Source organism: Ranitomeya variabilis, chromosome 7, assembly GCF_051348905.1.
Source record: "Ranitomeya variabilis isolate aRanVar5 chromosome 7, aRanVar5.hap1, whole genome shotgun sequence".
NCBI lineage: Eukaryota > Metazoa > Chordata > Amphibia > Anura > Dendrobatidae > Ranitomeya > Ranitomeya variabilis.
Window position 1 is genome coordinate 156,302,999 of NC_135238.1, and position 144,179 is coordinate 156,447,177.

The 144,179-nt window shown below is 42.1% G+C and overlaps 1 protein-coding gene across 1 annotated transcript; it reads right to left on the reverse strand.

Annotated features, from left to right (window-relative positions):
* Positions 1 to 15,600: 15,600 nt before the first annotated feature.
* MAP3K13 (mitogen-activated protein kinase kinase kinase 13) lies at positions 15,601 to 101,361 on the reverse strand. The gene is made up of 14 exons (XM_077272125.1): positions 101,102 to 101,361; positions 73,322 to 73,879; positions 58,623 to 58,806; positions 42,232 to 42,423; positions 41,918 to 42,076; positions 40,623 to 40,781; positions 35,994 to 36,102; positions 30,882 to 30,991; positions 30,483 to 30,599; positions 27,848 to 27,985; positions 26,998 to 27,766; positions 23,653 to 24,021; positions 18,032 to 22,400; positions 15,601 to 16,549 (listed from the first exon to the last, which is right to left on the reverse strand). Exons 2-13 carry the CDS (start codon positions 73,797 to 73,799, stop codon positions 22,299 to 22,301), a joined length of 2,886 nt encoding a protein of 961 aa, XP_077128240.1. The 5' UTR covers positions 73,800 to 73,879; positions 101,102 to 101,361; the 3' UTR covers positions 15,601 to 16,549; positions 18,032 to 22,298.
* Between the last annotated feature and the right edge of the window lie 42,818 nt (positions 101,362 to 144,179).

Here is a 144,179-nt window from a genome sequence, read left to right on the forward strand (position 1 = left end):
CAGAAAAGGTGCATCTATAAAATGAGCCAATTCCAGCGCTTAGTCTATCTCTTCCCACTGCCCTGTAGCGGTGGCATATGGGGTAATAAAGGGTCAATCTCACCTTGCTATTGTAAGGTGACATTAAGCCCGGTTAATAATGGAGTGGCGTCGATAAGACGCCTATCCATTATTAATCCAATAGTATGAAAGAGTAAATAAAACACACAGTGCCACTTGTATCATAAAATTCATAGTTTATTGAAGAATACTTTAAAATGTAGTATTACAATTTATGTAAAGTGACAGCACGGAGCTGCAAAACTCTGGGAAACTCTGCGATACACTGCCAGGAGCATAGCTCCTGGTAGTGTATCGCCGGAGGACGGAACAGATCGGCGTGGGACACTCGTTATGGGATTTCTGCGGACCAGGGAGTACATTATTGGTTTATTTTTTATTTTTTTCCTAGGGGACCTAGGGCTTTGAGGAATTAGGTGTATGTGGTGAGTATATACTCTATGTTGTATGTACTGTCTGTCATGTATGTTACATGTATGTGTATTGTATGTGTTTTGTGTTTTACTCACAATTATACTCAGTCGCCGGACACAGGGACTACTCTCCTATCCTACTAGCCAGATGGGAGCAGTAGTCCCATACGGTGACAATTAGTACAATTAGGTCGCACTATCATCGCATGGGACGTTATAATAGATAGATAAATGTGGATAAAATCCGCGCTGCTGTGACAAATAATGGATCCAGATATAGTTATAAGGTGTTCGGGTGGTTTATTCAATGCGTTTCGAAGCTCATGGCTTCTTCTTCAGGAAGTTTCCACACAAAGATATATCTTTGTGTGGAAACTTCCTGAAGAAGAAGCCATGAGCTTCGAAACGCGTTGAATAAACCACCCGAACACCTTATAACTATATCTGGATCCATTATTTGTCACAGCAGCGCGGATTTTATCCACATTTATCTTTCTATTATAACGTCTCTAAGAGGTCGCAGCGCCGACCTGTGGATCTGCAGCAGCTGACTAACTACACGCCTTTACTGTGTACCACCAGGTGAGCAGTTCTCTCATAATTGTTTAGAAGCAATCCTGAGGATAAGACCCTATTTGCGCTTTTTTTGTCTCCTACTTTTCTATACTATCATCGCATGGGGGCAGACAGACACACACAGACAGACTTTACACAAACAGACACACAAACATACCAGGTCAATCAGACGCCCGACATCCATCTCCATGCGACGATAGGATTCCATGCTCGTCCCAAGTTGGTGACTTCCATCTTCTACGACAGTGCACCCTCCGACAACACACTTCCTCCTGCCTGACATCACTTCCCTCTGCCGTGTTTTTTACACCCTAATCCGCAGCAAAACCGCAGATATTTTTTCCATTTGCGGTTTTGCTGCAGATTTGACAAAATCAATGGAAGTCAATGGGTCCAGAAATGCTGCAGACCGGACAAAGAATTGACATGCTGCGGAAAATAAACCCCTGCGTTTCTGCGCTGATTTTTCCACAGCATGTGCACAGCGGTTTTTGTTTTCCATAGGTTTACATGGTACTGTACAACGCATGGAAAACTGCTGTGGATCCGCAGCCAAATCCGCAACGTGTGCACATACACTTGCTACTATTTTTTGTGTTCCTGTGTTTCTAAAATAAAAAAATATGAAGTCTTCTTTCAAATAATCTGCAATAAAAAACAACACAGTGTTTTATGTCTACAGGCCTAGGTGCCTCAATACTAACAGACGAAACCAATTCCATGTGTCCATGTTCTGCAGTCGTTTGGCTATTCATCTGTCGAATAATTCTTGCTAACCTGTCATATACAAAAAATAGGAAACGGATGAAAAAGAGTATTGCTGAGTATCCGACTGCACAGGATTTGCGTGTAGTCACACACTATGGGGACATATAGGTCTGCCTAGGAACTGTAGACTCAAAATTGGAGGACATCAAGACACTTTGCAAATAAAGATATGCACATATATAGTGGATCTTTAAGATAATTGTTTCCCTTAGAACAGTGTTTCTCGAACTTCAGTCCTCGGGGCCCCCAACACGTCATGTTTTCAGGATTTCCCTAGTAATGCACCAGTGATAGAATTCTTATCATGGCAGCAGAAATTCTCATGGCAGCCACAAGTTCTCTCACCGTCTTCTGTGCAATACTAAGGAAACCTGAAAACATCTGTTGGGGACCGTGAGGACTGGAGTTTGGGAAACACTGATTTAACGGTTTCTGTTATTGTACCCATGTAATCTGGACATCCTACTAGAAAAGACAAGTCTTTCCTGACAGTCACGTGTTCTGTTTTTTTTCTTTTTTTTCTTATAACCCCCTTCACTCTGCAACCATCTCAGCCATAAAATTCTGCCCCTGGACTTTCCCTGTCTACTAGCACCAGCAATTGCCTATTTTTGACAATAAAAAAAACTACGGTATTTTTTTTTGGTTTTGTGCCACATTGAGATTTCCACTGTTATGAAGGCATTTACCTGATTTTCTGTGCATGTGCCTTACAACTGGTGTAGTTTTATATGCAAAACACTCAAATGGTTTGCTTTATATTAGTTCTATATGCTGGTTTATCATAAGAAATATATTTGAATATATTGTCTATGTTTGCATAAATTAGTGTTGGCTTATAGTTTTATTTCATGCTATCTTCTACAAAACCAATTTAAGTGCACTTTGGAGCTGCATATGATTTATTTTAATCCTTTCTAGTACCGTGGAGAAGCACTATTCTTACATTACAGCCTGAACACGGTAAGTGCACCCTGCATTTGTGCACGGCAGCTGAATGATTTACAGCTACTAGCCTGCTTGATTACATGTGGGGATTCCCTAGCAACCAGGCAACCCCCACATGTACTCAGGCTGGCTAGTAGCTGTAAATCATTCAGCTGTCGCGATGAAAACTAAATCCGAGCAGTCATAAATACTCGGAGGTCACCTGAGCAACGAGTATATTCGTTCATCACTAGTCAAGATCTCTGGGCAGGACACTGATCTCCCTGCGACTCTGCCTCCATAGTTTATTTTAAAGGGAACTTGTCATGTAAAAAAACCCACTATTAACCTGCAGGTATGGTGTACTGAAGCTGCCCGGCGCCCGCACTCAGAGCTCCGGGAGGAAATTGACTTTTTTTCCTCCCGGCAGCCTCGGGCTACCAGTCATAGAGATGGGCCTGCGCGACTTCAGTCACCGCTCTCAATGCATGGTGAGCAGCAGCTGTAACCATGCACTGGCACTGACTGACAGCTGACTCCTCCTGGCAGCGGCGCTCTCAGTGCACTCATCGGGCAGCTTCAAAATGCTATTCACCTGCAGATTAAAGGGAACCTGTCACCAGGAATAATGTTGTTAACCTGCAGACTTTGGAATTTTTTTCACCACTTAGATAAAAAAGAATCTGTACATGTTTGGTGTCTATGAACTCGTAATGACCTGGAGAATCATAATGGCAGGTCACTTTTAGTATTTAGTGAACATAGTAAAAAAGAAAAACAGATAATAACTGTGGGATTGCTTTTTTTTTTTGCAATTTCACAGCACTTGGAAGTTTTTTCCTGTTTTCCAGTACACGATATGTTAAAACCAATTGTGTCCATTAAAAAGTACAACTCGTCCCGCCCAAAAAAAATCCTTCACATGACAATTTTGACTGAAAAACAAAAGTTATGGCTCTGAGAGGAAGGGGAGCAAAAAAACGAAAATACCTCTGGTCATGAAGGGGTTAAATGAAACGGGGACTTACCAGTGTAAAAGAAATAATGACTGACTTTTATAATTGCATTCAGCAGAGCTGATCATTATCTCATTGCAAACACATCTACAGCTGCAGTTGTCCTCTCCTAGTGACTCAACTCTGCTGTCTCTGATTCCCCTCACAGGCAGATAGTGTGGCCGGAGGGGGAGCACAGCAGAACTTTGTTTCAATCACCGCACATCTGCAGTTGCTCTCTCATAGTGCTGTTCACTCTGCTGTACTGTCCACCTGTTCCCCACACCGGCTATATGAGATGGAAGCTAAAGAATTGTTAGTTGTAGTCAGACACAGTTGTGTAGCTGACAGCAGAAGTGAGGTGCAGCTACAAATGTGTTTGTAATGAGACAAATTCAGTTCTGCTGCACTTTTTGTAATTACACACATCTATACAGTGAGATCAAGACAGCAAAGTAAAAATGCCTCATTACATGCCTCACACTGTTATCTCCTTTTTCTTAAGGAATTTGGGAAAACATTTGAGTTCTTGGTTGTACTGATACTGACAACCATTGGTCAAAAATATTCCAAGTTATTTGAGGGATACAAAACACGTAATATCCTCACTTGATGGAACTGTTTGGCCGAAAATTGCTGTTGGCTCTCTTGTGATGAAATTGGCCTCTATCCTAGAATCCCACACACATCAGCAATAGAATCCCTGGCTTTATTCTTAAAAATACATAGCAATTACACTCCAGCTATTGAAGAATTTATAATTATGGCAAAGGAATTTCTCCTAACTCATAATTACTTTTCATTTAATAATAAATTTTACATCCAAAAACAGGGATCCCTGATGGGTGCAGGATTTTCAACAGCCATAGCTAACATCTATATGGCAATTTGAGAAGAACAACACATTTTCTCTGCTGCGTTCAGACTCCACTCCCATATCAGGTGGTATGCTCATCATTTTGATGACTTCCTCCCCATATGGGATGGGACTGAAGACGCAGTGAATTTGTGAAAATATTAAGTCAGAACAGCATGAACCCAAAATTTACCTCCGTCATTAAAGGGAACGTGATCAATTTCTTGGACATATCTTTGAGTTTTTCACCCCGTGGAATAATAGTAACCCCCTATAGGAAAGAAACTGCAACTAGTTCTACTCTCTATGGCAGATCATGCCACTCCGAAAAAAGCTATACAAAACATACTGATGGGAGAACATATACACATCAGAAGGAATACTTCTATTGACATGACTCATCAAAAAAAGCAATTGAAGTTAACAATAGGTTAAAGGGAAAGGGACTATTCACAATGGAAGCTAGATAGAGCAACTAAGTAATCAGTTGCTTGAAAAAATAGACAACACACGTTAAGAGAAAAAATTAAGAAAACACAACAGGAATCAAATCAAGTTTCATTTGTGGCACAATATAGTCCACAATTTATAGATATTAAAAATATTACAATGAATTATCCCCATATTACATCATGATGAAAAACTAAAATCAATCTTATCTAGACCTATAAGATTCTGAGCTAAGAAAGCACCTTCCTTGGGGGACATCGTGTCACCAATCTTATACATAAATGAAACATCAACATCTGAAAAAACTTGGTTACATATAATAGGTAATTATAAATGTAGACATCGCTCATGTTTGTGCTGTGACCACATGGTTAATACTAAAGAATTTAGTTCAAGTGTCACTAAAACATTAACAGTGTTAAAAAATACATAAATTGTAATACTACATTTTAAAGTAATCTTAAATAAACTACAAATTTTATTATACAAGTGGAGCTGGATATACCTTTTCCTTAATTGATTGCTATTCCTGCTGCACTACAGTCATTCCGTGATCCGTTCTTGGACATCTAATGGGGGAGCTGACCTTTCTATTTTCTTTGTTCCTATTAATAATTCCTCATTCATTATATAATCAATTATGTTTAATGCACAATTAAAAGTACCACTTTAGTAGTTTTTTAATATTTATTTTAGCCACTGGTAGCTGCCGTTTGCATTTAGGGGTGTGTAAGTGTTTGTGCACAACACTTACAACACTTACCTCAAATACGGCAGCCCCTGGGCATAAGCTTGCTGTTGCCGTCCGACCGCATCTCTTATATTTAGGCTGCTGCTCCTGCCTTTAGGTGTGACCAGGGGTGAACACTGACAGCTTGGGGCCCCTGTGTAAGAAATGTATCTGGGCCCCCCTCCTCACAGCTTTAAAGCCTATTCCTAGGCACTTCAAGACTACTCATAGGTGTGACCCTAAACTTCTGAAGGTTATCGGAATCGATTGTGTTGTGGCCGATCATCGGGGAGGTGATATCAAGAAAATGCCCTCACAACTGGAATCCAGGTGGATATGAAAACTACAGACAGTACGTCGCAAAGGCCGCAATGAAATCCTGAGTTATGCCCCCTTTCTGTGATTCCATAGGTTTGTTTATTTATTTATTAAAAAAAACTTTTTATTCTTGTTCTAAATGTTTTTAATTGTTTTAGTGTTGGATTGACTACCGGATTATCAGATAATGAACCACGGATGTCTACATCTGTTCTTTGTCTAAATCCCAGGGACGTCTGTCTGCTCGAAATTATCCAGCAATGACTCTGCCCACTTCTATACTCAACATCTGGAATTTATTAGAGAACAAATCCTGATATCTGCTGTTTCTTCAGCATGGCGATTGCAGTTTCCCAATCTTTTTGTGAATATAATAATGCCTTTTCAAAATCTCCGAATATGCAGTTCTGCTTTCCATGGACCAATGTTATTATGAAGACATATGTTCACCATAGCATTGAACAACCTCAACCCTAATGACTCAACAGGGATTTGGCAGAATGTATGTATGTATGTTTTGCAAACTTGTGCATAAGTATTTGCACTCTCTGCACTTGGTCAAAATATATAAATCGCACAGATGCATTCTGTGATGCACATGGTCACTTTATATGATCCTCAATAAATTAACTTTTTTTAGGCTCTTCTTTGTTATTTTATGTTTCTCTGCATCTCTTTGGTCACCTATGTACTTTTTTTTTCTTCACTCACTTTGTGCCTTTTTTTTCACACTTTCACCAATTCCCCCCCCTTTCCTCCTTTCACCTTGTTGTTCATATATGCTTTCACACTTATATATTTTCTTTTTCATTCTAAAAATTTGTTCTTTTTCATATTTATTTTCATTTTATATCTTTATTTTTATACATTGGCTTTTTCTATTTTATTTGCCATTTTTTACTACATTTTTTCCTTATTTTTGTTATATTTTTGCATTTTTCTCATTGTACTGTGCCCTGTTGATGTTTATGTACAGGGTGGGCCATGTATATGGATACACCTCAATAAAATGGGAATGGTTGGTGATATCAACCTCCTGTTTGTGGCACATTAGTATATGGGAGGGGGAAAACATTTCGAGATGGGTGGTGGCCATGGCGGCCATTTTGAAGTTGGCCATTTTGGATCCAATTTTATTTTTTTCAATGAGAAGAGGGTCATGTGACACATCAAACTTATTGAGAATTTCACAAGAAAAACAATGGTGTGTTTGGCTTTAACGTAATTTTATTCTTTCATGATTTATTTACAAGTTTATGACTACTAATAAAATGTGTTCAAAGTACTACTCATTGTGTTGGATTGTCAATGCAACCCTCTTCTCCCACTCTTGACACACTGATAGCAAAAACGCAAAAGAAATGCTAGCACAGGCTTCCATTATACGTTATTTCAGATGCTGCACATCTCGTATCTTCACAGCATAGACAATTGCCTTCAGATGACCCCAAAGATAAAAGTCTAAGGGGGTCAGATCAGGAGACCTTGGTGGCCATTCAACTGGCCCACAATGATCAATCCACTTTCCAGGAAACTGTTCATGGCACTTTCCCTAAGTTTTTCCAGCAAGATGGTGCACCAACACCACATTATGGGTGTCAGGTCCGAGCATTCCTACATGAACAGTTTCCTGAGTTGGATGTTAATTAGTTGTGAACTTCCTGTATTTGCATGTAGCGGCAGTGTGTGCCACCAGAATAAGTGCTACTGGTGGGTCCCTGGTACCTCAATCCGACAGCGGTTGCGAACTTTTATGCAACTTTTGTGAGAAATTTCTCAACTTTTTGGCATCAGTTTTCTTGCATAGAGGGGATGATAAAATAGCCCCATAATGCTGTGGTATAGACAAGAACTATTTACTGTTTACAATCTAATCAAGGTTAAAGTAAACCTGTCAGGTCATTTGTAGCATCTAAAGCTTCCCCCAGTGTGTTGTTAGTGATGCAATGTGCATCACTAACTTGTTTTTTCCATTAAAATCGCTGCTGTAATCCTTTTCAAAAAGCACTTTATATAGTTATATCTTACCTGCTCGTTTAGTCATAGGCGGCTTCATTGCGTTCAGTCAGCGTTGTACCCGCCTATGCAATTTGAATGAAGTCCGGATGTTTGCGCCTACTTTACTGTATATCCCACGCTTGCGCAGTTTATTGTGTTGCCACTCTTGCGCATTGTGTACTGGGGGAGCCGCGCTTGTGCAATATGTAACTGGGGAGCTGCGCTTGCATATATCGGCGAGTTGCGCATACGACGTAACGAGCGAGTCCCTGCGCTTGCGCACTGAAGATGTTTGTAGTTCCCAGCTTCACTCACTGTGATGCGCAGTACTAAAGTACTAAAATAGAGAGCTGTTATGGTTACCCCAATGACCATGGGAAAAAAAATACAAAACGGACTAGCTCTCGGGTGATGGAAACTAAGGTCGACCGTGACCTGAACCTGACCCAACACTTACAGTAGCCGGGGGATGTACCTACGATGCCCTAGACACCACGCGCCAGCCGGAGATCTAACTACCCCTATAAGAGGAATATACAGGCCTGCCTTACCTCCAGTGAGGAACCCCAAAAGATGATAGTAGGCCCCCACAGATATTGACGGTGAGTTCAGAGGAAATGACATACGTAGGATGAACAGCAGATTTAGCACAGTGAGGTCCGCTTACTAGATAGCAGAAGGACAGGAAAGTGTTACTTCACGGTCGACCTAAAAATCACTATTCAAAAACACCATCCAGAAATTACTTTAAACTCCAGTGACAACTCATGCCACTGGAGTAGTAATTTTCTGTCCACAAGAGCTTCCAGCACTGAAGAGTCACATTGCAGATAGCTGGACAAAAATAGCAAAAACAAGAAACAAAATTCAACTTAGCTGAACTGGAACTTGAGGCAGGTGAATGCAACAGAATGCTACTAGCACATTGTTGGCCGGCATGTGACTAACAGCCAAGCAGCCTTAAATAGGAAACTCCCCTAGAGGGTGGCGACAGGTAATCAGAGATGGAGGAAGGCACATAAGAGACACTACCATAACAGACCACCGGGGGAGCCCACAAACCGAATTCACAACAGTACCCCCCCCTTAAGGAGGGGGCACCGAACCCTCACCAGAACCACCAGGGCGACCTGGATGAGCACTATGAAATGCACGAACCAAATCGGGAGCATGAACATCGGATGCTGTCACCCAAGAATTATCCTCCTGGCCATAACCCTTCCACTTAACCAGATACTGAAGTTTCCGTCTGGAAACACGGGAGTCCAAGATCTTTTCCACCACATACTCCAATTCACCCTCAACCAACACAGGAGCAGGTGGATCAGCAGAAGGAACAACCGGTACCTCATACCTCCGCAATAATGACCGATGGAAAACATTATGGATATTAAAAGATGCTGGGAGGTCCAAACGAAAGGACACAGGATTAAGAACCTCCAGAATCCTATAAGGGCCGATAAACCGAGGCTTAAACTTAGGAGACGAGACCTTCATAGGAACAAATCGAGAAGACAGCCACACCAGGTCCCCAACACAAAGACGAGGACCAATACGCCGATGACGATTAGTGAACTGTTGAGTCTTCTCCTGGGACAACTTCAGATTGTCCACAACCTGTCCCCAAATCTGATGCATCCTATCAACCACAGCATCCACTCCAGGGCAATCCGAAGACTCCAATTGACCGGACGAAAACCGAGGGTGAAACCCTGAATTACAAAAAAATGGAGAAACCAAAGTGGCAGAACTAGCCCGATTGTTAAGGGCAAACTCTGCCAATGGCAAAAAGTCAAGCCAATCATCCTGATCAGCGGACACAAAACACCTCAAGTAAGTCTCCAAGGTCTGATTAGTACGCTCAGTCTGGCCATTAGTCTGAGGATGGAATGCAGACGAAAAAGACAAATCGATACCCATCCTGGCACAGAACGTCCGCCAAAATCTAGACACAAACTGAGTACCCCTGTCAGACACTATATTCTCAGGAATACCATGCAAACGCACCACATTCTGAAAAAATAGAGGAACCAACTCAGAGGAGGAGGGCAATTTGGGTAAAGGTACCAAATGAACCATCTTGGAAAAACGGTCACAAATCACCCAGATGACAGACATCCTACGAGAAACCGGAAGGTCAGAAATAAAGTCCATAGAGATGTGCGTCCAAGGCCTCTTAGGAATAGGCAAGGGCAACAACAACCCACTGGCCCTAGAACAGCAGGGCTTGGCCCGAGCACAAACATCACAAGACTGCACAAACATGCGCACATCTCGAGACAAAGAAGGCCACCAGAAGGACCTAGACACCAAATCCCTGGTGCCAAAAATTCCAGGATGACCTGTCAACGCGGAAGAATGAACCTCCGAGATAACTCTACTGGTCCAATCATCAGGGACAAACAGTCTACCAGGCGGACAGCGATCAGGCCTATCCACCTGAAACTCCTGCAAAGAACGCCGCAGGTCTGGGGAGACAGCTGACAATATCACCCCATCCTTCAGGATGCCGGTAGGTTCGGAATCACCAGGCGAGTCAGGCTCAAAACTCCTAGAGAGGGCATCCGCCTTCACATTCTTGGACCCAGGCAGATATGACACCACAAAGTTAAATCGGGAGAAAAACAACGACCAGCGCGCCTGTCTAGGATTCAGACGCCTGGCCGACTCAAGATAAATTAGATTCTTGTGGTCAGTGAGGACCACCACCTGGTGTCTAGCACCCTCAAGCCAATGACGCCACTCCTCAAACGCCCACTTCATGGCCAGAAGTTCCCGATTTCCCACATCATAATTTCGCTCAGCGGGCGAAAACTTTCGGGAGAAAAACGCACATGGTCTCATTACTGAGCAGTCAGGATCTTTCTGCGACAAAACTGCACCTGCTCCGATCTCCGAAGCATCCACCTCAACCTGGAACGGAAGTAACACATCAGGTTGGCGCAACACAGGAGCGGAAGAAAAGCGGCGCTTAAGCTCTTGAAAGGCCTCCACAGCCGCAGAGGACCAATTAGCAACATCAGCACCCTTTTTGGTCAAATCAGTCAAAGGTTTAGCAATGGCAGAAAAACCCGCTATAAATCGGCGATAGAAATTAGCAAAACCCAAGAACTTTTGCAGACTCTTCAAAGAAGTAGGTTGCATCCAATCACAAATAGCCTGGACCTTGACAGGGTCCATCTCCATAGATGAAGGGGAAAAAATATATCCCAAAAAGGAAATTCTCTGAACTCCAAAACTACACTTTGAGCCCTTTACAAAAAGAGAATTAGCTCGCAAAACCTGAAAAACTCTCCTGACCTGTTGAACGTGAGATTCCCAGTCCTCCGAAAAAACAAGAATATCATCCAAATACACAATCATAAACTTATCCAGATATTCACGGAAAATATCGTGCATAAAGGACTGAAAAACGGAAGGGGCATTTGCGAGACCGAAAGGCATTACCAAATACTCAAAATGGCCTTCAGGCGTATTAAATGCGGTCTTCCACTCATCCCCCTGCTTAATCCGCACCAAATTATACGCACCACGTAGATCGATCTTAGTGAACCACTTAGCCCCCTTTATACGAGCAAACAGATCAGTCAGTAAAGGTAACGGGTACTGGTATTTAACAGTAATCTTATTCAAAAGTCGATAGTCGATACAAGGTCTCAATGAACCATCCTTTTTACCTACAAAGAAAAATCCCGCCCCTAGTGGAGACAACGAGGGGCGAATATGACCCTTTTCCAAGGATTCTCTGATATACTCCCGCATAGCAGTATGTTCAGGTACAGACAAATTAAACAAGCGACCCTTAGGAAACTTACTACCGGGAATCAATTCAATAGCGCAGTCACACTCTCTGTGGGGAGGGAGAGAATCAACTTTAGGCTCTTGAAAGACATCATAAAAATCTGACAGAAATGCTGGGATCTCAGAGGGAGTAGATGAAGAAATAGGAACCAAAGGTGCATCCCCATGAATACCCCGACATCCCCAGCTCAACACAGACATAGATTTCCAGTCCAAGACGGGATTATGAATCTGTAACCATGGTAATCCAAGCACTAAGACATCATGTAGGTTATATAATACAAGGAAACGAATAATCTCCTGATGGTCTGGGGTAAGACGCATAGTCACTTGTGTCCAATATTGTGGTTTATTGCTAGCCAAAGGTGTAGAATCAATACCCTTCAGGGGAATAGAAACTTCCAACGGCTCCAAATCAAACCCACAACGCTTGGCAAAGGACCAATCCATGAGACTCAGAGCGGCGCCAGAATCCACATAAGCATTCACAGTCACAGATGATAAGGTACAAATCAATGTCACGGACAAAAGAAATTTTGACTGCAAGGTACCTGTAGAAAAAGATTTATCAACCTTTTTATCAACCTTATTTATACGTTTAGAGCATGCTGATATAACATGAGCTGGATCTCCACAGTAGAAGCACAATCCATTTTTGCGCCTGTAATTTTGACGTTCGCCTCTAGACAAAACACGATCGCATTGCATATGCTCTAATGCCTTTTCAGAGGTCACCGCCAAATGGTGCACAGGTCTTTGCTCAGAAGACACCGCCATATGGTGCACAGGTTTTTGCTCAGAAGATACCGCCATATGGTGCACAGATTTTTCCTCAGAAGACCCCGCCATATGGTGCACAGATTTGCGCTCCCGCAAACGCCGATCAATCTGGATAGCCAATTTCATGGCATCATTCAGACCTGTAGGCACAGGGAACCCCACCATGACATCCTTCACGGCATCAGAGAGACCTTCTCTGAAATTAGCTGCTAAAGCGCACTCATTCCATTTAGTAAGCACCGACCATTTACGGAATTTCTGGCAGTATATCTCAGCTTCATCTTGCCCTTGGGAAAGAGCTATCAAGGCTTTCTCAGCCAAAATCTCCAAATTAGGTTCTTCATAAAGCAACCCCAAAGCCTGAAAAAACGCATCTACATTTAACAACGCAGGATCCCCTGGCGATAATGCAAATGCCCAACTTTGTGGGTCGCCGCGCAGTAGAGAGATAACAATTTTAACTTGTTGAGTCTGATCACCAGCAGAGTGAGATCTCAGAGACAAAAACAATTTGCAATTTTCTCTGAAACTCAAAAACCGGGATCTGTCTCCGGTAAAGTATTCAGGCAGAGGAATCTTAGGTTCAGACATTGGAGCACGTATAACAAAATCTTGTAGGTTCTGTACTTTTGTCGCAAGGTTATTCAAACCTGCAACTAAACTCTGTGGATCCATGTTTCAAATGGGTGTAACCCAAGCATTCAGAGGTTAAGAGGAGAGGAGAAAAAAAAAAAGGCTGAAGACTGCAGTTTAAGCAAGGAATACAAATGATCAAACTAAGGTGCACTTTCAAACACAGCAAAAAAAAAAACCTTTTCTCCTCCTTCCTGCTTTAGTGCATATTTTAACACATAGATTTTTTATTGGCCGGCCAAACTGTTATGGTTACCCCAATGACCATGGGAAAAAAAATACAAAACGGACTAGCTCTCGGGTGATGGAAACTAAGGTCGACCGTGACCTGAACCTGACCCAACACTTACAGTAGCCGGGGGATGTACCTACGATGCCCTAGACACCACGCGCCAGCCGGAGATCTAACTACCCCTATAAGAGGAATATACAGGCCTGCCTTACCTCCAGTGAGGAACCCCAAAAGATGATAGTAGGCCCCCACAGATATTGACGGTGAGTTCAGAGGAAATGACATACGTAGGATGAACAGCAGATTTAGCACAGTGAGGTCCGCTTACTAGATAGCAGAAGGACAGGAAAGTGTTACTTCACGGTCGACCTAAAAATCACTATTCAAAAACACCATCCAGAAATTACTTTAAACTCCAGTGACAACTCATGCCACTGGAGTAGTAATTTTCTGTCCACAAGAGCTTCCAGCACTGAAGAGTCACATTGCAGATAGCTGGACAAAAATAGCAAAAACAAGAAACAAAATTCAACTTAGCTGAACTGGAACTTGAGGCAGGTGAATGCAACAGAATGCTACTAGCACATTGTTGGCCGGCATGTGACTAACAGCCAAGCAGCCTTAAATAGGAAACTCCCCTAGAGGGTGGCGACAGGTAATCAGAGATGGAGGAAGGCACATAAGAGACACTACCATAACAGACCACCGGGGGAGCCCACAAACCGAATTCACAACAGAGAGCTTAGTCTCAACGAGCAGCCCCGGGGACTGATATAGCTAAAGACTCAGGGTATCAGGATCATAGCATTACACGTGAACCTGTATTACCCTACCCCTAAGAAAACACAGGCAATTCTAACTTCTCCCCATGACCCTTGTAGTACCCTGTGTGACCAACTTTTTAATATTGATGCTGCCTATGCAGCATCAATAGTAAAAAGATCTAATGTTACAAATAATAATAATAATAAAAAAAAGGTTATTCTCACCATCTGATGTCGCGCGCTGTCCTCGGCAGTGCAAGCGGCAGGTTCCGGTGCCAAGGATGCTATGCGAGAAGGACCTGCCATGATGTCAGGGTCATGTGACCGCGACGTCATCACAGGTCCTGCGCTCATACCAACCCTGGGACCGGAAGCTGCTGCGTGCACCGCACACAGGCGCCAGGACTTCAAGGGGCTTTCGGAAGGTGAGTATATGTTTATTTTTTATTTTAAGTCTTTTTTAACCACGCATATAGTGGCCACATCGCTATATACTACGTGGGCTGTGTTACTGCATGGGCTCTGTTATATACTACATTTCTGTGCTATATACTATGTAGCTGGGCAATATACAATGTGACTGTGCAATTTACAACGTGACTGTCCAATATACTACGTGGCTGTGCAATATACTATGTGCTCTGTGTTATATACTACGTAGCTGTGCAATATACTATGTGGCTGTGTCGGTTCTGTTATATACTATGTCGACTGTGCAATATACTGCGTAGCTATGCAATATACTACGTGCCTCTACAATATACTACGTGGCTCTGCTATATACTACGTGGCTCTGGTATATACTACGTTGCTGACCAATATATTACATAGCTGTGCAATACACTACGTAGCTGTGCAATACACTACGTGACTGTGTTATATACTACGTGGCTGTGCAATATACGACGTGGCTCTACAATATACTACGTGGCTATGTTATATACTACGTGGCTCTGCTATATACTACGTGGCTATGTTATATACGTGACTCTGCTATATACTACGTGGCTGACCAATATACTACATACCTGTGCAATACACTACGTGGCTGTGTTATATACTACGTAACTCTTCTATATACTACGTACGCTGTGTTATATACTACGTAGCTCTGTTATATACTGCGTAGCTATGTTATATACTACGTCGGTTGTGTTATATACTACGTCACTGTGCAATATAGTACGTAGCCTGTGCTATATACTATCTACATATTCTAGAATACCCGATACGTTAGAATCGGGCCACCATCTAGTGTTTGAATAGGTAGCTTGACAATAAAGAGGCACACGACTTGGTAAGGTACACTGGCTTTTTATTCCATGCATTTGTTTGCTTTTGATATTCATTCTGATTACCCGTCCCCATACAAACAACAAGAAGAAAAGCTCAGGCTGGTCCAAAGACGAATGTACAGACTGGACAGAAGAAGAACAAGGTGATCCGGAAAGAAAAAGGCAAGAAAAGAAGGTTATGTGACAAATAATGACAATGGCTTTACACAGAGAACGCTGTCATCGCTAGTAGAGGAATGTGCTGCTTGTAGCTCATGGTAAAGACCTAGCGGACATATACAGGGATCTTTCAGGACAGCAGTATATAATGTCATATTACAAAAAGCCAGCAGTAAAGAGGAGATCTGGTGTCTACATCATCCATGCCCCAAATCTTCGTACTGCCTAATCCGTGCAGCGCTCCGCTTCCCCATGGATGTACCCACACAGCGAAAACATGATGTAAAATTAGAGAATTAGACACATGAGCTCTGGGTAATAATACACAACTAGTGATGCTACACAGAACTATGGCTAATTAGCAAGAAAGTGTAGGAATGTTATTTTATGGAGATGTATAGGGAAGGACATACAGCAATGGGAATCATATGCAGCGTATCCCTACAACTCCTTCAGCCACAACTTTGCAGATATTATGCTTAGTGTGCTGCCACCTGCAGGCTACAGATTGTGTTGTACTGTTGAAAAGTAAATATTACTCTAGGGACGCTAAACTCATAGGACTGTCAATCAAATTTCCCAATATATCTACCAATATGCAGGGGAGACTTTTAGGCACAGGTTTGGCTGCAATATATCATGCTACACCCCTTCGGTGTTAAAAAATTGGATAAAACTACATTCAATAATTTATATGGTTGCATGCATTTGCCTTTAAGTTCAACAGGACAGTTTCCAAAACCCCAACCAGATGTAAGCACAGAGCAGAGTGAATTTAACCTAAGGCATATTCACTAGTGTTGAGCGATACCGTCCGATACTTGAAAGTATCGGTATCAGAAAGTATCGGCCGATACCGGCAAAGTATCGGATCCAATCCGATACCGATACCCGATACCAATACAAGTCAATGGGACTCAAGTATCGGACGGTATTCCTGATGGTTCCCAGGGTCTGAAGGAGAGGAAACTCTCCTTCAGGCCCTGGGATCCATATAAATGTGTAAAAGAAAGAATTAAAATAAAAAATATTGCTATACTCACCTCTCCGACGCAGCCTGGACCTCAGCGAGGGAACCGGCAGCGTTGTTTGTTTAAAATTCGCGCTTTTACTTGGTTACGTGAAGTCCCGGCTTGTGATTGGTCAGGGCGGCCATGTTGCCGGGACGCGGACCAATCACAGCAAGCCGTGACGAAATTACGTCACGGCTTGCTGTGATTGGTCCGCGTCCCGGCAACATGGCCGCCATTAACCAATCACAAGCCGGGACGTCACGGGAGGCTGGACACGCGCCCATTTTAAAAAGCGCGCGTGTCCAGCCTCCTGTGACGTCCCGGCTTATGATTGGTCACGGCGCCATGTTGCCGGGACGCGGACCAATCACAGCAAGCCGTGACGAAATTACGTCACGGCTTGCTGTGATTGGTCCGCGTCCCGGCAACATGGCCGCCATTAACCAATCACAAGCCGTGACGTCACGGGAGGCTGGACACGCGAGCTTTTTAAAATGGGCGCGTGTCCAGCCTCCCGTGACGTCCCGGCTTGTGATTGGTTGCGCCGCGGTCAACCAATCACAAGCCGGGAGGCTGGACACGCGCGCATTTTAAAATTTTAAAATGGGCGCGTGTCCAGCCTCCCGGCTTGTGATTGGTTGATCGCGGCGCAACCAATCACAAGCCGGGACGTCACGGGAGGCTGGACACGCGCCCATTTTAAAATGCGCGCGTGTCCAGCCTCCCGTGACGTCACGGCTTGTGATTGGTTGCGTCTCCCATGTGACTGCGACGCAACCAATCACAAAGCCGGGACGTAATTTTAAAATCCTTAAGGACCTGAAATTACGTCACGGCTTGCTGTGATTGGTTGCGTCGCCCATGTGACTGCGACGCAACCAATCACAACGCCGGAACGTAATTTTAAAATCCTGAAGGACCTGAAATTACGTCACGGCTTGCTGTGATTGGTTGCGTCCCGGTCACATGGGCGGCACGCAACCAATCACAAGCCGGGAATCATGTAAAGGAAAGAAAAGCGCGAATTTTAAACAAAGAACGCTGCCGCTTCCCTCGGTAAGGTGCAGGCTGCGTCGGAGAGGTGAGTATAGCAATATTTTTTATTTTAATTCTCTCTTTTACACATTTTTACATTAATGTTGTTTCGATACCGATACCCGATATCACAAAAATATCGGATCTCGGTATCGGAATTCCGATACCCGCAACTATCGGCCGATACCCGATACTTGCAGTATCGGAATGCTCAACACTAATATTCACATAAATCAGATCTATGAATTCACAATTTTGGACACATTAATTTTCGGTAGGTGCAGGTCCATCACATTAAGCCTTTATTTTATTAGCGGTTCCCTAAAATAGGTGGCCAGGGCTTACAAGTAGCCAATTCCTGGTGTGGTGTGTAAGTGTATATAGATTCCCCTGCAACAATGTAATTATAGAGCCGTGGAAAAATACCTAATAAAATCCAATATGAGCTGTTCTTGGCAGCAGTTATCAGTTCTTGTGTGAATAAAAATGAGTCCCAAGAAGAGGACTGCACCCACCAATAGGTTACATGACCGAGCGATGTGCTAGATAGATGCCCCTTTAAATATTAAAAGCTATTTTTCCCTTTAGGACGATAATATAGTCATCTGATCATCTATAACGTCAGATTAGATATACAGTAGCTGCATATGAAAATCCCCTGCTGTATCTCCAAACCTTTATGGCAACTGAGAAATAGTTGGTTTCTGATCTTAGGGCCCATTCCTGGAATTAGAAATCCAGTGATCGCTCTGAACTCAAATCAGTAAACATTTCGATTGATCTCAAAACCCATTTGTTCCCTTACGACACAAAAGAATTATTGTGCTGCCAATGATACACACACAGAGACATTCCGATCCACAGAAAACAAATCATTACAGAAATAATAATAATAATAATTAAATGTTGTATAACTTAAAATCTTAATGTAGTCCGGCTACATGAGAAAATTAAATAATTTAACTTCATAAAACACTGTTTCCCATAACAATAAAACATTTCCCTTCATTCGTCCTAAGGTGCTACACAAAACTTAACACTCGCAGTTGTCTGCCACAATCTAACATTGCTGGAGTCTCTGGCAGACATAATGTTAATTATACATTTAACCCAATTGCTGCAGAAAAATCAACACTGATATTGTCAATTAAAGCATAAAAATACATTACTAATTCTGTCCAATTTTAAGTCAGTGAAAACTTAGACTAGACAGTCTGTAAATGAACCAACTTTATGACAGTGGCTCATGCTGGATGCTAAATTTGGTGCATAATTATACACTTCCACCACCTATTAGTTGGCTTTTTTTTGCCACTTGTTGTCTAAGAGTCTGCGCACGCTGCGTTTTTCCAGCAGTCAATAAAAGTCTGGTTTTCAAACAGATGACTCTTCAGGAATATCTCCTTTTCTCTTAAGGTTTGTAAACCTTAGTGCTATTTTTCTTAGGTGACCTGCTCAAAAATCGGCACAAGAAGACAGTGTGAACATGTCCGAAATTTCAATGTATGTTGTCACACTTTAAGCCTCTCCCCTCTAGGTCTCCTTGTCAAATGAGGTTCAAAAAATCCTAAAATATATAATAAATGGTAATAATAATAGTGAATAATAATAAAACATAATGCAAGATTATGTGACAAAATGGACTAAATTTTGCTGCAGATTTTGCCAAGGTCTAGGCGCAATCACATTAGTAAATTTACCCCACTGACTCTTGTTAATCAAAGCTAGTGCAGAAAGTGGATGCCCATAGGATCTAGATTGCTTCTTATATATTCCAAACTGCACTAAGAAAATGACAGCAGGAAAAGGATTAGTTGAAATGGGCTACGCTTGACTTTCGTTTGCACTAGTTTTTATCATATATGGACAGATGGACCAAATTAGAGTGTTAATCCACAGACACCAGTGGCCATGCCAAAATGTCTGCACCAAACACCCAGATTCATTGTACCCATGTTAATATGGCTATACTATCATTAGTGGCCACATACTTTACATTACTTTATACTTAGGAGAGTTAAAAAAGATAATATAGCACCAAGATCATAGAAAGAAGTCTCATTCCCCCATAGTGAAAGCTGCCATTTCTCTGTATGTGGGGATTAATTTACCAGTACCTAGGTATAGCACTGCTTCTGTAAGGTGAGTAATACTGGACTCACGCTGGCTGGCAACCAAATCATAATTTAGGGTGCCAAATACATTTCTTACAAGTAATCTGTACCTAATTCTTAGATTTATTCAGCCATGATTCAGTGTTTCTTTTATTAAATGTTGGTTCCTATATTTATGCAGCAGCAAAGGGGTTAAATTTGCACATATGTGTAAACAAAATGAAAATAATAAAGCTTCCCGATTCCTTTATATGAATTGGCTCTTACACCGGGAAGAATCCAGTTGTGCTCTATCCTAAAGAGACCCAAGAACTTATACTCAGTGCAAAATGCCAATGGGCTAAATCATATCCAGTCTAACAAGTCAGTAGAGATATACGAGTGTACTATGTTATGATCCACGTATATATTTCAGTAGGGATGATGCTTTCTTGATTAATAGACTTCATTCAGATGAATAATTCAGTCACCTAATGGCCCTGTACACTGTGTTTAGGTGGTTGGGTTCACTTTTGAATTCCAGGTTATGTGAATCTCAATCCTGAGGTTTTCAGGGAAATAAATTACTTGCCATAGAAATAAAATTATGGCTTAATTCACACAAACAAAAAAACCCACAAACATAAAAAGTAACAAAAACATAAAAAAAGCAAAAAAGACTTCAATACAGTAAATGGAAGAATGGTCCGACAATCCATCCCTTTTCTGATTGGCTAATTAACTTTGGAGTTTTGTCACCCTAAAAACAAAAGACCCTTCTGACAAATAAAAAGTGTGACATGTTCAGCAGGTTAGCAGCCTATGAAATCAAATCTCACTGCACAAATGCATGGATCTTCGGAAAGCTCTAGACGTCTTATTTTTAACATCAGCCAATAAGGAGCTCCGTTCCTTTGCCTGTAATCTAAGTGCAGTTTGTTAGTTACTGTAATCGGATCATATTCTGGGAAAAAAATAGCCTGTGAAGAACAGGCTAAAAGACGTCCATTTTCAAGCTGAGTAGGTTGCATAAGTCATTTTTGCTGGTTGAGCAAACTTTGAGAATCGCAATAATTTTGTTGGAAATATTCTCCGGCATACATGACCTCTTCTCTGGTAGCATGTAGTGCAGCTGGGAGTGTGACCACATGTACCACACTGGAATTAGCTCTTTGATAATCCACATCAGAGAGTAAAGGAGGCCTCCACTCCTATTCCTCTTCGGTCCTGTATATCCCATCATGTGCTTTTAGCTGGGTTGGAAAGGTGCATTGAAAATGACACATGTCTACTAGTATGGGGGATAGATGTATCTAAGAGAGAGGAAAGGTCACTACTATGAGACATGGGAGCAATGGCTGGGAACTCTCCTGAGTGGGGTGGCAGGTGACCTCTGTACTCCCTGAATGTGATATGTACACAGGAGGATCAGAAAAAAAGAATAGACATCATGGGAGATGTTTCCACGTGCTGGTGTCTTCGAACAGAGTTTGTAAAAGCTTGAACCAAAACATTTACTCGCTAGAGATTGAGGATTTCTGCACTTCTGTTCATTCAGGTTTCATTTTGAAGGGTGAAATGGTGTTACCAACAGAAAGTTTCTGGGAATTTATAGAGAACAAAGTTGACTTCTCAGCCATCAGTTCTGTGGAGAAACCACCCAGAGTGGTTTTGGCTTTTTTTTACCAGATACTGTAACAACAATTTCAGTCTCTTGCTGCTTTTATCCTCATACTTGTATCCTGCAACTCTTATTGTATGTGGAGTATCATGCAGCAATTCTAGCAGACATAAGCAAATCCTCTATGTCCATAGCATTCTTGTCTTTGTTCTCAAGCATGTTTAACCCTTCAGGGCATACTTTCAAGACTAACTCTTCGAAGAAGAAAAAAAAAAAAACATTTGGTCCCTAAAATAAAACAGCAGCAGATCTTCTAGGCATTTACATGTCCATCAGAAATGAATGCTCTTCCCAGTGATCCATTAGGTTAGTGCTATTATACCTTTCTCTTTTAGGCATATCATACAGTAAAAAGGGTCCAAACACGCACAAAAATAAAATAAATATGGAATTTTACAGTACCTTAGTTTGTCAAAATATTTATCCCTGCCATACATAGAGAGACTTGTTTCCATTGTGAAGCTTGTTCATTTTGAGGAGGGGTCTCCCAAAAGTCTTTGGACCCTCATTATTGCAGACATCGGTTAATTCTATTCTTAGAATTGGACAGGAGAACCAACAACATATTGCTTTGCAATAATTTGCTGCTTCTCACTTAATAATGGAAAGGTTATTTCAAACGACTTAAGGGAATGAGAAGTGGCCTTTACATTTCTGGTGTAGAGAAGTTCACAATTGGCATATGTAGGGGCTATGAAATACTGTTCTTGGCAGATCGAATTCACCAGGTGGAAGTGTTGCCAGGGTTGTTGGTTCGTACAGTTGCATCAGAACATTCTGCTTCTGAGGAATCACAGTCCGATTCAGCGAAATTCCCTGGGTTCTGCAAACAGTAGATTACAACATGCATTTAAGATTATGGTAATAAAAATTTACAATTTTAAACCTCATTCATGTCTGATTTTTCCATGTGCGAGAAATCAGAGTTTGATCAGTATTTTATCAGAATATGGTCTCGGTGCCGTCCAATTTTCTAGTGCGTGGAGAAGCAGAAAAAAAAAATTCTCCACCCCCTACATTTTCATAGTCTGTGAAAACTGGACCACACTCAGATGCCCCATTGACTTGGATTGCTGATTTTGATCTGAGCATAGAATCAAAATTGGACATGTCTCCATGATTTTCCGAAGACCGCTAAGTTCACAAAAGTCATAGACATGAGTGGCCCCATAAGCTATCAAAATTTGAGTGCTATCCAGATAGCACTCGTACATAAAAATTAGATGTGTGAATGAGGCCTTAAGTTGTTTTTTTCCATGTCTATAGCTGAAATTAAGCAATGTGAAGTCAGGTTACTTTGTGTTTCCTGTTAAAAATTAATGCGTTCTTAAATAAAAAAATAAGGCTGTCTCTATGATGAAAAACACCAATGAAAAACAGTACGTAGAGAAAAAGGCCTTTATTATTAAAGTGGGTTTTTTTTAATAGATTTTCAGTACTGCTCTTTTGGCCCAGGGGTGTAGTAAAATAAAAAAAACTGCACTCACTACCCTGAGGAACATCACTTGTTCACTCTTCCAGCTGTGTTCCAGTCTGACTGCTAGCATCAGCATCCAGCGGGGACATCACATGATGGCAGCAACCAATCATCAGGCACAAGATCCTTCACTAATACGGAATGAGAACGTTGCAGCCGCTCAGCGCCTGCTGATTGGCTGCTGCACTTATGTGATGCCTCTGCTAGCTGTTAACAGCAGCAATATGGTGAGGAACACAACTGCTATAGCGAAGGAGCGGCACTCCTTAGGGAGGTGAGTACAGCTTAGCTTATTGCTATATTTTATTACAGCCACTGAGCCAAACAAGCTTTACTTAAAATCTAGTGGAAAACTTCTTTAAGAGGGATTGCCTTAGGTATAGCTCCAGTAGGGGTACCCTCCTGGTGATGGTTTATCCACATCCTGTACTAATTCCCATATTACTTGTATGAGAAGATACATTTTGGTAATTTTTTCTTTGCAACATATAAAGAGGAGTTTCTATAGTTTGGAGTCCTTGTCCCCATGTTCCTCATAGCTGCCACAAAAGCTTCTCTATGGTAGACATACTTTAGTAAATTATAACCTCCCCATTACCTCGTAGCTGTGGTCCTCTGCACAGAGCTTGCCCAAGGACATTTGAGTCTTCACCCTTCTCACTGCACACTCTTTGTCAGACAACCCATCTGATTGTGTGGAGATTTCAATCGGAATATCTGGTGTTTGAGATAGCAGATCTTCCAACTTGTCACCCAGTGGGTCCTTGCGATTGCAGGCTAGGTCATCTGGGCTGTTAGAATGATCACTAGTGTTTCCCTCTTCTCCATCAGATACTGAGAAGTTTTCTGAGCTGAAAGTGGAATAAGACTGGCAGCTGCTCATTCCCCGGGGAGGACGATGTCTTCTTGGGAACTCAACTTCACTGTCAACTTCACCCTCTTCCTCTTCAGAAGATTCGTCACCGGTCTGTAGAGTAGGAACAAAAATTTACTAGAGAAGACTTTTTCACAACAGTAATCTACAAAATGTTCACATTACATTTGCAATGCATAAAGTTGTTTTAGTTTTCAATTTGTTGGCCTAATGATAGATGGACAGACTACTAAGACCTGTAAGAAGGTTTAGTATTGCCCTAGAAAACTGAGGTGATGTGTAAAGCTCCTGCTGATAGACATTTTTATATTATGTGGAAGCTCATTAAAAATCACTGCTGTTCTTAGAGGCAATTGTGTAAAATATAGGGATGTACTATAGGCATAACTGCATACGATAGCTGGCACCACACTAAATTTATCATACCTTTGGTATTTTTTCTCATGTTAGTTTTGAGATCCATCTGGATATTGCACAGAGGAACAGCAAAATTATGAGCTAGTTTATACTAACAAACTGTTTTGAAAGTTTAACAGCTCCCATGTGCCAGCATATCACAAGAAACTTTGCATAAGTGATATGGCGCTTTTCATTACGCTAATATGTTTTCACTTTTGCATTAAAGACTTATGAGCAGAAATAAATACTTCCTGTGAATTGTTTGTGCTGTGTTACCTTCTGACTTTCCTCATCTATGGAAGAGTTATAGATTCTGCTGATCTGTAGATATATTTTTATAAAAATGTATAGATGACACTTTTAATCCATATCTATTAGCATTTGGTAGACAACATTAAAGGGATATTCACTAGCTGTATCGAGCAGCTTTAGAGTCTCCTTGCTTCCTGGTTGTTTGGGGGGTGGGAGCTCCTAGAGTGACAATTCTGGTGAGCAGATTCATTCTGGTACTAGACATTTATGGTCTGCAATTGCTTGTTCTGAGTCTACGCTGTTATCAATTTATTTGAATGAAATCCATGATTTGGAGAACTGCCTTGTAAGCTACCGAGGCTGTTGGATTGTGATTCTACAGGACCAATAAGAACCCTGTCAGGAGAAGCTGAGAGGGAGTGAGGTGAGCAGATAATTTGACTAGAAATCAATGGGCTGGAGACAGCTGACTAGGATGTTAGGAGTTAAGTTAGCTCCTCTCCTTGAATGTAACTGCTCCAGTTGCCGAACTCTATAAAATAAGCTATATGTAAACTATGCAAGATGAAAGAGATTAGCTCATCTCTGGTGGTAAGTAACCCTTCCTGCTTAAAAGGTAGTCCAATCTGTGCTCAGCATGTTATAGCACAGGAGAAGCTATACAGATTGAAATATACCATATATACTCGTGTATAAGTCAACCCAAGTATAAACCGATGCACCTAATTTTGCCACGAAAAACAGGGAAAACGTATTGACTCGAGTATAAGCTGGGTATTCATTGTCCCCTCATCTCTGTCCTGGTATGCATGGTTCCCCATCCCTGTATGCATGGCTCCTTATCCCCGTCTTTGTATGCATGGCTCCTTATCCCTTATCCTTGTATGCATGGCTCCTTATCCAATATCCTTGTATGCATGGCTCTGTATCCCCTATCCTTGTATGCATGGCTCCTTATCCCCTATCCTTGTATGCATGGCTCTGTATCCCCTATCCTTGTATGCATGGTTCCTATAAATAAAAATCACATCCTACTTACCTTCCCTGCGCGCCCTCGCTGCATCTCGTTCCGGTGCCAGCAGCTCTTCCGGCTGAGCGATCACGTGTCCCCACTCATTAAGGTAATGAATATTCACTCCACGCCTATGAGAGTGGAGACAGGTGAATACTCCTTACCTTAATGAGTGAGGACAATTGATCACTCGGCCGGAAGAGCTGCTGGCACCGGAATGAGATGCAGTGAGGGCATGCAGGGAAGTTAAGTAGGATATGTGCTGGAAGCCGGCGGCTGTGGCTGTAACTCTGTGCCCTATAAGAGAAATTAATATTCACTGCCAGCGCAGTGAATATTAATTTCTCTTTAGCAGCAGGCACAGGCTTTAGCCGCAGCTGCCAGCTCCTGCCTCTGTGACTCGTTGCACCGCCGCTCCCCCCCTGCCGTCTTTCTGGGACAATGAATTGTGTATAAGCCAAGGGGGGCATTTTCAGCATAAAAAATGTGCTGAAAAACTCGGCTTCCACACAAGTATATACGGTAGGGTTTTTTTTTTGTAAAAGATTCTTGTAACTTATTCTTTAAACCTCTACTCATTTTGGGCTAATCAGTGATTCATTGCTATATTTGAATGGGCGCTAACAGAAATATATGTCAGTAACTGAGTAGAACAACCAAGTGGACTACATAATCTGTTTAAAGGGGTACTCTCATCTCCAAGACCCTATACCAATATGTAGTAGGTGTAATAATAATAATAATAATAATCAAATTAGAAATGTAGTACAGTTTTAATGATTTGCTTTGTCTCTTTCCTCATGTGCAGGCATTGCAGGACCTTAGGTATCCATACTTACGACCACTGATATATTGACAGTTTGCTAGTTGCTAGTGGTCGTTACCATGGATAACTAAGGTCCTGTAATGCCTCAACATGACATGACAGACATGGCGAATCAGAAAAACTATACTACATTTGTAATTGGAGATATTTGCTAATATTATTAGTATTACATCTACTACATATTGGGATAGGTACTTGAAGATGTGGATACCCTTTTAAAGACAAAATTTAGAGAACACATTAATGAATGGGATTTCATTATTCAATTCGGTCACAAGAGAGACCATTCAAAATACAAATTATTAGATTCATAAATTCATAATACAGGTTTATATACTATATTTTTGGGTGATTTTTCCGCCCTTTGCCCTAGAATCAAGCTCCTAAGATTAGATGTACAAAGATATGTATCTGTCCCTCTCAGCAGCACTGCTGCAGACCCAATGCTTCACTGAGCACCCACAGCCTCAGAAAATCTAATTATAGGCTGCATGGCCATAAGCCAACACAAGACTTCCTCAGTCAACAAACTTGCACTTGCTTCAGATACAGAGCCCCTACCCTAAGAAGCTGAAATTACCTTTCTGAGGGTCCGTATTCTTCGTGGAAGAGCCGGAGGTGTAGGAACAGCAAGGGAGCTCACGCCTACTGCTGCCCTAATTGTAGGAAACTGGTCAACGCCACTCTGCTGCGGCTCAGATGCCTCCTGTAAATGATGGTGTTTTGGAGACTCTGGAGGGTTTTTCTCAGAGTTCATCAGCTCTATGTTATCACTTCTAGAATTTTCCCAAGTTTCCTGATCTGTATCTGGAGGAGGGGATGCCTCCGGACAACCAAGACAGGGCTTGTAAGGATCTTGTTGACTGTAGTCCCAATCTATTTCTGACTGCATGCGGCTGTCAGCTTCCAGCGTGCTGGACAGAAGGTCAGGGCTGGAGCCAGACATACACCGCTGAGCGTGGCAACTCAGAGGGCTTCTTAGTGCAGCTGCAGGGCCAAAGTAACGCAAATTGTTGGCACAGTTAGCAATATTCTGCCCATGCACATTGAGGGTTTGATGACGGGTCAACATAGGCTGAGAGGGTTCATGCCGAGGACTGGGTGGGGTAAATGAAGGAGAAGCAGGAGGCAAATGATTAGTAGCTTGAGATGATGAAAGAGAGTCCTGGTTTTTTATTGCACCTATAAAGTCAGCATGGCTACCCTTGCTGTTCCCTCGTCTATGACGTGGTTTGCTTCGGTAGCGATTCTTTCCTCCTGAGGATACCTTTGGACTTCCAGATATGGGAGAAGAACTAGGAACATTTGACTCCACGCTAGTAATGCCATCTGATTTCAATAAGTCGGGCCTACAAAAACACATTTGTATTAATGCTCGTAGATTATAATTTCTGAGCAATAGGTAATGATTGTCCTCAATAGGTACTGACCGCCTTATTTGAGATGATGACTTGGAGGAAGCCCCTTTCTTTTTGATCAGTTTCTCCACAGCATTGGGATGGACTATCGGGCGAACAGGGTGTCGCTTATATGTCCCAGGGTATTTTTTCTCTACAGCTTGTTCACGCCTAGAAAAGTTAGAGTCATTTTTATTGATATTAGAATATAATTTATGCAAAATTAAGTCAAATATATGGTATATATTTTTTTGTGTGGGGTATCTTTAGTATAAATGCTTTGACATTTGTACTTCTGGTTTTGCTGACCCGCAGCAGAAAAAAATAAATAAATAAATATATATATATGTATATATATATATGTATATATATATATATATATATATATATATATATATATATATATTCGGGGATTCTGGGACAGCACCATTTAGTATTCACTAATAGTGAGTGCTGGACCTCCAGACAAATGGCCACTTTGCTACATACTAGGTTTGGGCTTAATAAAGTCCACCTTTTTTTCAATCTTGAATGCCTTGGAGTGCTGCCTTTATTCTTATATTAATATATAATTTATATATATATATATATATATATATATATATATATATATATATACTGTGCATATATATATACAGTTATATGAAAAAGTTTGGGCACCCCTATCAATCTTAAGCTTAATGTTTTATAAAAATTGTTTTTTTTGCAACAGCTATTTCAGTTTCAAATATCTAATAACTGTTGGACACAGTAATGTTTCTGCCTTGAAATGAGGTTTATTTTACTAACAGAAAATGTGCAATCTGCATTCAAACAACATTTGACAGGTGCATAAGTATGGGCACCCTTATCATTTTCTTGTTTTAAATACTCCTACCTACTTTTTACTGACTTACTAAAGCACTTTTTTTGGTTTTGTAACCTCATTGAGCTTTGAACTTCATAGCCAGGTGTATGCAATCATGAGAAAAGCTACTTAAAGTGGCCACTTGCAAGTTGTTCTCCTGTTTGAATCTCCTCTGAAGAGTGGCATCATGGGCTCCTCAAAACAACTGTCAAATGATCTGAAAACAAAGATTATTCAACATAGTTGTTCAGGGGAAGGATACAAAAAGCTGTATAAGAGATTGAACCTGTCAATTTCCACTGTGAGGAACATAGTAAGGAAATGGAAGAACACAGGTACAGTTCTTGTTAAGGCCAGAAGTGGCAGGCCAAGAAAAACATCAGAAAGGCAGTGAAGAAGAATGGTGAGATCAGTCAAGGACAATCCTCAGACCACCTCCAGAGAGCTGCAGCATCAACTTGCTGCAGATGGTGTCACTGTGCATCGGTCAACTATACAATGCACTTTGCACAAGGAGAAGCTGTATGGGAGAGTGATGTGAAAGAAGCCGTTTCTGAAAGCACGCCACAAACCGAGTCGGCTGAGGTATGCAAAAGCACATTTAGAGAAGCCAATTTCTTTTTGGAAGAAGGTCCTGTGGACTGATGAAACCAAGATTGAGTTGTTTGGTCATTCAAAAAGGCGTTATGCATGGCGGCAAAAAAACACAGCATTCCAAGAAAAACACTTGCTACCCATAGTAAAATTTGGTGGAGGTTCCATCATGCTTTGGGGTTGTGTGGCCAATGCCGGCACCGGGAATCTTTTTAAAGTTGAGGGACGCATGGATTCCTCTCAGTATCAGCAGATTCTTGACAATAATGTTCATGAACCAGTGACAAAGTTGAAGTTACGCAGGGGATGGATCTTTTAGCAAGACAATGATCCAAAACACCGCTCCAAATCTACTCAGGCATTCATGCAGAGGAACAATTACACGAACGGTGAACACAGTTCTGGAATGGCCATCCCAGTCCCCAGACCTGAATATCATTGAACATCTGTGGGATCATTTGAAGAGGGCTGTCCATGCTCGGCGACCATCAAACTTAACTGAACTGGAATTGTTTTGTAAAGAGGAATGGTCAAAAATACCTTCATCCAGGAACTCATTAAAAGCTACAGGAAGCGACTAGAGGCTGTTATTTTTACAAAAGGAGGATCTACTAAATATTAATGTCACTTTTCTGGTGAGGTGCCCATACTTATGCACCTGTCAAATTTTGTTTGAATGCAGATTGCACATTTTCTGTTAGTACAATAAACCTCATTTCAAGGCAGAAACATTACTGTGTCCAACAGTTATTAGATATATGAAACTGAAATAGCTGTTGCAAAAAAAACAATTTTTATAAAACATTAAGCTTAAGATTAATAGGGGTGCCCAAACTTTTTCATATAACTGTGTGTATATATATATATATATATATATATATATATATATATATATATATATCTAATAAAATTTTTATAGAAATAAACATTATATTTATATATAAAAATATAGTGAAGCAGCGCCAAAGTCCTATAATGTAGGCGCAAAGTTTTTTGGGCACATACACTTTTGGTTCAATACAGTATATGTCATTAATAAGCAATCTTTCAATTGGATATTAAAATTTTTATTAGCCCATGTGGGTTTCTAAAAAGTCCTTTATTTTTCACATCTAATTCGAGTACTGCTTATTTTCCCTTATATATATATTTCTCTCAATATTTTGGAGAAAAATGAAAAATTAGTAGTACTTATTGTGATACAGAACTTCCATTTTTCTCTGGTACCTGATCAGTTCTTTCTCACGGACCTCCAGTTGTAACATGATTGCACTCAACTCCATGTACAGGTTATTGGCTCTCTCGAGCTTGCGTTCGTAGTGCTCACGGATATCCAGCGCATGCCTGGTGGGGATATACAATTTTAGCTCAAACACCAATAGGGAGAAAAGCAAATACCGTACCTTGACTTCAGAAAATGGACTAATACTATAGTTTCTCTATTGCTACGTTACATACTCAGAAAATATTTATAACAAGATAGATCAAGTCCTATCAATAAATTCTTTATTTCAAAGTTTCTATTAGCACAGAAAGAAGGAAAATCATCTCTAACATATTTATAAATTCCATATACTGTAAACCATACTATCATAAAAAAAACATATACTCAAGTTCTTGACTTACCGCAGTTCTTCTCTACGCCTACGGATCAGCTCCTCATCCAGTCGATGGATACAGGTCCCCTCACTCTTGATTTTCTCAAAATGCTTCTTGACTTCTTCTCTCCATTCAGCCTTAAATGGATGAAGGAAAGTTGTGTCACATAGCTCAGCTCATCTTTTGGGCCCCTACTATATGTCGTTTGTGCCATTGTTCAATTGATGCCGTATTACAGAAGTATTCTCCTCTACAACTTATGCTTTCGGAAGAATAACTCTAAAAGATGGTACTGTATGGAGGACAGGATATGCAGCGTAGAGTCTTATTTACTATGTTTTGTGCAATTTTTTTGGCACTAAATAAAAAAAAAAAATGTTTTTGTCACTACATTTTTTTGCCATTCTAAAAAATAAAACTTAAGGCGTGGATAATATGTATGTTCAGAGACAGAGGCATTGACTATGGGTTCTAAAGGCAAAAAGACGAGAAATCTGGTCAGTCTGAGGAACTGAAGTAATAAAGCAGTAGATTAGGACGCTGCAGAGAGCGGAAGCACTCTAGTTCTAGAAGGCTATTAAAGCTCTTTCAGAGGAGCTGACAATACAAGAGGAGCATAATATGCGCACAAACGCTGCAGCCACTTCAGCCGTCATCAGAGCAGAAAAATGGGCTATTTTTGTCTTGAGCTGAAAACCTCTGAGTCATGTGCGCATGGAGGAGGCTGCATCAGCTCGCACATTATCTGTAATGTTCAAGATGTGCACTGACTCACCTGGGGGCTGCAGGGGGCTTGTTTCTACACAAAAGATATAATGATTCCTATGCTCCCCCACCTAATTTGCATCATATAGATGCAATCCCCATCTCTAATAAAAGAACCAAGTCAAACAATTGGATTCTAACTGCTATGAAACATTATACTAAATGATTATTTTACCTACAATTTTTTAAGGATTTTTGTTTTCATTTGGTGAGGTTGTCCAAGAGGCTAAGGTCACATTCACAAGTTCAGTATTTGGTCAGTATTTTACCTCAGTATTTGTAAGCCAAAACCAGGAGTGGGATATAAATACAGAAGTGGTGACGTGCTTCTATTATATTTTTCCTCTGATTGTTCCACTCCTGGTTTTGGCTTACAAATACTGAGGTAAAAAAGTGATCAAATACTCAATGTGTGCATGTAGCCTAAATGTACTGCTTTTTTCATTTTACACCCAACAAACAGCACCACTCCTGCTCATAGTTTGTGTCTAAGGGCTTGTTTCCATTTGCGAAAAACACGTCCGTGTCTCGCATGTGGAAACGAAGCTCTGGCGCCGGCACTCCAGAGCGGAGCGTGCAGCTCCATGTGTTGCTATGCGGCCGCACGCTCCGCTCCCAAGTGCCAGCACCAGAGCTTGGTTTCCACAAGCGAGACACGGACGTGTTTCTCGCAAATGGAAACAAGCCCTAATGCTGCAGCTCAGCCCCATGTACTTGAGGGCGGCTAAGCTGCAAAAGCCATAATCTTATACAAATCATGACTGCTTTTAATGATTTTTCACAATGATTCCTTTTGCACAGTGAAGTTATCCAACGTAGAGCAACTGCTGCCAATGATTGACTGCAGTGGTTACTTGTCGGTATGACCATAACAGGATGATCACTTCATCCAAACATTACCTGTAGCATTGGCTGAGATGAGCAGGGGACTTGGGTATCGCTAGAAGAAGATTAGTAAATTGTTTTATTTAATGTTTTAGAACCTACAGCATGATTTTTTTAACGAGAGGTGGAAACTGGTTTAGACCTCCTTCACAAGTGCTAGTGTTTCCTGTACAGGGAAAACGAGTACTTGTGAGATCCATGGTCCATGTCCGTATGTACGTATGTGACATGTATCCATTTGATGTCCATGTGTCACATTTTTGTGGCATCCATGTGCCGTCTGTGCGCCTGTGTGACACATACCGGCACCTGGGAAAAGCAGTACAGTTCGTGCAATGATAGTGGTGATGTCATGAAGGTTACCCCAGTTCATCGGACAGCTCACAGTGAACTGAGTGTGGGAACAGCTGGCAGTGACCGGCAGTAACCTCTATGACATTACCGCTCATCACTGAAGCTACACCCCAAGCTCAGCTCTGTCTCTTCTGGATGTCAGGGTGGATGGTCGCATCATGCCACCGTTCATCAGGAAATCCAGATGTAGCACAGATGGATTACGGTGTGGGACAAATGCATTATCTTCTCATTGGACAAGTGAAGAATATGTTTTTTTTAATTATTTTAATTTTTCCAGTAATTCATGGGAAAAAATAGGGTGTGGAAATATTTATTTTAAATAAAGGATTTTATTCTTGCTGTGTGTTTATTTCAAAACTTACTATGGGGTTAGTAATGGGGCCCCTTAAAGACGCCTCTCCATTACTAACCCCTGGGCTTGATGTCAGCTGACAAACAAAGCTGACATCAACCCCAACCCTATTACCCCACTTGCCACCACACCAAGGCAAGTGGAAAGAGCGAGACTAAGCACCAGATTTGGATCATCTTATGGATGCGCCATTTCTGGGGCGGCTGAGGGCTGATGTTTGTAGCCTGGCATGGGGGGCAATATCCCTGACTGCTTCCAAGGCTATTAATATCAACCCACATCTGTCTGTTTAGCCTTTGCAAGTTATAATTTATAGAGGGAACCTATGTAATTTTTTCTGGGGTCCCCCATAAATTAACCAGTAAAGTCTGTGTGAACAGCTGTGAGTTGTTATTAATAGCCGGGGAACCTTTTGGGACATTGTCCCTTTTCCCAGATAATTAACATCGGCCCCCAGCCATGGGCTTTCCCTCTGCTGGTTATCAAAATTACGTGAGAGCCCACTCCATTTCTCTTTTATTAATTCTTTATTTTACACACGATGTACACAACGGGTGCTGAAAAATACTGCCATCATTGTCACCTGGTCGTGCTGATCACAGGGAGACCAGGCGACAATGATCAGAGCTGTCTTTAGCAACGAACTATACTGCTTTTACGCAGGCACCAGTACATGTCACGTTGCTAACACATGGATGTGATCCATGTGTCATCAGTGTGCACGTGTGCAGCAGGCATTTTGTCTATGATGCATGTAAAAATGGACATGTCTTTGGGTTTTTCACACAGACAAACGGTCCGTGGGAAAAACCTGAGATGTGTGCACCACCATTGACTACAATGAGTGTGCATGTGTTTGTATTTGCAGTCCTTAAAAAGCTGACCGCATACAGACACAAAAAATGGACTTGTGATAGGGGCCTTAATATGATTATCTATTAACAAATATAATAGATTTAAAAAAAATGAGTTTTCTGGCTTCAACAGCTCTTGAATAGTACAATGTTCTGGTCACCTAGAAATGGTTTTCAAATGTTCATTTAGCCTGCAATGAAGAATTGCATGGATCCGAGCTGACCGCACAGATGTGACATGATGCTTTTTCACTAATAGGTTGGTGGGTTTTGAGCTGAGGATTCCCTCTTTTCCATGCACTGCCTGGAATAGCTAAAGATTTTCTAAGGCTGCAGTCACGCTAGCAGTATTTGGTCAGTATTTTACATCAGTATTTGTAAGCCAAAACCAGGAGTGGGTGATAAATGCAGAAATGGTGCACATGTTTCTATTATACTTTTCCTCTGATTGTTCCACTCCTGGTTTTGGCTTACACATACTGATGTAAAATACTGACCAAATACTGCTAGTGTGAGGGCAGCCTAAAGGAAATAAATCAAAAGTGAATACAGTGCAACAGCAAAGTGCTTGACTCTGTCCATATGCAAATTGCTTCTTCAGAGAAGAAGAGGACTTGAACTGTATAGCGCCACCTGAGGAAGTTGTGATCCTACAAGTCACAATCAACCCTTTAACGAGTCGTGCAATATGACAAAAGGTACCGTTACACTAAACGACTTACCAACGATCACGACCAGCGATACGACCTGGCCGTGATCGTTGGTAAGTCGTTGTGTGGTCGCTGGGGAGCTGTCACACAGACAGCTCTCTCCAGTGACCAACGATCAGGGGAACAACTTCGGCATCGTTGAAACTGTCTTCAATGATGCCGAAGTCCCCCTGCAGCACCCGGGTAACCAGGGTAAACATCGGGTTACTAAGTGCAGGGCCGCGCTTAGTAAGAGCTTCCCTGCACTGAATGTGTCAGCGCCGGCAGTAACAGCGGTGACGTCACCGCTGTGCTCTGCTTTACGGCCGGTGCTGACACAGTCAGTGCAGGGAAGCTCCTGCCGAAAGCAGTTTTAACCCTGTGGATGCCGGGGGACGTGACAGACATCAGAATGTGAGTATGTACTGTTTTTTTTTTTACTTTTACAATGGTAACCAGGGTAAATATCGGGTTACTAAGCGCGGCCCTGCGCTTAGTAACCCGATATTTACCCTGGTTACAAGTGAACACATCGCTGGATCGGCGTCACACACGCCGATCCAGCGATGACAGCGGGTGATCAGCGACCAAAAAATGGTCCTGATCATTCCCTAACGACCAACGATCGTTGGTCGCTGTCACACATAATGAGATCGTTAGCGGGATCGTTGCTACGTCACCAAAAGCGTGACGTTGCAACGATATCGTTAACGATATCGTTATGTGTGACTCAGCCTTTAGGATAAAAGCCGAATCAGAATCTCAATTCGCAGACACGGTATTTCAGGCTATTGGCCCTCGTCAGTGCAAAGTATGGGAGTTGATTTGGCTAAATGAGAGGCTCTGGACTGAGGTCTGAGGGGTAAGGTTTCTCCTTGTGGAGAGTAAGACACCAGCTCTGGCATGTCCAGAAATTTAAAGGGGTTTCCTCTTTCATGTTTCTGCACAACAGAATACTGTGTTTCGAAGTTTCTAACATCTTTATCATGGTGTGCCGAATGCTGAATAGGAAGAAACCCTTTAAGAACTTTTTTTTTTCCTTCCAAGCGTGAAAGATAGTGCTGTAACAAGATCCAGGCAATGTGCAACACTGCAATGATCCAGATCTCAATAACTCATTGTTATTGACCTACTTGCATTTAAAGAAAAATCTTGTTCTACCTTTATTCTTGTTCCATTGCAGTAACCAGTATAAAAAGCAATAAAAAGGATAAATATAGTAATACAGCAATCATACCTGTGATTTAAAATACGTCTCCTGTGGTGTCCCCAGGACGTCAGCTGAGGCTATGTCCAGGTGCATGAGGATCTGTCTGAAAGATGGACGGTTCCTGGGTTTGCTTTGCCTATGAGGTGCAATTGAAGACTGTTCATTTGAGAGTCTTGCTTTAGATGTTAAGTATATATCTGTTTTTCACAATTGGAGTTTTTAATAATTTACATTATATTATTATTATACTGCATCACCTATGTAGCAGCTTTTGCAATCTCTATGTGAGCATAGCCTTACTCTGGCAGACCCAGACAGACAATGAATTAGAGGATTGGCAAAAACGGCATTCCTATTACAAGTACTGAAATATTAACAAAAAAAAAAACTGTATCTGGTCCTTTATACAGTATACAACATTTAATAATACTGACTTTTTTTACTGTAGAAAACAATAAATAGGTTGTCCAGGACTATTTTTTTTTTTTACTATGGGCCTAAAACTAACAAGCAGTTAATGGCTAATGGAGGCAACTACCTGTCTGTTCTACCCAGCGCTAGCTCAGAGCTGTCACCGACCGCTCCTGCCGGCGATTCAGCTTCTCCACGTCTACAGAACAGCTCTTACTCTTTACAGCTGCTCTGTCGGTTGGGTGCGACAACCGACGCCATACTGATTGAAAGCCGGCTCTCCTCAGTTAGGCAGTGGGGAGCCGGCTGTCAATCAGTATGACATCTTCAGTCACCCCCCATCAACACAGCAGAGCGGAAGAGAATTTGCTGCTTTGTCGACCTCATGATAGCGGAAGCCGCAAAATTGTTCTTTGACCGCTTTGTGCCAGCAGGGATCGGCATCGGGCACAACAGGCTGGTAATTAGCAACTACCTTCTTTTAAGTTCTTAGGCCCAGAGTAAAAAAGTTAAATAGTCCAGCATAACTCATTTAAATGGTTACTGTTCTTTTACTTCTATAAGCATATACAGCCTGGACAGGGGAGAAGCAGCACAAAATCAGCACTGAGGATCCCAGCAGTCATACAGACTTCTGCTAGAAAGTGATGGCTGTCATCTTGTGTGATGGCAAATACCTCTTTAACTTGCATATATTTATATATTTTTTATTTTTTAATTTAAGCAAAATGAAAATACAAAATATTTCATGTATACAGATTTGTTAGAATGTTCTGCATATGAACATCATTCACAAATCAATATCCCAGAATGCATATCATTTCCAGTGATTACCATAGCCTGCATGAAATATTAATACATATATTTTGCACGGGATCCTAACGATGTAATTTATGTAAAAACAGTCATATAATTAACATCTCTGTACGTAGAAGAAGCGCTGATTAAAATTAGAATGCTGAATAGATGAACTGGGGTAATTACTGTATAGACGATGTAGATAAATGTGTCACAGTACAGCATAATGGGCCTCAGATATGTATTCTGATTAATTCCAGGATTTATTTCACGAATAATACAAATATCACTGATGCTATGGGAAAGATATCATAGCCAGAAAATGGCTGGAGAAAAAAATGAGTAAAAAGTGACAGCGCTGGACCGATGACGGACTATCTATGACATTGCTTCAGTATTCCATGGCCGGTGCTCTATATGCTTTCACAGACCAGGTGGCACCAAGGGATCATCGCCATCAATACAGCTTCCAATGCAACCATGTACTAAACTACATTTTTGACATGCTTGTTCCGTACATTTTCCTTTACCTCTACCATCCTAGGTGTACTGATTGGCAAGGCTTTTGATTACTTTCTGCCTTGCCCAATTTCCACAGTCCTCATTCCTCTTCTTGGTGCACTTTGCAAACCTTTTATTGCCTGCACTCTTGCCTACCCCATTATTGCCTGGCTCAAATTACATGAGGCTGCATTGTTTGGCCATTTGATGAGGATGTTGTATGGAGTCTGGTATATACTGTGTTAGGGCTGGCAGAACACACCAAATAATAAAAGGATATAAATAAGGTGCGCTCGCAGCCTGGGGTCCACCGTGCAGAGCTGTTAACTGCTGCTCGGTAATGGTGGACACAAAATGGCGGTATCGCACTGGACACACGTTAAACGCCACCTAGTGTGTACCTGCGGCAAACTCTGTTACCTCACAGAGTCGTGGAACCGCAGAGCTCAGATACCGTGCCCTGTTAACTGTCATAGGGCACAGCTGAAACAGCGCTAGTGTTTGGTCACAAGACTCAACCCCAAGGACGCAGGGTAAGAGCCTCTCTAGACCCACTAAGCGCACGGCGTCGCACCTGCGATGCCTGGACAAAACCTGGCTAATAGATTTAGCGCACTGAGTGCATGCAGCGTCGCACATCACTAACCACCCTGACTAGGGATTCTAGGGCACTGATTGCACACTGCGTCGCACGGGCGAACGCCACTAATAGATGCTGGCTACTGTGGAGTGCGGACTGAAAGCACAGTGGCGTACTGGCAATGCCACTACTAGGCGCTGCTTTTGACTCCAATCAACCTTTACACATTCACTACCAGAGGGAAGGGGATCATTAGGAGCTTTCACCAGAAACAGACTCGCTTGCGCGCACACACACACCACAATTCGGATATACTAGCACACGGCCGTGCGATCCTTTTATAGCCACACTCTGGTCCCGAGTGCCGGGTGTTGATGCGAGAGACTCGTGTGAGTTTCTCACATCACATTTGACACCGGCCACACAGGAAATTCCTGAAAGCAGAGAGAGGAATATGTAATGTCCTTTCCTTTTTTACTAAATAAATAATTTAAAAAAATAGCGTGGGCTCCCTCGCAATTTTCCATACCAGAGAGGGAAAGCCAGCCACTGGAGGCCGATGTTTATAGCCTGGGAAGCGGGTAATACCCATGGAGCTTCCCAGGCTATTACTATCAGCCCACAGCTAAAATTAATAATCAGAAAAGGCTATGCAAACAGCTGCGTGCTGATATTAATAGCCTAGGAAGGAGCCATGGATATTGCCCCTCCCCCCTGGCTAAAAGCACCAGCTCTCAGCCACCCCAGAAATGGCAGATCTCTAAGATGCGCCAATTCCGGCACTTAGCCTCTCCCTTCCCACTTGCCCTGTAGTGGTGGCAAGTGGGGTAATAGCTGTGGGGGTTGATGTCACCTTTGTATTGTAAGGTGACATTAAGCCCGACTTAGTAATGGAGAGGTGTCAATAAGACACCTCTCCTTCACTAATCCTATATCTGATACAGGTTAAATAAAGACACAGCCAGAATAAAGTCTTTTCATGAAATAAAACACCACAGTTTCCCGTCTTTATTGTACTCTTAATTCCTGCGACGCCCTCAATCTCCTGTAATAAATATAAAATAATAAACCAACACAAATACTTCCTGTCTGACGTAGTCCTTAATAACGAGTGTCCCACGACAAGTCCAGTTCTGCTACTTCTGGATGCCTGACATTTCAGCTTAGTCATTGCGAGAACTGCAGTGGACGCGAACTTACGGCGGTGTCAAAGTAAGACATTATTTAAATTAGTACACATGCGTAGTATGCTGCGTTTCCGCAGTTATTATGCATGTGACTAATAATTATATGTGGTATTACCGCATCTAATGATAGTGAATAGGAAATTTACACTGCGGGGATGGAGCGTCTCCGCATCGTAAATAGACATGCTGCGGTCTATAAAGAGGTGCCGCATGTCCGGTTACGCAGGTCTGCCGCCTGCGTCTCTGAATGCATAGTGGAGATGGGATTTCATGAAATCCCACCACTATGCTGTAACATCTGGACGCTGCGGGTTTGACGCTGCGGCTGTACGCAGTGTCAAACCCGCAGCATTTACTGACCGTGGAAACATACCCTAAGAGTCAGCCATTCTCGAAACGCGTCAGAAAGTTTTCTATGCCCATGCTGCTATTTGAATGAAGTCACAATAATGCAATTTTTGCTTTTAATTCATTTTGCTGGACTGAAAGACCTTTCTCATCACTTTGAACAAAGTTGCTTGGTACGTCACAAGCCTTATCCGGGCACAGTGGAGTGGATTGCAGGTAAAACGGCAAGATTAAGTGATTGTTCAGGGAAACAATGGAAAAGCCGCAGAAGTACAGAGCCAGTATGCTTCTCAGTTGCAGCATAACCTTTGCATATGAACACAGCTTTGGGATTTCCATGGTAAATCAAATTAACGGCACTGCAAACTGCAAATGAGTTTTGGATAATATCACTTTTCTGTGGCAGAGTCTCCAATGTTTCCCCTCATTTCAATGAATGAAGATAACCTGGTCAAAAGCAACATTAAAATAAATATTTAAAATTTAGAATTTAGATATACAGTATTCTAAAAAATTTAATTAGTAGTCAGTATGGCATTCCTGAGCTCAGTGATTGGCTGCAGCAGTTATATGCACAGTAATTGTGACGCTGCCCCTGCAGCCTGCAGTCGTGTAATGTCACCACTGCAGCCTGACAATAAATGGTAGTGGCAGTGGTGGAGAGGCAGTACTGCTATTATAAGCGGGCAAAGCTTATTTTAATATTTTAACAATGGCTATGCCCAAAAATAAAAAAATATATAAATGTGAGGTGCAAAAATGAACTGTTCATTTCATTTCATTTTGTTCCACTGTGTTTTTCAGTTATCAGACAATAGAGACATCACTTACCATGTCTGCTTCATGAGGATTTTAAAGCCATCAGGACAAGTAGAAGGAACTGGAAGATGGAGACTGTTGCTTCCTACACCCCAAATAATGGCTGATGAGTCCACATCCTTGTACGGGATCTCTCCAGTTAATAGCTCCCACAGCAAGACTCCAAAAGACCTGACAAATCATGAGAGCAAAGTTATTACACCACCACATCGCAAAGCGCAGATAAATAACTGTACTTGATTTGGTGGTGGGCCATCTCCTTTAACAATAGAATACAAGCCAAACTTGAGGCTAACACTAAGATACCCAACCTATCACCCCATGTGAGCCATTACAAACAAACCCATTACCCTAGACTCAAAGCGTGTTTTGCCCTAGCTAGACTGGGGATCATGATTTGTTTTGGCCCTTTTGAAATACGTGGTCATGCAAACGGCAGAGCCACTGTGGATCGGTATGTAACCCATGTCCTGTGGTATGATGCCTCTGTTACGTAAAGAATATCTATGTAGTAATATGGCACTGTTATGGAAATTTGGGTTGGATAAATCTATCCCTGTGTGTGCTGCGGCCGTTCCCAATAAGACTGAGTATTTTGAGCGCTCATCAAGAATGACACTGTACACCATGGTGACAGAATAACATTCCACCAATACTGATGGTTTATTGTACATACATGGTTTTATAATTGCATATAGAAAGGGGGTGGTTAGGGGTGGTTAGTTAATTACCATATTGTCAAGCTCCTCTGTTATTGATTATCTAAATATATATGGAATATTGTGATTAATGCACATATGAATGCTGATTAAGCAACTAAAGTGTAACTGTTGCCTTTTTCTGCATCTAGGACAAAGTTGAGACGTCTATTCATCACTTAGTACATCTGGTGTTGTTCCGCTTTTGCCTGGAAAGCCCCAAACAGTCTGTCTGGCTTATATCAGTTTATGTCAGCAATTTTAAGCAATTGATTAAAGTGTATATATTAGGTGTGAGTATATATAAGTATATATGCAAGTGAGATCTATATGACATATATATATTTCCATCACAGCACCTAATCGAATATGCAACTATTTTTTTTCATGTCTTCTTATGAAATAAAAGGCATGTGGATGTAGCGTAGGGCCCCATATACACATATTGAAGCTTTATTAAAGCTCTGAATAACTTGGAAGATACAGTACATTAAGCCTTAATACCGTAAATTACAAAAATCTAGGTAATATGACCAGATATAAGAGGAGTGAACAGGACACACATACGTCAGATACAATAGTGGCTACTTACCAATAGTGGCTACTTACCAAATGTCCACTTTCTCTGAGACGGGCTCATTGCGGATAACTTCAGGAGCCATCCATGCCACAGTGCCAGCAAATGACATCTTGGTGCTTTTATCGCTAAGTTCTTTGGAAGTTCCAAAGTCAGAAATCTTCACTGCATCTGTGTGGGTGACTAGGACACTGGAAGGGATACAATTGTACTCAGTATTGGCCTGAGAAAGTTATGGAGATTAACATCAACACAGAGAATAATTTGGCTTGGCCATACAATGCTCCTTCTATCACTAATAATGTTAATCTGCCAGTTTTTGCATTATGAAATATTTTAAACTTACTTGGGTGATTTGAGATCCCTGTGGATTATCTTGTGCAGGTGGAGGTAGTTCATGCCACTAGCGATTCCACTTGACCAGTCCACCAGGAGCCTAGGGGTGACCTTTCTTCCAGCCCTGAGCACCTCGTAAAGCTGTCCATGGGCACAGTACTCCATGATAAGGCAGTAACATGGAGCCTGCGTGCAAACACCTCTGTATGGAGCACAGAAGAGAGTACAAGAGATCAGGTTAGTAATATGAGCAATGAACTCCTCACTCATGACTAAAATATATCTAGCAAGCACAATGTCATATTGTAATGTGTTCTCATAGTAAACTCTAGAGGTTGGAGCTATAGGGCATTTATCACCTATACAGAGGATAGTTGATAATTGTCTGATCGCTTGGACCCCTTCATTGGGACTCCCACAATCACTAGAAAGGGGTCCATGTCCCCTGATCCTCTTTACTTTAAGTGAAGAGGAGTTTTTGATCGAGTGATGGTTGGGCATGTGTGCTCCTGCTCCATTTAGTGTCTCAACTATAAAGGAAACATCTGAGTCTTGTACTCATCCACTGTTAGTCCCATTTATTATTATTATTATTATACATTTTTATAGCGCCATTTATTCCATGGCGCTTTACATGTGAAAGGGGCAAATATAGACAAGATGTGTTGGGGTAGAGAGTTCCAGAGTATGGGGGAAGCACGGGAGAAGTCTTGTATGCGGTTGTGGGAAGAAGAGATAAGAGGGTAGTAGAGAAGGAGATCTTGAGATGATCGAAGGCTGCGTGTGGGAAAGTACCGGGAGACCATGTTACAGATGTATGGAGGAGACAGGTTGTGGATAGTGATAAGCGAGTACACTCGTTACTCGAGATTTCCGGAGCACGCTTGGGTGTCCTCCGAGTATTTTTTAGTGCTCAGAGATTTCGTTTTCATCGCCTCAGCTGAATGATTTACATCTGTTAGCCAGCTTGATTACATGTGGGGATTCCCTAGCAACCAGGCAACCCCCACATGTACTTATGCTGGCTAGCAGCTGTAAATCATGCAGCTGCGTCAACAAAAACTAAATCTCCGAGCACTTACAAATACTCGGAGGTCCCCCCCGAGCATGCATGGGAAATCTCTAGCAACGAGTATACTCGCTCATCACTAGCTGTGGATGGCTTTGTATGTCATAGTCAGGGTTTTGAACTGGAGCCTCTGGACAATAGGAAGCCAGTGAAGGGCTTGGCAGAGAAGAGAGGCTGGGAAATAACCGGGAAACAGGTGGATTAGTCGGGCAGCAGTGTAGGATGGATTGGAGTGGTGCCAGAGTGCTAGAGAGGAGGCTAGAGAGTAGGATGTTGCAGTAGTCGAGGTGGGAGATGATAAGGGTGTGGTTTCATAGTCAAGGAATGCACGGATCCGGGAAATATTTTTGAGTTTGAGTCGTCAGGAGGAGGCAAGGGCTTGGATATGTGGCTTGAAAGAGAGGGCAGAGTCGAGGATCACCCCAAGGCACCGAGTGTGTGGGACTGGGGAAAGTGAGCAGCCATTGACATTGATGGATAGGTCTGGTGGAGGGGTCCCATTGTCTTGGAAAGAGGCAGCAGTGTGCACGTTTGACTACCCCTCCATTCAAACTTGTCAATATGTGGACGAAAAGTATTGGGACCTCTAATTCATTGAATTCATGTTTTTATTCAGTCACAAAGTCAAAAATGTACAAAATCCTAGCCAAGTAGTTGACCTTTACAAAGTTAAAAAGCAGAGATCACCGGGTACTGAGGGGCATAGTTCATAAAAGTCACCGCCCCTTTTATGACACAATAACTGAGAGCTACAAAGATTTTCTGGCATTAACATCAGCCCTAAGAGTGCACGGGCAGCTTCATATAATGGGTTTCTATGGCTAAGCAGCTGCATGTAAGCCTTACATCAACAAGCACAATGCCAAGCATTGGATGGAGTTGTGAACTCTGGATTATAGGAATCTTGTTGAATAACGAATTACACTTGCCTATCTGGCAGCATGATGGACGAGTCTGAGTTTGGCAAATACCAGGTGAACATCGTCTACCTGATTACATTGGGCCAACTATGAAGTTTGGTGGAGGAAGGATAATACTATGGAGCTGTCTTACAGGTGTTGGACAAGGATCCTTACTGCCTGTTAAGGGAAATCTTCCTAATGCTTCAGTGTGAAGGAAATATATAGTTGTAGGGGAAATGCATAACATTTGTAGAGTTACATTTAGTTGACAAAGGGACAAACTAGATTTACCAGTATTGCAAGAACAAATGGGCTTTTGCTTGAAGTGTCAAACATGGCACCTCAGTTCAGGAACTCTGAGCTTCAAAGGGTTAGCAACTGGTAATTATAACCAAACTGAATATTTCCTATGTACTGTATGGAGGGAGTAGCTAGAGACATAGGATATTTGAAATGCAAGACCTTGGCCCCTAAATTAGCCCACCATCCAGTCACAAACAGCAATTTTTAAATAGTCCAATCCAGGCCGTCCTTGAAACCCAAGTACAGAGTGAGGCATATAAAAGCTGGATTGCACAAAATAAAGATGTTCACATGTGGTGGCCTGCCTATGCCGGCTGTGATCCATAATTCATTTCTCCTTCCCTCAAGGAAACCAAAAATAACTGCAGACAGAAACGTTTAGATATTTCTGTTTTTTCTCTCATTTTATATTATAACTATCTTGCGTATTTGTCTGTTATTTTATATTTATCTTTTTATATCTTTTCTTGTAAGCACTGTATTTTTATATTAAAGCTTAAGAACTTTAATAAGTGTGGTCCTTGCATCCGCTAAAGAATCCATAGCCTTTCAGACAGTGTGTGGCCTTTTTTCATTCTCTTATAGTAATTAGTAACCTATTTTGGGGACTTATCACCCCGTGTGTTTGATGAGTGGTGGCAAGCAGTATTGTGTATCCGTGTTTTGTAGTCTGTGTAGAGGATGTGATTTATGTTCACTTTATAGCCTATAATAGAGGTTGAGTGCTGGATTAAGTGAGAATAGAGAGAAGATAAATTAACCCAAACAGACACACCCACTCACTTGCTGAGAAGTGTGTATGTGACATTCAGCAAACCAAGACATTTTGAATAATTGTTTGCCTCCAACTTTATGGGAACATTTTTGAGAAAGGCCCTTCTCTTTCCCAGCATGACAAAGCAAGGACCATAAAGGCAGAGTTTAAGAGTTTAGCACTAACTTGATTGGACAAACAGAACCCTAATCTCAACCCCACTGGGATGACCTAGAATGGAGATTGAAAGTCTGGCCCTCTCATCCAACATCAGTGTCTAATCTCACAAATGCTCTCCTGGATGAATGGGCAAAAATTTCCTAAGGCATTATTTTGTAGAAAGTTATCCCAGATGAGAGGAAGCTTTTCTAACTGCAAAGGGAAGATCGACATCATGATTGGGACATCATAAAAGCTGGGTGTAATGTGTAGGTGTCCCATTACTTTTGTCCATTTGGTATATGGGATATGTGATAAATGTCGATTCTGTGAAAACCATTTTAATACCTCCTGTGTAATAATCAGATATCTGCGAAGCAATAACATTACACATATTACTGACAATGGCTAGTATGGCATGCCAATATAAAAGACACAGGAGTGGAGTCATTGAATATATTCTCATCTAGCACAGCAAAATATAAAATTTTGTACACATTTAAAAAAATAAAATTGCCACAATCATTAAGTTGTTAAAAATACTTTTCAGCTTTTTCTTGAAAAAGTAGGTCACAGCCTCTTGCGCTCTCCATTATAGCTTCAATATAAGTTGTCACCTTCTAGACAGGCCTGTTTACCAGGAGTATTTTACAGCTAGAGATACAGATAAGGAGAACTTTGAGAGTTGTAATAATGGCCATACTCTTTGTCAATGATCTTCCCAATGGTCCTAAAGGCTTTCTCCACTTTTGACAGTTCCTTTTTGTTTTTGTTAAAATTCTACCATAAAATAGGCTAAGCATAGGGTGTTGTGGTGTTGAGAACCTCGGCACTCGGCTGTACTCTTTGGGGGGATGAAAAGCAAGTGGTCAATTCTCCTGCTGTGCCACTACATGATAAACTATGTTTAATCCATGGACAGTGGACTGGTTGGATCCATCAAAGAGAGGGAGAGATACTTTGGATAACAGATCTCCATTCTGCCTGAATGCCACAACAAGGTTTTCTAAACCAGAAAAACCCATTAACTAATAAGTTAATCAAAAATTTTCACGGAGACAAACTGGACGACTTACAGGGAAGTACGGTAATTATTTATTTTAGGAGAACTGATGATTGATATATTAGGAACCATGTAATTGTATACCTGGAATTTTAGATTGAGAGATCAGAGTGAAACCTTTCTTCTACTGTTAGAGGACATGATGGTACATGGTGCATATGCATAAAGCATCTTCTGAACATCCTAACTTACTCTCGCTTTAAATGAACTTAAAATGATGACCTTAAATCAATCAGATTCAACCCCTGGCAAAAATTATGGAATCACCGGCCTTGGGGATGTTCACTCAGTTGTTTAATTTTGTAGGAAAAAAGCAGATCACAGACATGGCACAAAACTAAAGTCATTTCAAATGGCAACTTTCTGGCTTTAAGAAACACTAAAAGAATTCAAGAACAAAAAATGTGGTAGTCAGTAATGGTTACTTTTTTAACCAAGCGTAGGGAAAAAATTATGGAATCACTCAATTCTTAGGGAAAAAATTATGGAATCGCACTGTAAATTTTTATTCACAAAACTAACACCTGCATCAAATTAGATCTGCTCGTTAGTCTGCATCTAAAAATGAGTGATCACAACTTGGAGAGCTGTTGCACCAAGTGGACTGACATGAATCATGGCTCCAACACTAGAGATGTCAATTGAAGCAAAGGAGAGGATTATCAAACTCTTAAAAGAGGGTAAATCATCACGCCATGTTGCAAAAGGTGTTGGTTGTTCAGAGTCAGCTGTGTCAAAAATCTGGACCAAATACAAACAACATGGGAAGGTTGTTAAAGGCAAACATACTGGTAGTCCAAGGAAGACATCAAAGCATCAAGACCGGAAACTTAAAGCAATATGTCTCGAAAACAGGAAATGCATAACAAAACAAATGAGGAACGAATGGGTGGAAACTGGAGTCAATATCTGTGACCGAACTGTAAAAAACTGCCTAAAGGAAATGGGATTTACATACAGAAAAGCTAAACGAAAGCCATCATTAACACCTAAACAGAAAAAAACACGGTTACAATGGGCTAAAGAAAAGCAATCATGGACTGTGGATGACTGGATGAAAGTCATATTCAGTGATGAATCATGAATCTGCATTGGACAAGGTGATGATGCTGGAACTTTTGTTTGGTGCAGTTCCAATGAGATTTATAAAGATGACTGCCTGAAGAGAACATGCAAATTTCCACAGTCATTGATGATATTGGGCTGCATGTCAGGTAAAGGCACTGGGGAGATGGCTGTCATTACATCTTCAATAAATGCACAAGTTTATGTTGATTTATTGGACACTTTTCTTATCCCATCAATTGAAAGGATGTTTGGTGTTGATGAAATCATTTTCCAAGATGATAATGCATCCTGCCATAGAGCAAAAACTGTGAAAACATTCCTTGAAAAAAGACACATAAGGTCAATGTCATGGCCTGCAAATAGTCCGGATCTCAATCCAATTGAAAATCTTTGGTGGAAGTTGAAGAAATTGGTCCATGACAAGGCTCCAACCTGCAAAGCTGATCTGGCAACAACAATCAGAGAAAGTTGGAGCCAGATTGATGAAGAGTCCTGTTTGACGCTCATTAAGTCCATGCCTCAGAGACTGCAAGATGTTATAAAAGCCAGAGGTGGTGCAACAAAATACTAGTGATGTTTTGGAGTGTTTTTTTTGTTTGTTTTTCATGATTCCATAATTTTTTCCCTCAGAATTGTGTGACTCCATAATTTTTACCCTATGCTTGGTTAAAAAAGTAATCATTACTGACTACCACACTTTTTGTTCTTGATTTCTTTTACTGTTTCTTAAAGCCAGAAAGTTGTCATTTGAAATGACTTTAGTTTTGTGCCATGTCTATGATCTGCTTTTATTCTACAAAATTAAACAACTGAATGAACATCTTCCAAGGCCGGTGATTGTTATGGACCTGGTGGTTAGGAGCACCCGGAATGACCTGATGAGTAAACTCAAAATCGGGACTAGCTCTGGGGAAGTGAGAACTCTGCTGACCGCAAACCCTACTCCTATCACACACACTAGAAATAGCCGTGGAGCGTACCTAACTCTCCCTAGACGCCTCTTCACAGCCTAAGAGCTAACTACACCTAAAGATAGAAATAGAAGCCTTACCTTGCCTCAGAGAAATTCCCCAAAGGTAAAGGCAGACCCCCACATATATTGACTGTGAGTTAAGAGGAAAGTCACAAACACAGGAATGAAACAGGTTTTAGCAAAGGAGGCCAGATTTCACTAAATAGTCAGAGGATAGAAAAGGGAACTATGCGGTCAGCACAAAAGACTACAAAAAACCACGCAGAGTAAGCAAAAAGACTCCCCACACGACTCACGGTGTGGAGGTGCCACTCTGCATCCCCAGAGCTTCCAGCTAGCAAAGGAATATCATGATAGCAAGCCGGACAAGAAATAGCAGTACTAAGAAATATATTCAGGAAGCAGTAACAACAAATGAACTAGCAAAGACTTAGCTTCTCCTTGACAGCTGGCATGAAGTAACGATCTGAGTGGAGTTAAATAGGAAGCCAGCATAGAAATAAACGAGAGCAGCTGATAAAGCCAACCTCAGTGACCAGCAGTTCCGCTCGAAGCCAACAGAGGGAGTCCAAGAGCAGAACTAACCAAAGTACCATTCATGACCACAGGAGGGAGTCCGAGAACGGAATTCACAACAGTACCCCCCCCTTGAGGAGGGGTCACCGAACCCTCACCAGGGCCCCCAGGCCGATCAGGACGAGCCAAATGAAAGGCACGAACTAAATCGGCAGCATGGACATCGGAGGCAACAACCCAGGAATTATCCTCCTGACCATAGCCCTTCCACTTAACCAGGTACTGAAGCTTCCGTCTCGAAATACGAGAATCCAAAAATTTGTCCACCACATACTCCAACTCCCCCTCAACCAACACCGGAGCAGGAGGATCAACGGAGGGAACCATAGGCGCCACGTACCTCCGCAACAACGACCTATGGAACACATTATGGATGGCAAAAGAAGCTGGAAGGACCAAACGAAATGACACAGGGTTGAGAATTTCAGAAATCTTATAAGGACCAATGAAACGAGGCTTAAACTTAGGAGAAGAAACCTTCATAGGAACATAACGAGAAGACAACCAAACCAAATCCCCAACACGAAGTCGGGGACCAACACAACGACGGCGGTTAGCGAAACGTTGAGCCTTCTCCTGGGACAACGTCAGATTGTCCACTACGTGAGTCCAAATTTGCTGCAACCTGTCCACCACAGAATCCACACCAGGACAGTCAGAAGGCTCAACCTGCCCCGAAGAAAAACGAGGATGAAAACCAGAATTGCAAAAAAAAGGCAAAACCAAAGTAGCCGAACTAGCCCGATTATTAAGGGCTAACTCAGCCAATGGCAAGAAGGTCACCCAATCATCCTGATCAGCAGAAACAAAGCATCTCAGATAGGTTTCCAAAGTCTGGTTGGTTCGTTCGGTTTGGCCATTTGTTTGAGGATGGAAAGCCGAAGAAAAAGACAAATCAATGCCCATCTTAGCACAAAAGGACCGCCAAAACCTAGAGACAAACTGGGAACCTCTGTCCGACACAATGTTCTCCGGAATGCCATGCAAACGAACCACATGTTGAAAAAATAATGGCACCAAATCAGAGGAGGAAGGTAATTTAGGCAAGGGTACCAAATGGACCATCTTAGAAAAGCGATCACAAACCACCCAGATGACAGACATCCTTTGAGAGACAGGAAGATCTGAAATAAAATCCATGGAAACATGCGTCCTAGGCCTTTTCGGGACTGGCAAGGGCAAAAGCAACCCACTGGCATGAGAACAGCAGGGCTTAGCCCGAGCACAAGTCCCACAGGACTGCACAAAAGAACGCACATCCCGTGACAAGGAAGGCCACCAAAAGGACCTAGCCACCAAATCTCTGGTACCAAAAATCCCAGGATGACCAGCCAACACCGAGCAATGAACCTCAGAAATAACTCTGCTAGTCCATCTATCAGGGACAAACAGTTTCTCCGCTGGACAACGGTCAGGTCTATCAGCCTGAAACTCCTGCAGCACCCGCCGCAAATCAGGGGAGATGGCAGACAGAATTACCCCCTCTTTGAGAATACCAGCCGGCTCAGGGACTCCCGGAGAATCAGGCACAAAACTCCTAGAAAGGGCATCCGCCTTCACATTCTTAGAACCTGGAAGGTATGAGACCACAAAATCGAAATGGGAGAAAAACAGCGACCATCGAGCCTGTCTAGGATTCAACCGCTTGGCAGACTCGAGATAAGTCAGATTTTTGTGATCCGTCAAGACCACCACGCGGTGCTTGGCTCCCTCAAGCCAATGTTGCCACTCCTCGAATGCCCACTTCATAGCTAGCAGCTCCCGATTGCCAACATCATAATTACGCTCAGCAGGCGAAAACTTTCTAGAAAAGAAGGCACATGGCTTCATCACAGAGCCATCAGAACTTCTTTGAGACAAAACAGCCCCTGCTCCAATCTCAGAAGCATCAACCTCGACCTGAAAAGGGAGCGAAACATCTGGCTGACACAACACAGGGGCCGAAGAAAAACGACGTTTCAGCTCCTGAAAAGCCTCAACGGCCGCAGAGGACCAATTCACCACATCAACACCTTTCTTTGTCAAATCAGTCAAAGGTTTAACCACACTAGAAAAATTAGCGATGAAGCGACAGTAAAAATTAGCAAAGCCCAGGAATTTCTGGAGGCTCTTCACAGATGTAGGTTGAGTCCAATCATAAATGGCCTGGACTTTAACAGGATCCATCTCGATAGTAGAAGGGGAAAAAATGAAGCCCAAAAAGGAAACCTTCTGAACTCCGAAGAGACATTTAGACCCCTTCACAAACAAGGAATTAGCACGAAGGACCTGGAATACCATTCTGACCTGTTTCACATGAGACACCCAATCATCCGAAAAGACCAAAATATCATCCAAATATAGAATCATGAATCTATCCAGATACTTTCGGAAGATGTCATGCATAAAGGACTGAAACACAGATGGAGCATTTGAAAGCCCGAATGGCATTACCAGGTACTCAAAATGGCCCTCGGGCGTATTAAATGCTGTTTTCCATTCATCGCCCTGTTTAATACGCACAAGGTTATACGCCCCTCGAAGATCTATCTTGGTGAACCAACTAGCCCCCTTAATCCGAGCAAACAAATCAGACAGCAGAGGCAAAGGGTACTGAAATTTGACCGTGATTTTATTGAGAAGGCGGTAATCTATACAGGGTCTCAGAGAACCATCCTTCTTGGCCACAAAAAAGAACCCTGCTCCCAACGGTGATGAAGACGGGCGAATATGCCCTTTCTCCAAGGACTCCTTTATATAACTCCGCATAGCGGTGTGCTCTGGCACAGATAAATTAAAAAGTCGGCCCTTAGGAAACTTACTACCAGGAATCAAGTTTATAGCACAATCACAATCCCTATGAGGGGTAGGACACTGGATTTGAGCTCATCAAATACATCCTGGTAATCCGACAGAAACTCAGGGACTTCAGAAGGAGTGGAAGCAGAAATTGACACCAACGGAACATCGCCATGTACCCCTTGACAACCCCAACTAGACACAGACATTGATTTCCAATCCAATACTGGATTATGAACCTGTAGCCATGGCAAACCCAACACGACCACATCATGCAAATTATGCAACACCAAAAAGCGAATATCTTCCTGATGTGCAGGAGCCATGCACATGGTCAACTGAGTCCAGTACTGAGGTTTATTCTTGGCCAACGGCGTGGCATCAATTCCCCTTAATGGAATAGGATACTGCAAAGGCTCCAAGAAAAAACCACAGCGCCTGGCAAACTCCAAGTCCATCAAATTCAGGGCAGCGCCTGAATCCACAAATGCCATAACCGAGTAGGATGACAAAGAGCAAATCAGAGTAACAGACAAAAGAAATTTAGGCTGTACAGTACCAATGGTGACAGACCTAGTCAACCGCTTAGTGCGCTTAGGACAATCAGAGATAGCATGAGTGGGGTCACCACAGTAAAAACACAGCCTATTCTGACGTCTGTGTTCTTGCCGTTCAGTTCTGGTCAAAGTTCTATCACATTGCATAGGCTCAGGCCTCTGCTCAGAGGACACCGCCAAATGGTGCACAATTTTGTGCTCGCGCAAACGCCGATCAATTTGGATGGCCAAGGACATTGATTCATTCAGACCAGCAGGCGTGGGGAATCCCACCATAACATCCTTAATGGCTTCAGAAAGACCCTTTCTAAAAATTGCTGCCAGGGCACACTCATTCCATTGAGTAAGCACAGACCATTTTCTAAACTTCTGACAATATATCTCCGCTTCATCCTGACCCTGACACAAAGCTAGCAAGATTTTCTCTGCCTGATCCACTGAATTCGGTTCGTCATAAAGCAATCCAAGCGCCAGAAAAAACGCATCTACATTAAGCAATGCAGGATCTCCTGGCGCAAGGGAAAAGGCCCAGTCTTGAGGGTCGCCACGCAACAAAGAAATAATAATTTTTACTTGCTGAATGGGGTCACCAGAGGAGCGGGGTTTCAAAGCAAGAAACAGTTTACAATTATTTTTGAAATTCAGAAACTTAGATCTATCCCCAGAAAACAAATCAGGAATTGGAATTCTAGGCTCTAACATCGGATTCTGAACTACATAATCTTGAATGCTTTGTACCCTTGCAGTGAGATGATCCACACAAGAGGACAGACCTTGAATATCCATATCTACACCTGAGTCCTGAACCACCCAGAGGTTAAGGGGAAAAGAGAGACAAAACACACTGCAAAGAAAAAAAAATGGGTTCAGAACTTCTCTTATCCCTCTTTTGAGATGCATTAACACTTTATGGGCCAGCTGTACTGTTATGGACCTGGTGGTTAGGAGCACCCGGAATGACCTGATGGGTAAACTCAAAATCGGGACTAGCTCTGGGGAAGTGGGAACTCTGCTGACCGCAAACCCTACTCCTATCACACACACTAGAAATAGCCGTGGAGCGTACCTAACTCTCCCTAGACGCCTCTTCACAGCCTAAGAGCTAACTACACCTAAAGATAGAAATAGAAGCCTTACCTTGCCTCAGAGAAATTCCCCAAAGGTAAAGGCAGACCCCCACATATATTGACTGTGAGTTAAGAGGAAAGTCACAAACACAGGAATGAAACAGGTTTTAGCAAAGGAGGCCAGATTTCACTAAATAGTCAGAGGATAGAAAAGGGAACTATGCGGTCAGCACAAGAGACTACAAAAAACCACGTAGAGTAAGCAAAAAGACTCCCCACACCGACTCACGGTGTGGAGGTGCCACTCTGCACCCCCAGAGCTTCCAGCTAGCAAAGGAATATCATGATAGCAAGCCGGACTAGAAATAGCAGTACTAAGAAATATATTCAGGAAGCAGTAACAATAAATGAACTAGCAAAGACTTAGCTTCTGCTGGAGTAGACAGGTCCTCAGAGAAGTCCAAGAGAGATCTGAACCAATACTGAAACATTGACAGCTGGTATGAAGTAACGATCTGAGTGGAGTTAAATAGGAAGCCAGCATAGAAATAAACGAGAGCAGCTGATAAAGCCAACCTGTTATGACCCCAATGGCAGAGGGTCTCAGGAATAAATACCAAGTCTGCAAACACAAAAAAACAGCTCATAGGGCAGTGGTAACTGGGCTGACCATATATCTAATCCTAGCACCACAAATAGAAGTAGCCGGGGAACGTGCCTACGTTGGTTCTAGACGTCTCGCGCCAGCCGGAGAACTAACTAACCCTAGAAGGGAAAAGAAAGACCTTTCTTGCCTCCAGAGAAAAGACCCCAAAAGTTGGATACAAGCCACCAACAAATAATAACGGTGAGGTAAGAGGAAAAGACAAACATAAGAATGAGCTAGGTATTTAGCAAAGAGAGGCCCACTAGCTAATAGCAGAATATAGTAAGATGACTTATATGGTCAGCAAAAACCCTATTAAAAATATCCACGCTGGATATTCAAGAACCCCCGAACCGTCTAACGGCCGAGGGGAGAACACCAGCCCCCTAGAGCTTCCAGCAAGGTCAGAAATCACATTTAGTACAAGCTGGACAAAAATAGTAGCAAAGCAAGTAACTCAAAAAACAAAGAAGCAAGACTTAGCTTAATTTTGCAAGAGCCAGGACCAGCAGACAGGAGCAACAGAAGGATCTGATTACAACGATGCCAGGCACTGGACTAAGGATCCAGGAAGTTAATATAGCGACACCCCTGGACTAACGACCCAGGTGAGTGCCAAACAGAAAAAAGACAATCCCAGAGTCATACCACTAGTGACCACAAGAGGGAGCCAAAAAGTCTAATTCACAACACAACCTCAGTGACCAGCAGTTCCGCTCAAAGCCACCAGAGGGAGTCCAAGAGCAGAACTAACCAAAGTACCATTCATGAGCACAGGAGGGAGTCCGAGAACGGAATTCACAACAGGTGATTACATAATTTTTGCCTGGGGTTGTAGGAGGGAATAGAGAAAAAGCTGGACAATGGAAACAAAAGACCAATGTATCAAGACAGAGGAAAAAGGATTATGCAAATGTGAGATACAGCAGGTAAGAAAAATAACAACAATGTTGAGTGGGAAGTAGAAAGGGGCGGAAATTAGTTAGATTAAGGAATATTTTTTTAAAACATGAGTAAAAATGATCTAATAAGAATTCATGTGTGCTTAGACAGAGCCCCGTTTAGTGCACCGAGTCTTAGTAGACCGGACTTATGGATATCTACCTATATACTGCTGCTCATTCAGACAGATTTTTTGTTTGCAATAGAATTGTGCCCAAATACTGCAACAATGCAAATTTCTAATATTTCCATACCCTGATGATCCATCTGGCCACATGTCTGTCTCACCTCTTAGTAAATTACACCCTTGCCTCTGACCCTCAGGTCAGCTGCTGCAGACCCGGGAACTGCCCTGGAGTGGTACCTGGTGTCTGTCAGCGGTGTCTACCAGCCACCATCAGTAGCTCTAGCAAACACCCGGTATTCACTTAGTTACGCCTCTGCAGGGTAAGACCGACCTGTGGCGCAATGGGTCCACCTCCACCAACATTACATAAACATTGTGGTTAGTGCTTGAAGGGGATTGTTCAGTAAACATATGAAATGGGCAGATCAGACCTTCAAAGTTGTAAGTTGTCAATTTACCAGGCACAGGAATTTGTCCCTGTATCTTAGACTTTTCTAGACTGTGATATATTGGACGCCTTGACCTCTTGAATTTAGATCTCATGTACGTCACATTTAGAAGCTGTTTGGATTGGCAGCTTATGACAAACATAGCCTAACAGCAAAGACACCCATGAGTTTAATATAAAGTACATTGCCTATTCTATTGGTCTTAGTTTTAACATATCTTATATGCTTATCCATTTTTTGAATGGGCATTGTGTAAAACTAAATCTATCCTGTAGCCACTGCCAGCTGCTTTCTGTATCTGTAACAGCTAATTACCAGAGGTTCAAGTTAGTACACTCATGGCATTCAGCTGACTATGAGGGTATGTGCACACGTCAGGATTTCTTGCAGAAATTTCCTGAAGAAAACCGGAAATTTTCTACAAGAAATCCGCATTTTTTTTTGCGTTTTTTTCCCGTTTTTTTTCCCGTTTTTTTTTTTAAGCATTTTGCAAGCGTAATTAGCTTGCAGAATGCTAAAGTTTTCCAAGCGATCTGTAGCATCGCTTGGAAAACTGATTGACAGGTTGGTCACACTTGTCAAACATAGTGTTTGACAAGTGTGACCAACTTTTTACTATAGATGCAGCCTATGCAGCATCAATAGTAAAAGATAGAATGTTTAAAAATAATAAAAAAAAAAAAAAAAAATGGTTATACTCACCTGCAGACAGCCGATCTCCTCAGCGGCTTCCGTTCCTATAGATGGTGTGTGTCATGTGACCGTGACGTCATCGCAGGTCCTTCACACGCACCATCTATAGGAACGGAAGCGGCAGCATGCACCGATGAGAGGCGGGAAGACTCCGGGGCCATCAGAGGGTGATGACTATGACTATTTTTTATTTTAATTCTTTTTTTTCTACCAATTATACAGTGCCCAGTCCGTGGAGGAGAGTCTCCTCTCCTCCACCCTGGGTACCAACCGCACATGATCTGCTTACTTCCCGCATGGTGGGCACAGCCCCATGCGGGAAGTAAGCAGATCAATGCATTCCTAGGTGTGCGGAATCCCCGCAATTCCGCAAATTTAATGAACATGCTGCTTTTTTTTCCGCAATGCGATTTTTTCGTGGAAAAAAATGCAACATTTGCACAAGAAATGCGGAATACACTGAAAATAATGGGAGGCATATGTAAGCGGGTTTTTTGCATTTTTTTCGCGTTTTTATCACGTTTTTATAGCGAAAAAACGCGAAAAAAACGCGAAAAATACTGCACGTGTGCATATGGCCTGAGCGTTACACACCTGTCCTGGGTGTCCCCATATAACGAACCAAATTAATACCTTTCAAGATTTAAGTTGGGTATAGTTTGGCCAGGGCCAGAGTATACCCCAGAGGATAAACTGTCCTACGCCAAACTATACCCAGGGGTGTAAAATAGCATAGGCCACACTATACCCCTCCAGGCTGCAATATGCCCCTCAATATTATGAGGCCATGTAAATGAGAGAGAATTTAAATGCCATTTTTTAACAACTTAAAACTGACTTACACATAGTGGGAAGTTATTTGTGGTGTTAATGCATGATGAAGATTAATCTTACAATACAATGTGACTGGTAACGGACAAAAGTCATTACATCTGAGATTACTCTGTTGTCCATTAAGGTAAGCACTTTTCCTTTAGAATGCAATTGTAACTTGGTCTTATCACTTCACTTCTCATCCTGTCTATGATTGGTGGAAAAGTGTGCAAATCTCTTATCATCCTCAGTCACACAGCTGCTTTTAATGTGTAACTACTGAGAAGTGCGGTAGATTCTTTACCTCATTATATGATTGTACAAGTCTAATATTTATACTGATTGCAGTTTTTCTGGTTCAAGTAATAAAAGCCTGTGTGTTTAGACCTTTAAGATTTAAGTCAGTTGTCTTCTCACATAACTTACCTGACAAACCTGAACCCCCAATAAGATGTTGAAAAATTAAGTAATTTTTGTGTATATCACGTAACGCTGCTGATATCAAAGGAAAGTATAATCTGGCATGAGGGGGTTTGAAATGGCCTAGACCAATTTATACCCCAGAGTATAAATTGGCTGAGGCCATAATATACAGAGAGTATAATCAAGCTTGGCAGCTTTAACCCCGGGTATAGTCTGGACTAGGGGTATACTATGGCCTGTTACACCGGGCTACGCTTCCATCCCTTGTGTCAGCTGCTCTCTATTGTGCTCCACGTAGCATTTTGCAAGTTGCCTGGCATGGAACATTATGTCCCTAGACGTATTTAAGGCACATTTAGACACACTTGTCTAGGGATTGAGACTCTAGACTTTAATGTTTGGTGTGCTCCACCTTCTGTGTATACTGTGCTTTTACTTGCTTCCGTCCCTGCTGGGTTCCCCTTCATCCATCTTGCTGCTCCTGAGATTCTAGAGTGTGCCAAGTCCTCTCTGCCAATATGTCTTCCTGCATCAATGCCTGGGATCTGTGTGCCTACATGGACCTGAGGTTTAGAGACTCCATCTCACTTAATGAGCCTAACAATGAGTGGGTTCAAAATACTATACTCATGGCATTCAGCTGATTATGAGTGGGTTCCAGTTTTGGAATTGGGTTATCCTAATATGACAACCCTTCTAAACATTTTATTTGTACCAGAGGCAAAATTACCAATGGGTGTACCTGGATGTCATCTTGATTTGTTATAAACTATTAAAAATTATCGGTATTACAATGCCTTTGCAAATTAAAGCTGTTTGCCAAAAGACCTGAACAAAAAGCTGGAAAAGAAAAGTTTAATGCCAATATTCTTTTTTTTCTGCATATATGCTTTATAGTGACAATCTGTATTTTTGTTAATCATAAACCTACAAGCAAGACATCATCCCAAAAAGGGTTATTACGGATGATTCATTCACAGGATTGTAAAAGTACTGTGTCTGAATGAGTCATGTAATGGGTAGCAATCACGGTACATACTTGAAAGCAATGATATTGGGGTGCTTCAGCTTCCTCAGGTGCTTAATATCAGTCTCTTTTTGTTCTCTCACTTTCTTGATTGCAACTTCCTCTCCTCGAAACTTCCCTAGGAAAACGGCTCCTTGTGCCCCGCTGCCCAGCCACTGCAGCTCCGAAATCTCCTCGAAGGGAACCTCCCAAGTGTCTGAGAAGTAAGGAAAAGATTAAAGACACAAAAGTCTACATTATACATGATTTATACACATTTTCCAAATATTGTCATCTATGTGTAGCAAAATATACATAAAAGGCAGAATAAAAATGAAAATACAGCTGTAATGGACTGGATTTAACAGATGTGACACAGTTGAGTTTGTCATTATCAGAGAACTGTGGTCCTGCAAAGTCTGGATAAGTCTTAGTCATTAAACAGACATATACTCTTGACTTTGTGGCATCATGTTGAATGTTTCAAGAACAAGAAACTGAACAAAATATTGCTACAGCCTATAATAAAGGTAGAGGTTCTCTCTTCACTTTTTTGAGGCATCTCAGTTACATGATACAAAACTGTGGTTGAATGGAATCCACTTATTGATCCCAATGATGAAGGGTCTTAGATAAAGCAGATGGCCAAAGGAGCCACGTTAAGGTCTCCATACATGTTAATTTAACTCAACTAAACCCAACAATTTAGGTTTATTTTGGACAACCATCAAATGTGGATGGGGAACTCTTGACCCTTCCCTGAGTTTAGTTAGATCGAATTTAACCACCCAATCAATCACTGGCCATCACCAAAGGTCTGGCAGTATCTTACTTTCCACTCCCTATTCAGAACACAGGAAAGAAATATATCTTGGTACCGTGTTAGCCAGTAGATAGAAAAATATTTAGAATTGAGAGTCCTCAGTGGTTGATACCTTTTAATGGCTAACTGAAAAGATGGTAACAAATTGCAAGCTTTCGAGACTACATACGACTCTTCATCAGGCAAAGACTAAAACAAATTCTGAAGAATCACATATTTATGCACAACATAGTATAGGAGGAAAAAAAAAAAAAAAAGGGTGAGGGGAAAAAAAAAAACACAGGCATTCTTGACCTAGAGAGGTCGAGATGCTGGAGCTGAAAAGTGTTCAGCTGGCAGCTACCCGGTGTTTGGCCATCTTAAACCTGAGTAGACATAACTAGTGAAATAATATCTATAAATTGAGATAATGCATGCACAGCACTGAGGATGGGGATTGCTAGTTTATAATGGCATGTACCAGCGATCAGACCCTTACAATCAATGTATTATGGCATATTCTCCGCCCAGGCAAGAGGAACTCAGTTCCCCAGACCCTAAAAGGGATAGACACTTTTTTGCAGTTATTAATAAAAAGTATAATACAGAAGTATGGATTTACATGTGTTCCAAATTATTATGCACAAAGAGTTTAGGAGTGATAAGGTTAGAATTTTTTTGTTTGTCATTTAAACTCATTGATGGTGATGTGTGTCAGGGCTCTTTATATCACTGAAAGCAATTGCAGAAACCTGTGCTAATTAGTTTGGCAGGTGTGTCCAAATAAAGGCAAGACTACTTAAGAAGGCTGTTCCACATTATTAAGCAGCCTACATTTTTTGCCAAAATGGGAAAGAAAAAGGATGTGTCGGCTGCTGAGAAGCAACAAATTGTGGAGTATTTAGGTCAAGGCATGACTACAATCAACATTGCCAAGACACTTCACCGTGATCATTGCACAATCAAGAAGTATGTAGCTGATTCCCAGAACACACGTGTACGTGCTGATAAGGAAAAATTGAGTACTCTTTCCAACAGGCAATTGCGTAAGGTTAAAAGAGCAGCTGCAAAAATGCCTGGTCATAGCAGCAGACAAGTTTTTGAACCTGCTGGTGCTTCCAACGTCCCCAGAACAACAAGATGCAGGGTCCTTCAGAGGTGCGTAAGCCATTCTGTCGACCACCTCTATCCACTGCACACAAGCAGAAACGGCTCCAGTGGGCCAAATGATACATGAAGACTGACTTCCAAACTGTTTTGTTCACCGATGAGTGCCGTGCAACGCTCGATGGTCCAGATGGATGGAGTGGAGGATGGCTGGTTGATGGACACCCCATGAAAACACGGCTAAGGCGCCAACAAGGAGGAGGTGGAGTAATGTTTTGGGCTGGAATCATGGGGAGATATTGTCGGCCCCTTTATGATCCCTGAAGGGGTAAAGATGAACTCCATAATCTATGTGGAGTTTCTAAAACAACACTTCCTGCCATGGTTCAAGAGGAAGAACCGTGCTTTCTGCAGCAAGATCATTTTCATGCATGATAATGCACCGTCTCATGCTGCAAAAACACATCTGCATCTCTGGCTGCTATGGGCATAAAAGAGGACAAACTTATGGTGTGGCCACCATCTTCCCCTGACCTCAACCCCATTGAGAACCTCTGGAGCATCATCAAAAGGAGTGTATGATGGCGGGAGGCAGTTCACATCTAAGCAACAGCTCTGGGAGGATATTCTGTCCACATGCAAATCAATTCAACCAGAAACCATCCAAAAACTGACAAATTCAATGGACGAGAGAGTTCAGAAGCTTCTTTCGAACAAGGGGTCCTATGTGCAAATGTAACATCACCTAGAATAAAGTTTTCACTTGAAAACTGTTTGATTTCATTTTGTAATAAGCTGATAATGCTTATAACTTCACAATTGACCATTTTTTTGTTCAAAATAAAAAAAAAAGGTTGAAAACTCTGCTGTGCATAATAATTTGGAACATGCATTTTGAGTGTTTATTTTTTTTTTAAAGATACTGTTTTCATAGGCAGTTTGTTCCAAAACATTGCAATTATACTAGAATAGTAGATGACTGGAAAATAACAATGACTGCAATTCAGATAGGTAATTTAGAGAAAATATGAGGAAATATTATTTGCATAATAATTTGGAACACAGTGTACTTGGTGAAAAAAAACATTAATTTCCCCAAGAACCACCATTTACCACTCTAGAGTGTGTGCAGTTTCTGGTGGATGTCATAGTTTCCATTGTGGTTACAGAAGACCCACTAATAACATCTTCATAGCGAAGTCTTTCACCATTGTGGGGACTGTATAAACATAGTCATGTTAATAGATGCACGGATTCTTCTTAATAAATCTTGGACCTTAAAATGAAATACAACTACCGTAAATGGTTCTCACATTGCAGTTGATGGAAGAGCAAAGTACAGAATCATGTGTGGTAGCCACGATTATCAGTAATAATCAGACATTCATTACTTGACAATAAGGATGTGGACAACACAATAACTCCACTCCTGCACTTCTGTACTACACAGTCATAGACCTTCGTAGACCCTGGTAGATCGTATGATGCTAATATACTACAAGGATATGGCATCCAATGCAACATGGTGCAGATAATTTATGTTTGAAAAAAGGAATCGATTAACCTTGAAAGCACATTTGAATGTTGTGCTTAGCTAAATAATTTGTCAAATTTATTTTGCTGTGTAACAAACAATTTTAGGGCACTTTTGGTGCATTAAATTTTATGGTCCCAATCCACCAAAGCAATTTCGCCAGAATTAAAAAACAAAGTCATAAAATTTTGACAAGCTTTTGAGACCATTTTCACACCAGTTTCTCCTAGCTCTGCCAGAATGGGCGGAATTGGAGCAGGACGGAGGCATAACGCCACCTCTACTCTAATTTGTGATGACCTGAGGTGTGCATCACTTGTCAGAATGCTCCCAATCCATTATGAGGCATGCACGTCTTCACGAATCAGGACAGTTGGACTCCAGCACTCCCCCTCATCAAGGCCTGCATGAAAATCACCAGTCTTGATGAATCGGGCCTTGGTATCATTCATCAAGATTGGCGATATTCTCACCGGTCTTGATGAGGAGACAGCTGGAGTTAGACACTTCTAATTCATTAAGAGGCGCATTACCTTAATGTATCAGGAGCATCTGACGATTGGCTTGCGCCTCACCACAAATCTTACTCCAGTCCTCGACTGGATTGAGATTTTTTGCATAGAGAACACCACAGCTCATCTAACTCGTTCACCCCCTGCACTCACCGCGCCCCCATTTTGCCTAATTTGGTGGAGCTGGGAAAAATTGTTGTGAAAATGACAAAAGTGACAGGATTTTTGCACAACTCCGAGCTGCGACACAAATTGGTGACTTTTCAAAGCAATTTATGCCAGAATTCTAGCAAAATTGCTTTGATTAATCGCTGGTCACAGTTTTTCTGTCATGTTTCAAGTCCAATAATGAAGCCTACGGAAAAAATTGATAAAAAATTAAGTAAACAAAGACAACAATAACAAAGAAAAAACACCATCAAAATGCCATAAAGGCTTTACTTTAGAAAAACTCAGTGTGTAAACCAGTCTCAGGGAGCTCTGAGTGCGCTATTTGTTTTTCATTTTTCTCCATTTTCCTCTTTCTTGTGTTTGACCTGGTGAACAGAAGGGCGTCCAGCATGCAGAATAATACATACTATATTGTGTAGTGCAAACAATGCAGAGATGCTTCATGTTGTCACTGTCTGGGGAGTAACAAACAGCTGCCGACTACAGATTTCACCCCCCTCCCATAAGAAAAACCGTCATGTCTCTTATTACAGACAGAAATCCCCCCTCCACCCCTCGGACAGTGGGATATACACCAGCGTCTGTGTCCTAGGCTCCACTCCCACCTTTCCAGCCTAGCCTTGCCCTCCACATGACTATAAGGGTACCTTTACACAGTGCAATTTTGATCGCTACGACGGCACGATTTGTGACGTTCCAGCGATGCATTTACGATATCGTTGTGTCTGACACGCTACTGCGATCCGGATCCCCGCTGAGAATCGTACGTCGTAGCAGATCGTTTGAAACTTTCTTTCGTCGTCTAGTGTCCCGCTGTGGCGGCATGATTGCATCGTGTGACACAGGTTGTATACGATGTGCGCACAGTAACCAACGGCTTCTACATCGCAAATACGTCATGAAATTATCGCTCCAGCGCTGTGTATTGCAACGTGTGACCGCAGTCTACGACGCTGGAGCGATAATCATACGACGCTGCAACGTCACAAATCGTGCCGTCGTAGCGATCAAAATTGCACTGTGTAAAGGTACCCTAAGACATGGACACTGACTGACACACAAGCCTTCACTCACTAGTAAACAATAAGTGCTATAATCCATGTCCTGCTGCTGCAGACAATAGTCAGAGGAGGGGAGGGGGACACCATCTGCTCAGCCACATCAGGAAAGATGGAGAAACTTCAATGCATCTCTCCGAGCAGAAAAGTAGAGATTTTTTTGCCACAATGTGCATGTATTTTTGTATTTTGCTGATGCTCTGTTGATTGGCATCGTGTAGGCAGAGGCTGACATCAATAATTGTTTCTTTTTTTGTAATAATTGTAATACAGGTTCTGCTAAAATCCTCATAGGGCCCATACAGTAAAAGAAACATGGCTAATACTCAATGTGTTAGGTAGGGGTTATAAGATCCTGAGGAATATATATATATATATATATATATATATATATATATATATATATATATATACACACTGTATATATATATATATATATATATAAGTGCTTCTCACAAAATTAGAATATCATCAAAAAGTTAATTTATTTCAGTTCTTCAATACAAAAAAATTAACTCATATATTATGTGGAGTAATTACAAGCAGAGTGATCTATTTCAATTGTTTATTTCTGTTAATGTTGATGATTATGGCTTACAGCCAATGAAAACCCAAAAGTTATTATCTCAGAAAATTAGAGTAATTAACAAAAAACACCTGCAAAGGCTTCCTAAGCGCTTGAAAAGGTCTCTTAGTCTGTTTCAGTGGGCTCCACAATCATGGGGAAGACTGCTGACTTGACATTGACACACTCCACAAGGAGGTTAAAGGGAACCTGTCACCCCCCCCAGTCGTTTCAAACTAAAAAAGCCACCTTGTGCAGCAGTAATGCTGCATTCTGACATGGTGGCTCTTTTAGTTCTGGGTGCTGTAACTAGAGAAATAATCCGTTTTTTAATTTGTCAGAAATACCTTGTCTTCAGTCAAGGAGGCTGGTGTTTCCCCCCTGCTGCAGATGCCACACAGCCGTCACTCAAATCTTCTTGGCGCCGGGCGCCATGTCATGATCTCAATGGCAAGAGAACATAGCATAAGCATATATAGGAACTAGCTCTTGGAAGATGGGAACTGAGCTGACCATGAACTAAACCTAACGCACAACTAGCAGTGGCCGGGTAGCATGCCTACGTTGATTCTAGATGCCCAGCCCAGCCGGAGGACTAAATAAAGCTAGCAGAGGAAAATATTAGTCCTAGCTCACCTCTAGAGAAATACCCCGAAAGGAGACAGAGGCCCCCCACATGTATTGGCGGTGAGTTGAGATGAAATAACAAACGTAGTATGAAAATAGGTTTAGCAAATTTGAGGTCCACTTACTACATAGCAGAAGACAGAAAGGACACTTTCATGGTCAGCTGAAAACCCTATCAAAAACACCATCCAGAAATTACTTTAAAACTCTGGCATTAACTCATAACACCAGAGTGGCAATTCCCGTTCACAAGAGCTTTCCAGACACAGTAACGAAACTACAGCTGTGAACTGGAACAAAATGCAAAAACAAACATGGACAAGAGTCCAACTTATCTAGTAGTTGTCTAGGAGCAGGAACAAGCACAGAGAGGCTTCTGATAACATTGTTGACCGGCAAGCAACTAACAGAGCAGCAAGGTTATATAGCGACTCCCACATCTTGATGGGAACAGGTGAACAGAGAAGATGAAGACACCAGTTCAATTCCACCAGTAGCCACCGGGGGAGCCCAGAATCCAAATTCACAACAGCGCCACCTCCTCGGCGCTGTTTTAAAAATAGCAGGTACCTGCGCTCTTTTTTCCTGCCTGGTGCAGGCGCAGTGAGAGCTGCCCATCTTTCCTCATATGCAGTCTCGGTGACTGCGCCTGTGCGGCCGCCCTGCTTGTGAATCCCCGCCCCGCAGTGACTTATGATTTATTCACATTGCGGGGCTGGGATTCACAAGCAGGGCGGCCGCACAGGCGCAGTAACCGAGACTGCATATGAGGAAAGACGGGCAGCGCTCACTGCGCCTGCACCAGGCAGGAAAAAAGAGCGCAGGTGCCGGCTATTTTCCGGCGCCAAGAAGATGTGAGTGACGTCTGTGTGGTGTCTAAAGCAGGGGGGAAACGCCGGCCTCCTTGACTGAAGACCAGGTATTTCTGACAAATTAAAAAACGGATTATTTCTCTAGTTACAGCACCCAGAACTAAAAGAGCCACCTTGTCAGAATGCAGCATTACTGCTGCACAAGGTGGCTCTTTTAGTTTGAAATGACTGGGGGGGGGTGGTGGTGAAGGGTTCTCTTTAAGCCACAAAAGGTCATTGCTAAAGAAGCTGGCTGTTCACAGAATGCTGTATCCAAGCATATTAATGGAAAAGTTGAGTGGAAGGAAAAAGTGTGGTAGAAAAATGTGCACAAGCAACAGGGATAACAACAGACTTGAAAGGAATGTTAAGAAAGGGCCATTCAATTTTTGTGTGGAGATTCACAAGAACTGGACTGCTGCTGGAGTCATTGCTTCAAGAGCCACCACACACACAGACGATCCAGGACATGGGCTACAAGTGTTACATTCCTTGTGTCAAGCCACTCATGACCAATAGACAATGCCAGAAGCATCTTACCTGGGCCATTGAGAAAAAGAACTGGACTGTTGCTCAGTGGTCCAAGATGTTGTTTTCAGATGTACGTAAATTAAGTAAAGTAAGTACATTTTGCATTTCATTTGGAACTCAAGGTCCCATAGTCTGGAGGAAGAGTGGAGAGGCCACAATCCAAGCTGCTTGAGGTCTAGTGTGAAGCTTCCACAATCAGTGATGGTTTGGGGAGCCAAGTCATCTGCTGATGTAGGTCCACTGTGTTTTATCAAGACTAAAGTAAACTCAGCCATAATCATCAACATTAACGGAAATAAACACTTGAAATAGATCACTCTCTTTGTAATGACTCTATATAATATATGAAATTCACTTGTTTGTATTGAAGAACTGAAATAAATTAACTTTTTGATGATATTCTAAGTCTTTGAGAAGCACCTGTATATATATATATATATATATATATATATATATATATATATATATATAGTGGGTGCGGACATTAATGTACTCTCTTCTCGTCACCCTATCTTGACTGAAAAAAAGCAGAAATGTAGAAATTTTTGCAAGTTTATTAAAATATTAAAAAAGAAAAACTGAAATATCACATAATCATAAGTATTCAGACCCTTTGCTCAGTATTGCGTAGAAGCACCATTTTGAGCTAGTACAGACACGAGTCTTCTTGGGAATAATGCAACAAGTTTTCACACCTGGATTTAGGGATCCTCTGCCATTCTTCCTTGCAGATCCTCTCCAGTTCCATAAGGTTGGATGGTGAACGTTGGTGGACAACCATTTTTAGGTCTCTCCAGAGATGCTCAATTGGGTTTAGGTCAGGGCTCTGGCTGGGCCAGTCAAGAATGCTCATAGACTTGTTCTGAAGTCACTTTGTTGGTTTAGGTGTGTGCTTCGGGTCATTGTCTTGTTGGAAGGTGAACCTTCGGCCAAGTCTGAGGTCCGGAGCACTTGGAAGAGGTTTTCATCCAGGATATCTCTGTACTTGGCCGCATTCATGTCTCCTTCAATGACAACCAGTCATCCTGTCCCTGCAGCTTTTTCACTGTTGGGATTGTATTGGGCAGGTGATGAGCAGTGCCTGGTTTTCTCCACACATACCGCTTAGAATTATCACCAAAAAGGTCTATCTTCGTATCATCAGACCAGAGAATCTTATTTCTCATAGTCTGGGAGCCCTTCATGTGTTTTTTTGAAAACTCTATGCGGGCTTTCAAATGTCTTGCACTGAGGAGAGGCTTACGTCAGGCCACTCTGCCATAAAGGCCCGACTGGTGGAGGGCTGCAATGATAGTTGACTTTGTGGAACTTTCTCCCATCTCCCTACTGAATCTTTGGAGCTCAGCCACAGTGATCTTGGGGTTCTTTTTTTACCTCTCTCACCAAGGCTCGTCTTCACCCAATTGCTCAGTTTGGCTGGACGGCAAGGTCTAGGAAGACTTCTGGTGGTCCCAAACTTCTTCCATTTAAGGATTTAAGGATTATGGAGGCCACTGTGCTTTTAGGAACCTTGAGTACTGCAGAAATTCTTTTGTAACCTTGGCCAGATCTGTGCCTTGCCACAATTCTGTCTCTGAGCTCTTTGGCCAGTTCCTTTGACCCCATGATTCTCATTTGGTCTGACATGTACTGTGAGCTGTGAGGACTTATATAGACAGGTGTGTGCCTTTCCAAATCAAGTGCTATCAGGTTAATTAAACACAGCTGGACCCCAATGATGGAGTAAAACCATCTCAAGGGGGATCACAAGGAAATGGACAGCATGTGACTTAAATATGAGTGTTTGAGAAAAGGGTCTGAATAATTATGACCATGTGATATTTCAGTTTCTCTTTTTTAATAAATTTGCTAAAATTTCTACATTTCTGGGGTTTTTTCAGTCAAGATGGGGTGCAGAGTGTATATTAATGAGAAAAAAATGAACTTTTTTTGAATTTACCAAATGGCTGCAATGAAACAAAGAGTGAAAAATTTAAAGGGGTCTGAATACTTTTCGCACCCACTGTACATTTGAAACCAGAAGTTTACATACATAATATAAAAAGACACATATGCATGTTTTTCTCAATATCTGTCATGAAATCAGAATAAACCTTTGCCTTTTCAGTTAAATTAGGATTACCATAATTATGAGAGAGAGAGAATGTTTTATAGATAAAAATTGGGGAAAAAGTGGACTTATTCTGCGCTGCTGAATAACTGAAAATCTGGTCTTAGTACTTTAAAATGCGTTGAATAAAACCACATTTTATGCCATATACCTGGATCTATTTGTGGTATTTCCTGATGAAGAAGTCTTAGTACTTTGAAATGCGTTGAATAAAACCACATTTTATGCAATATACCCTGATCTTCAGTTATTCAGCAGCACAGAAGTCCAAGTTTTTTCCCAATTTTTATCTATATGGTGACCATTACTAGACCTGTGGATCTGCTACAGCGAATATTTCCTACAAGCTCAATTTAAAGCACCATCTGGTGAGTACAATTCGATTGTATTAAACCACTTGTATTTTGGATAAGACCCTATTTGCGCTATTTTCTCCAGCAGCACCTACTAGAAAATGTTTTATGGCATTTTTATTACTTACTGCAAAGTCAAAAGTTTACATACACTTCATTAGTATTTGGTACCATTGGCCTTAAACTGAATGGCTTGAATGAATGTTTGGGATATCCCCTTCCACAAGCCTCTCACAATAGTTGGTCGGAATTTGGGCCCATTCCTCCTGACAAAACTGGTGTAACTGATCCAGGGTTGTAGGCCGCCCTGCTTGCACCGGCCTTTTCAGCTTTGCCGATAAAATTTCAATAGGATTGAGATTAGGGCTTTGTAATGGCCACTCCAAAACTTTGACTTTGTTATCCTTAAACCACTTTGTTACCATTTTGGCAGTATGCCTCGGGTCATTGTCCACTTGGCAGACCCATTTCCGGCCAAGCTTTAACTTCCTGGCTGATGTCTTGAGATGTTGCTTCAGTATTGCCACATAATCTTCTTTTCTCATGATGCCATCTGTTTTGTCAAGTGCATCAGTCCCTCTTGCAGCAAAACAACCCCACAACATGATGCTGCCACCCCTGTCTTTCACAGTTAGGATGGTGTTCTTAGGCCTCCAAGATTCTCCCTTTTTCCTTCAAACGTGAAGATAGTCGTTAGGCCCCATAAATTAAATTTTAGTTTCATCGGACCTCAGGACATGTCTCCAAAAATTAAGGTTCCTATGTGCATTTGCGAACATTAATCTGGCTGGAGGAAGGAGTGGCCATTTTTCCGCCGGACTGTGCCCGTCGTTGATTGGTCGTGGCTGTTTTGCCATGACCAATGAGCGACTTGGATTTCCATGACAGAGGCCGCGACCAATGAATATCCGTGACAGACAGACAGAAAGACAGACAGACAGACGGAAGTGACCCTTAGACAATTATATATATAGATTTTGGTAATCCTAATTGACCTAAAACAGGAAAGGTTTATTCTGATTTCACGTCAGATATTGAGAAAAACATGCATATGTGTCTTTTAATATAGTGTATGTAAACTTTGGGTTTCAACTGTATATGCATATACATACAGTCATGGATAAAAGAGTTCATACCCTTGAAATTGTTACAGAAAATGAAGTATTTCTCCCAACAAATTATTGCAATTACAGATGTTTTGTTATACACAGGTTTATGTCCTTTATGAGTATTGGAACAGCATAAAAAAACAGAAAAAAAGGCAAATTGGACATAATTTCACACAAAACCCCTAAAATGGTCAGACAAAATTGTTGGCACCCTCAACTTAATATTTGGTTGCACATCCATTGGAATAAATAACTGCAATCAGTCGCTTCCTATAACCATCAACAAGCGTCTTACAACTCTCAACTGGAATTTTGGACCACTCTTCTTTTGCAAATTGCTCCAGGTCTCTCATATTTGAAAGTTGCTTTCTCCCAACAGCAATTTTAAGATATCTTCACAGGTGTTCAATGGGATTTAGATCCGGACCCATTGCTGGCCATTTAAGAACTCTCCAAAGCTTTGTTTCCATCCATTTCTGGGTGCTTCTTGAAGTAGGTTTGAGGTGATTGCCTTACTGGAAGACCAATGAACTAGGACACAAATCCAACTTTCTGACACAGGGCACTACATTGCGACCCAAAATCCTCAGGTAATCTTCAGATTTCATAATGACTTGCACACAGTCAAAGCACCCAGTGCCAGAGTCAGCATAACAACTTCAAAACATCTTTGAATGTCCACCATATTTGACTGTAGGTACTGCATTCTTTTCTTTCTAGGCCTCAATCTGTTTTCGGTAAACATTAGAATGATGTATTTTACCAAAAAGCTCTAGCTTTGTATCATCTGTGCACAAGACACTTTCCTGGAAGAATTTTAGCCTACTCACCTACATTTTAACAAACTGCAGTCTAGCTTTTATATGTATCTGTGTCAGCAGTGAGGTCTTCCTGGGTCTCCTGCCCCAGCGTTTCATTTAATTGAAATGTCAATGGATAGTTCATGTTGACACTGATGCATCCTGATTTTTCAGGACAGCTTGAATTTCTTTGGAACTTGATTGGGGTTGCTTATCCACCATCCAGACTATACTGCATTGCAACCTTTCATCAATTTTTCTCTTACATTCACGTCTAGGGAGATTAGCTACAGTGCCATAGATTGTAAACTTCTTGATTATGTTGCGCACTATGGGCAAAGAAACATCCAAATCTCTGGAGATGGACTTGTAACCTTGAGATTGTTGACATTTTTCAACAATATTTGCTCTAAAATTCTCTTCTCCTCTTTCTGTTCTCCATGTTTAGTGTAGCATACATAGCACAGACAAAGATTGAGTCAACTTTTCCCCTTTTTTCAGGTTTCAGGTGTGATTTTCACATTGTTTCAGGTGTGATTTTCATATTGCCCACATCTGTTACTTGCCACAGGAGTTTGAACAAGCATCACATGCTTGACACATAGTTGTTTACCCACAATTTTGGAAAGGTGGCAACAATTTTGTCCGGCTCATTTTCATAGTTTTCTGTGAAATTATGTCCAACTTTACTTTTTTTCTCTGTTTTCTTTGCGTAGTTCCAATACACACAAAGGCAATAAATACATGTATAATAAAACATGTGTAATGGCAATAATTTTCTAGGAGAAATACTTGATTTTCTGGAGCAATTTCAAGGGTTCCAACACGTTCCCTTACATATAAAATAACTGCAGCTTACAAATGGAAGCTGCCAGATGAATGGACAGATAGCTTCTTTTAACCGCTTTATGACATTTGAAAGTCTGAAGGATTTAACCCCTTCGCGACATGCGCCGTACTAGTACTGCGCTGCCGGCACTGCATTTGTGCCAGCAGCAGTACTAGTACGACGCACCGATCACCGCGGTCTCAAGCTGAGCGCTGCGGTGATCGGGTGCGGGTGTCAGCTGTATATGACAGCTGACACCCCGCAGCAATGTACTCAGGATCTAGATAAGTTCCTTAGGGGGTCTTCTTTCCAAAATGGGGTCACTTGTGGGGGGTTTCTACTGTTTAGGCACGTCAGGGGCTCTCCAAACGCGACATGGGTTCCGATCTCAATTCCAGCCAATTTTGCATTGAAAAGTCGAACGGCGCTCCTTCCCTTCCGAGCTCTACCATGCGCTCAAACAGTGGTTAATCCCCATATATGAAGTATCAGCGTACTCAGGACAAATTGCACAACAACTTTTGGGGTCCAATTTATCCTGTTACCCTTGGGAAAATAAAAAATTTGGGGTGAAAAGATCATTTTTTGTGAAAATTAATATGATTTTTTTTTATGGCTCTACATTATAAACTTCTGTGAAGCACTTGGAGGTTCAAAGTGCTCACCACACATCTAGATAAGTTCCTTAGGGGGTCTACTTTCCAAAATGGTGTCACTTGTGGGGGTTTCCACTGTTTAGGCACGTCAGGGGCTCTCCAATCGTGACATGGGTTCCGATCTCAATTCCAGCAAATCTTGCATTAAAAAGTCAAATGGCGCTCCTTCCCTTCCGAGCTCTGCCATGTGCCCAAACATTGGTTTACCCCAACATGTGGGGTATCGGCGTACTCAGGACAAATTGTACAACGACTTTTGTGGTCCAATTTATCCTGTTACCCTTGGTAAGATAAAACAAATTGGATCTGAAGTAAACATTTTGTGAAAAAAAAGTTAAATGTTCAATTTTTTTTAAACATTCCAAAAATTCCTGTTAAGCACCTGAAGGGTTAATAAACTTTTTGAATGTGGTTTTGAGTACCTTGAGGGGTGCAGTTTTTAGAATGGTGTCACTTTTGGGTATTTTCTGTCATATAGACCCCTCAAAGTCACTTCAAGTGTGAGGTGGTCCGTAAAAAAAATGGTTTTGCAAATTTTGTTGCAAAAATGAGAAATCGCTGGTCAACTTTTAAACCTTATAACTCCCTAACAAAAAAAAATTATGGTTCCAAAATTGTGCTGATGTAAAGCAGACATGTGGGAAATGTTGTTTATTAACTATATTATGTGATATAACTCTCTAATTTAAGGGAATAAAAATGAAAAATTTGAAAATTGCTAAATTTTCATAATTTTCGACAAATTTCTGTTTTTTTTCACAAATAAATGCAAGTCATATCGAAGAAGTTTTACCACTATCATAAAGTACAATATGTCACGAGAAAACAATGTCAGAATCACCAGGATCCGTTGAAGCGTTTCAGAGTTATGACCTCATAAAGTGACAGTGGTCAGAATTGTAAAAATTGGCCCTGTCACTTAGGTGAAAACAGGCTTCGGGTGAAGGGGTTAAAAGAAGTTAAAAAACACTGAACAGCTAGTACTGACATTGTATGCATTTACTTAATTGTTTAAAACATTTATTGAGCGCTTTTTCAGGGGTACCAGCCAAAATCCACCTGAAAAAGACTTTGTGTGAACATACCCTTATGAGCTGAGTATATAGGGAATTCTTACCTTGCTGTTGCAGTTTATAATCCGTAGAATAAGCCTTGCCTATCATATTCCATACAGGCCTCAGACAGCCAAAGAGTCCCTCCAGGAATCCTCCATTTCCACTCCCAGAGCGACTAAAGTGTATCTTGATGTCTTCAGTACCACTATTACTGCCTCCATCACCTGAGTGACTGCTGCCCTGTGGTGCAATATTCTCCACTTCATCTTGGTCCCTCAGCTGCAAAACACTGTTCTCAAACTGATCCCTTGAGTCCTCACTGATGGAAGTCAGAACTGCTGCAGTGATGGGGCTGTTGGCATTTTCTAAGTTATCACACTTCTCCAGAGTATCTTGAGACTGATTGTGACCAGATGTGGTGTGATCCCCATATCCCACTATGTACTCCTTATCTTCCCGTATTGTATCAACAATAAGATTTGGAGAAGATGACCAACTCAATGGTTCGTGCGGACTGGCCATGGTACCATCGATGTGCATGGGGCAGCCAACCCCAAGACACCAGATCTTGAGGTGGTTTGTTCAGCTTAGCTTGGGAACGGAAAGCAGCTCACATTTGCCTGTAAAAAATAAAAAAAAATCAGTAAATATATATATAAATACTCCAAACTATATCACACATCAAAATCCCCAATCCCATCAGACTTATCCGTATCAATCAGTGTCGCTTGTACAGTATCTACAACATCTCTGATGACCTGTTGTAAGAGACCTCAGGTTTGTTCCATCTGAACTGGAGAAAAGTCTGTAGGGTATCAGTCGCAAGAACCCATCTATTATGTTAAGAAATGCCATGTGTACATACAGTACATACATTTTTTATTTTGGCTATGTTTAATTAAATAATGATTTTCATGATATATATTATAAGGATGTGCTTCTCTTCTACCTTTGTAAAGGGTTAATCTACAGAAGAGCTTAATTACAGTGATGGTAAATTTCAGCTATGGACAGAAAAGCCAATTAGTTAAGTAAATAAGTGATATGACTATGGGTGGTGTCTGCTTTTGCATGCAGAGTCCGCCCATGCCCTGTGCAGTGCTCACATTCAATTACCCATAATGCACTGTACAGGAATTAACAGAGCGTGACTGTATCGGAGCAGAACCTCTGGTGACAGCTGCCTACCACAGCCTGTCCTTGGGTGGAATAAACCCATTCAACTCGAAGTTCATTAGAGACGTTCTGCAGGTTTATGGGAATGCGAAGACAACCCTGCTTAATGACATACCCTGCAGACCAGCGGCCGCGCTCTGTGCTCTGACATTTTTTTTAAGCTTTTAGCAGTGTCTTTAATAGTTTTGTAAATGCATATTTTAAAAGCAGCTTCAGAAAAAGAATAGAAAGCGTTGACTAAAATAGTAAAGAAAAGCAGACAATTTACCAGCCAGGCACAATATAAAGATTTTCTGAGTGTATCATGCACCAATATATTATTGCTTATACCTAGGTCAAATTGTAGCTCTCCCTTAATGATGCCCATTTCTAGGAAAGCTGAGGACAAGTAATATAACTGCTACAAGTTGTCATCTCCCACAATGACTGCACATCGATCTAATCAGTGTTAACCCCTTACAGAAAATGGGACCAGTTTGTTGCATATCCAACTTTTATTCCAGTTCTGGAGGGTGGAATAAATAAAAATAATTCCAGAATTATTTTTTTGTGTTCATCTCGCCCTCTCTCTATAAAAAATAAAGAAGCAAAAGCAGCAAAAGCAATGAATCCAGGTGCCGTGCCCTCAAGGCAAATACCAAAACTTCAATATATTAAAAAAAAAGAAAGAAAAAAAAAGAGAGAGAGAGTTGACGTGCACATAGTCAAAATTATGAGATGCAGGCGGAAGGGGGTACTAGCCCCTGGAAAACCTAGAGAGGAATTCCACCGCATCCTCTTATTTCATAGATGCCATTACTTTATACCATGTGAAGGTAGAACAGTCATATGTTCAGACTTTTCAAAGGTGCAGGAATGGAAGCGACATATTAAGTTTTGGCCCAGTCCCGGGTCTTTACCACACAGTCACTGGTGGGGAGGTTGTGACAGGCGTTTCTGTCCCTATGTCCTGCCTGTCGTGGTCATCTGTAATGGCATCTATCAAATAAGATTGTGCTGTGAAATTCCTCTCTCTCCAGATATAAAAATATATTTTTTATATAATATAATTATACCTTTTAATGTTCACCATCCCGATTATTTAATGTAATCATTTTCTAATTAAATAACATAATCATTTTACAGTTAGGCAACGTAATCATTTTATGGTATGTGAGCGCTTCTTTTTTCTTATACTTGTTTACATATTGAAGTACTGGTGAGAAAGTTTGTTTTGTGTTTTGTTTAATGTTATTTGTAAATATTTGTTAGCATCACTCAAATCTTACTTTGCAATACTTTGTATTTCAGTGTATTATGTTCTCTCATCATCTTATTATGTGTTTCCGGTCTGGGACTGAATGGCGTTATGGCAGACCTGGCAGTCTTTGTTAGGCCCTAGCTGCTATGTCAACCCAGCAATACCCCATGCTTGTGGTTTAGAGTGTGGATTTAAAGAGCAGCATAAGAAACAATGCTATTTTTCATATTCCTGGTAAGTCCCCTATGTCCTGTAGCATTATATAACTATACCACGTGTATCCTGTTTTTTACACAGAAAGCTGGATGACAGCCTCGCTGAGATATACACTAGGAGGTTGTCCACTACTTTAACATTGATGACCTATCTCTAGGAAAGGTCATCAATGTCTGATCAGTGAGGGTGCCACACCTGCACCCCTGCCGATCAGCTGTACCCGGTGATGGCTAGAACTGCTCAGACATTGATGACCTATCCTAAGGATAGGTCAACAATGTAGAAGTAGTGGACAACCTCTTTAACTTTCTCAGAAGCATAAAAAACTAAGAAGCAGCCAAACAAACATTTATGACAACATAAGAGGACAGTTGGGAACCTATAATAAAGGTCTTGATGTTATGGAGTAATACTCTTCATCTGTTTGCTATACTATTTTCCACCCAAATGAGAGCAGTGCTGGCGTGTACTATCTGATCAGGAGACCCGTTCTGTGTAAATATCTGTACACTTGATCATCTTGTAGGACAGCCAAATCAAACATCATGTGACAGGGACCGGGTAGTGGAAGAGACCAGGACTTCTATCACAGGGAGGGAGTCAAAGTACAACCCAGGTTTCATGGTATCGCAGTCTTGTGTGCTGAGAAAACATTACAGGCTGTACAAATAAAGGCAATGCTTTCTGGTCATGTGGAACATTTATTACTTATTCCGTATATACCAAATTAATAATTTAAGTTGCGATAGAGTATTGAGATATACTCTTTATGTAACTATACCACAGTCTGAAAGTATTAGAAAATTCTCAATTATTTTGTATGCGCCAATGGCGAAGGGACTGACATGTCTGAAGAAACAGTGGAAAAGCGCTGCACAATATTGTGGTGTTTTATTAATAAATGATAATAATGTTCTTCTTCTGGGTATATTATGAAGAAATAGTAGATATCAATTTCTTAGGTCAATCCCAAATTATATTTGAATAATACAGTATGTTCATACTCTTCATACTTGAGCATATCAGTAAAGATGAATATGGAAAAGCCAAAGTTATCAGAAGACAAGCATGTGTGTCCACCTTATTAAATGGATTGGCACATTGCGACACACTCTGAATGCCAGGAGGCGCCATACTCTGCATATTATATTTAATGGTGTTCCATCCCTTTAACAATAATGCTGTACTGAGTTACTTACTGTCATGCTTACACTTTCTAGCAGGTTTTTCTGTATTATTAGCTATTCCAGGCATCTCCTTTTGTATAGCAGCTGCCAGCATGATACTGCGGGCATTACCTGCCACTCATTAATATTTATTATTTCTCTGCGTGTGCCATGCCTGCATCCGGCATGAATAAAGAAGGTGTTCTATAATGTACACAAACACAACCCATCACCTGGGCAGCAGGTAAACACAGAAATGAAAACCGGGAAATAGTTCTCCGAGAGTTATTGTACTGCTTGCAGGCAGTTTCTGCTGACCTATGAGCTCCATAACAAAGCAGTTTCACAGATCTTCACAACAAATAAACCCACGGAAGGGACTTTTACGGTATTAATCTCAACCATCATATTCGAGCTAATAATAAACTTGTTTTTTTGTTTTTCTTTTTTTCCTAAAAGTCTTCTATACCACTCACATTGTTTTAAATGAAAAATGATAGAAATGCAATTAAATTGCTGTCTAATTACAATGGCAGACAGTGACAGGACAAGCTTTCTTGGTGTCACAGACCAATGTTTAAAATGTTTCTCCCTCCTATGGTCTCAGAAGTTCAGCATGATCTTTGTGGAATTGACAATCATTTAATTGCTCCACCGATCCCTGATATACCTATCTTTATTATACAGTGAAACCTTTTACAGTTGACTAAACTAGTGTTCTCAAAAAAAATTGCCAGTTTGTAAAATATGTCTCGGAACTGTTAAAACGTCATAGGACATCCAGTCCAGATAAAGGAGTGTTCTTTTCAAAGAGGTGGCCTTTTTGGAAAGGCATACATATACATAAATATACACTCACCGGCCACTTTATTAGGTACACCATGCTAGTAACGGATTGGACCCCCTTTTGCCTTCAGAACTGCCTCAATTCTTCGTGGCATAGATTCAACAAGGTGCTGGAAGCATTCCTCAGAGATTTTGGTCCATATTGACATGATGGCATCACACAGTTGCCGCAGATTTGTCGGCTGCACATCCCAAAGATGCTCCATACAAGGCAGGATGGATCCATGCTTTCATGTTGTTTACGCCAAATTCTGACCCTACCATCCGAATGTCGCAGCAGAAATCGAGACTCATCAGACCAAGCAACGTTTTTCCAATCTTCTACTGTCCAATTTCGATGAGCTTGTACAAATTGTAGCCTCAGTTTCCTGTTCTTAGCTGAAAGGAGTGGTACCCGGTGTGGTCTTCTGCTGCTGTAGCCCATCTGCCTCAAAGTTCGACGCACTGTGCGTTCAGAGATGCTCTTAGGCCTACCTTGGTTGTAACGGGTGGCGATTTGAGTCACTGTTGCCTTTCTATCAGCTCGAACCAGTCTGCCCATTCTCCTCTGACCTCTGGCATCAACAAGGCATTTCCGCCCACAGAACTGCCGCTCACTGGATTTTTTTTCTTTTTCGGACCATTCTCTGTAAACCCTAGAGATGGTTGTGCGTGAAAATCCCAGTAGATCAGCAGTTTCTGAAATACTCAGACCAGCCCTTCTGGCACCAACAACCATGCCACGTTCAAAGGCACTCAAATCACCTTTCTTCCCCATACTGATGCTCGGTTTGAACTGCAGGAGATTGTCTTGACCATGTCTACATGCCTAAATGCACTGAGTTGCCGCCATGTGATTGGCTGATTAGAAATTAAGTGTTAACAAGAAGTTGGACAGGTGTACCTAATAAAGTGGCCGGTGAGTGTATATATATAACTGTGGCCCCAACACAGGGAGTCCACTAATACACAGTTAGTCTTCTCTTTCTGCAGGTGATTTTTTCAGTCTACAATGGAAGTTTTTGCTTTTCGCAATATACAGCTATTTATCTATTGACTGGTAAAAATAGTTATGCAGGTAGGACCTAGGTATTATGTATTATTAGATGTATGTTTGATATGAGGCCCTTTAAATGCTAATTATCGCCAAGGATCACCTTGCTCTAAGGGTATATTCATATAGGGCAGATTTGGTGCAGAAAGTTCTGTGACTGTCCCATTTATCAGAATGGAGCTGCAGAAATCCATTCACATGCTACAGAAACAGCCCATTCAGAGAAATGGAAAACATTTTCAGTTCTGGTAACTTATCCATACACCCTCCGTTAGAGAAGTAATGTCCAACATAAGGTTCACCTTACAATTCTGTATGTTTTAATGTATGCCGATATACCAAATAAAAGAGGATGATATTTTTCTTGAAAGTGAGTTTCTATCGTCAAGTCATTCTCATTGCAGTGTGCAGCGTGGCTTCTCGGCATACTTTCTTCTGTACCAAACCCTAAATTACACCTCACACTGGTTGGGAGTGTATGATTCGGAGAGCAGGCTCTGAGCCCATAAGCACTGGTAATCCTTCGGAGAGTCACACTAAGCGGATTTGGCTGAGCCAGTGCCGGGAAGATCGGATTTCTAGACCCACATTACCCTCAATCTATTACTCCCTAGAGTAAATCTGACAAGCAGAAATTTGTGATTCAGGGAAATAAAAAAATACAGATCCTGTAAGGAAAGGGATTAGCGAAACAAACACAGAAATCAAAATTGGGCAAAGCAGAAAATCCACTAAAATCGCAACAGTGTGGATTAATAAAGACAATATAGGTGGAATGTTCCAGCAAATATGGACTGTGAAACAATCATTCTTACGGGACACAAATGCTTTTTAGCATGTTATCTGTGATTTATCATTGGCTTTTACATAATAACTGTTATATAAAACAGTAAAACACTTCAATATACATAGTTCTATGCAAGGAGATGTCTTTATGTGGTGGCCCACGGGGTCATGAGGCTGTGACCATCAGTGATCGGCTATAATCTGTGGGGGACATTGTTCTACCCTCCTGCAGCACCACAGGGGAAAGTAGAGCATTACATGATTGCTACTGAGCTCACAACACTGTCCATGCAATTACGAAGGTCCTCCAAACCACGCAATACTCTAGTTAAAGGATGGACTGATTAATGCCCTCTAATACTATAACAGAATATTTAAAAATTAGTTTTCCAAATCAGACAACCCTTCATCAATACAACCTCTGCGATTAACAAATGGGCAATTTGGTCTATTTCAAGCATGTGATTCTGTGTAAGAGAGGTCCATGAAAAGCTATAGCTCTTCGAAATCACTAGAGAACAATGGGACTATTGCTATCGTACCAGTCGTAGTATGTGAACGCCACATTCACCAAGCCTATAATGCAGTACATAAAATATACAGAACCATTGGTATATATATATAATATATACATACACCCTCTATATATGTTGAGCATATTACTATCATATAAAGGGGCTCTGGCTCTATTGGGCTCAATAAGAACTTTCATTACAGGACTGGCCATTCTTCTGATTGGGTGCTATGCAATCCAGAGCTAGAACGCATTGGTTAGACTTATCACACCCATGGGATTGCTTAGTGCAGTTTCAGTCTAAGGAATCATTCACATGACTGCATTTTTGATTCGAGCTCTGTCCGTGAAAAAAAACCCCACCACAATCAATGTTATTCAATGGGGCAGCACAGATGCAGATTCTTTTCACTGACCAATTCGACGTGTGAAAAAAATCACAGCATGCACTAGCTTCTTCCATATATCGGACGAAACTCGCCCATATAAGTCTGGGGTGCACAAAAATAATCTGTTGCCTTACGGAGCGACAGTATAGCATCTGATTTCTATGGATACATTGCAATACGGTAACTATGGTAATAAGGAAACTATAAATGGTCCCAAAGCGATTAATAGCTGCAGTAAAAAAATCAGAATATACACGGAAGACAAGTGAGAAAAAAAATCGTCCAAGTTTTCTGGATGAAATTCTGAATGTTTTTTTATACGCTCATCTAGTTTATGTGTAAGGCCACATTCACACATTGAGTATTTGGTCAGTTTTTTACCTCCGTATTTGTAAGCCAAAACAAGAAGTGGGACAATCAGAGGAAAAGTATAATAGAAACACGTCACCACTTCTGTATTTATCACCCACCCCTGATTTTGGCTTTCAAATTCTGAGGTAAAAAACTCACCAAATAATGAATGTGTGCACGTGGTTGTATACAGCTTCCTGAAGGCAGCTCCTTTGCTGAGTGCATTTTCTGTTTTAGGTCTGTGGACAATATAACAAGATCTGCTTAATGTCATGGCTGCTGCAAAACCACTAAAATAACTGCACGATCCTCATTTGACCTAACAGCAGCCTTAGGCCGGTTTCACACGTCAGTGGCTCCGGTGCGTGAGGTGACAGTTTCCTCACGTACCGGAGCCACTGACACACGTAGACACATTAAAATCAATGCATCTGTGCAGATGTCATTGATTTTTTGTGGACCGTGTCTCAGTGTGCCAAACACGGAGACATGTCAGTGTTCGTGGGAGCGCACGTTAAGTCAATGGGTCCGTGTAAAACACGTACCGCACACGGACATTCTCCGTGTGCCGTGCAGGAGACAGCGCTCCAGTAAGCGATGTCCCCCCCACATGGTGCTGAAGCCGAGATTCATATCTTCTGTGCAGCAGCGTTTGCTGTAAAGAAGATATGAATAATCCATTTTTTTAGTGGTATTTCGTGTTTAAAATAAAGCTCCATGTCCCCACCCCCTGTGCGCCCCCCCGCTGTTCTGAAAATACTCACCCGGCTCCCTCGTTGGCTGTCGCTGCTTCCTGTCCTGGCCGCACCTTCTACTGTATGCGGTCACGTGGGGCCGCCGATTACAGTCATGAATATGCGGCTCCACCTCCCATAGGGGTGGAGCCGCATATTCATTACTGTAAATAAGCGGCCCCACGTGACCGCATACAGGAGAAGCTGCGGCCAGGACAGGACACTGCGACGGAGGCGGGCGAGTATTTTCAGGACAGCGGGGGGGGGGGGGGGCGCACAGGGGATGGGGACATGGAGCTTTATTTTAATCACGAAATACCACTAAAAAAATTGATTATTCATATCTTCTTTACAGCAAACGCTGCTGCACAGAAGATATGAATCGCGGCTTCAGCACGATGCAGGGGACAGCGCTAAACTTTAGCGCTGTCTCTCCTGCACGGTCCGTGTGGTACCCAGGCGGCACACGGTTGCCGCACGTGTGGCCTACGTGAGCTCACGGACACACGGACACGGATAACTCCAGTACCGATTTTTTCCGGTACCGGAATTATCTGGACGTGTGAAACTGGCCATAGGCTGCTTTCACACTAGCGTCGGTACGGGCCCGTCGCAGTGCGTCAGGCCGACGTACCGACGCATGCTGTGAATGAAATGCCCGACGTGGGCAGCGGAAGCAGTCTTACGACGCTTCCGCTGCCCCATTGTAAGGTCCGAGGAGAGGGGGCGGAGTTTCAGCCACGCATGTGCGGTCAAAAATGGCAGACACGAAGCGCAAAAAAACTGGACATGTAACTTTTTTGTGCCGAGAGTCCACCAAAACACAACGCAACCGTCGCACAACGGCTGCGACGTGTGGCAATATGTCGCAATGCGTCAGTAATGTTAGTCTATGGGGAGAAAACGCATCCTGCATACAACTTTGCAGGATGCATTTTTTCTCCTGAACGACGCATTGAGACGTACTGCAAACGATGCTAGTGTGAAAGTAGCCTAATGGGTAAAGAGAATTTCTAAAGAGAACATTCTTTGCTGTATGTGAATGAGAAATTATATAGCTATAAAGGACAATAAGTGATATTTAGGACATGGTAACCCCTTATAAGGTGGCTAGGAAACATAGGCAGAGAATTAAAGATGTTGTCTCATTAAGGACATCCTATTTTGTGACTATGTGATAAATTCTAGAGAAATGAAGGTAGTGCAAGCAACAATACTTGGAGGAATTCATTGGTAGACAAAGTCAAAGTTCCAGAAATGTCATTTATGAGAATGCAGCTGGCGACTTCTACCACCAAAGGTAAGGTTCACGATATAGCTAAATGGTTCTAACAATATGTGCAGTCTAAACACATGAATAGGCTTCCCATCAAGGAGGAATAGGTTTGTTTTCATATCAGCAGAAAGTCAGAACCGTCAGGTTTACAGCAGAGCTAAGAAAGAATTTTGCAGGACATGTTAGCTAGATGTTAAAGATAACCCAAAGTCCAAATGAGCCAGAGCAATTATTCAGTATGACTCAAATAGACAATCCCTCTAAATATGAATTCTTACCATAGTATAATGTAAGTACATTAATCTGTAGTATTCCATATATGTGTCTCTTTCCCAAAACATGACGGAGATGCAAACAACCAAAGTCTTAGTATAGAAGACATGTACATATTGCCCTCTGAGACTTGCATAAGTGTAAAATGCTAATATACCTATATCTCCACAAAGGGTTTTTGTCTCACTCAATCTCATGGGAGATGGAGATGACCTGAAATAAAGCATGAGAAGATGGGAAGAGTGCAATGCAGCTGGACCGGATCTCTCAAATCAATCCGGCTTCATTTCCTCCTGTCCCTTGCAAAGGTCCTTGGGGACTGAGGAACTCAGCAGCTGCCCAATTTCTTTCTATTGTATAATTGATTCATGTGATCCTAATATGTAGGTAGAAAGTACTCACAGTTGTAATCTACATAACATGCTTGGATGAGTCTGAGAATTTCAAAATAAGTGTAGAAAAATAATGGGTTTTATATCTCAAGCTTCCATTAGACTATATCTTTATAAGGAATCCCAATGTAGCAGATGTTTCCACCATGGAGGGATTTTTTTTCGCTCTGGTAACAGCTTTCTCGTTGGATTTGACAGTGTCCTTCTTAAATGTGCGCTCTAGATCATAATTAGTCTAAGTTTGGAAATGCTCTCTTGGGTAGCAATTTGAAATGAACATTCTTTTTACCATTACCTTACAGAGTATTACTTAGTCATTTTATGGAGACCACCCCATAAGCAAATATATGTCTTGGTGTGTCCCTTAAGTGAAGCCTTGATATTTGTAAGTCAATATACACATTTGCATTTGATAATTTTGTAATTATTGACTAAACAGAAATGCAACCGGAATACCAGGAAGGGATGTTGAATAGCAATGAAATATACCGTACTGTGCAGAAGTTTTAGGCAGGTCGAGGGGGAAATGCTGTAATGTAAAAATACTTTAAATAATAGAAGTGTTATTAGTTTATTTTTATCAATTAAAAAAATGCAAAGTGAAGGAACAAAAGAGAAATCTAAATAAAATCAATATTTGGTGTGACCGTCCTTTACCTTCAAAACAAGCATCAATCCATCTAGAAACACTTACACAAAGTCAGGGATTTTTATATAAAAAATTCGGAAAAATTGAAGTCATGAAGTCTGTCATAAAGTATGTACAAAAGATTCATTTTATTAATACAAAGACATAATGTGAGTCACAAAATATCCTATAAAATTAATCATTCGATCAATGACAGTCAGACAGCCAGAGTGCAATCCTGACAGCCAGTCCCCCGAAGAAGTCTACGCAAAACGCACGTAGGTGCTGGCTGTCAGGACACATCACAGTGACCGACATGGATAAGGATCAGTCTGTGACCTTAGATTATATTGCCCACTACTCATAGGCATATCATAGGGTTCAGTAAGGCTTGATTACTCTATGAACTTGATCCTACCGGTCACCTACTGGCAATTTGTGATGTCTTCCTGACTTTATCTTTTTCCTGGGTCCTTCGCTCAAATTTACCTGCAATACTTTTGTAATGATTGATTTTATAGGATATTTATGGGAGTTTTTTTTATATATTTATGGGAGTTTTTCTGTCCTTTTAGTCATTTTGGAGATTGCCGTCTCTTTATGCATAGTGTACTTCCTGCTCTGAATTTGAACTAATTTTCCATAAAGTCAGGGATTTTGTAGGATTATAGTCAGGTGTATTAGCAAACATTTATACTAAACAGTTGATATTGATCATCATTTTCATATGTATTATGTAGATTGGAACACAGTCATTAACTGAAACAGAAACAACAGTGTTGGAGGCTTCAGACTAAGCGTGAAATAGCCAAATTGTGCTGCAAAGGTCAGATTATGGAAAACAGTTTCATGTCACAGGTCATAAACCATGGCAAGCCAGAGCACAGCAACAAGACTCAAGGTAGTTATTCTGCATCAGCAAGGTCTCTGTGAGGCAAAGATTTAAAAACTGACCAGGTTTTCAAGGATGTGCTGTTTAAGCTCTTTTGAAGCACCAAGAAATGGGCAACATTGAAGAATGTAGACGCAGCGGTCAGGAAAGGAAACTGTGCAGCAGATAAAAGATGCATCAGTGCCAAAACCTCAAAGCAATTATGCCAGAATTCTGGCATGAATCACTCAGAAAATAAATTTTTGTACAATGTGGAGTAGCACAAAATAGTTTGCAACTTTTGGTGTTTTCATGCCAGATTTGCCAAGCTCTGCCAAAATAGGCAATGTGGGGGCAAAATGGGGGCATGAGAATATAGCTCATCTAATTCATAAGAAGCCGTGGCATACCTTACACCAGCCTTGTCTTGGGTAAGACTTGTGGTGTAGAGGTGCATGTCACTTGTCAGAAGCTCTTGATTCATTAAGAAGTGTACTCCTCTTAATGAATCAGTAGTGTCTGACTCCATCACGCCTCCTCATTAAGACTAGTATAAACATCGCTAGTCTTAATGAATTCAAAATCGGATGATGTCCAGCTGTGGCATCAGCTCAAAATTGGCAGCAACTAGCTTGACCCAGCTACACCTGTCCACTGTTCCGAGAAGTCTGTCCAGAAGTGGTCTTCATGGAAGAATTGCCATACCTTCAAAATGGGAACAAGTGACTGAATTATGCACAAAAACATAGGCGCTGGAGTGCAGAAAAATGGCAGCAGGTTCTGTCGAATGATGAGTCAGAATTTGAAATATTTGGTTGTAACAGAAGGTAAAAACTGTGTCCAAGTGTATTGGGAAGAATTAAAGCTGTTTTGAAGGCAAAGGGTGATCATACCAGATATTGACGTGATTTAGATTTCTGTTTTGTTCATTCATTTTGCTAATTGATAAAAATAAGCTATACACTGTTGTGACTTTGCTCTTTATTTTGGTCAGAATTCTTACTTTGCAGCATTTATTACACATCCGTTTATAACTTTTGTACAGTACTGTATATATACAGTGGCATGTAAAGATTTGTGCACCATTGGTCAAAATTACTGTTATAGTTAACAGTTCAGCAAGTTGAAGATGAAGAAATCTCTAAAAGGTCTTAAGTTAAAGATGACACATTTTCTTTGCATTATATGCAAAACAAATAAATATGAAGATGTGTTTGCTCAGATAACTCTGTCCAAGGTTTCAGACCTTAATTAGCTTGTTAGGGTTCACTATCATCTTTAGGAAAGGCCAGGTGATACAAATTTCCAAGCTTTATAAAAACATAAAAACATGGCCTCCTCTAACCTTGGGCCAAAAAACAGCAGCTGAAGGTTTTACAATGGCCCTCATAATCCCCTGGTCTGAACATCATTGGAAATCTGTGGCTAGACTTCAAAATAGCATGGAATCTCACAGAACTGGAAGAATTTTCCACGGAAGAATGTATGAAAATCTGTCAAACAAGAATTGAAAGACTGGCTACAAAAAGCATTTACAAGCTGTGACACTTGCAAAAGGGGGTGCTTCTAGGTACAAACCATGCAGGGTGCCCAAACGTTTGTATCGGTCCACTTTCCTTTCTGCAAGTTTTAAAATGAAAAACGGGAAAACATTTTTTTTACTTAAATACAAAGGATCTATCTATCTATCTATCTATCTATCTATCTATCTATCTATCCATATACAGTTAGGTTCATATATATTTGGACAGAGACAACATTTTTCTCATTTTGGTTATAGACATTACCACAATGAATTTTAAACAAAACAATTCAGATGCAGTTGAAGTTCAGACTTTCAGCTTTCATTTGAGGGTATCCACATTAAAATTGGATGAAGGGTTTAGGAGTTTCAGCTCCTTAATATGTGCCACCCGGTTTTTAAAGGGACCAAAAGTAATTGGACAGATTCAATAATTTTAAATAAAATGTTCATTTTTAATACTTGGCTGAAAACCCTTCGTTGGGAGTGACTGCCTGAAGTCTTGAACTCATGGACATCACCAGACGCTGTGTTTCCTCCTTTTTGATGCTCTGCCAGGCCTTGACTGCGGTGGTTTTCAGTTGCTGTTTGTTTGTGGGCCTTTCTGTCTAAAGTTTAGTCTTTAACAAGTGAAATGCATGCTCAATTGGGTTGAGATCAGGTGACTGACTTGGCCATTCAATAATATTCCACTTCTTTGCTTTAATAAACTCCTGGGTTGCTTTGGCTTTATGTTTTGGGCCATTGTCCATCTGTAGTATGAAACGACGACCAATCAGTTTGGCTGCATTTGGCTGGATCTGAGCACACAGTATGGCTCTGAATACCTCAGAATTCGTTCGGCTGCTTCTGTCCTGTGTCACATCATCAATAAACACTAGTGACCCAGTGCCACTGGCAGCCATGCATGCGCAAGCCATCACACTGCCTCCGCCGTGTTTTACAGATGATGTGGTATGCTTTGGATCATGAGCTGTACCACGCCTTCGCCATACTTTTCTCTTTCCATCATTCTGGTAGAGGTTGATCTTGGTTTCATCTGTCCATAGAATGTTCTTCCAGAACTGTGCTGGCTTTTTTAGATGTTTTATAGCAAAGTCCAGTCTAGCCTTTTTATTCTTGACACTTATGAGTGGGTTGCACCGTGCAGTGAACCCTCTGTATTTACTTTCATGCAGTCTTCTCTTTATGGTAGATTTGGATATTGATACGCCGACCTCCTGGAGAGTGCTGTTCACTTGGTTGGCTGTTGTGAAGGGGTTTCTCTTCACCATGGAGATAATTCTGCGATCATCCACCACTGTTGTCTTCCGTGGGCGCCCAGGTCTTTTTGCATTGATGAGTTCACCAGTGCTTTCTTTCTTTCTCAGGATGTACCAAACTGTTGATTTTGCCACTCCTAATATTGTAGCAATTTCTCGGATGGGTTTTTTCTGTTTTCAGAGCTTAAGGATGGCTTGTTTCACCTGCATGGAGAGCGCTTTTGACCGCATCTTTACTTCATAGGAAAACCTTCCAAATGCAAGCACCACACCTCAAATCAACTCCAGGCCTTTTATCTGCTTAATTGAGAATGACATAATGAAGGGATTGCCCACACCTGTCCATGAAATAGCCTTGGAGTCAATTGTCCAATTACTTTTGGTCCCTTTAAAAACAGGGTGGTACAGGTTAAGGAGCTGAAACTCCTAAACTCTTCATCCAATTTTAATATGGATACCCTCAAATGAAAGCTAAAAGTCTGAACTTCAACTGCATCTGAATTGTTTTGTTTAAAATTAATTGTGGTAATGTCTATAACCAAAATGAGAAAAATGTTGTCTCTGTCCAAATATATATGGACCTAACTGTATATGTATCTATATAGATGCACACTGTCATGGAATTATGGAAATCTGGATTGATAGATATGTTAATGATATGTAAAAGGTGAAAAAAATGGAAACAACATGTTCAAAACGTATCGTATTGAGTATGAGTACCATGCGTAGAAATACATGCACTTAAACGCCTTGGCTGCTATCAATGAGGTTACTAATGGCTGTCTGAGGAATGTTCTGCCATGTTGAGTGCACCTGGCAATGCAAATCATCATGTTCCACTGCTGACAGCTCCCTTAGCAATTGCCGACTGATGAAGTCAAAGATGTGCTTAATAGAAGACAAGTCAGGGGATGCTGCAGCAAGTCATGGGTAGCACGTTTAGGACAGGCATTATTGTGTTGAAAATTAGAACCTGGGACACTTTGGAGAAATGGTCGTACCACTGGTTCAACTCGCAAATCAATGTAATGCCGACCTGTTAGTAGACCTGTAACGAAGACTATAGTGGTCAGGCTACTATACGTTATGCCTCCCCACACCACAATCTCGAGAGTAAAACTGGTATGACATTCTCTAGTGAAGGCCTCTTCATGGCGTTGCCCATTTGGCCTCCAAAACAATCTACGGCTGTCGTGGCATCGAAGACAAAAGTGGGACTCTTCACTAAAGAGTATAGACCTCCATTTCATCCACCATTGTTGTGCTGGTCTGCACTATAATAAGCCATTGAGTGCGGTGGCATAAATTCAGTGGGACACCTATAGCTCGATGTCTATTTTGTAGCCAAATGTCATGAAAACACCTTCTGATGATTTGTGTAGACACTTATCCCTTAGGCTTGGTATGTGACATGCAATTTCAATTGTGGTACAGAATGGATCAATTGTGGGACCTGTTGTAAAGCCACTTCTCCAAGGTGTCCCAGGAGCTGTTTTTCTACACGACATGCTGCTTGTGTTACTGTAAGCAGCCTGAATACCCTAAACGTGGTACTATGGCCTGCAACTTCTCTAGCCATGTCTCCATCATGCACATTTGGGGCATATAATTGCAAAAGTCGCTGTCAGCAGTGGATCTTGATGATTTACGTGCCTAAGTTCATTCAGGGGGCAAAACATTTCTCAGAAAACCATTAATAACCTCAATGAAAGGAGCCAAGGCGTGCAAGTGCAGGTATTTCTGCTTGTGGAGCTCATATTCAATACTGAATACATTGAAATGTTTGAAAATTTGATTTCCATTTTTTACCATTTGCATATCGATATCATGTCTATCTTGTGATTTCCATAATTACATAAATTTTCCTTCTTAGTGTTTCAATTTCAATTTGACAAGTGTATGTAAGTAGAAAATGCCTATTTGTTATATGGTTCATGGTAAAAAAGTTAGAGAAAACAAACAATCGAAATGCTGCTACATTTTACTATATTTGTAAGTTCTCAAGAGAAGGTCGCAACGACAACAGCAAGATAGACTCAGACATACTGTAAGTTACAATCAAAGTCCAAGAAAATATTTGCATAGATATTTTGGCCTTGAAAACTTGGTCTTTAGGACAGAGTAAGTGCTTATTACAAAGTAGCCCTACAAAGTAGTGCATGTTTCACTGTCACATACATTATATCGACAACTTTCATTAATGCCTTTTAATCCTATCCTAGATTGATAATGTTGCCACATTTATCAATAACTGTGCAGAACATAAGGTGCCAATGCGATATAGCAGGGATGAAGAACCTCAGGCCCGCAGGCCATTTACGGCCCTTGATGACATTTTATCTAGCCCCATGCAGATTGCCGAGGATCGCAATGCTTGGGCCAGCAGCTGTATTTTGACGTCCACCGGCCCATGAATTTCTTCTTGCTCTGTGAGCACACGCTTGGAACATTCATTACTGTACGCAGAGACGTGTGCAATGAAAAATCACGCCATGACACCAGTGCCAGCCTCTGGACGTACTTTGTGGGCAGAATTAGCACACAATTTGTACGGCCCCCGAAGGATGGCATAAATATACAAATGGCTCTTGCCAGAAAACAGATTCCCCACTCCTGCATTATAGCATGGTGTGCTTGAGTGACTGGTTTTGATAAATGGCGGTTTGTTGCACCATTTTCTATATAGTGTAACTGGACTGTTACAAAACTTCTGAGAAGTCTAAGAGTCAAATCAGCAATCTGATGAGGTGTTGATACCCAACCGACTGTTGCTCTCCTCCGACAATGAAGACTAGGGCATAGACTGTCTATTGAGCCTGTCTTCAATCTTGCAGGAGATAATTGCCTTCCTAAGTAGCCCTTTGTAGGTTCTCCAACGATAGACAAGGGTCAGTGGGGCAAACTGACCAGTTTACAAAGTAAGCTGCCATACACTATGTATATCGACACAAGCTTTTTTTTATAGCAATTTGTGTTACAGTAGTTCTTTTATGGGATTAGACCAGGCAGCATAGCCTTCACTCTCTCCACACGCCAATGAGCCTTTGGCACCCAAGATCTTGTCATCTGTTCACTTGGTCACTTGGACGGCTTTTGTTAGGCACTGACCAGCGCATATTGGGAACACCGCACAGAAACTTGCCTTTTTGAAGGTGCTCTGATTCAATCATCTTGTCGGCACCATTTGGCCCTTGTCTAATTTGCCCAGATCCTCGTTCTTGCTCATTTTTCCACCTTCCAACACATCAAATTCAGGAACTAACTTAATTTGTCTCTAGATAATCAATGTATCACCTGTCAGTGTATTTTCATGTTTTGGCTGCGATGTGTAAAGTCTGCTGAGCAGAATGAATGAAATTCTCATACATTTCTGAATGCAAAACTGCAGCATATATCTACATATTACAGTATAATATATACATAAGCACATATTACATGGATTTACAAACAGTGAACAGAAGAGTGAGCCATAGTGCATAGGGTATGCTCCGTCAAAATCCCAGCAAATAATATAGTGTAAATATTGAAGTATATATCTTCCATTGTCTTTTATGGAGGGCACGAGGTTTCTCCAATACACAAAGTATGAACAGGGTCATAAATAGGTCTAGCACACAGAGATCTATGTACCATCATGTATTATTTGATGACTGTGAATGATTTATGGGTAAGATAAGGGTTTGGACCTGCTTCTACCTTTATTTCCCTTTTACGTGGTAAAGGTCACTGACCGTTCCTATCATGTCTATAATAATGCAGCATATATATTTTTTCATATACTACGTCAGTACAAGTTAACCTGACTTATTAAGGCGGGGTTGGGGTTAAATGCAGCACGCGAATGGACGCATTTTAAAGAGATGCACAGAACATTGATGAGATCAGAGGGATAGTAGTCATAAACGGAATCTGTCACCAGGTTTTTGCTACCTCATCTGAGAGCAGTATAATGTAGGAAGAGAGACCCTGATGTCAATGATTTATCTCTTAGTTTACTGACTGCAGCAGTTGTGATACAATCTGAGTTGTTAGATGCAGCATGTGGCAGAGAACAGAAAGCTGCTCCAGCCTACACCAAAGCTTTCTGTGTACATTGTATATTGACAGTGAGCTGCTAATCAGAGGAGAGGGTGTGGTCAGACCAGGAGTCATGTGAGCTGTAGTCCAGGCAGTGATAATCTCCAGGTGATAAAACCTTCATGGGAAAGAAACTACAGCATACAGCCTAATAAGTGTCACATCCTTGAAATCAATGTCTCAGCCACCACCTCATACAGTCTTCACATTACATGGAAAACCTGCTGACAGATTCCCTTTAAGGCTGATAGGTGGGAGAGATGGCACTGTACCTCTCAGAGCAAATAACGTGGGGGGAAAAGACAAGTCAAGGGTTCTTTAAAGTCACTTTTTTATCAAGAGTCTCTCTGAGGGCTGACCTCTAAGCCACCAAATCTTAGGACTCAGTATACTAAAAGATTCGGGCACATTCAGTGGTTTGTTATTTCAGCCATATTTTTTTTTATTTAGAGCAAACTCCTTTAAAATAGCAGGACGTTTTCTGTAAACTATCTAATTTTTTACTTTTGTTATCTACACAGGAAGAGAAATAGCCTTGGGTTAGGACACTTATATTACCATTATTTTATTAGCCCCGATGCACCCTCCAGACAGTGCTCTCAAAGTCACGGATGACAATCAATATAAATATTGCAAGCATTAAGCAACAGACATAAAGTTTAATATTGGCATATGAGAAAGCTGCAACTTAGAAATGTAAGTCTAATGAATGTTTAGCAACAATGACCCCGTGTAAGCAACGATTTACACCAGAAAGTCATCTTGTGGACACAACAGTCTGTTATAAGCAGCAGACAAGGATGCCATTCATACAGCATATCAGCTCTAGTGTGACAGGCACCCAGAATGTTACTCCTTGCATTGTGCAGATATATCCAAAGTGCAAAACGCCTGTTCCATGTATTGTCTATAAACTGGTCACATTGTACACCCATATGATGATCCCTAATTATCAACAATACAACATCTGTGTTTTAGGAGCAAATATTGAACTAGAGTGAGACCAAAAGTTCATACAGGGCAAAAGGAGAAAGATTCTGCACCTACGTTGTTCACCCATATGGACCCCAGGAACAAATCAGTTCACAGACTGTTCAGCTAGTTTGAAGCAGAGGTTTTTCTCCCAATCCGACAGACGTCAAGAAAATTATTAAGATATTGAGTTTAACTATGCATTTAAACAGCAGTTTTAGCATGGGAACAGCCTAGGCCTCCTTGTAAAAAGACAAAGGTATCTGATGTTCAGAGATCCAAATTCACACGTCAGTCTTCTTGTTATACTTTTTACTAGCTCATTGGGATATTGGCCTGGTGCAGCCATGCCCTACAATGCTTAGTTTTCCCTGCAGCCAAATATACACTGTAGTCCTCGGAAGAATTACGAAAGACAGTTGAAGACCTGCCAGAATCAGCTTGACTTTAAGAGCCTCCTTTAAGAGACAAAGTTGTCCAAACTGCCATTGGACTGCAAAAAATACTTTCTAAAGGCGTTTTGGATGTCACAATTCATTCTCTTCAAATTGTAGCTTATTCTATCAAGACATGCTAATAAAAAAATGGCTGCCCAAATGTCTTTTTCTAGCTGACCGCAAAGCATGAAAAATGATAAAATAAAAAAACACCCTATACCAACCTGGATCTACTGTTCTTTGTGAACTGACCTAGGCACTTATGAACAGTGCTAATCATTGCGGTTTATCATGTCACCACCGATGGTCAATGAGTGACTGCGGTTATGACTGAGGTTATGCTTACCATGGTCAGTACATCATGGGATAGTTCATGAAGACCGGTGAGACTGACGGAATGAGTATACAATTTATTGCATTCCTTGAATTTTGAAAAAAAATTAAGAAAAATTTAAGAACTTGGAAAAAAAGATTAATGAGAACCTGACACCTCATACATGGCGTGAGTTCATGTATCAGACACTGGCTGTATGATTTCAGCCATGTACAGTACAAAAACATAGTTTAAAAGCCATTGGGGACCAAGTTGCAAGGCAGACTGATCGAACAGGAGACTAGACAGGCAGGTCCGTGGCAGCTTCTCCCTTCCCCCTGCCAATGATTGACAGGTCTCACCCCATACGTGTACACAGGGAGAGATCTGTCGCTCATGCAAAGTGGGCAGGGAGAAGTTGCCAGGGACCTGCCTATCTGACTAGTCTCTTTTCCAACTAGTCTCCAGTGCCGCTTTTAGTGAATGGTTTTCTCTGAAATGCTGCAGTGTTTCAGAGTCAAACATACATTGGTAAAATCACACCGCGAATATCTGATACATGCTGCAAGTCAATGATCACTGAACAAGCGTTCTAATGGATGCTCTTTTACAATTACCGGTTTGCCTAAAAAAACTTCAGCCAGTTCTCCTATTCAAATGGGCGCTACAGAAATGAATAAAACAGAAGGATAGAGATAAGGCACAGGAGCTTTCAATTTGTCCAAGGCCCATTATTGCCCTTGGGCCCTCGGGAAAGATCAAGGAGAAGCTGAAAATCCACCTCTTTGTTAAATCATAGCTCACAGTTATGGTACAAGCAGAAAATATCATTGTGTGCACACCTCAAATACCTAAACAACATTGATATTAAAGATTATTATGTAGGCATTGCTGCACTTTAGAGTATTCCCATCTTGTTATTCTTGCCTGAGGATGTACATATGTAAATGCAGGCCTTGGAGGGGAAGGGAAAGCTAACCTGTTTTTCACTGATGTGAAAAAAATAAATGAAAGCCTTAGGGTACTGTCACACAGTGCAATTTTGATCGCTACGACGGCACGATCCGTGACGTCGCAGCGTCGTATGATTATCGCTCCAGCGTCGTAGACTGCGGTCACACTTTGCAATCACGGCGCTGGAGCGATGCCGAAGTCCCCGGGTAACCAGGGTAAACATCGGGTAACTAAGCGCAGGGCCGCGCTTAGTAACCCGATGTTTACCCTGGTTACCAGCGTAAACGTAAAAAAAACAAACAGTACATACTTACATTCCGGTGTCTGTCCCCGGCGTTCTGCTTCTCTCCACTGTGTAAGCACCATAGCCGGAAAGCAGAGCGGTGACGTCACCGCGTCACCGCTGTGCTCGCTTTCCGGCTGGCAGGCGCTCACAGTGCAGAGAAGCTGAGACGCTGGAGGACAGACACCGGAATGTGAGTATGTACTGTTTGTTTTTTTTACGTTTACGCTGGTAACCAGGGTAAACATCGGGTTACTAAGCGCGGCCCTGCGCTTAGTTACCCGATGTTTACCCTGGTTACAAGCGAACACATCGCTGGATCGGTGTCACACACAACGATCCAGCGATGTCAGCGGGTGATCAAGCGACGAAAGAAAGTTCCAAACGATCTGCTACGACGTACGATTCTCAGCAGGGTCCCTGATCGCTGCTGCGTGTCAGACACTGCGATATCGTAACGATATCGCTAGAACGTCACGAATCGTACCGTCGTAGCGATCAAAATTGCACTGTGTGACAGTACCCTTAGAGTCAATAGTTTAATAAACTTCAGCAAGGAATTTGCATATCAAACTTGTCATAATGTCATTTTTATTAAAATAAACGATTCAAAAGCAAATAAGGCTAATACTTTTTTGCAATAAGTTAATCAACTTCAGGGTTTTTTACTTGTTCCTAAGATTTATTTCTTATGATTTTTTTCAGCCGTGTATGAAATTACATTACTGTTGATGTTTTACACAATCTAAAGGTGGATCTAAAAGTTCGTTCTCAGCCTGTGGCTTAACAGAAATGAAAAGGTGACAACTACTTTATTATCCTACATGTTTCGGATCACTCAAAACGACACGATTTCAGAGAAAAGCTGTACGCAGAGCCTAATGATCTCGGTTTCAGAGGGTACGACTGCGGCCAAGCCCGTATGGGAGGAGGACCTGCCAACGCAATTGCAAATTTCATTTGGATGTGTATCCTCAGACTCACGTTCAGTTAAAATGTAATGCATGGCATAGACCCAGCGACTCCCTGCACTGCACTACACAGTGCTGGCCAATCGGACGGTGGCAGCAGATCTCGGCTTCCCATGATGTCATGCGCTGCCCATGCCGGCACACGAAAGTCAGCTGCTGGCTTCTGTGCCATCTGTAGAAGAAGGCTCCGCACGTCAAGGAATCGAAGGATTCCAAGAATTTTTTTTTTTTCTTTAAGTATGCTAGAAAAGAATGGAAGGGGCTCAAGATGGAGGGCATTACACAAGTAAGAGGCCCAGGATGGGGGGCATTACAGCAGAAAGGGGCACAGGATGGGGGGCGTTATTACTGGAAGGGGCCAGAATTGGACATTATTATTGTAAGTTAGCCAATGCAGAGTTTACTATAGGAAGGATGGGGTACATTTTTCCATGATGATACATTATACCAGGAACAGGCCCAGATTGGGGACATTTTTATAGCATGGGGCCTAGGATATTAGACATTATTACTGGAAGGGGCCAGGATGGGGCCAGGATGGAGACATTAGTATTGGAAGAGGCCCATGATGGGTGATATTATGCCTGGAAGATGCCCAGGATTAAGGACATTACTACAAGAAGTTGGCAAGATGGGGGAGACCATTACAGGAAGGAGCCAGGACAGGGGACATTATTACAGGAAGGGCAAACACACGTCTTTATAAGATCTAGAATGCTAAATGTCACATACATCTAACCATCATACAATGGGAGCTCAGGTCCAAATTTGGCAAAGGATTGAAGAGACAAATTAATATGGTAAACTGGAGATAGGATGATACTGCCAGTTAGATTGTTGCTTGATGCTGGATATGATTGTGTGTTAAGAGTGCCTGATGTAAGAATGGAGGTATACTAATTCAGTGGGATTCATATAGGCTAGCTTTAGCTTATATTATCCCAGTATTGTTTGCTCTGGGTGTCACTGCTGGGGGGGGGGGGGGGGGGGGTGGAGGGAGTGTAATATAGATGTCACTACTAGGTGGGCTCTGGATGTTGTTTTCTTTCCTCTATGAGCTCAAAGGTAAGAGAGATCGGGGACCACTGCTATAGTTTATACATTTCCCCCTTGGGGAAGCTGCTGGGGAATTATCACAAAGCAGAATGACCCCATCAATTCCATATTCTTTAATAGGCTATATGGACAGCGTTTGTATTCATGAGACCACACCTTAAAATCCTACAGACGAAGTAGGGTACAATGTTTTATGTAGGTAATTCAACACTAAAGACTAACAATTATTACATCAACAATAATGAACAAATACTAATATTATAAGAAACCATAGAATACTGAAACACCAGATCTATACTACACTCATTTTTATTAGAAATCTACACTACATTAATTTCTTGTTATTGAGTCCTGGTCTACCTGCTGCTGTTACTCCAGCATTTCTACAAGGGAAAGATGTTTGTACTAAAGTCAAAATCCTAAAAACTAACTGTGTTGGAAAATCTGTGAAATCACAATTTCCAATTCCTCATCTACCTAAGAAGGCACTTACAGTAGCTAAACTCACACAAGATAGTAAGATGCTGCCAGAAGATCTCCTTACCAAGGGTTTTTGAATGGAAACCTTGATGGATTAATCTAAGGATCGGCTATCAATGTCTTACTCCCGGAAAACCAGATTATGACTTTTTATAAGCTAAGATTGGGCCAAAGAGTGGCAACAGGTACACACTTTGAAACTGACAAGTTTTCTTACGAGGCTAACAAAAACTATACACCAAGATGCGCCAAGATAACTGCAAGTGACAACTAGTGGCATCATAATAGTAGAAGATATGATGTTTGATGCATGGTCACTATATATATTCATGACCAAAAAAAAAACATTTAACCGCACCCCACAAAATAACCATGTCCTTTAAGGAGAAAAGGCGCACGTCAAAACCGGGGAGTCCATCCCAGAGCGTATTCCATATCAGAAAGATCAAAAGACAGCGCCTCACAAATGGTGAAAGAACAATCTTACATTTTATTCTGCCTCTTGTGGCGAAGTTTCGGTCAGGAGACCTTTTTCAAGAAAGATCAAAATCTTTCTTATATATATTCATGAGTCCTAGGATGTGCCTAGTTTTTATTATAGCCTATATGATGAGGGAACATTTCTGCAATGCCTATGTAGTCCTTAGGATTGGTCATTAAATCAGATCAGTGCAGCCCAACACCTATACGAAACGGCTGTTATTCGCTCCAGTGTTGGCACGAGTGTATAATTGAACATTGTAGTGCTTCAATGTGTAGTGAGTAGGAGCTGATCTGCAGTACTCTGCAACGCCTGCTATAAATTGAATAGAGCTATGCCTTGAAGCTCCATTTAACAGCTGATCAGTGGGGCTGCCAGATGTTGGCCCTCTACCGATGTAGTCTTGATGACAAAAGATAGATCATCAATTTCATATGATGATACCTCATTTGAACTCACCCCACATTTCTAGGTCAGTGTCCTAAAATCATCTAACAAAAACAGCCATAACATTAGGACCAGTGAATAATATGGATTATCTTGTGGTAATGGCACCTGTCAAGACATGAGATATATTAGGCAGCAAAAATCAGTCAGTTCAAGAAGTTGATGTGTTGTAAGGAAGACAAATGTACAACCGAAAGGATCTGAGCAATTATGACCAAAAGGCCAAATTGTGATTGCAAACTGACTGAGTCAGAACATCTCCAAAAAGGCAATAAATGTTGTCCAAGAAAGGTTACCCAGTGTATCAGTGACAGGGTCATGGCTCAAGGCTCATAGATGACGTGGGGAGACTATCTGGTCCAAATCCATTCCTTGACGTGCCAGAATTTTTGGGGTGTCACAAGCATGGCCTATACAATATTATGTTGGTTGGTATCACCTGGAACCATTGGGGTGAAAGTGAATGTACCAGAAATGCAGTCACTACAACTGCTATACGCCAACGTAAAATGGCTCCATCTCCGGGACTAATGGGTAGTATCATCATCCTCCTGGCACCCCCTTTACAGGTAGCGCGGTGTAAAGTGTGATACTGCCAAGAACCTTCTGGATGTGGTAAAGGAACTATGAACCAAATGCTGGAGGAGTGTCCATCTTTAGTATATGAAAACACCAATTGACACTTCTGCCAGTAAAGCCATCACAAAACTCAATTACCAACATACAATGGCAGACTGATGTAGATTAACAAAAAAGAGGAATTTTCGAATTTAATAAAAAAAAACCTGCTCAATCATACAAGATGACGGGCTGTATATTACCTTTAGTAATTCCATAATGCAAAAAAAAATAAAAGCAAAACTATAAATTATTAAGCACTTAACCTTTATAAATATATGCATCCGCAACAACAAAGCTATTTTCCTTTACACTCACCTAAAAGCCGTGCTGTGTCCTTAAATGGCTTATTCAGATGCACCACTGGAGCTTTCTCCTTAGATCATGTGTAAAATAAAGGATCCATCTGTAGGATGGACAGTATATGGAAACTGGAATCCATCAACTTGGCGCTGACTTTTGCCATCATTTTCTTAATGAACAGCACAACGTCATGACACACGTGCATTGATATACGCAATTAAACGTGGAACATGTGATAATGCAATCAGGGCTCTTGTCTGAAGTCATGAGTATTACACAGACGTAAGTTGGGTCACATCATACCCGCCAAAGTATTTTTATATAAAATCTGCCCCTTTTTGTAGGAACAGCCAAGAAACCGACGCACCTTCAAATAATGCAAGAAAGTGAAGAATAATTCATGCTCATGCAATACATCTTCTGCATAATCTATGAATCAATGCATAACTAAGATTCAATGTGATGATGCAGGGATACAACAAGTCCCAGCATTCCCTGAAGCTTCTATTTCCACAGCGGTAATGGACCAAGGATGCCTACCATTACTCCTAAGAAGCACAAAACGTCCCCCAACCCTTTATGTTGAAAATTATGTAAAAAATGCATTGAGTGTGTGCGAACCCGAAGGATTAGCTGCAAATAATAAATCATTGGGCAAAAAATAAGATCTCAGTAATTCATGGTAAAGCACAAATATATGACATATGTAGGAAGAATACCCACAGTAAGATACCTAATAATTGCTCTACTTTCTGATGTTATTTCCATTTTGACACATGATAATAATTGAAGCAGATTGTACATAGCAATCATTCATAAATCCAGATGCAAATCAGATCTGTACCCCGTTAGCTATATGGTGCTTCAGTATAAAGTGTATTGCACAATCCCCCAAGCTTTTCTTACACGTAGTTTAAATTATTAATTTTTATGTTATTATTATTATTATGGTATTATGATTTATGCTATTATTATTTATGTTGTTATTATATTAATAGTGTGAAATAATTGTAATTGTTTTTATTTTGTATATATATATTAGTTTTAATATAATATTATACATTAGTTTTAATAGCTATAGCGCAAAATTTTGATAAAAGAGTAGATGAATACACCGTACCGACCCCAGACCTAAAACATACTTCTATAAATTACATTAAAAAAAAACATGTTTCAGAACCTTCCTGCGACAACTGTGAACTCATCCCCTTCTATCCAGAATGCAGGCACTGTCCTGTGGACCACAACTAAGCACACGGCCAACATAAAATGAGAATATATGTTATAATATAGAGAACAACCACAAGGTATAAGTGACGGTTTACCGGTAAAGTTGTAGAAAGGATCATCCAGGGGTTGGAAAGACTCCAGAATTATGGATGCAGAAGATAAGGAAGGTAGGAGAAGAAAGGTTGTGTGCCTCCTGCAGAAATGTTCTGCTCCCCTGCTGCTTATCTCTGCTCAGCTGTGGCCCAGTATAGTCTTACAAAGGGAAATTGCACTTCATTTAGAAGGGGGTTTGACAGGGCAGCGATGGTTACAATACAGCAGCTGAGCATCTGTGTGGCAGGATCCATCCTGCAAAAGGAGGTATCAGGTTTCTGGTCCCACAGCATCATTTTTTTGGCCCTAGAGATCTTATGAGACAGATGGACCATCATCCATCCATCTGTCCTTCGTAGCACGAAATCACACTCCCCCCACCCTCGCTACTACCTCTGTGCCCCCCTTGTAAGGAATTAAACAAAGAGGTTACGCTGACAGCTGATACTCACATTGCTGCATAAGGCTGGTGTCCATGTTCTGGCTTTAAGGATGCCAAGAAAAAGAATGGACTAGTAACAAATCAGGAAATATAGATGCACTGGGAAGCGGACGGGGGTTGGAAAATAAAATTGTAGGGATAGGAAAGATGCCACCCACACAATCTTGCAGCCCACTGCAAAGAGAGCCCAGGGCTCCTCTGACGTCACAAGAGATTCATGAATGGAGAGGGAAGAGCTGCTTTAGGATTCAGCCCGGAGCTCGCAGTGACGTCCACAATGAGCTGAGGTGGAAGGGGGAGCGAACCACAGCCAATACTGAGCACTGCACATGCAGCCGGCCCTCCCCACAAAGTCAACGAATAAGCGGGGCCTACCAATCACATGTACCTGGAAGGGCAGCCGTCCAAGACCCAGAAATCCTACATTTATGTCTATTTATAAATATATGGACGTATGCATAATTTATACATATATAAATACACAACAATCATCCCTAACATTAAAACCACTGACAGGTAAAGTGAGTAACATTGATTATCTCGTGACATTGGCATCTGTCAATGGGTGCGACATATTAGGCAGTAAGAGAACAAGCACTTCTTAATGCAGATGCCAGAAAAAATGCAAGGATTTTAGTGGTTGTGCTCTTCTCCTTTTAAGCACCGACGCGCTACATGAAAGTGTGGGTCCTGGCTGGGTGTGTGGAATTGTGCTGTGAGGGCATCGCGCCCATGCAGACTGCATGTAGCCGGTGGTGTGGACTGGCCAGGACCATAGGTTCCACAGTTCAATAAAAGAGACGGTTGTTCAAACACAGAGTCTTTCCTGAACAATAACTTGGCATAACTTATGTACAAAGTCTTATGGATGTTTTGTCTATGGTGAAACATTTTCTCGTTACACTGCGTCCTTCCTCTGTAGTTCTACTCCAAGGCTCTGCCAACTCACGGTTTCATCCTATGTAACCAAAACCCAGCCTGAACACCACAGTCCTGATCAGCAGGTCTCTCTACTTGCTCAGCAACTGGCGCCCTGGATCTACCACTCGGGACCCCACCAGTCCAATGAACTCTGTCCTGTTTAGGCCTGTTACCTTCTTGTTTCGTGACTCAGTGTCTTATCCACGGATGCCTCCTCCGGAAGGCTACTGTTACCAATAAATCGCCTATTTTTTAGGTTATTGCTTTCCCTGTCCTTAAGCATCCTCTTTCTGTGGATCACCCCAACTGCAGCACTGCTCACGTTACACTTTAAACTCCAACTCCTTAACCACAGGAAGGAGTCACTTGCCCTTACACTAACCATTCCCACTATAGGCTAGTCCCAAACATTAACTCTTACTTACCCTAATGTCATTACCTAAACTACCATGAACTATCTATCCCTATACTACTTATACTGTACATTACTAACATTACTTATCTTATATTACAACACAATTCACATGACATAATATATAAAGACGCGTGACATAATACACATTACACAATACACATCATGCGATTGGTGTCTTTAAGGATAGGAATGCTGCAGCACAGTCCACCATCCTTACTTGTGCATCTCCAAAATGGCGGGTTTTATGAGGCATTCCCCATATGCAATTGTTACTACACCTACCAGAAGTGGTCCAAAAAATGACCAGAGGTGAACCAGTATCAGGACCACTGATGGACGAGATAAGCTAGCCTGTCTGGTCTGATCAAGCAAAAGAGACACTGTAGTACAATTTACTGAAAATGTTAATTCTGACTATATTAAAAGTGTCACCTGAGTATTCTGTCCATCACTTAAAGCACATATACCTTTAATATACACTACTCAACCTTGAAATTAAATATGACAATTGCTTCTTCAGAGAGGAAAAGGACTAGAACTCTATAGTGCCACCTTAGAAGTGCAACACCACGGAGGGAGTGTAATGGGATTATGGAAATCCCAGGATGGATAGACATAGTAATGATATGAAAATGATTAAAAATATAGGATAAATATTTTTGAAACATCTCACTTTATTCAGTATCAATTATAAATACATGCACCTTCAAGCCTTGGCATGCTATCAAGATTCACTGCTGCCAGCTTGTTTTACATCAAAGACAAAAGCGGGACTCATCACTGAAGAAGATACACATCTATTCAAGTCTCCATTACTGTCTTGCTCTGCACCATGATAGCTGATTATTTGTGTAGAGACTGTTTGATGCCTTAGACTTGGTATGAGATGTTTAATTTCACTTGCGGTACAGAATGGATTACTAAGCAACATTCTCTGAATTTGACAACACCACATGGGTAACGCCATGAAGAGGCCTTCTTGAAGGAATGTCACACTAGTCCTACTCCCAGGATCATGGTGTGGGGTGACATTTTGTATGGTAGCTGGACCCTTCTAGTCTTCCTTTCAGGTACACTAACAGCTCTGCATTACATTGATTTTCCAATAGAAGACCAGGCCACATGTTGTTCATGCTATTGTGAGTAGCCTGCGTGGCCTAAATGTGCTTTCATGGCCTACAGCGTCTCCGGGCTTGTCTCTTATCGAGTACATGTGGGACATCATTGGGAGGAAATCTCAAAGGGAGCTCCCAGCAGTGGATCTTGATTATTTATGTGCCAAAGTATATTCAGCGTGGTAGAACTTTCCTCAGACAACCATTAATAACTCAAAATATAGATACAAAAAGCATAAATATCCAATCTCAGCCAGAAGCATTACTGTAACTGCTCCTCTAACCATATTCCACAGATCCCAAAAATAGTGGACAAATATATACTAATGCCAAAAAATGAGTTTCGATTTTTTCATTATTTGAAAATCATTAACATGTCTATCCATCCTGTAATGTCTAGATTTCTTTAATTCCACGACTTTTCCTTCTTGGTATTGTAGCTTCATTGTGAAAGAAGGTATATACACCTGATATGGACAATGGTACATACAAATATGCTATTATTCTGACATTCTGATTTTCTGTTGAATTCTTCATCATGTATCTGTCTGACTGGCACACTATACAAGTCATATTTGCGTGCATTTATAATACTAGACAACTACCACCTCTATGAGTGGTAGGTATGTGAGTGGTTGTCTCATCAGTATTTTCAGTCTGTGTTTTCTGCGCCTTTGTCTTGGGTGTCTGCTGTAATAATGTGACCTAGTGTTGGTAAACAAGGGCTGCCTTTTCGGAATTAGGCTACTTTCACACGGCCCGTTGCTGTGCGTTGGGCCGACGTTCCCGACGCTAGCGTTGTCTCCGCTGCACAACGGGGGCAGCGGAGGCATTTTTCCAGCGCATCCGCTGCCCCATTGTGAGGTGCGGGGAAGTGCGGGGAGGTGGGAGCGGAGTTCCGGCCGCGCATGCGCGGTCGGAAAAAGCGGACCGTCGTGAGCAAAAAACGTTACATGTAGCGTTTTTTGCTCCCAACGGTCCGCCACTGCACGACGCATCCGTCGCACGACGGGTGCGACGTGTGGCAATCCGTCACAATGCGTCGCTTAATGTTAATCAATGGTGAAAAAATGCATCCTGCAAACACTTTTGCAGGATGCGTTTTTTCGGCAAAACTACGCATTGTGACGGAATGCAGTTAACGCTAGTGTGAAAGTAGCCTTATATGTACTTTTTGGTGAATTGTTTATCTTCAAACCTACAGACTTTTTCCTGCACCACTGCCTGAAGACTATGTCTTCAAAAACTGTCACTAGGTTTGGGAGTTCATTTTGAGTCCATCTTCAACCGGAAAAGGTCCAAATAGCTCATGTGACACTGAGTCACTTGTCACAGACAAGCTGTGAAGAGAGGAAGTTAAAGAGTTCGAGGTCAAAAGCCAGGAGGATACATCAAAGATAAAGGGAATAAACAAATGGATAGTCAGAGGCAAAGTCCGGGGTCAGGTAGCTATGTTCAGAGAGAGTCAAGGAAAAAATGGTAACACAAACAAGTAGTCAGAAGGTCTGGCAACAAAGATCAGAAAATCAAAACACAAAGCAAACAAACCACAGAGCAAGGCTACAGCTGGCAATGTTCTGATCATTGGCAGCCAGCTAAATAGCCAGGTAAAGACCCTGAATGAGCGACACCTAGAAATCCCACAGGCATGGTCAGATTGCAAAGCTGGGCTGTCAGTATTGTGAATACAATGCTGACAGCTTTTAATAAACGGGCAGGCAAGTAGTTGTGACTGAACATTTAGGGCTTGGCTCACTCAGGCCTTTCTCTCTTAGATAACAGGGTCCCTTCTTTGACCCGGCACACACAGTACTCACGGTGTTGTCAGCTTCTTTTCCACTGCTCTGACTGACGGCCATCCTCGGTTTCAAATGAATAGAGGCACAGTCCGAAGCAACTTTTAACAAAACGGATTTATTCACTTCAGGACACAGCACATCCACATGACTTCGAACATTATCTTCACAGTTAAGACAGCACATCTCCTTTTCTGTCCCTTCTCTCTTCTTTGTGTCACTAAGTGTTTCCGTGGGACGAGGTGCCCGGTAGAACGTCACTATGCTGTAGAATTCTTCTACCTGTTTCGCCCAGACTTCTGATGTACTACTTGCATAGTTCTCTACCACGTCAACGGTTAACCTGCCCATGCACTTTTAATGTGGCTCTATCTCTCTATCTTCTTAAATTATCTTCCTCAGTCTCTTCTCTGCTGCTGCCCATACTGTGCCCTCCTCTTCTCTCTACTTTCCAAATCCCCTCCTTGGATGGCTGGGCATTTACTTCAACTGTTGCAGGATTAGTTAAGCAGCTCGGGCCATAGGCCACCAGAACACACAGGGGTCTAGCCCCGACTGCCTCTAACCAGGAAATATTCCTGCCTTATTCCCCAACTATCCCTTCCTACAATTAACTCCTATATGTCCTACAGCTAAACCTATCATACAGTGAACTCAGTGCCCCTATCTAGTGGCCCTTTTCCATACTGCACTGTCCCTATTGAAATGTAGTGTAACATATATTACATAGGCAATATGATATAAGGAGATTCACAACAACAACATGCAATAAAATGTATAAATAAATACACATGTGGCGCCTCAGGGTCCTGGTCATCACAGTAGCATTGCTTTCTTCACCGAGAGAGTGATGTTACGCTTGAAGGCAAGAAGGGATAACTGTAACCAGGTAACCACAAGCATGCATCACATTCACACTCCAGGCCACCAGGGGGAGCTTTTGATCTTATCTACTAGGTGACTCCCCATATATAAGGTAGTTTTGGAGGGAAAGGTCAGAACAATTCTTGCCAGGAGACAGACTGGATCAGTCTGAGGTAGAGGAGGGTTTACGGAGCTGTGTAGCCGCAGTGCAGCAGTTCCCGGAAAGAGACATTCAGAAAGCCGAATTGATTGCAGTGAACGTGCAGGAGAGCAAAGCACAGGAGAGGATATCATGGGGAGACCAGCCCCGAGCAGGCTGCCTCCTTCTGAGGCGCAGAGACCGGTAACCGGAACACCGAGGTTGTAAGGACCTCTATGACTTACATCAGAGACCGGCAGGACAGCTGAACTCCAAGTTACCTGTCCGACCTAATACCCAGGAGGCACGGTGACAGTCCTTAGAGGCTGGGGCGTTCTAGAGTCCCTATAAACCGCCTCAAGTCACCAGTCATATAGGTTATGTCCTATCCTATCCGGGGGACAGAGAGAGATAACAACTGTGAGGACCTTATGTGAAGCCATAGGCAGTAAGGGACTACACCACCACGGCGCTAGAGGAATGCTTTGATTTCCACCTGGATAAGGCGGCTCCTAACTTGCCTCCAAGCCGGCCGAACCCTGCCTGCCCTGTGATCCGGTGCCCTGGACTGTGGCTGCCTGAAGACGACAGTAAACAAGGTAAAGAGATTGCAAACCTGTGTCCTTGTTCTTTGCTGCGCCATTCACCATCTTCCATCTACACACCGGGAGCCCTGGGGATATACTTCACCTGTGGGAAGGTATACCATCTAGCTGCCATAACATCACCCCAGAGGACCCCTTAAAGCAGCGTCGGTCCCCACTGACCGAATACCACAGGTGGCGTCACGAACGTAAACTTCATTCCCTTTAAAGACCTTTCCCTTTTACATGGGCGTCCAGGGCCACGGACCGGGTCGCCACCGTGACATCCCCCTGTCAACTCAGGACCCAGTATCGAGTACCCCACAGCCCTGGCGGGGCGACTCACACACATACAAGACAACAATATAGAGGTGTAAATGGGTAAAATACTCAACCCTTACAAGCCCAGCACACCCTTAATCCTATAGGGCTTCTGAGCTGTCACTCACAGAGTCTTTAGGACACCATGAGTGGTGGAATCATGACATCTCATCTTTAATAATACCAGTGCATAGTAGTGCCCACCTCCATCTTCCTGGCATCTGAGTTGAAGTGGAGGTCTGTGCCCGTTACTGATCTAGCCACAGATCCATCCATCTGCTCCGTCAAGAGTCACTTGCATTTCATCAATCTATAAAACCTTTGATTAATCTGTTTTCAGATATTTCTTGGCCCAGTCTTGACATCGGATTTCAGCCTTCTTACATCAGCCATGTCTCTGAGAACTGAACACCTTTTACTTCTGTGACTTGGTCAGTAGAGATCGGGTTTCAGTCTTCTTTACCTTGGCCATGTCTCTTGAGCACTGAACAACCTGTACTTCTGGGCCTCCATTGAGGTTGCAGGTCTGAAATATGACAGCACTGGAGGATAATGAGTTCCTGGTCCTGTTTGATTCTTCTCAAATCTTTGTCAGTTAATGAGCTCCTTTTTTTCTCAACACATTTTTTTCAGTCCTGTTGACTATTTGCAACAAACTTTTTGATGGTTCTTAATTGCGCCTCAATATCTTAGCAATTTTAAGAGTGCTGCATCCCTCTGTAAGACTTGTGACTTTTCAGAGTCGGTTAAATCTCTCTTTTTGCCCTTTTCGCTAGAGGAAAACAAGCTGCCTAATAATTCTGCACACCTTGATAAAGGACGTTGTATCCTTAAGCCGCACCCTCCCTCATTACACAAATACACATCACCTGATCTGCTTTATCTAATTAGCATTCACGTTTATACAGTGTAGTTGTATCCTAGTGCTGTTGGATTTTCATGTTTGAGAGGAGAAGCTTGAAAAACTTTCTCATTCACAAAAAAAACCCTAATAAAACACTAATGATAAAGAAAAAATTGGTACATCAAGCAAACAATGATGAAAATCTGATCCAATATCAGTCTTACGTCACATTCACACGTTCAGTATGAATGGGTATGTATAAGGAGTAGGTGATAAATACAGAAGTGGTGACTTGTTTCTATTATACTTTTCCTCTGATTGTTCCACTCCTGGTTTTGGCTTACAAATACTGAGGTAAAATACTGACCAAATACTGAACTTATACACATGACCTAATTAAGAAAAATAAATGGCGTCTGAATAAGAATTTAAGCTTCATTCAGGTGTTCGATTTTCACCATGTGTTTTATCTATTTTTTAATCCAATTTGCGGAGTAAATTCACCCATTCATGTGAATGCATCTGCAAAAATAATGACAGCACAAGGATGTTTTCTGTTTTCACTAAGGTCAAAGGGGTAAAGTCAGAGGCATAGCTAGGGTTTTGGTTCAGGGGGGGCGAAGCTTCTGAGTGGGCTCCTAACCAGGTAACCTTCATTACAATTCGGTGAAGTGCCCTAGTAGTGGAGGAGAACCTCAGCAGATGACCGCGCTATTACTAAAGATAATCTCTATATAACGACCAACATGGACATTACCGCCATATGGTCAGTGGTAGATACCAGCCCTACAGAACATATAAGGCCTCTTTCACACCTCCGTCTTTTCTCTCCCGTCAAAATACGTTGAGTTTTGAAAAAACAGGATCCTGCAAATTTTTCTGCAGGATCCTGTTTGTCCCTATACAGTATAATGCCCCCTCACTGTATAGTACCATCCACACAGTATACTGACCCCTTAGTAGCCCCCAAACTGTTTGATGGCTCCAACACTGTATGATGGCCCCTTCACTGTAATCTCCACACTGTATGATGGCCCACTAGATGGCCTCCATATAGTATAATGCACCAGATCATCCTAAATATAGTTTAATGCACTCCCCATAGGACTCCATATAGTATAATGCACTCCCCATAGGACTCCATATAGTATAATGCACTCCCCATTGGCCTACTCTATAGCACAAGGCAGCACCCATAGGCAGACTCTATAGCACAAGACAGCACCCCCATAGGCAGACCCTGTAGTATAAGATGGCACCCCATAGATAGACCCTGTATTATAAGACAGCACCCCATAGGCAGATCCTGTAGTATAAGGCAGCACCCATAGGCAGACTCTATAGCACAAGACAGCACCAACATTGGCAGACCCTGTAGTATAAGACAGCACCCCATAGGCAGACCCTGTAGTATAAGGCAGCACCCCGTAGGCAGATTCTGAAAGTATAAGGCAGCACCCATATAGGCAGACCCTGTAGTAATAATAATAATCTTTATTTTTATATAGCGCTAACATATTCCGCAGCGCTTTACAGACATTATCATCGCTGTCCCCAGTGGGGCTCACAATCTAAATTCCCTATCAGTATGTCTTTGGAATGTGGGAGGAAACCGGAGTGCCTGGAGAAAACCCACGCAAACACGGAGAGAACATAAAAGCTCTTTGCAGATGTTGTCCTTGGTGGGAATTGAATCCAGGACTCCAGCGCTGCAAGGCTGCAGTGCTAACCACTAAGCCACCGTGCTGCCCTAGTATACGGCAGCCCCCCATAGGCAGACTCTAGTAAAAGGTAGCACCCCATAGGCAGACTCTGTAGTATAAGGCAGCACCCATAGGCAGACTCTAGTAAAAGGCAGCACCCCATAGGCAGACCCTGTAGTATAAGACAGCACCCCATAGGCAGACGCTGTAGTAAAAGGCAGTACCCCCATAGGCAGATTCTGAAGTATAAGGCAGCACCCATGTAGGCAGATCCTGAAGTATAAGGCAGCCCCCATAGGCAGATCCTGAAGTATAAGGCAACCCCCCTATAGGCAGATCCTGAAGTATAAGGCAGCACCCCTATAGGCAGATCCATAAGTATAAGGCAGCACCCTATAGACAGATCCTGAAGTATAAGGCAGCCCCCCATAGGCAGATCCTGAAGTATAATACAGCCCCCTATAGGCAGATCCTGAAGTATAAGGCAGCACTCCTATAGGCAGATCCTGAAGTATAAGGCAGCCCCCTATAGGCAGATCCTGAAGTATAAGGCAGCCCCCCTATAGGCAGATCCTGAAGTATAATGCAGCCCCCTATAGACAGATCCTGAAGTATAAGGCAGCACTCCTATAGGCAGATCCTGAAGTATAAGGCAGCCCCCTATAGGCAGATCCTGAAGTATAAGGCAGCCCCCCTATAGGCAGATCCTGAAGTATAAAGCAGCCCCCATGTAGGCAGATCCTGAAGTATAAGGCAGCCCCCCATAGGCAGATCCTGAAGTATAAGGCAACCCCCCTATAGGCAGATCCTGAAGTATAAGGCAGCACCCCTATAGGCAGATCCATAAGTATAAGGAAGCACCACTATAGACAGATCCTGAAGTATAAGGCAGCCCCCCATAGGCAGATCCTGAAGTATAATACAGCCCCCTATAGGCAGATCCTGAAGTATAAGGCAGCACTCCTATAGGCAAATACTGAAGTATAAGGCAGCCCCCTATAGGCAGATCCTGAAGTATAAGGCAGCCCCCCTATAGGCAGATCCTGAAGTATAAAGCAGCCACCCTATAGGCAGATCCTGAAGTATAAGGCAGCACCCTTATAGGCACATCCTGAAGTAAAAGGCAGCCCCCATAAAAAAAACAATAAATAAATACTCACCTCTCTTCCTCCTTGTTCCAGCGGTGCTCCTACCTCCCACTCATCTTCTGACAGCGGGCACCGGGTGGTGACATCATCGTGCCCACTGTCAGTGTCGGCGTGGGTGATGCAAGACGCTTACGGGGGGATGATGGGAGAAGGAGCGCAGCACAGCGCTCCTTCCCTCATCAGTGCGGTGACAGGCGGGGGGCCCACTACTGGCACCGGGCCCCTCCTGGCCTGCTCAGGGGCCCCATAGCGGGTAACAGAACAGAGAGATCGATTCTCCCTTCTCTGCCGCAGAAGGTAACTGTATCGGCGCGCTGCGTGTGCCGATACAGTTACAGTAGCGTAGCTCCGGGTGGCCCCCTCTGAGCTCCGGGCCCGGGGCGATGGCCCCTTCTGCCGCCCCGGTAGCTACACTACTGGGTAAAGTTTCTCCTTGTGGAGAGTGACATAACATCTCTGGCTTGTAAAGGTAAGGAGGCTTATTTGCCGTGCATTGCTCCTCTGGGAAATTTTATATGCAAATTGTCTCTTCAGAGAGAAAGAGGACTTGAACTCTATAGCACCACCTGTTGGAAGTAGTGATCCTACAATTCACAATCAACCCTTTAACGAGTCTTGCAATATGACTTAGGATAGAAGCCAAATCAGAATCTCAATTTGCAGACACGGTGTTTCTGGCTATTGGCCCTCGTCAGTGCAAAGTATGAGATCTGATGAGATCTAGCCATTTCAGATCTCATACTTTGCACTGACGAGGGCCAATAGCCTGAAACACCGTGTCTGCAAATATAGATTCTGATTTGGCTTTTATCCTAGGTCATATTGCAAGACTTGTTAAAGGGTTGATTGTGACTTGTAGGATCGCTACTTCCAACAGATGGTGCTATAGAGTTCAAGTCCTCTTTCTCTCTGAAAAGGCAATTTGCATATAATGTTTTCACTAAATAATTCTAGAAGAAGCTTGTGAAACCTCTATCATTTTTCTCTTATGAAAAAAGTTTTATGAAATTATTAACATGGATGATAAAGAATACGACTGACAATACAAATTGTCACCCAGCTATTCTACAGAAACATAATCAGTTTGTTCAATATTCCAACATACACACTCATGCAAAATATACCCATCAATAGGCTGATTGGCTTTTTCTCTGATGATTACACAGCGCATATTTGTATATGTGCACAGGTCCATTTACACAAACATTTCCATTCTATGCATTTCCGCTTGAGCTATCTGAGCACATTTTGCTAGGGGCTCCTTATGACGGCAGGAGTACATTTCCTTTTGATACACTCGCATTTCCTTTGGAAAGAATAAATGCATTAGTGTGCAGAGAGGCTATCCTACACAATAACGTAAAGCAAAATTAAATTCAATGAACCTCTGAAGATGGAAAACAGAGAAATTCTCCATTTAAAGGGAAGAGTACGTTATTGTCTGAGGAACTACCATCAATATGGATTCTAAAATTTGACTGTGTCCAGACAGTTGATGCAGTAAAGGGCTTTATAGTGTACTTATCATCATATAGCAACATAGGATATACAACTATGTAAAACCTGGTGAGGAGGGTGAAGCAGCAAGAAATATAATTTATATGGACATATAATGCAGAATTCACAAGTAGGTCAGGTGAGACAAAGACTTTATGCATAAGGAAGAGACAGACACATGCAGGTCCTATGGAGGAACAAGGTGCATCTACAGCACCATGAGTGTACACCTTCATGTGCTACCATATGCTTCTCTGTATGGCAAAGTAATGCAAAATCATTCACCCCAAAGTCTGATATCCCTGTGTAAAATTGGAGATTGACAGAGAGACCATAGTGACCCATGGAAGTGAATGGTTGCTGTTTATGGCTTTATACAACTCAGAAATTGTAGGGAGCTGTTCACTGGCAGAGACAGACAGAAGAGGGCCCCTGTACAAGCACAATATATGGGCAATTTCCAGTCCAACAGATGATCATAGTGCACTATTTCTCCTGCTTTAGAGGTGGTAGTTGGCCCCCTTACCGCTTGGGCCCCCTTAGCTCTTGCATAGAATGCATCGATGATATGTCTGCCGCCGGAGCTGTTGTAAGGGTCATGCAGTGACGGTACGTTATTAGCCAAAGGGGTCCTGAACCGTCCCTAGGACTAGGGCCCTAAATATCACTGCTCCTAAAGTTACCTCTAAAGGTGAGGAGGTTTGGGCCACCAGCCTTACTGTTCTCCTGTTTTTCCCTAAGCTGCCCCCCCTTCAGGAGGACCGGGACAGAAATGCTAGTGTATTAACACATAAGACAGACAGGGATAACAGAAAGCAACAAACATACAAAAATACTCATCAAAGGTAGAAAGGTATATAGGGAGGTATAGGAATGTATCAACCAAATAGGAATAGGACAATGGGGAAAGCATACACCCATAAACTACATGCAACAATCTCCAATAGCAACAACGATCTCCAATTCAGCACAACGTCTCCAAGGAGCTAGGAAGCAAAGCTTTTCGCTGGTAAGGAAGAGAAGGTCTGACCAGATTTTATAGGGAGAGGAAATGACCAGGTGAGGAACAGTTGTGAGATGGAGCTGCAAGTTTCTAACCAGCATAGAAAGGTTCGTTAACCTCTACAGCACCAAAGGAAACTAAATCCATTTAATATGAAACACAAACACATTAGCTAAATGGAAGATCTCTGACTCACAGTGACTACAAACTGTATTGAAAAATATGCTGTGAAGTGAGCGAAGATAACTGAAATAAAATTCACAATTACAGTTGTACCACTCTTCCATATCACAAAAACAAAAGATACCAAGCACATCCATTTAAGGAACACTCCAGGCAAAACTGGAGAGTTATGAAAAATGGCGCAAAAGTGGTGCTCTCATCCATAGCAATAAAAAGGATGGCTTATTTAATTTTCAAAAGGCCTCTGAAAATGAGATCTGGAATTTGATTGACTGCTAAGAGCAATTACACTACATAGGGATGGCAAGAACATGTGCGTGATACACAGATTGAAATAATACCAAAGGGAGAATACCTGCACACTGTATCAGTGTTTATTTAATCAAATATAATTAAATCGTTTTATAACAAAAACAATGAAAAAAGACCTGATAAATGTAGTAAAAAAATAATGACAGTAAGGATTCGTTCCCACTTGCGATTAAATCGGACGAATGCAATCCAATTAAAAATTGGATTGCATTCACACCAATTTAATCCTATGGTTCTGTTCTCAAGGGCATTTTTTTTCCTGCTCCCATCAGATCACGATCAAAAAAAATTGCAGCATGTTGTGATTGTATGCTGAATTCGGATCGCACCCATCCGTGTAAGTCTATGGCTGTGTGTGAAACATTGCACTGCACTCGGATCTCACCTGCGGTGCAATTCCTGCTGACGCCGGCAGCAGAGGAGATGAGAAATCAATTTCTCCGTCTCCTACACAGCTGTGCTGCGATTCTCTCATGTGAGAGGATCGGGGCACAGAACACTGACACTCGGCTCCCGCTCGCAGCAGAGCAGGAACCGAGGGTTATTAGCATATCATATCGGTTGTGATTCGCTATTGGGACCCCGGCCTTATGCTGGGCATACAGGGAAATATTTTTTATCCTAATTAGAGATGAGTGAATCAATCCACGGAGGATCGAGTTCCAGTCGAATTACCTGAAGAATTTCTTTTCTTGAAAAATTTCCACTCAAATTTGAATACTTTTAGATTCAGTTCTCGATTCGACAGAAAGGAAGCCCAGCACCATCTTAGTAATATCCATATCTAGCATTCATACATGTTGCAACTGTACTACAATATGAGGTTTTCTAGAAAACTATATTCTCTACTTTTGCAGGGAAACACTACTTATACTGTTTCTTGTTTGCATATTTTGCAGATACTGAGATTACGGGGTACATTTTCTCCTGGTTGAGTTTACCCCTTAGACTCCTTGTCAGAGGCCTCTTGCGGCGCCCCAGGGTCCTGGTCGTCGCAGTAATGTCGCTTTCCTCACGGGGAGAGTGATGCTACGTTTATGGGCAAGGAAGGATAACTGCATCCAGGTATCACTAACATGCAACACATTCACACTCCAGGCCACCAGGGGGAGCTTTTGATCCTATTTTACTAGGTAACTCCCCATAGATATATAACTGGTAGTCTGTAGGGAAAGTCAGTCAGTCCTTCAGGGAAGCTGTTCCTGGCAGGAGCAAATTCCTGTCAGAGGACAGAGGAGAGGGTCCACGGAGCTGTGCATGCCCTAAGAGCTGCAGCTCCCAGAGACATTTTGAAGGCAGAACTGTATTGCAGCGAGCGTGAAGGAAGGCAAAGCAAAGGAGAGGATACCAGAAGGGGACCAGCCCCCAACAGGCTGCCTCCTTCTGAGGCACAGAACACCGGTAGCCGGGACACCGAGGTAGTAAGGACCTCTGCGCCTTACTTCAGAGACTGGCAGGACAGCTAATTGCACGTTACCTGTCCGCACCTACACCCAGGAGACATGGTGACACCCCACAGAGCTGGGTTATCTACGAGACCCTATAAACAGGCTCAATTCACCAGTCATACGGGTTTTGTCTTATCCGACTTTGGGGGACAGAGAGAGAGATACCACATCTGTGAGGCTCTTATTTGAAATTTATGCAGTAAGGGACTACACCACTACAGCACAAGGGAAGGCTATTTCCACCTGGACAAGGGGACTCTGGAATTGCCTCCAAACCGTCCGGACTCTACCTGCCCTGTGATCTGGTGCCCTGGACTGTGGATGCTGAAGTCTTCAGTAAAGGCAAAGAGACTGCAACCTTGTGTCCTCGATCTTCACTGTGCCATTCACCATTCACCAACTACATACTATGAAGCCCTGGGTATATACTTCACCTGTGGGAAGGTATACCATCTAGCTGCCATAACATCACCCCAGCGGACCCCTTCAAGCAGCGTTGGTCACCCTGACCGAATACCACAGGTGGCGTCACGGACATAAACTTTACCCCTTTAAAGACCTTTCCCTTTTATACGGACGTCCCAGGGCCACGGACCGGGTCAGCCACCGTGACATCCCCCTGTGAACCGCAGGACCCGGTACTGAGTAACCCCTTGCCCTGACGGGGCGCTCCACTCTCACCCAGCCAAACAGATGTCCTGCTTTGCACTGATAAGGGGCAAACACCCCTGAAACACATTTCTGCAAACAGAGTTTCTGGTTTAACGTCCTATCCTAAATTAAGTGGCAAAGACCTTTAAAGGGTCACTTGATTGACTTTTAGGATTGCTGCCTTAAATAGGTGGCAGAAGAAATCATGTCCTCTTCTACTTACAGTTCACACTGACAGAGATCTGCAGCAAAATGATCAATATGATGGTGGGCCAAGGTCAAAGATATGAAAGTAGGAGAATAAAAGCATTCATTATAAGTCAGTGGAAATATTTAGTTTGTCCCTGGTGGAAAAACAACACATCTACAGCAAATAAAGCTTTTAAGCTCATGTGTGAACCTGTCCCTGGATATCAGACCAGTTGGAAACTATGCTAGTCGCTCTGCTGGGTAAGCCACTGATATGCACAATCGAGGGCTGTCACCAAGGCATTCACCAGAAACCACAAACACTTGGTAGGATATTAAATGTACCAGGACATATTTCAAGATCCATAATGGAACAGCTGAGAAAAGTCAAACACCGTTCTTAAAACTTAAAAAAATTAGAGGTTCTCTGTAGTTTGCCAGTATGGGTCAGCAGGGCAGCTCACATTGCATATGCCTTTGAAAACTATGGGACATGTTACTGAATAGTGTCAATCCCAAATATATGCCAGAAATGTCTGATACATGGGGCCTTAACCCACGGGACCCAAATCTATCAGAACTTGGCCTTACTTTCATGGGAGTAAATGGACATTATTTTTTTTAATGGAAACACAACAAAATACTTTCAGTCGTTCTCAGCACCAAAATCTAAATATAATTGCAAATTTAGTACCAATGTTGCCTAATAGGTTTTTTAAGACTAATACAAATTTTGTTTTTTTACAAAATTTGCTGTTTCAGGTTTTATAGTGGTAATTTGCATGAAACAATTGGACTGCAGATAGTTGGGATAAAGATGTTTTCTCCGATGAAGCCCCCTTCTGACTAATTAGGACATCTGGAAGAATGATTGTCGGGACAAGAAAATGTGAGCGCTACCATAAATTCTGTGTTATGGCAACAGTATAGCATTCTGAGACCATTCGTGTGTGTGGGGAAGCGTTTCATCCATGGAGTGGGCTCACTCACAATTTTCCGCAAGAGCATTGCCATAAATAAACTTCCTCCAAGAGCAACTCCTCCCAACAATCCAGGAGCAATTTGGTGATGAACAATGCTTTTTCCAGCATGATGTCTGAAAACTAAAGTGATAACTAAGTTGCTTGGTGAACTAACTAAACATTGAAATTTTGGGTCCATGGCCAAGAAACTCCACAGATTTCAATCCCACTGAGAAACTGTGGTCAATCCTCAAAAAGTGGAGGACAAACAAAAACACAGAAATTGTGATAAACTACAAGCACTGATGAGGCAAGAATGTGTTGTCATCTGTCCGGGTTTGGCCCAGAAGCTGATATCCAGCATCCAGGGCGAATTGCAAAAGTCTTGAAAAACAAGGGTCAACTCAACAATACATATATATATTGAGTCTTTGCACAAATTTGATATAGTTGTCAATAACAGTTTAAAAACTTATGAAATGCTTATAATTGTTTTTCAGTAACCATTGAAACATCCCTCTACAAGATCTAAAAACACTGAAGCAGAAAATCTGGTGAAATCCCAATATTTGTGTCAGTCTGAAAACTTTTGCCACAAGTTTACATACAGAAATTTACTAATATGGACCAATCCACTAATATCTTAATACAGTGTCTCCAGAATGCAGGATGTTATTTAAGATTGCCTGTATTCTCCCTATGTTGTAGGTGACACAAGCTGAGGTGAAGCGGGGTCTGCTCAGGTGTCTCAAGGACACACTGCAGAACTGGATTTTCCAGTGCTGTGCCAGGCTCTCTTCTCAGCTCACTTAAAGATAAATTGTAGGTAAATGAGATAAAGGACACAAGCTGAGGTCAAATTTTTTACTAGATAAATATGAATACAGCTGCGACTTGAATCATGGGAAATGGTGATTTTTTTTTACTATAAGATATAAAAATCATCGTGTTCCCTTAGGTATTCACGTTCTGCATCAAAATGCAATGTTTCTGTGAAATTTCATGGTAATCGGGGTAAAAAATACAACTTCTCCCCATTGTGTTAATGTACTCTTAATGAAGGCCTCCAGAAACTGAAAAGGGGGTTAAGTCCTTATAACTAGGGTTGAGCGACTTTTGCTTTTTTAGGATCGAGAAGTCGGATCGTCGGATCGTGTGAAATCGGCCGATTATTGTGAAAAGTCGGGGGGCCGACCGAAACACGAAACCCAATGCAAGTCAATGGGGATTTTTTTTTTCTCTCTCTCTCTCTCCCTCCCTCTCTCTCTCTCTCCCCTCCGTCCCTGCAAAGTTTGTGTTTCACTGTGCAAATCGTTATATCCCAAACGTTAAGATGGCGGTTTTACCCCCTGTGACGTCACACAAAGCAAGCCGGAACCTATGTCATCACGCTGCCCACACTCCTTCATTGGCTGAAAAAATGGCGGGGAAAGCGTCATATGAAACGCGACTTTGGCACGAAGATCGCCGACCGCATGGCCGATCCCACAGTGGGATCGGGTCGGGTTTCATGAAACCCGACTTTGCTGAAAGTCGGCGACTTTTGAAAATGTCCGATCCGTTTCGCTCAACCCTACTTATAACAAAGTTGGCAAAAGAATTATGTGAGCTTAAAACTCTTCAACCCAGAGGAAAGCAATATCTTATCAGATGTGGCCAAAGGTTGAAAAGTGCAAAGGTACATTGATTATACGAGTGTTTGCATACATTATAAAAAACTTTGTGTTTAAACACTATACTGGAGGAATCTATGGGACTGTGACGCCTCTGTGCTTCATAATATCATAGCTCATTACGTTTCATATCTTTCAATACAAAAAGTTTCGTTGGAAAACCCCATGTCTCAGAATCTGCTTGTGACAGCTAACATTATGCTTAACAGATTACATAAATTCTTGAAGAGGTAACTAACCACCCATCGTTTGGTCAAGTGGCTAAACAGGAAAACAGTGAAAATCTACAAGTGTAACAAAAACCACGTTGTAGGGATTCTTAAATGCTATGGACACTTTTCCCACTGCAAAATTATTCACTTAATAAAATTGCCCTAAATTTAAGTTTGCAATCTTCATTCCCTCATTCATTTTCAGACCCCCTGATATGCTTTTTACAGCCACATGCAAGATTTGGATTCTTTTCCCTCAGTAATATAGGGTGGATATAAGCTCAGTGTGTCCAGGATGCTTCATTAACTAAATATTAGCAAACTTTTTATCGTGCACTTACATCATCTTCATGTGCTTTCCTCCTTGTCTATAGTCTGTTTTCTCTGCCCTCCCTGTGACTGTAAGGCTATGTTCACACTTTGCGGGTGACCTCTGCGGGTTCTCCCGCAGCGGATTTGATAAATCTGCAGGGCAAAACCGCTGCGGTTATCCCTGCAGATTTATCGCGGTTTGTTCTGCGGTTTCCGCTGCGGGTTTCCGCCTATACTATTGATACTGCATATGCAGCAATATGCAGCATCAATAGTAATGTTAAAATAAAAAAAAAAGTTTATATACTCACCCTCTGACATCCCGATCTCCTCGGCGCTGCACCCGGCGGTCCGGTTCCAAAGATGATGTGAGAGAAGGACCTTCGTGACGTCACTGCCATGTGACAGCGACGTCACCGCAGATCCTGTTCGCACAGCAACTCTGACCGGCCGCGTGCAGCGCTGAGAGATGAGTATAACATGATTTTTTATTTTAATTCTTTTTTTTTTACACACAAATATGGTTCCCAGGGCCTGGAGGAGAGTCTCCTCTCCTCCACCCTGGGTACCACCCACACATTATCCGCTTACTTCCCGCAACGTGGGCACAGCCCCATGCGGGAAGTTAGCGGATCAATGCATTCCTATGGGTGCAGAATCGCAGCGATTCTGCACAAAGAAGTGACATGCTGCGGAATGTAAACCGCTGCGTTTCTGCGCGGTTTTTCCCGCAGCATGTGCACAGCGGTTTGCGGTTTCCATAGGTTTACATGTAAATGTAAACGGAATGGAAACTGCAGCGGACCCGCAGCATCAAAATCGAGGCGGTTCCGCGGTAAAAACCGCAAAGTGTGAACATGGCCTTAAATGCTTTCCCCCAGAGATCTGTGTACAACCCAATTCTGATACTTCTAACAAGTAGAAAAGAGAACGGAGAGCATAAAGAACTATGAGACCCAGGAGTAGGAGCTCTAACGGATTTGTAATAATTTTGAAAAGCATTCTAGATAAAGGACAAAAGGGTATACAATATTTAATTTAAACTATTTTTTTTTAAATGCTTAACTTTGCATTTAGGAAGCAAATTAACAAAAATTCTGTCTAAAGGTGTAAATAGAATTTAAGTTTCTTAATCCAGTCTCCTGCTGTGGGTAGCCCTTCTACAAAGGCTGGTTGCTGGATTCCTATTTCCTACGTATGTAAAATATTTTAGGCCATGTTTAGACTCATTTCATGGATGTTAGCAAAGCGGGAAAAGACACCCACTTAAAACAATTGATGATTATATGGCTAAACTGTTTATAACATCTGTTATGCTCCTTCCATATCAGCATATCAAGACAAGAAAAGTGCAGTCTAAAGTGCCATTCTATTGAAAAGTAAAAGGCTGACAGCTCCCATTATGGGACAGTGTGGGATCTTCCAGGATTAGACAGGATCTATTTGAACCTTGGCACAGCTACCATGGCTCCATTATGACATTATGATGCTCTTGTCTTCAGCTTATAGGAGAAGTCCTAAATCTCAGTTGCAATCAAACTTATTCAACCCCTATTGCAAATTTTGTTTATTAGAAAAGATTCCAGAGTTTTTAAGAAACGGGCTAACATTCCTCAATGAGCGTCAGCTGCTGGTGTCTGGCCATGCATCACGTTTGCCGCGGATCATAACAGCCAATGGGTGCTTTACTAATAACTAAAGAGTAAAGACGCTTGTCATGAGAGTGCTGAATAATTCTCAGACTGGAGCAGTCATTAAAAGTGGCATTTTGCATTGAATTTGGAAAAAACACTTGCTGTATTAGTCTGGTTTAGCCATATAAATAGTCCTTGTGTGGTTTATTACAAACTGCGGAAAAAAAATATATTTTGCTAATAAATATAACAAAACCCTATAAGTGTAACATCTAGGAACATAACTGGGCAACTGCATCAAAGAGGAACAGCATGAACTAAAGTGTACAGGCAGGAAAACCAATAATCCAAAAGTAATTATTATTATGTCTGCATAGTCCATTATACATAGGAACATATTGGCATGTGACAATCTCTAACGCTAAAGGTGTTGTCCGCTTGGTGTGACATCTTATTAATTGGCACAAGATGGTCAAAATTACAAGAAAGAGGATAGCCACCTACAAGAACAGTGCAGCTCCTCCAATTGCCTGGCGCCATCTCCCTATTGATCTTCCTTATTTCTGTTCCGGAGGGTCGAGGGGGTCTGGTGATCAATGAGCTAATTAGCGCCCACTTATCACCTGCAGCCTTGACATTCTGCCCGAAGAGTAAGAAATACTGTACAGCGTTCACCTGTCCAGCGTTCCCCTCTCAGGAGATGAAGTCAGTGGTCCGGCAGTTAATGCAGGCGGCTGCACGGAGGAACTTCACCGTTCCAGCAGCTGAACATCCACTTTTTACATTTTTGACCACCCTGGGCCAATTAATAAAATGTCTCAATGTAATGGACAGCCCTTTTATCGTAAAGTATAAAGCATGTGTAGTGTTCTCCCTTTATACGGTATTCCTTGGGAGAACACAGTTCTATTGAATGTCACTGTTGCTGTTACATTCAGACTTCTTTGCTTTGAAACTAATAGTTGGAGTCGAAAGTTTAGAAGGCAGCTGCAAGCCATTATCTCTCGTCAATGAAACGTTGCAGTCAGCACATTCGATCGCATTGCCTGATCTGTCAATCCATATTTATGTCTCTGAAACATTCCACTGTCCTCATTCTACCACACCAATCAAAACTTGGCATAGTACAATAGTATCAGCCTTGTACGCTACTTTTTTTTGTCTCAGTGACCCATTCAATTAGTGTCATGTCCAATGTTTAAGAAGGAGCTAGTGAATGCTACAACCAATGGTTCTGTTCTAGGAAATAGATCTTTGCACATTTGTGAAGAATGAGAACATATATAGTGCTAACAAAAATGAGCAGTCTCTTTCTGTAAATCTTTTCTGATCAATAAGTTCTCTTCAGCAATGTAATGGAAAGGAATTGGAGTGCCCTTATAATCTCCCACGACAAGACTTAAGGATATACAGTAACTAGACACATGATAGCCTTGTGGCTCGTGAGAAGAATGTTAACAGCTGCCTGTTGGTGAAGGACCTCTGCTACCCTTGTGAAATTGACTATTTGCTACTGTACGATTATAAAAAAAAAGCTTCAGAAGAAGGGAAACATCAACAGTATAGCGTCTTCTATATAGGGGTTTTCTACCTCAGGACATACTTAACATAGTTAAGCTTTCTGAATACTAAAAGTGTTTAATATACACACTATTGGGATTTGGCTCTGCATGCTCTGTTGAAGTGCAATCTGTATACTTGCTTCTCATTTGCTTCCCATAATAGAACATTTTTTTTCTGTCCTAATGGTATTTTCTACCTCAGGACACGCTTTCGGCAAGCAGTGAGGCTTGTTGAATGCTATCAGTGTGTAATATAAATACTGTTAGGATTAGTCTCTGCTTGCTGTTTCGAGAGAGCCACAAAGAAGAAAAACAATAAGATGAGCTAAAACTTAAATCTACAAACTACATATAGAGAATGTACTTTACTCCTCCAACCATATAATACAGCACCTTGGTGATTAGCAGAATGGGAACGATCAATTTACCTGCATAACAAATACACTAATGAAGGAGGAAAAGCAAAACACTCTTTTCTGATAATTTAGCCACAATTATTTCATAAAATGCATACATATTAAGGAGTTGTCCCTCAAGGACAACGCCTGTCTATAAGCCCTGATTATTTTAGGACATGTGGACCTCATAGGATAGGTTCTCCCTTCGGGACCTTGTTTATAAGCCATGACAAAAAGAACAGATTGAAAGCATCTCTTATTTTAGCAAAGTCATTCTTTTAAATGTATGGCCAGATATGGCTTCATCAGGGATTACAGCAGATTACAACTGTTAAAGAAGCCTATACAGTACACAGCTATACACTGATGCCAGTTACTGTTTTAGAAGTCAATGTTCTGCATGAGAAACAGGCAAAAATGTTGAGTGAACTTGATAAATAAAAATCTATATACAAAGTTCGAGGTTCTGTCTTTTCAATATGTCCTGTACTTTAGTTCTCTCATAACAAATACTTCCCACAAGTGTTGTGATGAGTTAAGTTGCACACAGACTGATTGTTGTTGACTTTTTATTTGAATGTGTTTGTTATTACATCTAGTAAATCTAGTTTCACTATACAGCACTATGCTTTGTTTAACTTGGCAATATCACGATGGTTCAAGATATTTCTACTTCTAAATCCATATTTCACCTATACTATAAATTCTAGATTTTAGCTTAAGTGACCTACACATAAAGAAGGGATCATTCACTTGAATATGTTATCAATGACTCATCATATACTGTCATTTTAAAAAATGCCATCTATTCTACATTAAAATTCTAAAATATTTAAAAAGTGGTCCACTAAGAATGAAAAACAAATACCATGAGTAAATTTCTGAAACTCATTTTGTCTATGTAGGTGATCACTATAATACATTAAAATGGCCTTTGTCTTATTACACTGACAGAAACCTGTCCTAGAATCTTGATAAGATAGGTGTCTGCGATCATGCACAATAGGAAGCCATGCATCCTCCTCTAATAGATGATGTGCAACCAGTGAATACTCTGACCTATTACTGAAGATATCGGAAGTGCTGAGGCTAAGAAGATAAGAAGAGTCGTTTCACACTACTGTCCATCCTGTTTATCTGATCTAATACTGGAAATCACAAGGGTGCTGAAGTAAAGGTACCGTCATATTTAGCGACGCTGCAGCGATCTAGACAACGATGCCGATCGCTGCAGCGTCGCTGTTTCGTCGTTGTGTGGTCGCTGGAGAGCTGTCACACAGACAGCTCTCCAGCGACCAACGATGCCGAAGTCCCCGGGTAACCAGGGTAAACATCGGGTTACTAAGCGCAGGACTGCGCTTAGTAACCCGATGTTTACCCTGGTTACCAGTGTAAATGTAAAAAAAACCAAACACTACATACTTACATTCCGGTGTCTGTCGGGTCCCCCGGCGTCCGCTTCCCTGCACTGTGTAAGTGCAAGTGTACTGACACAGTGCAGGGAAGCAGAACGCCGGAGGACGCGACAGACATCGGAATGTAAGTATGCAGCGTTTGTTTTTTTTTACATTTACACTGGTAACCAGGGTAAACATCGGGTTACTAAGCGCGGTCCTGCGGCCCTGCACTTAGTAACCCGATGTTTACCCTGGTTACCAGTAAAGACATCGCTGAATCCGCGTCACACACGCCGATTCAACGATGTCAGCGGGAGATCCAGCGACGAAATAAGGTGCTGGCCTTCTAGCTCCGACCAACGATGTCACAGCAGGATCCCGATCACTGCTGCGTGCCAAACACAATGATATCGCTATCCAGGATGCTGCAACGTCACGGATCACTAGCGATATCGTTGTTAAGTTGTTCAGTGTGAAGGTACCTTAAGAAGAAGTTGCTCACATGACTGTTCACCCTGTCTATCTGATCTAATACTGAAATTACCAGGGGTGCTTAGGGAAGTAGAGGCTACTACCACAGCTGTCCACATATCTTTCTGATCTACAACTTGGGAAACCTGGAGTTCTGAGGTAAGAAGAGACGGCTCACACTGCTATTCACCCTGTCTATCTTATCTAATACTAGAGATACCAGGGGTGCTGAGGGAAGAAGAGGTTGCTCACATTGCTGTCTACTCTATCTGATCTAACACTGAAGATACCGGAGTACTGAGGTAACTTGAGGCTGCTACCACATCTTTCTGACCTAAAACTTGGGAAACCAGGAGTTCTGAGGTAAGAAGAGACAGCTCACACTGCTATTCACCCTGTCTATCTTATCTAATACTAGAGATATCAGGGGTGCTGAGGGAAGAAGAGGTTGCTCACATTGCTGTCTACTCTATCTGATCTAACACTGAAGATACCAGGGGTACTGAGGTAACTTGAGGCTGCTACCACATCTTTCTGACCTAAAACTTGGGAAACCAGGAGTGCTGAGGTAAGAAGAGACTGCTCACACTGCTATACACCCTCTCAATCTTATCTAATACTAGAAATAAAAGGGGTGCTGAGGTAAGAAGAGGCAGCTTATACTGCTGTCTACTCTGTCTATCTTGTCTAACGTTGGAGACACACTAAAAATCGGTCCAATTTTGATGTAGGAGAGTCGGACAAGTGCAATGCAATTGTCATGCGAGTCATGTGTTTTTTGTGGGAGTATAATCCGATCTTTCACACCTAGCATCCGATTTACATCTGAATGCAAGTGCGATTGATATCAGACTGCAATGCGATTTTAATATGAGCATGTACATAGAGAAATTCTTTAAGTCATTTACACATCATTTTAAAACAAAATATCAAAACACAAACACACACACATATATATATATATATATATATATATATATATATATATATACACAGTACAGAGCAAAAGTTTGGACTGGACACACCTTCTCATTTAAAGATTTTTCTGTATTTTCATGACTATAAAAATTGTAAATTCACACTGAAGGCATCAAAACTATGAATTAACACATGTGGAATTATATACTTAACAAAAAAGTGTGAAACAACTGAAAATATGTCTTATATTCTAGGTTCTTCAAAGTAGCCACCTTTTGCTTGGATGACTGCTTTGCACACTCTTGGCATTCTCTTGATGAGCTTCAAGAGGTAGTCACCGGAAATGGTCTTCCAAAAATCTTGAAGGAGTTCCTAGAGATGCTTAGCACTTGTTGGCCCTTTTGCCTTCACTCTGCGGTCCAGCTCACCCCAAACCATCTCGATTGGGTTCAGGTCTGGTGACTGTGGAGGCCAGGTCACTCTCCTTCTTGGTCAAATAGCCCTTACACAGCCTGGAGGTGTGTTTGGGTTCATTGTCCTGTTTTAAAATAAATGATGGTCCAACTAAACGCAAACCGGATGGAATAGCATGCCGCTGCAAGATGCTGTGGTAGCCATGCTGGTTCAGTATGCCTTCAATTTTGAATAAATCCCTAACAGTGTCACCATAAAAGCACCCCCACACCATCACACCTCCTCCTCCATGCTTCACGATGGTCCATACGTTCACCTTTTCTGTGTTGCACAAAGACACGGTGGTTGGAACCAAAGATCTCAAATTTGGACTCATCAGACCAAAGCACAGATTTCCACTGGTCTAATGTCCATTCCTTGTGTTCTTTAGCCCAAACAAGTCTCTTCTGCTTGTTGCCTGTCCTTAGCAGTGGTTTCCTAGCAGCTATTTTACCATGAAGGCCTGCTGCACAATGTCTCCTCTTAACAGTTGTTGTAGAGATATCTGTGTCTGCTGCTAGAACTCTGTGTGGCATTGACCTGGTTTCTAATCTGAGCTGCTGTTAACCTGCGATTTCTGAGGCTGGTGACTCGGATAAACTTATCCTCAGAAGCAGAGGTGACTCCTGGTCTTCCTTTCCTGGGGCGGTCCTCATGTGAGCCAGTTTCTTTGTAGCGCTTGATGGTTTTTGCCACTGCACTTGGGGATACTTTCAAAGTTTTCCTAATTTTTCAGACTGACTGACCTTCATTTCTTAAAGTAATGATGGCCACTCGTTTTTCTTTACTTAGCTGCTTTTTTCTTGCCATAATACAAATTCTAACAGTCTATTCAGTAGGACTATCAGCTGTGTATCCACCAGACTTCTGCACAACACAACTGATGGTCCCAACCCCATTTATAGGGCAAGAAATCCCACTTATTAAACCTGACAGGGCACACCTGTGAAGTGAAAACCATTCCCGGTGACTACCTCTTGAAGCTCATCAAGAGAATGCCAAGAGTGTGCAAAGCAGTCATCAAAGCAAAAGGTGGCTACTTTGAAGAACCTAGAATATAAGACATATTTTCAGTTGTTTCACACTTTTTTGTTGAGTATATAATTCCAGATGTGTTAATTCATAGTTTTGATGCCTTCAGTATGAATTTACAATTTTTATAGTCATGAAAATACAGAAAAATCTTTAAATGAGAAGGTGTGTCCAAACTTTTGCTCTGTACTATATATATATATATATATATATATATATATATATATATATATATATATATATACAGTATATATATACCTATTCTAAGTGTATATATGTAATCTATCATATTATAACCTGTCAGTGTGTTTTTTACATTAGCCACATGTGAAATGCCAGCTTTTCAAAGGTCACCGGTGCGTAAAAATTGTACAGCACTCGCATGGTGCTGTGCGAGCGCTGTGTGATTTTTAATCGCACCCATTGACTTCAATTGCGGGGTGCGATCCGTTTTCTGATCACATTTGCAGCATGCTGCGATTTTTTTCCTTCCCGATCGTGATCCGATCCGAGCTGGCAAACAAAACGCAGATGAATTCGTCCGATTTCATCGCAAGAGGGCATGAGCCCTAATACTGAAGATACCAGGGGTACTGAGGTAAGTAGAGGCTACTCACACAGCTGTCCTCGATATCTTTCTGACCTAAAATGTGGGATACCAGGAGTGCTGAGGTAAGAAGAGACAGCTCACACTGCTAATAACAAACAAAAACAGAGAGCTCAAACCCACAATAAGGGTACTGTATGAACAATTGTCCACCACAATTATATCGCTTAGGAGAGATAAAGGGAACAAGGATAAGGAGACATATTTAGCTCTATCTATTGCAGTCCATTAATTACCTTATTTTTGGTCTGTAATACACTGCATGCTGTGAAAGGGACTGGTTGATAACATCACAATTGGGTGACCTGTTGTCTCAATTTATGTTTTTAACTGACTACTCACCATGTATATAATAATGTTGTTGTAATACTTAAAAAAGAAATCAATTTTTTCTGTCATAAATATGTCTCATTTTCCTTGTACTCTCTGATCTCTCCTTAGGAATTGTGGTTGACAATTTTTCAAACGGTACCCTTATTGTGGGGTTTTCGGTTTATTATATTGCTTCATAGGATTTAATGGGAGTAAATATTATCTATATGAGGATTTTTTAGGTTGTTACGCTGCTATCTACCCTGTCTAGCTGATTTAATACTAGATATAACAGGGGTGCTGATGTAAGAAGAGGCTGCTCACACTGCTATCCACCTTGTCTAACTGATCTAATACTGGATATACCAGGGGTGCTGAGTAGTGATAAGCGAGTATACTCCTTGCTCGGGTTTTCCCAAGCATGCTCGGTTGTCCTCCGAGTATTTTGGCGTGCTCGGAGATTTAGTTTTTGTTGACGCAGCTGCATGATTTGCTTCTGCTAGACAGCCTGAATACATGTGGGAATTGACTGATTGTTAGGGTCTAAACTAAATCTCCGAGTACGCCGAAATACTCGGAGACCATGCATGCTTGGGAAAACCTGAACAACGAGTATTCTCGCTCATCACTAGTGCTAGGTAAGAAGAGGCTGCTCACACTGCTATCCACCTTGTCTAACTGATCTAATACTGGATATACCAGGGGGGCTGAGGTAAGAAGAGGCTGCTCACACTGCTATACATCTTGTCTAACTGATCTAATACTGGAGATACCAGTGTTGCTGAGGTAAGCTGGAGTCTATTCTACTGAAGGATATTAATGGCATTTGACAATATTCTAACTAGTTATCAGATGGATAGTGGTGCAGATTGTGGCTTGAAAACACAAAACATCTCTAAGACACACTGTTCCTTGCAAAAATTAATAGTAAACATGTAATCAAAATCTCCACTCGCAACTTAGGGAACACCTATCAGCAAAAAGCTATGTATTTCTCATTAGCTTATTGGTATTTTCTTATATCTTTACAGCATGTGTGCCTGTCATCCATTCTCCATATCACCCAGCTCCTTTCAGTTTACATGAGAAGGGAGGAAATATTAGGACCAAATAAAATGGTCAAGGTGCCATATGACATATATGCCATATGTGACATAAATTGGGTAGTTCTGACATATTTTTCTGTTTTAAATGTTCAACAGTGTTTTTATGTAGTAGAACAGAATTGCAATTAGAGATGGGCGGACCCCTGGATGTTTGGGCCTGGTGGGTTCGGCCGAACAGTTAAAAAGTTCGGGTTCAGGTACCAGAACAGTACCTGGACCCGAACCCCATTCACTTGAATGGGGGCCCCAAACATCCAGTGTTTTCCACGCTGTCATGTGCACTACACCGCAGCAAACACTGCTTCTGGTCGGCAGTAAAATCATTACCGTGTGCAGGGCCGGATTGGAACTAAAATTCAGTCCTGGCATTTGAAGTTACACAGACCCACTTGTCACATGGTGACTGTATAATATCTTTTGAAGTGGAAGAGAAGAAAGGGAACTTCCAGCACATCCATCCAGTGTAAGTAAAATATCCAAAATTTATTAGAACATTTTTAAAAAAGGATTAAAAGAAGAGAGAGAGAGGCCCTCTCTGCCCTTCTCTTCCACTTCAGCTGAAATCACCAGCAGGTACGGCACCCACCAGCTATATTTAATTGCAACGGCTCACAGACGCATGTCTCGGCGTGTCAAGCTCCAACCCTTCCCTCTCCCCCCTCCTTTCTTTCCTGAAATGTATAATATCTTTGTACACTTGTAGGTTATGAGAAGTGAGGGGAATGTAACATAACTATATAACATATAATCACAGCTGTATCCAGCATTACAGCTCGGTCCTATTTATTGCTTTTAGTTGCAGTACCAAGAAAAGCCGCTACTTTACCTACATAACTGGATCTCATAGATAATGAAGGGATTGAGATGACCAAAGGCTGTGGAACCTCATTCTGATGCTCCATATACTTTGCCTACAGCCACTTTTGGTTCCGCTGCGTAGCACGAGACCCGGTGACTCTGAAGAGCGGTGACATCAGTAACGTCACCGCTCTTCAGATATTCTGGATCTTGCGCTGAGCTCTGCGACTGTGAAGAGCGGTATTGTACCACTCTTCATAGTCTCTGGGTCTTGCCAGGTCTGGGCTAGTACTGGGGGTGTCTTATAGACACCTCTCCATTACTTACACCAGGGATTGATAGCAGCTGACATTACACAGCTGACATCAACCCTAAAAATCATTACACATACCAGAATTAAATGCTCTGGTGGCTGGGAAAAGCAAAAGAGTTAGCGCTATTCCCAGGCGCCGGGTGCTAACTACAACTGTCATCATCCTTGCCTGGTCTCCCTGCGAAGCATTTCTGTTGAATTTACATGCGCTGATCTCAGGCCACTAAATGAGTGTGATCGACAATACTGAAGTCGTTCGCTTGTTTCCCGGCCTCTTTACACCAACTGAGAAAGAATGAAGGGAACAGAACAATCACAATTAGATCAATCTGTCCCCATACAGTATAATGTTATCAGCAGCACATCTACAGTTTACACCGGCGATGTCCTGCTGAGAACAAGGATTTCTCGTCCCACATAAACAATCCAATCACTCGATGAATAGGCAGCATTTTGCTTGTTTAGTATATAATACGCCCCACAGTCCTCCATATATTATAATGTTCACCTCAGTCCTCCATATAGTATAATACACTCCTCCATATAGTATAATGTACTCCTCATAGTACTTTATGTAGTATAATACACTCCTCAGTCCTCCATATAGTATAATACACTCCTCAGTCCTCCATATATAATAATACTCTCCTCATAGTCCTCCATATATTAAAATACACTGCAATTCCTCCATATAGTATAATACACTCCTCAGTCCTCCATATAGTATAATGTACTGCCACAGTCCTCCAAATAGTATAATACATTCCTCATAGTGCTCCATATAGTATAATGCCCCGCCATTGTCATCCATGTAGTACAATTCACTTCCCATAGTATAATGCACCCCATAGTTCTTCATATAGTCCACTCCCTGACAGAAGTTATGTCGCTTATCCATGTTATGTAAATAAAAGCTTATAGCCTGACGTTAAATTCATCCATTGGTTCTATAAATTATTCTTTTGAAAGCTGAAACCCTCTGAAATGTGGTTTAGGTTAAGAAAATAAATTGGCATCAATGCAAAAATATTGATCAGTTAATGGACACAGAATGGTCAGATTTTGGCAAGACAAAAGTTTTGTCGCCTGGTCATATAATGCACCCAATCCTAGTTTACATCCTCACCTGTGCTCAGTAAATGATCGGTTAATTAGAGTGTGTGTATAAAAAGAAACCCAGCACCCCAAACCTTCACTTGAACTGCAACTTGAGCTCTGACAACATGCCAAAAATCCACCCTGTGACCAAAGCCTGGATTATCAAGAGGCTGAAGACCAGATCCACTGCAGATGTGGCTGGCACCTTTAATGTGTCTCAGCGTCAAGTACAAAGAATTAAAAAAAGATTTGAAGAGACTGGAGATATGTTTGACAAGGCCAGGTCCGGCAGACCCCGCAAGACAACTGCTCAGGAGGAATGTTTGTTGGTTAGAAAATCCAAAGTAAACCCCTCTTCCACTGCAGCAGAGCTCCAACAGGCCTGGTCACCTTAAGTCCCTGTGTCAGCTAGAACAGTTTGTAGGATTCGGTCTCGAAATGGCCTCCATGGTCGAATTAGTGCCCAGAAACCAGCAGTAAACAAAAGTCAAATAAAAAAACATGTGGCATTTGCAAAGTTCCACAGCCTGCTAAACAGATGGACGCTGGAAAAGTGGCAGAAGGTGGATTTCTCTGATGAATCTTCAGTAGAATTACACCACAGCTGCCGCAAATACTGCAGGAGACCTACTGGAGCCCGTATGGATCCAAAATACAACCAGAAAACAGTTAAATTTGGTGGTCGAAAGATCATGCTTTGGGGTTACATTCAGTATGGGGGTGTGCAAAACATTTGCAAGGTGGAAGGCAATATCAATAGCCTAAAATATCAAGAAGTATTAGCTACCTCTTATATTCCAAATCATAAAGGGATCAAATTCTGCAGCAGGATGGTTCTCCATCTCATACACCCATCTCTACAACAAAGTTCCTCCAGGCAAAAAAGATCAAGGTGCTCAAGGACTGGCCAGCCCAGTCACCAGACATGAACATCATTGAGCATGTTTGGGGTAGGATGAAAGAGGAAGCTTGGAAGACAAAACCAAAGAATCTAGATGAACTCTGGGAGGCATGTAAGACTGCATTCTTTGCTATTCCTGATGACTTCATTAATACATTGTATGAATCATTGTTGAACCGCATGGATGCAGTTCTTCAAACTCATGGAAGTCACACAAAATATTAAATATGACTCTAATAGCATCACAACTTCATTCACCAATGTTATGCAACATATATTTGTATTTTAAGTTAATTATTTGTTTGAATATCACATTACTTTCTGTGGGCGACCAAACGTTTGTCTTGCCAAAATCTGACCATTCTATGTCCATTAACTGATCAATATTTCTGCATTGATGCCAATTTGTTTTCTTAACCTAAACCACATTTCGGAAGGTTTCAGCTTGCAAAAGAATAATTTATACAACCAATGGATGAATTTAACGTCAGGTTATAAGCTTTTATTTACATAACATGGATAAGCGACATAACTTCTGTCAGGGAGTATATAATGCATTCCCCATAGTCCTCGATACAGTATAATGCAGCCCACATATAGTATAATGATGCCACCCCAGAGTATAATGCAGCCACCCACAGAATATATTGTAGCCCCGAGTATAATGTAACCCCCCAGAGAATATAATGCAGCCCCCTCATATAGTATAATGCAGCCCCTGCATATATAATATTTGGTAGCCCCCTCATAGAGCATAATGCAGCCCCCATAGAATATAATGTAGCCCCTCCATAGAATACAATGCAGCGCTCCTCATATAGTATAATGCAGCTCCCCATAGAATATAATGTAGCCCCCTCATAGAGTATGATGCAATCACCCCCATAGAATATAATGTAGCCCCCAGAGAATGTAATACAGCCCCCCATAGAATATAATACAGCCCCCCCATAGAATATAATACAGCACCCCATAGAATGTAATACAGCCCACCTCCCCATAGAATATAATACAGCCCCCCATAGAATAAAATGTAGCCCCCAGAGAATGTAATACAGCCACCCCATAGAATGTAATACAGCCCCCCCATAGAATGTTATACAGCACAGCCCCCATAGAATGTAATACAGCCCCCCATAGAATGTAATACAGCCCCTCCATAGAATGTAGTACAGCCCTCCATAGAATGTAATACAGCACAGCCCTCATAGAATGTAATGCAGCCCCCCATAGAATGTAATGCAGCCTGCCCCCATAGAATGTAATGCAGCCAGCCCCCATAGAATGTAATGCAGCCAGCCCCCATAGAATGTAATACAGCACAGCCCCCATAGAATGTAATCCAGCCAGCTCCCATAGAATGTAATGCAGCCAGCCCCCATAGAATGTAATCCAACCAGCCCCCATAGAATGTAATCCAGCCAGCCCCATAGAATGTAATGCAGCCAGCCCCCATAGAATGTAATGCAGCCAGCCCCCATAGAATGTAATCCAGCCAGCCCCCATAGAATGTAATCCAGCCAGCCCCCGTAGAATGTAATCCAGCCAGCCCCCATAGAATGTAATACAGCACAGCCCCCATAGAATGTAATGCAGCCAGCCCCCATAGAATGTAATCCAGCCAGCCCCCATAGAATGTTAGCCAGCAAGCCCCCATAGAATGTAATAAATCCCCCCATAGAATGTAATCCAGCACAGCCCCCATAGAATGGAATACAGCCCCCCCAATAGCCCCACAATCCAGTTATCACTCATTGATATATGTATAAAAAAACCCCACAATCCTCACCTCTCCTCGTGCCCCGCGCTGCTCCCGGCTCCAGATTCAGCAGCTGCAGTCTGCCCGCCTGACACACAGCAGGTACGCGATGATATGACGTCATCGTGCACCCACAGTGTCAGAGGCAGAGCGGGGAATGATGGGAGAGGGAGCGTCAGCAGATGCTCTCTCCTCCATCATTGCATTCAACTGTACCAGCGTCATAGACGCCGATACAGTTGAATGCGGAGGCACTGGCGGGGGGGGGTGAGTCGGTGCTGGGAGGGAGTCAGCGCGGTCGAGCGGCCCACTACTGCCACCGGCCCTTCTGGCATTTGCCAGAAGTGCCCGATGGCCAGTCCGGCCCTGATCGTGTGCGTATACTTACAATATAACTATAGGATTAGTAATGGATAGGTGTTTTATTGATGTCTCCTCACAGACATGAATCCCACTTGCCATCGCTACAGTGCAAGTGGGAAGAGCAAAGTGCCAGAATTGGTGCATCTAATAGATGCGTCTTTTCTGGGCAGCTACAGGCTGCTGTTTCTAGGCTGGGGGAGGCAATATCAATGGACCTTTACCAACCAGAGAATACCAGCCCCCAGCTGTCTGCTTTAGCAAGGCTGGTTGCCAAAAATGGAAGGGGGACCCGCATAGTTTTTTAAAATTATTTAAATAATTAAAAAAAACAGCATGGGGACCCCTCTATTCTTGATAACCAACCTTGCTAAGCGACAGCTGAGGACTGCAGCCCGCAGCTGTCAGTTTTGCCTGGCTGGTTATCAAAAATACAGGAGGACCCATGTTGTTTTATAAATTAGGGATTTAGAGCACATGCGCCGGCTGAAGAATACTCGCTGTTATTAGCAGCAGCAGGCATAAATCAGTAGTCCCATCAGCCCACGTCAGTGTCCAGATGTAAACTTTATACCTCTGATCACAGCTGCGGGCACACGCTGTCATTTGACATCATGGGAACCAAGACTGTCTGACTGGTGGTAATGATTTTACTGCCGATCAGAAGCAGTGTTTGCTGCACTGTCAAACACATGACAGCACGACAAACACCCAGTGTTCGGGGGGCTGAACCCGAACAGTAACACAGACTTTACTAATGGTGTCCGTGTTCAGTGTCCATGGCCGAACAGTAGGTGTTCAGTATGGATGCCGAACTTTACTGTTTAGGTTCACCCATCTCTGATTGCAATGTACATCTTGCTTCTCAAACGGTCCATGTGGAAACTGACCTCCTCCTAGCCACTATTTGACTTTTGTCATCTTGCTAATTTTTGACATTAAAGTACTGTATATACTCGAGTATAAGCCGACCCAAGTATAAGCCGAGGCACCTAGTTTTGCCACGGAAAATTGGGTAAGCTTATTGTTTCGAGTATTAGCTGGGTATGTATTGTCCCCTCATCCCTGACCTGCTATGTGTGGCTCCCCCCATCCTGTCCTGCTCTGTGTGGCTCCCCCATCCTGTCCTGCTCTGTGTGGCTCCCCCTGTTGTATGCATGGCTCCCCCTGTCCCATCTTGTATGCATGGCTCGGCTCCCCCAGTCCCATCCTTGTATGCATGGCTCCCCCCGTCCCATCTTGTATGCATGGCTCGGCTCCCCCATCCCCCATCCCATCCTTGTATGCTCGGCTCCCCCTGTTCCCTCTTGTATGCATGGCTCGGCTCCCCCCATCCTCCCCTGTTCTCCCCCGTCATAACCTCCTCGCGCAGTTGCTGCACGTCCCTGTATCTCTGTTGTCCCGATGTAGCAGCTATTCCTGTGCTGAGCGGTCATGTGGTACAGCTCATTAAGGTAATAAATATGCCCTCCACACCTATGGGAGTGGAGACGAGTGCATAAGTGCAGCACCCCAGAGTCCTGGTCGTTGCAGTGATGTCATTCTTCCACCAGGGGGAGTGATATTACGTCTGATGGCAACAAAGGAGATCTTCCTACCAGGTATCACAAACTATACACCACACTTCACACTCCAGACCACCAGGGGGAGCCTTTCTCCTATCTACTTGGGCACTCCTCACAGAAGGGTAAAACTGGTGGGCTGGATAGAAAGTTAGAGAGAAGCTGACTGGGCTTTGCCCAGGCAACACCTGTCAGGCAGACAGGGGGAAAGGAGGAACATCAGAGCTGCAGACAGAGGGTCCCTGACAGGGGTGGGATCCTGTCAGAGGCCTAGCTGGACAGAAAGACACGGAGCTGTGCCTGCCCCACGTGCGGCAGCATCCTAAGAAAGGACACGAAGAGAATTGCGTTGTAGAGGGTGAGAAACGAAGTCATAGCACAAGGAGAAAACACCAGAGGGAGTTCTGCCCTGAAATAGGCTGCCTCCTTCTGAGGCTCGAAGCTGATGGCCGGAACACCGAGGGAGCGACTGTGTCTAAGCCTTGCTCCAGAGACCGGCAGGACAGTCAATTCCAAGTTGGCTGCCCGACCTTAATACCTAGGAGACACGGTGGCAACTTGTGGGGACGGGGCGTCTCTAGGGTCCCTATAAACAAGCCTCAGGCCATCAGTCATACGGGTTTGTCCTATCCACACCATCTGGGGGACAGAGAGGAAGAAATAACATCTAGGACATCTACAACAGTTGTGAGGACCTTACCGAGAAGCTCAGCAGGGAGGTACTACAACACACAGGCGCTAGAGGAAGGCTACTGATTTCCAACTGGATAAGGGGACTCTGGATTTGCCTTCAGACCGGCCGGACTCTGCCTACCCTGTGGTCTGTACCATGGACTGTGGATGCTGAAGCCTCCAGTAAAGGTAAGGAGACTGCAACCTTGTGTCCTCGTTACATCATCCACCATCACCACCTATACTTCTGGGAAGCCCTGGGGATACACTTCACCTGTGGGAAGATATACCATCTTGCTGCCATAACATCACCCCAGCGGACCCCTAAGCTGCGTCGGTCACCCTGACCGAATACCACAGGTGGCGTTTCCCAAAACCATAAAAACTCTATTCCTTTATTGGACGTCCCTCGAAGGGCCACGGACCGGGTCGGGCCACCGTGACATCCCCCGAACCGAAGGACCCGGTGCCGTGTACCCCATTGCCCTAACGTGGGGGCGCTCCATATTCATTACCTTAATGAGCAGTACCATGTGACCGCTCAGCACTGGAAGCGCTGACGCACCTGGACAACGGAGATGCAGGGATGTTCAGCGACGGCGCGAGGAGGGTGAGTATGATGTCACAGCCGCTGCCTCCTGCCACTGCTCCGCCTCTCCCCTCCCCAGCCGGCTTTCTGGACCATGACTCGTGTATAAGCTGAGGGGGGCGTTTTCAGCACAAAAAATGTGCTTAAAATCTCGGTTTATACACAAGTACTGTATATATGGTATTTTAAAAAAATGTAGTTATACATAGAACATTGGTTGTACTTCCATATAATACTATTAAAAGTATTGGACAGTCATACATATAAATCACAACCTGCAAGTTATGAAGTAATCCCACATACTGTATCTTATGCTAGTGTATATACTCACAAGCAAATTCACACTTGGCAGACTTGTAGAAATGTCTTAAGTGGTCCCATTTATCTGAATTACCGTAAGTTTGCAAAAATCCATGTGCAAATTTCAGAAAAAAAAACAAACGAAAAACTTTCAGATTTTACAGATTTATGCAACAGATTTTCAGTGGCAGAAGTTTCTACAACGCATCAACTCCTTCCATGGACCAGGTAATTCTAAGCTTAACCCTTATCCGGCTGAATAGGTACAATTGTAACTATTCCGTTTTAAAATTGCAATAACTTTTTTTTGAAAAGACGTAGAGGGCTGAAATTTCGTGACATCTCTACATTTTTGGTCCAGAATATATTGGCCAAATTTCAATAAAATATCTCCACCCGCTTCCGAGATAAGGGGTCGAGATCTTTTTGCATCCATAACAAGCTGCATAGGTACAAATGTACCTCATATATTTTGAATGAAGATAATGCAAGGGAAAAAGCATAAATTTTTTTTTAATGATAATGCTATTTAACTATTATAAACAAGTAAAAAACTGTTCATTTACATTATAAAAGAAAATGTAAGAAACTTTTTTTTATTGATTTTCTTTGCAAGTAATGCATGTTGGCTTTGCTACAGAGTGTTCATCGCAAATGGGTTTCACACAAACCACACAAGACTTTCTAGTCTTGCGTTGTTTTCGCCTCAGGTCTCTGCAGACATAGCAACTACCAACAACAGGGGAGGGTCCACGACTACCATGAGGTATGTTGGGGCCAGCTGCTGGCTGCGATGCTACCACAATGCATCGTCCAAGCACCATTTCTACTGCACCTCGAAGAAAATGGTTTCTCATTATCATTTTGTTTGTACTACGATCTTCAATTGCAATCATACACAGCTGATTTGCGAGATCTTTCAGGAACTTTCTTCGTTGATCCTTTGCCCTGAAGCTTGGATTGTGTTCTCTGTAGATGATGTAGGATGCTAACCCACTGACATCAATCATATTGTAGAAAAATGCCAAAGTCCAACGTGATGTTCGTCGTTTCACAGTGTACTCTCCCAACATTTTATCCATAACATCAACGCCACCTTTTGTTATGTTGTAGTATTTTATTATCTCTGGCTTGGCTGCTAGTGTCTCTTCAACTTCTCCCGTCATGTGCATAGATGATAGAAGCACGACTGATTTGTTCTTCTTTGGTACATATGAACAGACTGTTGCATCATGATTGTAGGCAAAATTTGTCGAGTTTACAGGCCTTTCTTTGGCAGGCTGCATGTTGTTAGGTAGGAACCTTTTGTTTTTTCTCACTGTACCAACTAGTGTCATGTTCCAGGAGTTCAATACCTTAGCTAGTTCCATGGTTGTAAAGAAGTTATCGGTGGTGACATTTCTTCCAGAGCCTTTATACGAGCTCACTAGGTCCAATACTGTTCGTTCTCCAATGTTTACTTGTCGAGGACCATCAGTTGGTTTCCAAGTGTAGAGCTGACCTTGTAAAGGGTAGGCATTTGATGAGTCACAAGCCCAGAAAATCTTTATGCCATATTTAGCTGGTTTTGAAGGTATATACTGGGTAAATTTAGTATGACCTCTAAATGGAAATAATTGCTCGTCGACGGTGATACAATGATATGGCTTGTAGGCTCTCTCCAGATTACTGTTCAGCATTGTCCAGATGTCCCGTATTGGTGCAGCTTTATCTGTTTGCACACGTTCTGCACGTGTATTTTCGTTGTCAAACCTGATAAATCTGAGTATCATCTTGAAGCGGTCACGAGACATGGCTGCACGTATAAGAGGCAGAGCAGCAACATTCCACATTTCCTCCAGATTCTCTTTGTTGGCTCTGTGCACACCAGCAGCAATCAGTATGCCCAAAAATGCATGAAGTTCAGTTTCAGTAAATTGCTTGAATGTTTTTTGTGGTGGCCGTTTGGAAGAATCAGGAAAACGTTGTACCAGTTCGTTGTTGTAAGCATCACAAACTCTCTTGGCCTTTCGATTCGTTTCCCGTAATATGATGTCACACATCTCGGGAGTCATGATGGACTTGAATAGCTCTTTTGCTGTATATAGGTTGCTGATTGCTGCAGGGCCACCTCTTTGTCGTAGGACATTACGAGATTTTGTTTGTGCATTTGGCAGTGGATTACTGCACCATTGAGTTTCATCCTTAGCAGTCCAAATGTCGCCTGCACTTTGAGGCACAGAATCATCCTCAACACTTTCGTCTGATTCGTATTCATTTTCATGCTCTATGACCATTTCTTGTTCAATGTCTGAATCTTCTTCAGTAACATCCACTTGTGGTACATAGTTTTCATCATCAGATGCAACATATGGTTCATCCTCATGCTCAGAATCAGATTCTTCTAGCATTCGCATTATTTCGTCAGACGTAAATCTGTAAATATGAAAAAATTTAAAATAAATAATTTTCCGAAATACTACATTATTGGCTTTTCACAAAATTATACTAACCTGCAAACACGTTTTCTTGGATTATGGCGGAAACTAGATCCAGCATTACTATCACTCATGATGACTTGCTAGATGAATTTTGGCTTCGTATTTTGTGCTGAATATAAATAAAACATCGTAAAACAATATGTAGATACTAATTATTATCCATTTTTCGTATAAAAATTATACCTATAGTGATAAGTTTCATACAAAATATATGTAAGCCAAGTCCAGGCTGAAAGACAATTTGACTGTTCTGTCCCCACATAATGAGAATAAAGGTATAACTGGCTGTTAGATGCTGTGAGACTTTCCTACCTTCGTTTCCAAGAAATTGAAGACTTCACAAGCCTAGAAATGTGTGCTCACAGCAATGAGATGAACAGCAAAATGGCTAATGAGAGGAGGGAGGCAGGAAGACAAGTAGAAGCCACTCCCAGTTTGAATTAACTTAATTGACAGCAACATAAGTGACCAGTAACAACACTGAACAATAGATATCAGCATAACATTTGTAGCTGAATGAACTTTAGTTTCTGAAACCAAGTAAAGTCTTCCCACAGTGGAGGTATATGTGAAGGTACAATTGTACCTATGCAGCCTGTTAAGGTTGTAAAATTATGCAGCCTGACAAGGGTTAATACCTGACATACTTAATGCTCATATTTGCTCAGCAGTTGTAATATATTTGACTGAGAGATTTTCATTTGAGGAGATGGAAAACAAAAATAATGTAATATTAAAAAATATAATTGCACAAGCAACTTTATATAGCCACGCTTAGAGAGACAGACATTAGCGTCTTATAATCTCTAGGTAATGTTAAACCTCGAAGGCAGAAAGGCACACCTCATATATTATTCATTTAACATGTCTGGGCTAGCTTGGTTTATGTAGCTTACAATATTGCCAAGTATCTTTACGACCATTTACCTAAGATGCTGTCGTGGCAAAATTTGGAATCAGCTGCCTGGAGGATGGGAAAATATATCATACTATGTAATGGACTATTAACTCATTACAGTTAAAGAGTACAAATCATCAGGGAATAACTAAGGGCCATTTTACGTAAAGTTTTTTCTTGCAAAGGTGAAAAATGGACCAATTTTCATCAGTGTTTTTTATAAGATTTTCATCAGAGATTTGTCACTGGGTAAGATTTTACCAAAAAAACGGTCTGATTATTTTGATCAGACTTTAATCAGAGTTTGGTCAGTGAGATCTAAGTTTCATCAGTTTTTCTCGTATGTGAAGAAAAAAAAACATTTTTATTTTTAGATAGTGCTAATGTGAGCGTCGGACGGAGCCGTAGTCATGGTCTGCATAGGTGTCTGCACAAGCACGCCCTGGCCACCCGCATCACATAGATAAAGTCCCACTGCCTTACTTGCTTGATTTCCCGGGGGCTCCCTGGGGCGCAGAAGTACTACTTCTTCTGACTTTAGTAGACAAAGCGACAGAGTCTGATTCCAATTTTAAACAAAGAACTTTACTTGTTTGCATAGACAGCACATCCATGTCAGTAACAGCATCAACATAGAGGTCCACACAGCTCACTTCTTTGTCTTTCCCTGTGCTCTTCCCTACATCCTTCAGTAGGTCCCGACCGGCACCGCAGCATCCTCCCTGTTCAGCTTCACTACTTTCAGGAGTTCCACTGTCCATTTTGCATCGGACATGAGAACATCAGCCCATACAGTAAGCTGCCACATGATGAAGTGACCTGCGTCCTTTTCCTTCTGCCCAGCATTTCTTTCCTGCTGCACTGCTAGTCCTTTCCTGCTGCACTGCTGCACTTCTGGCCTCCCTCGCCCTTGGCGGCTGGGCTTCTCACTTCAAACATTACAGAGCCATCCGCCCTGTACCGGCTTCGCGGCCCTTCTCTCTCAAAACAGGAAAACCCTCTATCCTATACACGGTTGGCTCCTCCTACCGTGTTTCCCCGAATATAAGCCAGTGTCTTATATTCTTTTTACCCCCAAAAGTCCCACTATGGCTTATTTTCGGGGGTATGGTTTATATTAGCCAAAAAAAAGGCGACTTTTTTTTTTTAACCAAAAAGTTAACATTTATTAACATGCTGAACAGTATAGTGCCATATAGTGCTCTGCACCGTTCATTATTGCCCCATAGCTGTGCCATATAGTGCTCTGCACCATTATTGCCCCATAGCTGTGCCATATAGTGCTCTGTTGTGATCCGCTTTTTGGCTCCCCTGGTGGTGGCTGGTGGTACTGGAGACTTGTGTGTGCTTTTCTGCCTCAGCTCACCTGCTTCCATCAGTTTTGGGAGTTCCCTATTTAGCCTTGCTCTCCAGTCACTTCCTTGCCGGTCATCATTGTAACCTGAGTCTTTCAGTTGCATGTTCCTGCTACTAGTCTGCTGATCAGCTAAGTGGACTCTTGTCCTTATTGTTTTGTTTTTCTTGTCCAGTTTACAGTTTTGTCTTTTCCTGTTACTGGAAGCTCTTGTGGACTGAAATTGCCACTCCTGTGTCATGAGTTGACACAGGAGTCTTAAAGTAATTTCAGGATGGGTTTTTGAAAGGGTTTTTCAGCTGACCGTGAAGTCCTCTTTTGTATCCTTCCTCTATCTAGTAAGTGGACCTCGCTTTGCTAAATCTACCTTCATACTGTGTATGTCTTTTCCTCTGAACTCACCGTCAATATACGTGGGGGCTACTATCATCTTTGGGAATTTCTCTAGAGGTAAGCCAGGCCTGTTCCTTCCTCTTCCAGGCGTAGTTAGTTCTCCGGCTGGCGCATGGCATCTAGGCAGCCGTAGGAATGCTTCATGGCTACTGTTAGTTGTGTGGTAGATTTAGGTCACGGTCAGCTTGAGTTTCCATCACCCGAGAGCTAGTCTGTTATTTTTGTGTTTCTGATGTTCCCATGCCATTGGGGAATCATGACAGTGCTCTGCACCGTCCATTATTGCCCCATAGCTGTGCCATATAGTGCTCTGCCCCATTATTGCCCCATAGCTGTGCCATATAGTGCTCTGCACCATTCATTATTGCCCCATAGCTGTGCCATATAGTGCTCTGCACCGTCCATTATTGCCCCATAGCTGTGCCATACAGTGCTCTGCACCGTCCATTATTGCCCCATAGCTGTGCCATATAGTGCTCTGCACCATTATTGCCCCATAGCTGTGCCATATAGTGCTCTGCACCATTATTGCCCCATAGCTGTGCCATATAGTGCTCTGCACCATTATTGCCCCATAGCTGTGCCATATAGTGCTCTGCACCATTCATTATTGCCCCATAGCTGTGCCATATAGTGCTCTGCACCGTCCATTATTGCCCCATAGCTGTGCCATACAGTGCTCTGCACCGTCCATTATTGCCCCATAGCTGTGCCATATAGTGCTCTGCACCATTATTGCCCCATAGCTGTGTCATATAGTGCTCTGCACCATTATTGCCCCATAGCTGTGCCATATAGTGCTCTGCACCGTCCATTATTGCCCCATAGCTGTGCTGCTGCTGCAATAAAAATAATAAAACACATACTCACCTCTCTTGCCGCAGCTCCTCAGCGTCCCGTCCCAGCGTCTCTCCGCACTGACTGATCAGGCAGAGGGCGGCGCGCACACTATATGCGTCATCGCGCCCTCTGACCTGCACAGTCAGTGAGGAGAGACACCGGGAAGATGGCGCGACGCCCGGCGTGTGGAACGCGGACAGGTGAATATGTCATACTTACCTGCTCCCGGCGTCCCGCTCCTTCCCCCGGACAGCTGGTCTTCGGTGCCGCAGCCTCTTCCTCTATCAGCGGTCACCGGCACCGCTGATTAGAGAAATGAATTATGCGGCTCCGCCCCTATGGGAGGTGGAGCAGCCTATTCATTTCTCTAATGAGCGGTCCCACGTGACCGCTGAACAGGGGAAGAGCTGCGGCACCCGGAGACCGTGGCCAATCAGCGCTCGAGATGCTGGGGAGCCGCTGGACCAATCAGAGCTCCGGCCGGGGCACACAGAAAGTTAACCCTGCACTCGGGGCCACTAGAGAGAGGACAGAGGGGACCGAGGCAGTCAAAAGGTACCATGGCTTATATTTTCCACGTGTTTCCCAC

What these genes read in the sequence shown, in the direction of transcription:
- MAP3K13 (XM_077272125.1), bottom strand. Translation starts at nt 73,799, where the DNA reads ATGCACATCGATGGTACCATGGCCAGTCCGCACGAACCATTGAGTTGG. An exon ending in CCCAATATCATTGCTTTCAA is followed by an intron (nt 42,424 to 58,622) that starts GTATGTACCGTG and finishes TGCTCCATACAG; the next exon opens with AGGTGTTTGCACGCAGGCTC. An exon ending in AGGGATCTCAAATCACCCAA is followed by an intron (nt 42,077 to 42,231) that starts GTAAGTTTAAAA and finishes TATCCCTTCCAG; the next exon opens with TGTCCTAGTCACCCACACAG.